The 130,849-nt window shown below is 35.3% G+C and overlaps 2 protein-coding genes across 6 annotated transcripts in view; one reads left to right on the plus strand and one right to left on the minus strand.

Moving 5' to 3' along the window:
* Positions 1-3,192, plus strand: part of LOC142338671 (putative transporter SVOPL) — a 7,667-nt gene extending 4,475 nt beyond the window's left edge. The window contains exon 3 of the mRNA XM_075388534.1: positions 2,044-3,192. Coding sequence (XP_075244649.1) covers positions 2,044-3,092 — 1,049 coding nt within the window. The 3' untranslated portion in view covers positions 3,093-3,192. The remainder of the gene's footprint in view (positions 1-2,043) is intronic.
* A 2,833-nt stretch (positions 3,193-6,025) lies between these two features.
* LOC142338672 (patched-related protein 18-like) lies at positions 6,026-114,910 on the minus strand. Of its 5 annotated transcripts, none has more exons than XR_012758997.1 (24): positions 114,621-114,910; positions 108,910-109,032; positions 100,071-100,174; positions 97,780-97,858; positions 96,423-96,518; positions 95,860-96,024; positions 87,092-87,183; positions 86,522-86,654; positions 80,279-80,438; positions 68,642-68,796; positions 67,829-67,939; positions 64,050-64,154; positions 61,815-61,988; positions 55,656-55,819; positions 54,089-54,297; positions 45,648-45,711; positions 32,813-32,953; positions 32,536-32,578; positions 28,426-28,518; positions 27,754-27,886; positions 22,330-22,467; positions 21,217-21,295; positions 6,606-6,943; positions 6,026-6,404 (listed from the first exon to the last, which is right to left on the minus strand). XR_012758997.1 is itself a non-coding variant. In XM_075388536.1 (24 exons), exons 1-23 carry the CDS (start codon positions 114,766-114,768, stop codon positions 6,749-6,751), a joined length of 2,904 nt encoding a protein of 967 aa, XP_075244651.1. In that variant the 5' UTR covers positions 114,769-114,910; the 3' UTR covers positions 6,026-6,390; positions 6,707-6,748. The 5 variants fall into 5 exon arrangements, 4 of the variants coding, with proteins under 4 accessions (XP_075244651.1, XP_075244652.1, XP_075244650.1 ...); XM_075388536.1 differs by having other exon boundaries at positions 6,026-6,390; positions 6,707-6,943; XM_075388537.1 differs by having other exon boundaries at positions 6,707-6,943.
* Between the last annotated feature and the right edge of the window lie 15,939 nt (positions 114,911-130,849).

Consider the following 130,849-nt stretch of genomic DNA (forward strand, 5'->3'; position numbering starts at 1 on the left):
TCTCTTAGAAATATTTTAAAAACAACATTTTGATCAAAGATCATCATGCTGGAATATCAGAACTGTACAAGGTTACCACCAAGGGCTATACTGGCTTGCCAGGACAGCTTTTGTTTTCGATCTTTTCTAAATCAAATAACTCAAAAATATTAATTCTAATTAAAAAAACTGAAATGATTTCTACAAACACTAGACCCGAACAAGAAAATTCATATTTTATCAACCAATTGTTACGAGTTTATTGCCGTAATCAAAAACTGAATATAATAGGATCCCACAAAAAAGTGGAAACCAAAAAAGTTTTCTTCGAGACAAAAAAAATGTTGTTTCTTTTTAAATATTGTCCGTTTAACAATGACTTTTTTCAAGACTTATAATTACTACTATGCTTTGTGAGGTGCAAAATTTTGCAAGTATAAAAGTTTCTGCTGAATTTCACATAAGTTTTGGTTTTTAAAAGTTATGGTTACCCATTTCCTCCAGCAGGCATGAGCGAAGCTGATAAATAGGCAATTATGGATCACTAAGCCATCGATTAGCAAGCATGAAATAATCTCTTTTAAGTTGATGAGATCACTGCCACTTTTCAATGTAAATTATGCAATCAATATTGTTTTTCCTTCTCTAGTGATCAGCTGGTGGCGGTCAAGCAAGCCGATAAGCAAGCACGCCGAATTACGAAAATAAGGTTAAGTATTTCGAAATTTTTTGGGATACCCGTATTTTAATTTGCCCCTGGTGGGCCAGTGGGCGCGCTTCACGCGCGTTGATGCGTCGCCGCGATAACGGCCCGCGGTTTCCTTATTAAAATTTAAAGCGGATGAGAGGCATGAACATGGACAGCGGTCCGCTGACGATTGGACCCACTAGATGTCTAAAAATTGACTTTTTTTCTGTTTCTTTGTTGCTTTGGGATACATTATGTACTATAATATTATGCACAGTGTTGATTGTAACGGTTAAAAATGTATTAATTTTGATAGATTACATAACTATTACATAATTTTTGGCTTGCTTTTATGTCGGCTTACTTTTACTTCGGCTTACTGTGTGTTCACCTGATCAGCCATTAAAAGAGCGCCCTACCAACAAATTTTATTTTTGCGCTAGTTTGAAGAATTTCCAAAGGCCTTCTAAAGTGTAATACCAATACCAAATTCAATGTTTTTTATTTGTATGATCTACCATAAACTACAGTTTAAACATTACCAACTAACATCGGGTTAATTGCTCTGAAAGGACCGGCGAGCGGCTGTCGTTGTCAACGGCTAGCTAAAGTTTAGTGAGGATCACTTTAGATTAATTGAAGGGGCGTGAAGTGAGAGCAGCGGGGGCACTGGGATGGGCTGAGGGGGCAACAGTGGGGGAGGCGCTTACGGTCTGAATGATATGCAGGGGTGCCGATTGGGGGGTGGGGGTGAAGTGAGGGTGAGGGGGCTGGTGTGTGTGTGCGTGTGTGTGTGTGTGTGTGTGTGTGTGGGGGGGGGGGTGGGGTTGGGTGCTTAAACCCTAAGAACCGCTCTTCACATCATAAGTATAAGTCTCCAAAACAGTTTCTGTGAATCGCATAATTTGAGACTAGTGAGCTTTAAGGCTCTAAGAGAACTTAATGCTGGGCGGCACCTGTTTATCCCGTTTTTGATGACGAAAAATCGGTCAAGCGAAAAATTGCATTGAAAAAGACCAACAGGACTCATATAGTTGCAACAAACTTCGTTTGAGAGCAATTAATAGTATATAGCAATAAGTAAAATTATTCCTGGGTCACCATAGCCCACAATGTAAGGCCTTTAAGGTGTATTAAGATACGTTTTGTAGAATTCAAGAGGTAAAATGGACTAAATCGTACTGGCAGATTCAAAAGTAGCAAGAGTTGATTCGAATGACGTGAAATGCTTAAGAGAAATTAACGTTCTTTGGACAGGTTTTCGCTTCTCTAAAAAATTATAAATAGGATTAAAAACATCTGGTTGCCGCTTAGAAACTTGCCAGATTTTTGAAAAATTTGTAATATTTTTTATTATCAGAGTTGATGTAATTTAGGTAGCATCTCAGCCTTACACCCCCACTTGTGCGAAGTTATCCCTCAGAAGTACATTTGGATTGGGATTTTGTTGTCGATGTTTGCGGGCGAAATACCCGGCAAATCGCTACCCTATCTAATGGGTCTGGTATTATTTGGTGGGGACTATCATCAAATCTGGTGGCGATATTATATCTTAGCTTTATGTGTCCCTGGTTTGTTTTTCATTCTATTTTCTTTGTTATTCCTTCACGACTCTCCAAAATACCTTCTATCGCGAGGCAATGAAGAAGAAGCGAGGAAAATTCTGAACAAAATGGCCAAAATTAACAATAAAACCAGAATTCCCGAAACTGTTACGCTGGAATTAGACCTGGATCTGGACACGAATACAGATACTAAAAATGGAAGTTTCAGAGATGCTTTTGCAGAGGTGGTCAAAAACATGACAATTCTGCGAAGTCTAGTTGGTGTTGTTATGATTGGGTTTTTGACAAACTTTACGATGAGCGATCTTGGCTATATTGCAACTGAACTTGTATTTCTTAGAGGTCAAACTGACGCTGATTATTGTATTGGTACTAAACAAAACTCATATCTCCTGAAATATTCAGACTATTTTTTACTTTGCTCCTTCATGACAATTTCGACTTTAGTTCAAATTGCAGCAACTATTCCTGCTAACTTGATCAATTCTGATTTCAAAACAGCGTCTATTGCATGCATGTCATTTTCGTTTTGCATAGCTGCCTGTCTTTATACCTGCCCTCCAATTTGGGTGACTTTGTTAATTTATTGTCTAATCGACACAACAAGTATATTTTTGGAACTGAGTTATTCCATTTACCTGTCCAGAATTCTGCCGACTAATGTTAGAAGTGTATTGTATGGGACTGTGTTCTTTCTGATGTCTTTACCACTAACTGCGACCCCATATCTTATCCAAGTTCTCTCGAAAGAGTCTGTGCATTATGTTACTACAGTGACTTTATCATTTATTACTTTTGGTTTATTAGGAGCCTTGCTTCTTCCTTCAATATCAAGTCATAAAAATCACATTGAAAACTGATCGCAATTTGTACTTCGCAACCCGTACCTAAGGCTCAGTGTCAATCAGCACTGATTCAGAACAATTTCAGAGAAATTTCATGATTCAGAACTGATTCAGAACTGATTCAGAAGGATTTCAGAACCCACTATGAAGTGATTTCTGAATTTATCTGAATCAGAGCAAATTCTGAGAAAATATTCTTTATTCTTCTGAATCGGAGCATAAATCAGAATGAAGCACTGAATTAGCTCTGAATCAGACAAATTCAGTGCAAGAGGTGACCTGAATTAGACTCTGACTCAGTACTGAATTCGACTAAGACTTAGGTACGGGAATGTATAACCCAGTAAACAATCTTATATTTGCATTTTTATACAGTAGAAAATATTTTCACTTTCTGATCTATATCCTGCTTTGAATTGAAACACTTACGCTCAAGTTTCAAAGTACCCCCTCTAAGCGGTGCCAGATTCAAGACTGCCAGATTTTCTTAGTACGGTTCCAGATTTCAAACCTTTCCTTTAACAAGCAAGTCTTCGTGGCGCTGCTAAAGTTACTACAAAAATTTGACTTACACTATGAAAATCTAGGCGGCTCACTGTGAAAAGCTAGGCGGCTATTGCCGAATATTTGATTTTATCATTGATTTCATCGGAAGTCGGGGTGGGGGGGGGGGGGGGGGGGTGTTGGGGGGTCTGAAACTCTAACAACGGTCCTGTACATCATTAATTTACGAATTTATGTCTCCTAAACAGTTTCGATGAGTCGCATACTTAGAGAATGGTAAACCGCCGTGGGGCTCTTAGAGAAACGAAAAACTTAATTCCCTCCTGGTTTGACATGTTTGTCCCGTTTTCGAGGACACATTTTTTTGCTTGAAATTCCTATCATGCTTGAAAATCGATCTCAGCTTAAAACCATTTGATCAGAATTTATTGCGCTGTTCAAAACTATCCAATTGGAGGCTTAAGATAGCCTGAAAACCTTAGCGCCATTTTAGTGCGCCAAAGCACAAAGATCTTATGAATAAGGTGTTCTATGCAGTCTCGGTCTAAAAGGATGTCGTGCCAATCAATAATAAAAGGGAGGCCATTTCCACCCAATTGGCAATAACAAGAGTAGAGCAGAACAGACCCCCGTCTATCCACTCAAGGTGTTGTAACCAATTGACATAAGAATGAGCTCCTCGCTGAGTGTTGTTGAAATTTAACAACGAACTTCTCTCTTAGTAACAACAGTTACTCAAATAGCCGCCAGATAATAGCCGCGAAAGACCACCTTGACCTTCATTGGAATTGAAAAAACCATAAAATTAAGACAAACAATTTGATTAACTGATATTTTCAAGATTCTAAGGGTTAAATTTGGGGGTTTAGTTGCTATATGACACAATTAGGAAAAAGCTATTAAAGAATATAGGTCTGTTAAAATTAGATGTTCAAGATGAAAAGTTCAAAACTTTTGATCCTCGAAATTCGAGCACTTAAGTTTTTGGCACAGCCTAGATGAACAAATCGATCTTCAATTAGATAATGATTTTTTAAAATTTAAAGTGAATGCAGAGGTCATTTTTTGAGTTGGGTATGTCGAAAACTTATCACACAGACCAAAAGCTGACAAAAACTGCACATGAACATGTCAAATGGTAGCAACAAACATCAATGGAGGTGGCGAATTAGGAAAATATTGCAAGAGAAGTCCTGAACTACATTTCAAATATTTGAAGTCCTGAACTACATGAAATGAAGTCCTGAACTACATTTCAAATATCATCGACAAAACAAACAACTAAACCTTTAATTGACAATGAATGACTGTGGAAACCATTTCGAAAAAATTGGGAAAAAATGCTGGCCAAAAAACCTGAAAAAAAGCAAAAACGCAGCAAGAAGTCAAATTGGAGCTCGTGAACAAGAAACCTCAATCAAATCGGATTTTTTTTAGTTTACTTTAAAATTACGGTGAAAAAATTTCACGCCTTAAAACCACTTGCCTCTTTGTTCTACTTCCGTTTTTGGTGTGACCAATTTCACTACTCCAATTTGACCTAAATTTCATCAAAATATTCTATTAAATATCAAAAAAGGCCGGATGATTTCCAGAAATTATTAGAGCTGTTGTTTGTGCTACAAAAACTAACGTTGCAATGAATCGGTACCCATTGAATCCTCATAAAATTTTCCAAAGATACAGTCAAATGTTTTTCTCTAACACTTAACTGAACTAAACAATCATAAAAATTTAATTATTTCTTTATATAATGAATGACACCTGGAAAACTATCTTGATCATTGAAATCCTCAAACAATAATACAACAATAGGCAAACTATTAAAAGAAAAACTTAAAAAAACTGCAAGAAACTGGAAAAAATTGATACAAAATTTCTCAATTATTTGTGATATTTCTCAACACAAACACCGTTTTGTACAAAAAATGGAATCAATTTGTACTTAATTGTTTCTTCACGCAAAAGACGCATTTCAATTCCAAAATTGAAACAAAATAAATGGCAAAAAAAATTTAAAATAGCCTAAAAAATAGCAAAGCAGAGGAGAAAACACCAGCGAAACGGGACTAATGATTCAAACCATAACGAAATAACGTCGGGCGAATTGCCCTAAAACGACTAACAATTAGCTGGCTTCGGTAGTAAACAGCAACAGATGCGGTCAAACTTTTAAGAATTACGCGCCGCCCTTCACACTAAAAAATTGTCTCCTCAAAACACTTTTGGTGAATAGCATTTTCAGATACTACTAAGGCTCTGAAAATTGAAGTTTCACTCTGAGCTCTCTCTCTCTCTCTCTTTCTGTATTTATATCTAATTCTTAATCTGTAAATATATATATATATATATATATATATATATATATATATATATATATATATATATATATATGGTATGTTAAAGATTTTGCACAGACATATCGTTTTAAAATATAAAAAAATTAAAACATTTTATTTTTTCAGAATTCAAAGCAAAATACTGAATCTTTATGAAATTTCTTTTTCGGTTTATTCAACTGAGGTATCATATCAATATTCCAACAAAACAATAAACAATCAGAAGTTCGCTCCGATTTTTTCGTTTAATCAAGTCTTGATCTTTTTTGGATCAAAGTTTTGGTTCCAGCTATCTTTTACAGTGTTGTTTGTGAAGTTTTTGGTTTTTTTTTGACATCTTGTAAAATCTAATGAGCATAGCTTCAATACTCTTTCAGCACACATAGTTTATTTCGACTGTTGTCTTGCAAGCCAGATTTGGTAGCCGTTTCAGATCCTCTCAATTGTTCATGATAATGTGAAGGGGACTTCTGAATCAAAGACGCTTTAAAAAAGGTGGATCCTTTCCGTTTGTGCCCCCCCCAGTACGTTATGCGCCCCTCCAGTTACAGAGCACGTGTCATCACATAGTAAATCATTATGTAAAAATATGCCACGTGCGTCTGTGGGGGATGCAAATAATATGCGTCCACTAAGCTGGGGGTGGGGGTGGGGCACAAACGGAAAAGATCCGAAAAACTGGCACCGGGTAGACGCATGCATTGATTGTACGAAGAAAAATTGCACATTTTTCCATAAGTAATAATTTATATCTGAGAAAAGAATGAACAAAATGATTTCGGTCACCTTCATAAAGCAGAGCGTGCAGCGCCCCTAATTTCTTCTTTCTTATTCCTCCAATAATCGTGACCCCTCTCGATTTGTTGTTGTTTCACTCTTTTTCGTTTTAGCAGCTGCCTTTTCTTCTTTCCACTTTTTGCACTTTTTAGAAGCTGCGTTTAAGTAAAACATGACAGTCGGTAATACCATGAGAGCCACATAGAAACTCATGGAGAACATTATGAGCAACGCTGCCGCCAAATCCTGAAAGAGAACAATTAAAAAAATTGACAGATTTTTTGGTGACATAAATATGGTATACAAAACTTTATCAAAATTGGCGCTGAGCCGTATAAAAGACACGGAATGAATGGTTCCTGTGTCATCGATGAGATAAAATTCTTAGCAATCACACTAGGTCATATATGATTTGTATAATATCTCAGTAGTAAAAAAAGGTTAAAAAACATAGCCAACAAATTGCCGGAAAATGGCCACCCTTGACCCTCATGACGAATATCGGAATTTAAACAGAAAAGAATACATACCCGACAGACAACCATAAATTAGCCGCCATTGATTCCCGTAACTCCGATTAGGATTGACAGAACTGAAGAAAGGGAAAAAATTGATTGATGTAAGATAAACTTTTTAAAGTGTAAACTATTTTGATTTCATTTTCCTGTAGGCACACTCCTGCTTCTCTCTGAAAAAATACAAGGCAGTAGTATTAAAGACCAATAAACATAAGAGATGGTAACTAAGATTTATAAGAACAAAGTTCAAGTAGCGGGCATCTAAAATTGGGCTTGATGAGTTTATCCGGTTTCTATTTTTGAGTCCGCCGTGTTTTGATGCTGATTCTGTTCATTTTAGATGGTTTTGCCGAGCAAATGCAGCCTAAAAACACTTTGAGCAGAGTGAACCACGAATGAATCTAGCCAAAAAATCAAAAGGATTTCATGCAAAATGTCGAAAAAAAGTCAAAATGAGGTGATTAGAAACCAATTTTTTTCGACGATGAAAAAAAAAGAACGCAATAATAGCTCACTGCAAAAAATGCTCTCTCAGAAAATTCAAAAAATAAAACTAATTCATTTCTAAAGAGAAAACTATTAAGCTTGATACTAACGCCAACTAGAAAAACCTCGAATAAGCTTAGACAACTTAATACAATATGACTTAATGATCGCCAAAATCAGTACGGTGGATGGGTTGCTGATTCGGTGGTAAATGTAATGTAGATTGTTGATTGTTGGGTGGGGAACGCACGGTTTGGATAGGTACACAAGAGGTCAAGTAAGGGTATGTGTGTGTGTATGTGTGTGTTGGGTTAGGTAGTTATAGGGGTTTGGTGGGTATAGTTAGATGGAGGACGGTAAAGTGGGTCGGGGAGAGGGGGGGGGGCGGTGGGGTCTGCGATAATTATGGCGGAATTCTATGGGATACAAACTCACGAAATGACCTTACCACCTTGCATATTACCGGCAGATCTTAATTACCAAACATTACAAACTACGCTACTATTAAAGTTCAATGTTCGAGAAAAGAAGGCAGCTTTCAAAAACAAAGGCAAATATTTGAAAAGAAAGAAATCAAAATTCAAGTCATGAACGAAATTGCATCAGCTAAAAAAACCTACAAATATCCTCTCCGACTCATAAAACGTATTTCTTTTCTAATCATTGGCATCGAAGTTATTAAAACTGGTAAACGAAGCTGAAAGTTTATTATGCATCGCACTATTGATCATAGGAAAAGATATATTAAATCTAATGAAAAGATTTCAAGGAACACGTGAATAACAAACGCAGTGCAAAATCAAAAGATCAAAAGTTTTTTATACAGTTTTGTCAAAGACAAAAATCATCGGCAATAATTTGAAATCCTTACAGAACATTTGAAAACCTCATTAGAAGCCGAATGATACCTGGCATTAATGATACTACCTACAAAACAAAAAGTGCTAATTGCAAAAAAATCGATCCTTTTCCCAAAAACGTTGGGTCAAAATTGTTAAAAACTTTAGATTTGAACAAATAATTTAATTGTTTCCTTCATGAACAACTAAGGAGCCAAAAAGATCCGTCTTTATTGAGATTAAGAGCTAAAAACAACAAACAATTTGTTAAATCCAGAACAAATTAATTATTTTTGAGAAAACTGTCAGATAGAAAAATATAAACTCAAATATGGTTCATTATTGGGTCTAAAGCGATTTTAAAGGAGGAAAAATGACGCGAATTACAAAATTGACCACCTTCACAGACCTTCACATAGTAACTCGCTATATAGCAACATATAAATTGTAACGGGGGGGGGGAAAGACACTGAGGGCCAAAACAGAATAGATCCAAGTCAAGGACGCAAAAGTCACTCGAAAAGTTAAGCAAAACTTTTGCCCACAAAAAACAGCCAGTATAATACCGGAAACGACTTGAAGATGACATTAAGACTCAATATATAAACCTTATTCAGAAAAATCGAAAAATAAACAATCAAAGACTCAAAAGTTTTAGAAAACTTAGTTAGACACAATTTTCAGTTATCACTGTAGGTATGTACGGGGGATACATTGTTCTAGGGATGATGGGGTAGGGGTTATGAGCAGGAGGAGGTAGGCAGGTGAGGTGAGATGTGTGAGGTGGATAGGGTTTTTGTTAGGTAAGTGTGTGGGGTTTGTGGTTTAGCTTAAAAGGAGGTATTTATATGAGCTCACAAATGCTCTAAATATCCTCCTAAGCTTGAGTAACACCAGAAGTTCCTTAATACTATACTTTACAAACGACGATTGTTAAAGTCCAATGATTGAAATAGAAGTCCAACTTCGAAAATGGAAAAAAATGGGATCTTTTCCGTTTGTGCCCCCCCCCCAGCTTAGTGGGTGCATATTATTTGCAACGCCCAGACGCACGTGCAATATTTTTACATAATGATTTACTATGTAATGACACGTGCTCTGTCGCTGGGGGAGCATAACGTACTGGGGGGGGGCACAAACTGAAAAGATCCAAAAATTGTTTAAGTGAACGAAGTCAAAACTCTAGTGATGACCAAATTGCTACAGCCAAAAAACAAATGCAGAATATAAATGCTTCTGCTCGAGTCGTCAAAAGATCATCACTTTTATATTGATCATTTCAAATTTTGTTCGCGAACAATTAAACACAGCCGGCAGATTGCCGGAAAATAGCTGGGATAGACGCCTGTGGCCTACCATGAATTGAAACAACTAATGAATTAAGATTGACAGATCGACCACCAGCTTTTTAATGGACCACTAGACTTTTTGGGTTAGATTTGGACTGTCATTTTTATGAGACACATTCACTCTACAAAGAAAGAACCTTTATGGAGCTTTTTCAAAATTAATATTCGATATTAAAACTCAAGACTCTATTACTCAGAAATTAGGGCATATAAGTTTGGCACTACTTAGATGTACACGACTGACCTTTATTTAGTAAATGTTCACAAAATTTAATGTTCCATAAGTGAGTGCAGAAGTCATTTTTTTAAAGAGGTAAGTCACGCAATTGACCTTAAAGCAGAAATGACGCCACGAACACGAAATTTAACTGCAAAGCCGTAAAAGTTATTGAAGTCATTGAAAAAGTCAATTCCAAGAAGTCAGGGTATGACGAAACAAAAATCTGTTAGACGATTAAAAAAATTAGGAGCGCAATAAGAGCCGCCGGAATTGCTAGTAGTGGATAAAAAAACGCTTCCAGCCACCAGCCAACTTGGTCCGTTCTCCGTGGTAAAAACTCGGGAAATGAACCACGCCGTCTGCTAACTGGAAGCCTTGTTTTATCCACTACTATAAGCACAAATTAATTTTATCCACTGCTACATCCAACACTATATACACAAATACTCGTTCAATTTTGTGTACAAAAAAGGCATATAGCCGGTATAACTTATGAATTTCATGGGCAAATATCCAAAAGTTTTCAATGTTAATTCAAAGCCTAATTTCATACCTAATATACCAAACTATACTGAAATAAATCAGTCTAACCGGCCCGTAAGTTTTTTTCAGTAAAAATGGATGAACTGAGAATCACTTAAAGTTGCTTAGAATTGGATAATAAGAAAAAAACTTCTTTAAAATTTTGACTTTACCCAGGAGACGATTGATCTATGATGTTTAACTGAGTGATTCTATGTACCTAGGTACTTTTTTTGAGTCGAGTCTTGAGAGGTCTTGTTAAAAGATTGACTCGCTTTTACCACGCTACAGCAGTATTGCTCGACCTTTCTTAATGGCAACTGTGGGATAGGGTGCAACTACAGAATGCTTGAACACTTTTAATTTTAACTATTAAGCTGACTGAGCTCTTAATAAAAATCTTTAACAAAGATAACCGCCACTACGAGCATTATACGCGCTCACTTTGCACAATCTATATATAGTTCATAAAATGATGAAAAGGAAAAGTGCATGTCATGCCAAGATGGCCCCCTCCATTAACAGAAATGACCATCATCATTAGCAGAATGATATTAAACGAGTGAAAATTTCGAAAATAAGACATATTTAAATATTAGCTTGCAAGTTGAGTATTTATTTAAAATTTTATTAAATTTTTAATAGATTATACAAAGCATTCAATTTAATAGAAGGATTAATTATTATTTTACCTTAAAACAGGTATTTACTCTGGAAATGATAACTATTTTAAGTTAAAAATCATGTCCGAATATTCTAGAAAAACATTGTTTTAGAATAATTCTCCATGTGGGTACCTTTACTCTCCACGGCATATTTTGTCTACTCATCATGATTCTCACTTCACTACAAAAACAAGCAAAAATTTTATGACGAACAAATGTATACCCGGTGAAACACAGAAAGTTAAGTCAAAATTACATCTGATCCGTGAAAAGACTCCGTCTGTGGTTTACCAATGGACTCCGGCCGTGGCATAGCAAAGAAGCTTTGCCCTTGGTCCCCCAACGGCTTCGCGCGAAACCGCTTCGCAGATCGGGGAACGGACTCCGTCCGCGGCACGCCCAACCGCTTCGCGGATATTGTACTTATAACCCTGCTCTCTAAACTGATTTCTAGTATGGCCAAATCTATATCTGTTAAGATAGATGAACAGGCTGCATCTGCCATTTCTAAACCTAAAGAAAGAAATATGCTTTTAAACTTTACACATATTACACTCTAGATATTGATTTGGATTGGCATAATGGTCCCCTAAATGCTTAATATAATCTTTTACTTTACTTCTATCATTGCATATATAACAACAATATTCTAATTCATTGCAGTCATTACAACAATCTCACCATGGATTATTTTTACACTTATCACAATTCATTTTTCATTTTCGAAAAATCATTTTTTCCATTATTTTACCTAATAAAATACACCATGTCTCACTCAACTGACAGCAGTGTAAATTTCTGTGACGTTTTTGATTAATCCTTCGAAACAAAGAAGGGTTTATACAGGCATCAATCATATGATTCTAATCATTCTAAACATTCTGCTTCTAAAGAATTGTTAGAGAAAAAGTTTGGCTCTGATGATGAATCCATGGAGAGAGTGTATGACTCAGAAGAAGAATATTATTATCTCAGACCTAAACCCAAAATAAGAGTATACGTAAAATTGAGAGTAAACCCCAAACTGAGAGTAAACTTAAAGATAACACCAAAGATATTATTAAACCTAAAGCTAATCCTCCAACTAATCCTAAAACTAAAACCGAAGACAGCATCTACTCTACAATTAAGTATGAATGTAAAGAATGTCAAACAGAATTTAAAAATAGAATTGCTCTAACTACTCACTCTTATAGCCATAACCGCAAGTATCTAGAAACACAGAACACTTCGATATAAAGTCTAGCCAGAACATGAAAGAATTTTATATTACTGATAAAGCTGGAAACTACATCGAAGACATAGATGAAGCTGTTAATAACTGTTTAATTGAGCTTAAAGTTGGTTACCACTTTCATAAAGTTGAGAGTTTTAAATATAAGGTCACAGCCGAGTGTGATTATAAGAAAAGAACGAAGGATGAAGTTAAAACTACTAAAATATTCTTCATCACCGACTATATTAATAATAACGCAATATATGAATATGGTGACTTCAAGCAATGGCTTATCTTTGAAAAGGAAATATATGAAGGCTTTGGCTATGACTTTGAGCTTCTTGGTTTAAGAAGTATTCAGATAAATATTGAACCAACCAAAGCATCTATTGGTAGTTATATAGATTTACCTCCCGATCTCAAAAACTCTATATCAATATTAAATATACGCAATTCCAAATACAATTGCTTACAACTACCTATTACTGCTTGGCTACATCCTGCCATGAACCACGCAACAAGTGAAAGTAAATACCAGAATAAACTAATTGCACCAAGACAACAATATGAAGATGACTTCGGCTATATATTAAGAATACAAAAATTGTACAATATTGATATTTGGATATACACGCCCCGTGGTGGCAAAGTAGAATTACTTAAACCAGTGGATGACTTCAATAAAGATAGAGAAGATGTTAGAATTTTAGTTTGGGAAAAGCCGTAGTGGAACCCTGTTCTCTAATTAAAAACATAGAAGCCCCGTTAGATCGTCGAAATAAAAATAATATTATATTATTATTGTGATAGATGTACATATTGGTTTAACTCTCAAATAAATATGACAACCATGTATGCTGTCACTCTTTCAAACCAGTGATTGTTTGTCCTAAGAAAAAACATATTACTTTATAAATGAATACAAACGCCAGAATATAAAAAATATTATAACTGCTGATATAGAATTTGGCATTGTTAACGTCTCATTTAATGACTATAAATATGTAATAGCTGAACAGATACCAATAAGTGTGGGCTAAATCTGGAAAAGTAACTTCAAGCACTACTTTGGTCTTGACTGCATCAAAAGATTTGCTTGTGATCTATTAGATATAAAAACAGAGAATAATTTTAAACATAATGAAAACATGATATTTAATAAAGAAGATGAATTATATCATGAAACCAATAACACTTGTCATATATGCAGCAAAACATGTATTAAAAAACTAGGAGATCACTGTCATGAAACTGGTAATCATAGAGGACCAGCATGTAGAATGTGTAATCTAAGATACAATCAACAAAACTTCATTCATGTAATATTCCATTATGGCTCCGGTTATGATTTCAATCTACTATATAGTGAACTCTTTAAACAGAATAATAATAAAAAAAAATTAGATAACATACCACTAGCTGCTGGTAAGTCTAAGATGTTTAGTATTCGTTGTCTTAAACTCTTAGATAGTTATAACTTCTGAGTTATTCCTCTAGATCAAATGGCGAAGATATACGGGTGTAAAACTAAAATATTTTATCAATATGAACACTTTGGTTTAGATGATTACCAAGAAGTTATAGGTAATCTAAACATAAAAGATTTCAAATCCTCACTATCTAATAAATTAACAATACAAGAAGAAGTCGATAACTTTAAAAAAAACAACAGTCTTAAAACTGGTAATGATCTAACTATAGAGTATTTACAGAATGATATCGAAATATTAGACTATTGCATGAATGAATATGTCAAATTATTTATGAAAGAATACGGACTCAACCCACTACATTACGTTAGTCTCCCGGGCTACAGTTTTGATTGTTGGTTAAAGTCAAGTGGCGTTACATTAGATACATTGCAAGATAAACAAATGCTAGATGATTTCGTTGAAGCAAAGAGAGGTGGTATTTGTGGTATAATGAGCAATAGTAGTAACAATAGCAATAACAGTGGTAAAACAAGGACGAAGTCCCATAGCAATAACAATAGCAATGACAATGGTAAGACAATGACAGAGCATTGCGAAGCATGGACGAAGTCCCATGATCAAAGATCCATATGGTAAATAGACGCAAGCAACTTATACGGTTATGCAATGATGCAAAAGCTACCTTATAAGGATTTTGAGTACCATAGCACATCTCTAGACACTATACTAAATACTCCAGATGATAGTCATCATAGTTACTATATAGTTTGTGATATTAATTATACTAATGGTTGTAAAGAAAGAACAGAACAGCTGGCACTAATGCCCTATAAAAGAAAGATAAATGATTATGAATGAGGCTATAGAGAAAGAGATGGAGGCAAGGCAAGATCAGAGAAATTAATCTTAGACCAAAATAACAAGACAGAATATATGGTTCATCATAGGATGTTAAAGTTCTATGTTAAGATGGGTGTAACAGTACCTAAAATTCATAGAGTAATTAAATTTAAACAAGACTACATATGTAGAGACTATACTCAAAACAATGCTAATAAAAGAGCAACAGCTAAAACTGAAGCGGAAAAGGATGTGAGGAAATTAATGAACAACTCATTATATGGAAGAATGTGCATGAATCCTCTATACTTCCTTCAAAGTAAGTTCTTACATGATGAAGAAATGATAACAAAAAGTATAAGTAAACCAACACTTAAAAATATAACTAGATATAAGGATTATAGCCAAATTGAATATGTAAAGAAAAAAGTGGAATATGATTCTCCAGTATATGTAGGTGTTAGTTTATTAGAATTAAGTGAATTACAAATGTATGATGTATTGTATAATACTCTTCAACCATCTCTCAAAGATCTACAACTCCATTATATGGATACTGATAGTTTTGTATTAAGCTTTAGCGAGGGTAATGTTGACAATGAATAAATGGATTTGTCCAATCTTGAACCACCAATCAAAATAATAAAGTCCCCGGCAAACTCATACATAAATTGGGAGGTAGAATAATACAAGAGTTTATAGCCCTGTCACCAAAGACATATAGCTTCAAAGATATTTCTAATTCTGATTCTAATTCTGATTCTAATTCTAATTCTAATTCTCATTCTAATTCTAACTCTAATTCTGATTCTAATTCTTATTCTAATTCTAATTCTAATTCTAATTCTGATTCTAATTCTAATTCTAATTCTGATTCTAATTCTAATTCTAATTCTAATTCTAATTCTAATTCTAATTCTAATTCTAATTCTAATTCTAATTCTAATTCTAATTCTAATTCTAATTCTAATTCTAATTCTAATTCTAATTCTAATTCTAATTCTAATTCTAATTCTAATTCTAATTCTAATTCTAATTCTAATTCTAATTCTAATTCTAATTCTAATTCTAATTCTAATTCTAATTCTAATTCTAATTCTAATTCTAATTCTAATTCTAATTCTAATATGCAAAGCAATTGTAGAGCCAATGGCAAGAGTCCTCATATAGAATTTGATATAACAAATAGAATTTGTAATAGATGTAGAGTTATAAAACAAATAACATGTTTTGATAAAATGAAGTCAATATGTAAAGATTGCAACTCAACTAAAGTTAAATGTGAGTATTGCCCTTCGATCCTTAGCTTAAGTGGGTTAAGGAGCCATATAAAAAATTCTCATAAGAATATAGATCTAACTAAGGGTATTCATCCTATCAGGAAACCTGCTTGGCATTTCACGGACAGAGTCCGTTCGCAGATTAAAGAAGAATCAGAATATTATAAATATTTTTTATTATATTGTAAACTAAAAGCCAAAGGTATAGATATAGATAAATTATTAGAAGAGTAGATTGTTAAATATTTTTTTAAATTATTAATAATATCTCTAGCCTTATCTCTAACTTTATCTCCAGCCTTATCTCTAGCCTTATCTATAGCCTTATCTATAGTCTTATCTCAAGCCTTATCTATAGCCTTATTTCAAGTCTTATCTATATTCTTTTATTTAAAAAAATTATAAGCCAAAAGTATAATTATAATAAAATTTTCGGAAAATTTAAATTATAAGCGCATATCCAAATGCTTGCGCATTATTCTGAGTAGGGAGACTATGCGCAACAGTGTTCGTGCGCATGGTGTGCGGGAGTATGCGGTTTTGGCTTATTTCTGGCTAATTTTTATTTTAATTGTTTGTGTAAACATGAGGGTTTGGCTTATTTTTGGACGATTTTCATATTTGAGTAGTGATTAAAACAAGGCTTCCAGTTAGCAGACGGCTTGGTTCATTTCCCGAGTTTTTACGAGGGAAAATGGACCAAGTTGGCTGGTGGCTGGAAGTCTTGTTTCATCCACTACTATTGCTGACGCGGCAAGTAGCCAACTACCATTTGACCAAAAACAACAAAAACAGTTTAAGCAGAGAAAACTGATGAAAGGGAAAGGCAGCAGAAGGACAGGCTAAAAAACAATTTCGTCTAAAAATTTTTACAAACTTGTACAAAAGTATCCACAAAATACTAAAAGTCTACTTTCCGACAATTATTTTGCAAAAACGTTGATTCATACCCTTGCTTAAACGTTTACCCACCAGACACTTCTCCGCAACATACTAAACTACTAAGCCCAATGAACAAAAAAGACTGGAAAAAACAAAAATTTTGAATTTTTATTTATTCAGAAACAGCAACAAGTCTAAACTTCAATTCAATCTTTGGAGCAAAACTTATAGAAAAGTTCTCAATTTATGGTTTAGCAGAAGAAAAATAATAGCGATTTCATTTGTTAGTTATCTTTAAGAAAAACTTACCCGACAGATTGCCAGAAGGAAAAATAGTCCCCATTGATTCCCATAACCATAGGGATTAAAGATGACAAAAAACAAATGAAATTAAAGGATTTTTTAATACACAAACAATTTTAAAGTTCGCTCTATTTTGATTTCTTTTTGGAGCTGAATATACTCCTGCTTCGTAGTGAGACAACACAAGGGCGAGAATCAACACCAATAACCATTAGAGATGATAACCAAGAACAAAGTTCGAGTAACAGGCATCAAAAATTTGGCTTCATAGGTTTTTCCCGTTTCTATTTCTGGTTTCATTTTTTGATACTGACTCTGTTCATTTTGAATTGCTTTGCTGACTGCAGTCTCCAAACACTTTTAACAGAAAGAGAGATGAGTGAAACCAGCTTAGAGAAGTCAAAAAGATTTCACAGAAAATGTTGAACAAGCTGTAAAATAAGGTAATGCGAAAAAACTTTCTTTCGACGAAGTAAAAAACAAAAAAACATAGCTGGCAGATTGCCAGAAAATAGCCGCAATAGATTCGTAGATCGACAGTCTAAAAAAAACAGTAAAGACAGACAAAAAAATTGTCTTTTCGTTGAAGGCTGATCTGTTATATTTTGATAAAAAATCTGTACAAGTTATTTAGAGTCACACACACCCATTTGACCTTATCTCTTTGAATTAAAGTAAATAAAAGTCAATTTCAAAGTGAGGAAGTAATTTTTGAGAGTGAGGTAAGTCAAGTGTGACCGAAAAATTAATCACGCGAATGAACAAAAAACTTGCTCCATTAAGAGCGAAAAATGACGTCACACATGCAATTCAGTTGAAATTGCATGAACGAATGAACAAAAAGTGGATGTGACGTCAAATGGTCGTAACAAAAATCATGACGACGAATTAAAAAAAAACCAAGAGAAGGCCAATAATAGCCCCAGCTATCGCTGTGCGGCGATTAACAAGAGCACTAGCACTACATTAGCCGGCTGAGAAGCTGAGGGCCGTTATTAAACAACTCAAGCATAATATCAAGTAAATAAAAAAAACAGTCCAAACAAGAGTAGAAAAGCAGAACAACAACTGGTTTTAACCACAAAAATCCCGAAGAGCTAATAGAAAATTAGAAAGAATTTTAAAAATGCTCAGAAAAACGTCCAAATAATAAAAACAGCTCAAAAACATAACCGACTAAACGTCGGAAGAATTGCTCTTGAACGACTAGTGGGAGCTCTAATCAATTGCAGCCTGCTTCAGTCGGGGGGGGGGGGGGGGGGGAGGGCTAGCCTAAATGGTAAATGGGACTAAGAAGTTCTATAGTGGGCTTCAAATAACCATGTTAGAGGTTAACATATACCACTATTAAGATTTAAAGTAAAAAAATGACACCAGTTTCGGCGCACTTTTTATTTGACTTTTAGTATTAAATTGCCGCCAATTGAGTTCAGCTGCTTGAAATTGTGATTGAGAGAGAATTTTAGATCGCGCGAAATGCAAAAAGTCAAGGGCGTAAAAGTCACTCGAAAAGTCAAAACCGTCAAGCGAAAATTTTGCATAAAAAAAGACACACGTTTACAATAAATGCTATGAACTGCGTTCAAGAGCAATTAAAAATCGAATATACACGTTTTATTTATTACTTCAAATTGTCAAACATGCTTTCAATTGCCGCACAAAAGTTTAGATAAGCAACAAAAAAACATAAACCGACAAATGTCGGAAGAATTGCTCTTGAACGATAGGCGAGGCAATTTAATTCAGGAGCTGTAGCCTCAGATCAATTTCTCTTCATGGGTGCAAAAAACCTTTGCACCGCCGGGATTCGGACCACTGACCACAATCACACTCACTAACCACTGCGCTATGATTCACTTACCTCTTCTATGCTGCAACCGATTTTATATTAGCAACAAGCTTTACTTCGAGAGTGAGAGCAATAGAGATTACTCAAAAATGAAGAACGAAAGCGTGAAAAAGTCACTTGAAAAGTCACAGAATGTTCTAGAGGAAAAGCGCAAAATTGCCAAGCGAAAAATTTGCATAAAAAGACACACACGTTTACAATTATTGGTATGAACTTCGTTCAAGAGCAATTAAACAGCTTTAAGTGACGACGAAATTGGAGATAAAATTTAAAAAACTGCTTTGAAAACGACCCAAATTACGAACAAATCAGCGACGCTTTTCTCGCAACTACTTTCATCGCTTTCTCTCAAAAGATGCACAGGAACAGAAACTCACTCTCTTCTTTCGTCTCTTATGTATTTTGGCGGAATGGGTTATTAGGCGAAAATTCGATTAGGTGAAACCCGTTTTCGTAGCCTTCCGGCAAAAATTCTACAACTTTTAGTGCAAATTAGGCGGAAACCATTTAAAACACCTAAGGATGCAGCATCAAAAGTGGCTCAACGCCATACAGTAGCCAAAGTTCTTTATCAATTGTCGTTATATGAAAACGATTTGGTAAAATACTTTGGTAAAATTTTAACCTGTACTCTTTTTCAACCTGCTACATATCTTTCGCAGACCTCTTCGGTAATATCCGAAGAAAACGAAATTTGTTATTAATTTACAGCGGAACGAGGAAACCATATTAGAGCTATGTAGTGAAGGTGACCTTGAAAAACTGTTGACAGAATCAAACTGACGTTTTTGTAAGCTATTATCTGAATTTGTTAGGAATTTTTGAGTACCTTGTTGCGTTAAGCGGACTCTGAAGTACTGTTTTGAAGTACTGTAATTGAGTTCTGCCTAATTTTCACAAAAGGATAGATGAAAAATTTCGCTGGAAGCTCAAAAAGTACACTTGAAGCTCAAAAAAAATTTGCCACTTGAGCTCAAAAACTACAGATGAAGAAAACTTTGATACTAAAAAGGCAACAGATTTTTATTGGTTATTTTGATAGTTTTGTCTTTTAAACAGTCTGACTTTCTCAATTCTATCAGTCAACTAATCTACAGAGTAGCGGAAGCATTTTGAGAAAAATAAAGAAAATAAACAAACAGAGCTGTTAACGAATAAAAAGAAATAATACACAAGAATATTAAAAATTACTCAACAAAATTGTTATGAATCTTGCAGCTGTTGTCTTCAAAACTAGTGTTACCACACAATTTTGGGTACTATTAACTCACAAACATTTCAAAAAAATCGTGAAATAAGGAGCAAACTAAAACCTCATTTTTTGGTTCAGTATATTTACGACTGATTGGGGGCTCGATTCTATTCTGCTTTATTCTGTGGGGAAATGTCTGAGACAAATTTTAAAATTTTAAAAAACGAAATCAAGCACACTCTTCTTATAACTTTGAGTAGCAAATGCCGCAAATTGAGTTTAGTCAATTGAAATTCTGAATCAGAGGAAAATTTTAATCACGCAAAAGTCAAAAACGTATAGTCCACTCGAGAATTAAAAATGGACAAGCAAATTTTTTTTTGTATGAAACAGACAAACAAGTACTTAATTATTGCTTCAAATTTTAAAAGAGAGCAATTGAAAAATGTCAATTTTGAACTCAGTCGAGTAAAGATGTGTTCCAACCATAGAAATCTCGGGAAGAAATTTTAATCGTCTTCAGGTCTTAAAATGACCACCTGCGCTAGAGTAAGACTCTGAATGACAGCATTTGATTAGAACAACTACTGTGTTCTATACGAAAATATCTATACAATCAGAGCCAAAAAAGCATGATCAGACAAACGCGTGGACAACGGTGATTGGAGTCCAGCTGTAGTACTCGCCTACCTAAAACTCAGTACTGATTCAGGAGGAATTCAGAACCAACTGTGAAGTAGTTTCTGAATTTCTCTGAATCGGAACAAAATTTGGAGAAAGTATTCAATATTCTTCTGAATCAAAAGATATTTCAGAATGAATCACTAATTTAGCTCTTAATCAGACGAATTCAGTGCAAAATGTGACCTGAATTAGACTCTTGACTCAGCGATGAATTTGCCTTAGAGTCCGGGCTCTGACTAACCTTGAATGCTCTGCTGACAGAGAAGAGTAGAATGGCCATCCCAATCATAGATGTGATCAAAGAGTTGAACAAGGGCAGGCTGAAGACAATTTCACAAGGTGGGTTTCCTTATAAAGTATTCCATGGATAATTCAACCCCTTCCATAAAAAATATTTCATGTTAGGGGGTCTATGCAGGTGCAACTACTGTGAAAATGGACCAGTACTGGATTCGAACCAGCATCTCTTACTTGCAAGCCAAGGGTGCTACCAATTTACACCAACTGGTCTTAAACTCTCGAACTTGGACATCTCTTATAACCCGTTCTCACGTTCTTTCTTGTTCCTTCAAGGCTTCATTTCTCTAGCCAAGTATACGTTGAACAAGTAGAGCTTCTTGTCAAGCTATGTCAAGCTTATCTTTTGCACAATTTACATTAGGGTCTTCTCTCTCAACCTTCTAAACTGTAACATTATGGAAAGTATAACATTTCACAACCAGCATCCTAGATTTTTGAATAGTTTTGAAACAATTATGAACACACAATTGTCTTTAACATGATTTATCTTAACTATCTTTAGGTTAATTTAGCAACATTATTTAGTGTGCACGATTTCTATATGGTTTGCATATATAGCGAGTCTCACAAAGTTGAAATAAGCGAACGTTTCAAAAGCCACAGGAAAGAGCTCAAAGGTCAAAATTTAGATTTAAAACGTAGAAAAAAATCGATGAATAGAAGCTTAATGGAATAAACGTTGACATTCAAATGACCACATTGATGCTCAATTGCATGTTTTTGACGTTTTCGAACGTTCTACTATAGTCTGTCCCATAAAGTTGAAATAAGCGAACGTTCGAAAAACGCCAAAAACGTGCAATTGAGCATCAATATGGTCATTTGAATGTGAACGTTTTCATGCATCATTTTTTTCTGCATGTTTTAAATTTTAACTTTGACCTTTGAACCCTTACATGTGGGTTTTGAAACGTTCTCTGATTTCAACTTTATGGGACAGAATCTAATTGACGTTTCAAAAAACACTGTCATCATTGCTTATTTGCGTGTTCAATTGCATGTTTCGATGTTTTTCGAACGTTCCATTATTCCAAATTTATGGGCCAGACTATACCTGACTTCGGTCATGGTCTCAGCCCTGGCCTTCTCTGGGTCAGAATACTCTGCAGACAATGAGAAGTATGCTCTCCCACTGTGAGCCATGTAGTCTATCGACACTCCCATCGCTATCAGTGCCAACATAAAAGTAAGGCTGCAAAATAAAACAAACCAGAATTAAGGTGTGTTAAAAGCAGAATTCTTCGGTCGGTGTCCACTCTGATCCTCAAATTTCTAAGTGATTAATGAAAATCATTTTTGTGATAAATAAAAATCAAAAATCAAGACTCAACGGACAGATAACTGAGGAACGAAAAATGATGTCATGAGCAGTTTTTTCAACAATCTAATCCTGTTATACAGACTTGAAAATTATTTGAGTCAATAAGTTGATCAGGACTGGAATAGTTCGTTCATTATGCAATGCTCAATTCTAATGAAATTGTGCACAATGGCTCTAAAATTTAGAATCATGTATTAACCGTTTTTTCTGCAATTTTAAAGGATTCTAGAAAAAATGATTCAATTTACATGGAAGAGATTTTTAAAAATTTAAACCCAAAAGAGCCTACGAGCCTAAATTGTCAATTCGGACACAATTTTAAAGTTTGTTTGACCTATGAGTAATTTACTGTGCTAAATTGCATAAATTATCTGGTCTCTACCAAATTAGACAAAAGTAACCGACCAATGGCGGCGAATTAGACAACGACCAGAGAGTGGTTGACTTTGCTAGTAGCCAGCTGCACTTTTGATAAATGCAGATAGGTTTAACAAAAAAATTCCGCCCCACTTAGTTGGCAGATCGATATTTTCATTGTAAAGAATTGTGAGCATGTCATTTGAAAATTCTTCACGTGTAGAATTTTGCAAGATTTTTTTTGGATTTTCGTTTTTGAGAAGCTATCGAAGTTTTAAATTTTTGTAAATATTAGACATTTGTGTGCGAATTTATTGTTCCGACCCCTCTTGAGGGGGAATGAACTATATACTCAAATGGGTTTTTTTTCTTCAGTCAATTTTGGCCTATCGATATATTCATCGTAGAGAGTTAAGACTGGTATCATTAGAAAGCTTGTCCAGCGTAGAATATGGAATTAAAAAGATTTTTTTTAATTTCGTTTTTTACAGGGAGTTATCGAGGTTTGAACTTTGAGAAAATAGAGTGAATTCCGATGAGATTTTGTTCACTTTTCCCGGAATTTTTGAATAAAACTTCGCCAGTTTTGCCAAAATTTGTTATTTTTTTAAGAAAATGTTGTTGATTTTTATTTGTAAAAACAAAAAAAATATTGTAGGCTATTTATATTAATTTTTTTTGTCAAAAATTCAGGCTAAATATTTCAAAATATGGACTTTTTCTTCAAAAACAGCACGAAATAAGTTTCTTTAGTCCATTTTTATTAAATTTACAGGAAGTACAGACCCAAACACCACTAACACAATTTTTTTTGGACTCAAAAGGGGGCTTGTTTGACTTCAAATTCCGTTGAGAGTGCTCTGTAATTAAAACTTTGCCGTTTTTTGCTAAATTTATTCGTTGATTATCAAAAACGCAGCATCTATTTTTGATTTTTTAACTAACAAAAAATCATTATCTATAACATTCGAATAAATAAGTGTTCCTAATGAAAAAACAACATTAGCAGGGCTAGTTTTGGACCAATCTTGGACTGGTATATTACAAAAACAATTCGGATTTTAAACAGTCGGTCTTTTTTATTAAAAAAAATTCGATCTTTTCTACAGTAATTAAATAACAGAACATTTTAAACCAAAGCTCACTAATGATAGGTCGAATTGGGTTCCTAATTCGCTCCACATTAGTGTATCTAGTTGATGACTTATTAACTTACGGTCGTATTGACTTTTAAAAGTATTTGATTTTCAAATAAGTAATGACTTATTGAACTTTGCTCTATTTTTCTCTTTATTTGGTCAACTTGTAGCTTATTGTCAGCAATGAAAGAGTGCTTCTTCATTCTTTTGAAATCAACATCAACATTTATTGCGGTTTTACGCCTTAAGTTATTGTTAATGGCTTTGATAGAACTAGACTTCACATTTTCTTAAATTTTAGGTATTTGCCCATTTTTCACGTTTTCAAGTTTTGTCACATTATCACGTTATTGACAGTTCATATATCACATTATTGGCTTTCAATATAAGGCACCACTGATTTTGTTGAAAGCCTTGAAGATAAAGATTATGATATTAACGGCTTCGACACTTTTCTCGAAGAATTTATTTGAATTTTTTAAATTTTGTCTTTAACTGCCGTTTTTACTTTGTCTTTCTAGTCTTATGAAATTTCCTGTACAATGATCCGGTGTCACTGACTGTTCAAGGAATAATAGATGTGCCCATATAATGATTTTAGTAGACAGCTGATGGCTTTCATGACTCTGAAAACAATTGTTTTCCAAATTAAAAAAAAAACACTTTATAAATTCGCAATTTTGTTCCTTTTATCGTCTGTTCATTATCTAGTCTCGTTCATTACAGTCCAAATATAAAATTATTGTTGTCAAAAGAAGTTTTGAAAAGTAGATCTGAGTCACACAATCTAATGTTTTCAAAGAATTCGTTGACTTTACTGGTTTCGACATGGAAAAAAAAGTAAATTAATTTTTGGTTTTTGTCATGTTTGACGTTCTTTTTGTAGTCATAAGACATATTTTGGATAAGTGCAATCCTCAAGGACTTTGTTTGGAAGGATATACAAACCTAATTAATTATTTCATTCTGTAAATATTGGCGTTCATGTCTTTGGAAATGATTTTTTTTCGAAAAAAAATTAAAGTGTTACTTATTTTTGCATTTTTTTTCATTTTTTTCAACTTGTTACCTAGCTTCCTCAATGAAAGGTCACAAAATTCATTGTTGGTGGTCGCAGAAAGTGCAAATACACACATTTTTATGGCCATAGTATGGCTTTACGGTTTCAAAAGCGTTTTCTGCCAAGTTTTATTTGACTTTTTGTTTGTTGTCTATTTGTTGTTCTTTTTGTAACCGCATAAACAATTGAATACTGGCAGTTATTAACTCCTTCTATAGAAACATTGGTAATCGTACACCTATAGGATTTTTTAGTTGATTTCTAATGGTTTTCATTACTTCGAATTTAATTGCTTAAAAAAATAAGCGAATTTTTTAAAACTTTACTGTTTTTTTTTGTCTAATTGTTACCAAGTCTTTTTTTGACGACTCCTTTATCTTTTCTGGTGAATTAAAAGTTATTTTCTTTAATATCAGTTTTATCTGACGGTATTTTGACTTTGTTATTAAGTTTTGTTTTTTGAAACGGACATGAAGTTTTTGATAAAATAAATTTTTGTTGTTGTTGTTGTTTGATTTTGCTGTTCGTCTTGACTCGCTTTCTAAGTATTTGCACATCTCGTCAATCTAATGTGCCATTTGTACTCCACTACAGTTATTTGCATTGGAGACTCTCTTTTCGTTCATACACCAATTTTTTATAAAAATTTGAATTTTTGGGATTTTCTATGTTCATTTGGCAGACAACCCAGCCAAAATTGTGGATGAACGGGGTCGGAACCTTATGTGCGATCGCACATTACCCAGTCGCCTTGTTCAATTTTAGCGTCACTTTTGCCAATTTTTAGATTTTTTTCATCAAGATCTTATTTTAAAGTTGTTTTTTTTTACAACAAATTTCTTTTACAACAAATTGTTTTATTTAAAGAGGAGCAGCGATCGAAAGGCCACTTTTGGTCTCACCAAAAAATTTACAATCTGAAAGATTCAATTTCTCTTGGAGAGCCAGTTTTTTAAAAGTCTTTTAACAATTTTTTGGGTTTTCTCGTGCCATTTAGAGACCAGTGTTTTTTCAAATCACGTTTATTATTTTGAAAACCCCAATTACGATCGAATTGGGCCCAATGAAAAACAATTTTTTCAGAAAAAATCATTGCTCATCTTTTTTTATTGCTCCGACAATATATATATATATATATATATATATATATATATATATAAATATATATATATATATATATATATATATATATTTTATTGATCGTTTGTGTTTTGCCTGCAATTGTTGCAATTTTATAGTGCTTTATTTTTGTTTCAAAAATTGAAAAAGCGATTGGCTTCCTGATGAGGATTCAGTGAACCTACAAAATGCGTTGAACGGATACCTATAGGTTGTTGAAACTTTAAAAATACTTTTTCGAAGAAAAAAATCAATTCTGTAATATTCAAGTTCTGTCCAACTAATGGAATTTCCTATAAATTTGTTATTGAACACAATTAATCTGATGAGCTGTTTTCGCTTCTAACTGTTGGTTTTATAGTTAAATTATGGTGATACTAAGGTTTATAATTTTGGATATTTGTTCATAAATGCGGTTCGTTATTGAAGTCTAGTTACACTATAACAACTTTGAAAGTTCCTATTGGCGCAGGAAATAGTCTTAGCTGAATTTAAACGAAATTATCAGAGAATGATCTATGGTTTTAATTGCTTCGAAACTCTTCTCTGTCACGTTTTTTGTTTAATTTTTTGTTTCCTTTTTTGCCTGCATTTGTAGTCTTTTTTGTTGTCATAAGTCTTATTTTTAAGAAAAGTATGACCCTAATAGCTTACAATCAATATCTTCAGCATACAAGTTAACGTGTTTAATTGTTTCCGTTGAAAACTATTGGCTTTAATGTCTCCGATACTGCGAGTTGTCTTTAAAGTTTAGTGATTTTTGCATATCAACTCAAATTTGTTGACTTTTTGAATTCAACTCATCACAATATTGCGACAACACATAAGTGATGAAAAAAGAATTGGCTTTGCCTTAATGGCAATCATCATTAGTTCTCTCATGCGACATGGCTTTATATGAATCAATTAGTTGCTTAGGTTTTTAACAGACTTTTTTAAACAAACATCTATTTGTATATCTCTGATCTCTTCACTTGTTAGATAATTAACTCGAAAATGTGGATTAGTGGGGTCGGAATATTATATGCAAACGCACCTTAGCGAGCCTCTTTGTTTTGGTCAATGTCTAATGTAGTCCGACAGCGAAACTGGGGCACACTTTTTAATCAACCTATTCTGGTGGTATAGGATTACACATACAAAAAAGCAACTGAATACAGCTTTGAACATATGGCACAAAACTTTTGATTTTCGGGCAAAACAGTTTTGTCAGACTTAGTACGGTTAGATGTATAGAGGAAAAAAACAGGAACAAAAAATCAATTTTGGGAAAGCTACTTGCTTTAAAAAATGCACCGAGATATAAATTCGGTGTCCTCAGATTTCCGAGGATAAAAATTTTGCAGGATGTACAAAGGAAAAACAAAAACAAGAGACAAAATGATGCAAATGATACTTCCTTATAAAAATGCGATGAGAATGAGAGAATGAAAATTTAGTTTTGTCAGATTTCTAATTTGCTACCGAGGAAAAAGGTTAGACCTGTTATAGGTGAGGCCAGCTAGTGACATGAGTCCCATAGTGATGATGAAAGTGATGAAAGTTGCAATCAGGGTCATCACTATTGTCAAGGGTTCTGGCACAAAGATCACCAACATCACCAGACTGCACACCACTGCAAACACAACCAGACAACATCACCTTCGCACATCACATTCGTCCGAATTCAACTATTAACCAAAGAAACTGCGTTTCTGCATAAATCGGATATTTGGAAACTGACTGGAATCGCGATGTTTCATCATAATTCATAGCTTATATAGAACCGAGAGGTTATTATAGTCAAATTAGTAAAGAGTAATTACTTTCGTAAACTGACAAGACTCGCAAAAAAATTAAAATTGTTCTGACTAAACTTGCATCATTGCTGTCAGAAATAACTTCCGACTCGAATGTTCAATTAGCAGCAAGCTCTCCAAATATAGAACTCCGCAATTCGTTTTTCAAACATATGGTATCGTCGTTTTAAAACGTGAGAGATATTCGGTATCGTCGAGAGGTCATTATAGTTATAGTGAGAATAGTCAAATTATCAAAGAGTGCATAATTTCGTGGTCTGGGAGGATTCGTATAAAAAGTTAAAGTTGTTCCGATCATAAATAGAGTCATCCACTCGAGGCTTATCAACTAAATTCCGTTTACTGGTCAACTAACATGATAGTGCTACAGACATCCAGAGGGTTGGAACCAAAAGGAGTCTAGTCATCATCAGACCAAATGGCTCATCATAGAAGAACATGTCAATGTCTAAAAACATCAACATGGTCAGTGAATTGAAACTTGGTACACCTTGATAAGAAACATTCTAAATCTTACGAACTTGCAAGATCTTTGCATGGGTGTCAAGAAACAAGATCTTGGTAAGATTTCCAAGAAAAATTAACCATGACATGGCAATATAAATCAAGTATTAAAAATTCAACAGCACCCAAAACCAAGATGTAGCAGAAAATCATAAGATTGAGCAAGAATTATCAAGAATGTCGGAAAATACTGCTCCCGTTAGTTTATTCACCAACAAATGAGCTCTAGCTTAAGTCTTTCCATGGACCCGTTGAGTCGAGCATGGTCTTTTCATAGCATTTATTGGTCGAACATGGTCTTTGCATAAGTCAAGGTCCAGACTGGGATCACATCAAACACGGACCAGATATATTGTTTAACACTTAGAGTTGGGCTGATCAGGTACCCAACTCCATTTGCAAATCATAACTAGCCAACTGCAATTCAGGTCTTATATGTAATATATTTTGCTTTGTTTTCTCGGTTGACAATCGATCAATCTCTCAATCTGTCAATCTATGATTCAGTGCTGATTAGCACTTGGACTTTTTTCAGTACGCGGTGACTCCTGCTAAGGAAGAACCGAATAAGATTCTTTTCATTTTTTTTATAGCTTTAAGGATTAGCAATAGAGTATATTAGCAACTTACTTCAAAGAACGAAGTAGACTTATCTAGTTTTATATTCATACTACAAACGAAGTCTGTCGTGGAAGACAGACACATGGACAGATCAAAAATTATACATGCTTCCGCTTCTAGAATGAAGGCAATTAAGCTCAAATATAATTCAAGCTATCGATCAAATGAACTTTGACAACCTAATGCACCGTGACTTAATGTCAAGACTTTATTGTTTTGTTCAGTTTCTTTTAATTTTGGTCTTTTGACCATGTATGTATTCACTACACTGACCAATTCATTGAGTGAATGAACTTAAAGTTTATTTAGTTGAACCAATGGGAGGGGTAAGTCGGGGGCCTATTGTGAAAATTGTGGTTAATGTAAAACGGAAAACATGATCGACAGGTAAGGCGAACGTTAAGAACAACAAGAAGTCCTGAAATAAAATCCAAAAAAATAACTGAAAAGTATAAAATTCTGTATCTCACAAGGAAAAAAATAAACAATGCCAGTAAAACAGACAAACAGCTTCACAAATTTAGAGAAAATAATTAGCTATTGAAAAGTAATTGTTTGAAACAGCATATTAATTGAACAAATATTTCAATTGCACTCTAAACGACAAAATGCACAAAAATGACAAAAGCTGAGGCAAGATCAGATAGCAAGTTTTATAAGAAACCGTTAAATTTTCTGATATTGTTATATCAAAAACAACTTTTATTGGCAATTAAACTATCCAGTAACTCGTTGTCATGCTCTAGATTTTCATTGGTCAATACAAATCAAGTACTCATAGAAATCAAAATGCGCAGTTCTAAAGAATTGTTTAAGTATCACTGGTCAAATGCTTTGCCAATATCTTTTCAACTCTTCATTGGGTTCTGAAACGAAAATAGTTTATTTCTCAAAATGGTGGAAGCCGTGAAAAAAGACGTTGATTATTATGTGCTATCAAGACACTCTGAATGAGTGATACAAAATTCTTTCAAGTTGCAATAGTTTTCACTAACCAGTTGCAATAGTTTTCTGATCAGTCGGAAAAACGAACGACCATTCTTTTAAATTCACCCGGCAGATTGCCAAACAATAGTCGTCATTGATTCCGATAACTCCATTTGGGATTGAAGGAAAAGAAAAACAATGATAAAAATTGATTGTTACACGAAAAAACTTTTTTAAAGAAGAAAATTTTTTGATTAAATTTTGTTGTTATGCATATTCCTGTTTCTAAATCAAAGGATGCAGGGGCTAGTATTGTTGCCAAAACGCATTAAAGGAGTTAATTAAGACATGAGAACAAACTTCAAGTAGCGGGCATCTAAAAGCGAGCTTCATAGGTTGATACCTTTTCTATTTTAATTTTGTTTGTCGACACTGATTCTGTTTAATTTAGATTGCTTTGCCAAGCAACTGCTTTTTAAAAGCACTTCGAACACAATGAGAGACTGTGACTAAGAGAATTAGCCTAGGGAAGTCAAAAAAATTTCACCCAAAAATGTCGTAAGAGCGGCAAAATTAGGTAAAGCGAAACAAATTTTTGTTCGACAAAGAAAAAAGACATAGCCAGAAGAATTCCGGAAAAGACTTGAGGGTGAAAATTAACCACTCTAATTCGCATAAAGAACAGTGTATTTAATAAATCTAATCATATTAAAACAATAACAGGAAAATGAACAACAAAAATTATATGACCAGAAAAAATGAGAAAGCATCTGATAAAAATTATATTTTAAGATGCAACTGAAAAACATTTATTGCCAAATTATCACACAATATGGTAAATTTTCGTTAATCAAATGACTACTAATTGACAGGCAAATCAACAGAAATGCTTCTAGTAGAGAAAACGGAGGGAGGGTAAACAAGTTCAAAATCAAAGTTCTCAAAACTCTTGAACTAACTCAGCCAGAAAATGCTATTTCCCGGTCATTCTTTTTGAACATTTATATTGAGTTGTCTGCTAAAGTCAGTTGCCAGTACAATCAATACCTGAAGAAATATAATAAAAGACAAAAAAAAGGCAAAAAACGAATGAAATCTGGAAACTACCAGTAAATTGTATTATTTATTTCAACAAAAAACCCTGTCTAGATTCGAGCGAAAATTCTTAGAACCAACGCCACCAGGAAAACTCTAAATTATTTTTTACCCAGAAAAGCTTTATTAAAAAAGACACTGAATGGGCAGAAAAATGTATAAAATCTGAAAATCGGCCAAATTTTTGACAAAATTTCCTCTATTATCTCTAACGAAGCAAACTGAAACTGGACTCAATTGAACGGCAAGGTAACCACAACAATCAAAACAACCCGTTTGTAGGACAGAACTCTCGAGATGCTGTAAGTTTTTGAAGAAGAAGAAAAAAGAGTTCAAAGCAGTCCATAATGAGCAAATGCATAAAATAGCTCGAAATTCAACCAATACAAATAGTTTTGGCTCCATATGGTCCAAAATGAATACAGGCGCATTATTATTTGTAAGCATAAAGGAGACGTACACTTCTAACTGAAACAATGGAGTATCAAATAAATTGCTTTGAAAACGTCATACGAGATAAAAACTCGTTCGCAACGAATTTTTTTTTCATAGCTACTTATCTCGCCTTCTCTCAAAAGAGCGGCATAAACAAAATGAATTATTTTTCTATCTCATTCTTCTACTCTCTTTTCGTTAGAAGAATTGCTCTCGAACGACAGGCGGGTGAAAAAATATTTCACCCCACCGGGATTCGAACCATTGCCCTCGCGTTTCGTATCCATATCCACCGCCGGCTGTGCTATTTTTCCCTTAATTTTCCTATGCTGCAACTGACTTTATATTAGCAATGAGCTTTACTTCGGAGTGAGAGCAATTGAGATCACTCAGAAACGGAGAACGAAAGCGTGAAAAAGTCAAAGAATGTTTGGAAGTCAAAGAATGTTCTAGAAGAAAAACGCAAAATGGTCAAGCGAAAAATTTGCATAAAAAGACCAACACGTTTACAATAATTGCTATGAACTTCGTTCAAGAGCAATTAAAAAACTACGATATCCCCAATAATAGCCACTTTCGCTTCGCGGTTATAGCAATATGTTCACAACATTCAAATAACTGTGCTTCAACTACAAAAACCTCATGAAAAACGAAAACTGCGCTTTTGGTTGCAGAAAGAGCATTGGGTACAAAATATTTGGCACAAAGCAATAACTGCTTTCTATGCCAAGCGCAAACGCAATTAGTTGCTCTTTCAAACAGAGCAGAAGCAAAAAGTGGTCCTAATCAGGTCAAACGTGTGACGGCTGTAGCCAAATCAAAGCAGTAACTGGCATTCATAAGTATTAGCTATAAAAGATATATGAGAAACGAGAGAGTTTACCAGAGAATTCGCTCTCCACTTTCTCCAGTCCGTTCACTACAATCTAAAAACATCATCTACCGTGGAGAGGAGAGGAGTGGGGAAGGGTGCGGAGGGGGGGGGGTTCAAATTGTGAGAACGGCCCCTCAAACCATAAATTCATGTCTACAAATTCTTGTCACTCATTCTCGATGAACTGTGCATAGAATTGGATGGAACTCTAAATGGGTTTTTGATGTGGTAACTAAGAAAGAGCAACATGAGTCGATACCTGAAATTGAAATAAAACATTACTAACAATTTCCTTGGGGACATCCCCCTCGGGTGCAGTTTTCCTCTCGCATGAGAAGACGAGGTGCTCTGGCTTGTCATTGGGGTGTGCATCCATTATCACTTCTGACTCATCTGTTGCATTACACACAGTCGCCAGACCACGAACCTATGCACAAAAATATGCCAAATATACATCTTCAGTAACGTTAACACATCACTGGTCTAGATTCTCGACCAATATTACCCATGCGCACAAAAATTCAGAGCACATTTTGCTATGACACCGCTAAGGACTCAAAATTACAATTTGTTTTAAGCAGCATACTGGTTTATCTCAAAAATGTACTCAAGTCAAAAAATTTTTGCTTGCTAAGATGTTTACTGCATCAGAATAGATCCAAATTACTCTGCAATTCAAGTTCCAATTTTATAAAATTCTTCACGGAGTTATACGAATCAACCCCTGCATTGACATCTCCCGGAACAAAATTTTGAACAGACGGGTCCTATGGCCATCTCAATTAATAAACAGTGGAAGTTGGAATTGTCACTCCACAAAAGTTTGAAGTCATAAGGCCTGCTTTTACAGCCTTAAGGGCAAGTGAGAGAGGACTACTTATTTCTAGGCGCAAAGAAGGTTTACCTACTTCTGTGTTCATATCACTAAACGATACAGTCTTAAAAATAAAACTTGAAGCATAACTTTAATTATAACAACACTGATTCAGTAAAAAAGAGCCTACGTTAAAAAGTGCTGAAACGTTACCTCGTTCAAAAAAGTCGATAACTAAAGTTGTCTTTAGGCACTCTATATTTTCATTAGTTACCAGGAGAGTTTTCATTGGGTAAAATTATCATATGTTTGGTTGTGATAGTTTCATATCAAGTCCCATGAGTAGCCATGGTCCGCAATAATTATCGCATAATTAATTTCATCTCTTTAGTTTTATGATGCTGATAAGAAATTAAACTCTATGTCATAAAAACTGGATTATAATGGGTTGAGAAAATTCTAGCCTCATTTCATGAGTTGAATTTAGTGGCTCAGTAAATTATAAATAGCCGACAGATTGCCGGAAAATAGCCGCGATAGACGCTTGTGGCCTTCTATGAATTGAAACAACTAAAGAAACAAGATAGACAGATTGACCAAAAGTCCTTTAGTAGACCACTAGATTTTTGGGTTAGATACGTACTTTCATTTTTATGATACACATACGGTCTATGAGGAAAAAATCATAAAAGAACGTTTTCAAAATTGATTTTCGAAATCAAAAACTCAAGACTAATACTCAAGAATTAGGGCATATAGGTTTGGCACTACTTAGATGCACACCATTGATATTTAACTAAAAAATGTTTATAAAATAAAGTTCCATAAGTGAGTTCAGAAGTCACTTTTTCGAGTGAGGTATGTCACGTAATCGACCTAGAAGCAGAAATGACGTCACGCAGACAAATTTTAACTGCAATGCAGTAGAAGTCACTGAAGTCATTAAAAAAGTCAGGGTGAGACGAAACAAAAATCTGTTTGACGAAGTAAAAAAGCATAGCAGGTCATGTCTTGACGTACAATTCACAGAGTTTTCATTGACTAAACAAAAACTAGACCTAGAATGAACTATGAGTGAATTGGGAAAAAAATTTCTGAAAAAACATTGAAAAAGTAAAAAAAAAAGAAAAAATCAATGTCGAAATGCCGCATGTGCGCAAAAAACCACTAGCGAAAAATGAACTTTTGTTTCAGACGAAAAACTAGGCGTAGATTTAACCAAGAATAGATTGGGAAAACCATTTAGAAAAAAAATCCAATCGAGAGAATTGAAAAAACATAAAAAAACAAAGTGAAATTAATGCATGTGAACAAAAAACCTTATGCGAGAAAGCGAATTTTCGCTCGAACACCGTTTTCACACTCTACTATAAATTTAGAACGAAACAATTTCACGCCGCAAAACCACTCCCTTTTTCGCTCCACTTCCTGTTTCGGTGTGACCAAAATCACTACGCCAAATTGACTTCAAAAATCATGAAATTGTTTGAACAGAGTTTAAAAAAACGTAGCCGGAAGAATTCCGGAAACGACTCGAAGGAGAAAATTACCCATAATAATGACTTAGCAGCAGGAACAACTGTTATGAAACCTAAACCTTCACAAATGTCATAATAAAATAAGCAAGAATAGAAACGGCAATCAAAAATCAATTGAACAAAAAAAACTAAAAAAGTTTTATGAGTTTTTTTAATGGTACAAGGAAACATAAAGCCGAATAAAGTCTCTTTGCAAATAGAGCAGTGAAAAGCTCGCAAACCAATGGGTAAGTCATAATCGACTTTGAGACCTGTCTAAGAAGAATAGCAAAACAGGAAAAATGGTTTAAAATTTCTCAATTTTTCTGTCATTTTTCATTAGCAAAAATTATTTTATGCCTAAAAAACTTTAATCAATTGGTATGTGAAAATTCATTAAGTAAAAAGCTTCTAATCAAATCCCACTTAAAGCAGTAAAAAAACATGCTAAAATGAAAATTAAATTTCGTCTAAAAATCAGAAAAACTGATCAAAATCTCCAAATTAGCATTAAACTCAAATTAACTACTTGAAACCGTCAATTCCTATCAAAACAAGGCTAAGACTAATACAATATCATAATCAAACCCCATAAACATCAAAAGTTGCAAAAAACAGCTTTTAAAAGCCGCACGTGAACAAAAACTCCGCTCGCTTAGAGAAAATTTTTTCACACATCGATTTCGCGCTCTCTCAAAAACAGCGCTATGAACAAAAACAACTCTCTTTTCGCTCCCCTCTTCACTTTTGTTCAGTTCCAAAATCACTTTTTTCACCAAATCAGCACCACGTTCAGCTCCAATCAATTTTTTCACGTGTTTCATTTCCCGCTTCAAAAATCACTCCAAAACATTGATTAAAAAAGGACTTCTCCAATACTCTTCTTCGAGTCTTAAAAAGACAGTGCCCCAATACAATTCAAATTCTTTGAATTGTACAAATTAGGAGTGTAATAATAGCCACCTGGAATTGCTGACGCGGCTGTTTAAAAAAATTAATTGATTACTATTATTGTATTTTTGACTCTTTCTAACGTCATCTTTTTTTTGTAGTCACCAACGACACATTAATAAAATGTCAGCTAAAAATTAGATCTGAACGGGAGCAGAGGCGAATGAGGAAAAATGAAAATCAGGCCCGATTGTTTAAGTTTGATTCTGGCCAAGAAATCTGGTTGGTTTAAACTAAATCACATAAATGTAAGAAATGTTGCGATTTAATCAGTTGTCATTGCTGATTGTTCGAGTCTACTCGGCTTCTATGTGGCAGCATTCCCCCCAACTGATGGGTGAGAGGGATTGGGGAGGTCGCGACTTTTATTTGTATTTTTTAAACAAAAAAATGCCTTTTAAAGTACTGAAATTGTGATGGGCCAACCAGGAGCATTGTTCGACTCTACAACTCATTTCCAGGCATTCTGCTCTATACCCGTTCGGCGTACTCCAATTGTATACCTGAGTAATAAAAGTAGGTATGGAACAGCTATATAAGAAGAATGAAGTACCGCGAATGAGCATAGAGAATACGGTGTCTCTGTTTGGACATTTTATTTGATTCACGGAATAGACTTCTGTTGGGCAGACCCGATGTGGGCTCCTTTTACAGCCTTAAGGTATAAAGGAGCTAGGGCTACTTATTTCTTCGCGCAAAGTAGACTTACCTATATCTCTAAGACTAATCGACTCTGTAAAACACTTAGAGTAAACTTCTATTATTACGGTGGTTAAGAAGTATAGCACCGGAGTCAATGGTATACACATAGTGTATCTAACTAACAGACTGACTATAGTTATTAGAGTTCTCTCTATTAAAAAGAGAATAGAGTTTTCTCGGTCTCTGATTGGTGGAATGTACACATTCAGTATTTCCACTGCTACCTCCATCCGGGGTTGAGAGTTTCGAATCCTAATCTGTGTTTTGTAGCTGAAATACGTTGAATGTGTCATTCTCGTTGAAGGGTAGGGTGAAGTGAGTGATGAGTTGTGTCCTCTCTGAAGTCGGTTGTGAATTGTGTTGTCATCTGGAATCCCTGTCAGTGAAGTAGTGACTAGTGTCGTCAGTAAAGAGGTTCGTCTTGATTGTAGAAGCATTAAGGGTGCCAGTTACAGGGTGTGCTGGCCAGTGACGTCTATCCTGTTGAATATGCGCAACTGCTTTTTCTGTCAAGTAGTGAGGATTAGTTCCCTGTTGGAGGATCGCATGTGTTCCGTAGTCTCTGTCTGGTTTGTACAAGGAGATTTCTGTTATCTCCACTTGGAACAAGGTTTGAGCCAGTCGAATTCACCAGCTTACATTCTGGTGGAAATCCATCTTTTACCTACTGTGTGAGCTACTTTCCTTATTAAATCTGTTAATTAAATTTAAAGCTTTCTTATAGTAGTTCCCAACTGGGAAAAAGAAGAAAAGAACTGATCCTAATCTTCAGTCTTGTGGAAAAGAAACATCGTTAGGAGAGGTAAACTTATAAAGAGAAAGTTTGAATAATAGTAAAAAATGAAAGAGAGAAAAAAAGATAATTAACAAAATAGTGAGTTTTGCGAGATCAGTGATTCTCTAAACTTTGTGGGTCAGTGAGCCCAAGTGTGATTGTAGGGCTGTGACCTACGTTCGATATTCGAACTGGAAATCCGGGGCTCTGTTTTCTGGATCGTGGAAGAAGGCGAGAATTTCTGGATTACGTGCAAGACAAGCAGCGAGGGCTCGAGGATACAGACCAGCGTTGCAATGTGGTTGTAGCGCGAGGAGGTGATTTTATATCTGTATCTCTTCTGAAGGCTGTCGATTCTCCAGTTTGTCCACCATGCAGTCCCTGTAGAGGAGGTTAAATGTGTGTCCGTAGGTGCACTTTGTGGCTCCTCCTTCCACATATTGAAGATATTCTATTGGGACGAGGATGGGGCGATTCGCCTTGGAGTAGAGGGGGGAGAAAATGAAATATTTTGATCGGGTCGAAGTTTCGAAGGGCTCCCTGACAAAAATTGGGTTTGATTACGTAACTATAGTTCATATCGTAAGGTGATGTAAGATTTGTTTTTGCATATTGGAGTCGCGAATTCATATGTATTAGTGGGTTTGTGTGTTGAAAATGATGCTGCACAAACAAAAAGTTATGCATAGTGTGCAACATTTTCACTCGATTGACCTTGTGGATCGTATCATTGACGTCCATCTGTGTAGGGTGTAGAAAACCGAATTGTAAAAAGAAGGGGTCGTATTTAGCGTATATCTTATACGGCACAGTATCACGAGAGAAAAAGGTGTTGAAATAGAAGTTGGGGCGATCTGCAAGAGCAAAGAAGTTCTTGGACAGATGCCAAAATCGTTCCGTGAAACGGGGGTTGATAGGGAAGTGATGGCACTCTAGTGGTAAGTCCTTGTCCCTTCCTTCTTGAACATATTCGTTCTCTAGCTGTCCTAGAGAACAAGAACTGGCCGTGCGTTTATCTAAGACTGTGCGAAGAAATGTATTCAATAGGCGATTACTGTTTTCAACGAGTCCATTAGACCACGGTGCATATGGCGTACGTGGTTTGAATTGTAGATTATATGTACGGCATAAATGTGTGATTTCTCCGTTAATATATTCATTTCCGTTATCTGTTACCAAGTTATCGGGTATTCCAAATTTAAAAATCCAGTGGTCAAATAATACTGTGAGTGCGTGAGTCGCATCATTTTTGGGTGAGGAATGAAGTACGACATAGTGTGTAAATGCATCTACGATAATATAGACGTAGGAGTTGCCATCAGAAGACGGTGAAATTGGGCCTTTTGTGTCCATTGAAATACGGTGATTGAAGTATGTGCGAAACTTCTAAATTTGGTTGTTGTGGTGCCATTAAGAGGTTTGGCATGGACTTTCTAGTTTGGCAATTCAAGCAATCTTGTGTAAGTATTGCAATCCAAGTATGAATGTTTGGAAAGTAACAAGTTTCTGTAATAGTTGCATGTGTTTTTTCACGACCTGGGTGACCTGAAAGATAATGAGTGTGTGCGTTATGAAAAATGACTAGAAGAAGAGAAATTGGTAGGCAGATTTTTGGTGATGTTGTTTATTGTATGTAGTAGAAAAGATTATTGTTCTCGTTAATACTTAGATTATGGAGTCGTCGATAATATTGTAAAAATTCTTTATTAGCTCGTATAGTTAGTGAAGGGGTGGGGGATGTTTTTATGACGTTTCGAAAATAGAAGTTGTCTGATTACTGGGTCATGTTGCTGCGTTTCATGAAGAAACGAATCATTTAATTCTGTGTTTTCTTCATAGAAGTAGTTATATAATGTTGGAAATTTTGTGATAAAATCATCTATTGCTGGGAGCGAAAATTTGATGGTGTTTTTTAGTTCGGCATAGTTTGCATCGTGATTAAATTGTGCGAGAGGTTCTGTTTTATTTGTGTTTAGTTTAACATCTGTGTGTTGTATAATAGGATAAATTTCTGGGAGTGAGTAGTTTTTTTAACTGTTGTATTTTTTGCTGGTGAATAGTATCTAAAGATTGCGCTTTGGTCTGAAGTTCGTAGTGTGAAACCGGAAGGTAAAGATTATTTTCTAATTTTGATTTAAAATAATTGTCTTTAATCTTTAGATAGATCGGAAAGTGTGGTGATTCTACATGAGTGTCTGTAGAAACTAATTTAATGTTTTCTTTTGATACAGCGTAGTGACATTGTATAGGTTGTGTATTTTGATTATGTGTCATAAAGAATTTTTTTGAATCTGATATCTCAACTGTGCTGAGACGGCGTTCGTCTTGTGTTGTTGACATCCTTGAGCGACTGAGTAAATCTTGAAGTGAAAGATTTCTTCCTTCGGTCCAAACTATGTGTAAGTCCGGGAATTTCATGAGTATTAATTGAAATTTATAAACCCTGTGGTTTGGTTTATTCTTTTGTGTGAATAGGAATAAAATTGGTTTGTGGTCGGTGTATAATATTATCTGATGTTTGGATCCTTGAATGAGAAATTCATATTCTGAGAGTGCATAAATAATTACTGAGCATTCACGAAGAAAGGTAGAAAGTCTAAGTTCTGTGGTTGAAAATAGACGAGAGTTTGCCGACACTGACTCAATTATCCCAAATTAATTTTTTTTGTAAAAGTGCAGCTCCAATACCGTAATTGGAGGCATCGCAGAGGATATAAAAGGGTTTCTCTGAGTTTGAGATTGCGAGCAGGAGCGTTCCGTCCGTAAGTTCTTTATTAACTCTATCGAATGTTTGTTGTAATTCGGGAGTCCATTTAAAATCTGTTGTGTCTCTAAGTTGGAGATAAAAGGGTCTAAGAATGACTTGTAATTTATATATTTTTTGAAATGAAGGTTAGAAATCCAACGTATTTTTGAGTTACTTTTTCATTTTTTGGCGGTTGTAATTTCAAAAATTCGTCTGTTTTTTATTTGAGTGGGTAGAGGTGATTGTTTTGAATTTGGTGTCCTAAAAATTTAACAGAGTCTAGAAAAAAGAGAGATTTGTCTAGAGCGGCTTTAGATTTTTCATTTTTTAAAATAGTATGATATTGAGTGAGTGTTTGTAACATTGTTTTTGTTGTTGTGTCTTGGATGAAAACATCATCCAAATAGGTAATTATTTTGCTTTTTCAAAATAATGGTTCAAAAATGCTACTCATAAAGGATGAGAAAGCTGCAGGACCGATAGATATTCCATAAAATAGACGCTTAAAACAATATTGTTGTCCAGCGATCAGAAAATTCGTTGTGATTGTTTATCCATTGGCATTTGGTTATATGCACTGTTCATGTCCGCTATAGAGAAAATTGGTCCTTTAATTTGTGTTAGAATAACTTGTATTGGTTCTATGGGCCAACTACATTTTGTTTCGTCAATCATAGTATTTGAATGACGGGCGTCTAAGACGATTTTTACTTGTTCGACTTTTTTAGGATGATTACTGGGTTGATAAATGTGTTTCCAGTAGTTAAAGGATCTGTATTAACGTGTACTATAATATCAAAATGTGTTAATATGTCTAGTAAGTGTTGTACTCTTTTCTGCAATTGAAGTAGGATGCGGGCAACTCCTTGCTTTTTAAAGATGGCTGTTGTCTTTAAGGGAAGGTTTAATTCTACCTTAACTTTTCCATCATCAATATTGGAGATTGCATAGCATTTTTTAAATTGTGTGAGGAATTGTGCTAATTCAGTATTGGACGTTATGTTGTCCGATTGTTATTGATCTAACAAGGAGTTAATGTAATTTCTAACATTACGAAGTCTATTTTGCGAGAATGGTCGTCGTCAGCGATTCCCGTCTTTGTTATAGTGAGGTGATTGTGGTCTAGAATTATATTGTGAATTAGATTGAAAATTCAGTCTCGGGTAGGGTGAACCATTTCTACTTGGTGGTTTAAAGTTGCCATTCCCGTAATAAGGTTTTGAATTATTTTGTTAAAATTTATATGGACTTCTGTGTCTAGAATTATTTCGGTGTTCTCTGCTATTACTGCGAGAACGATATGGGAACCGTAGTGGTTTACCCGTCATATTATTCGATAAGACTTGTCTGTTAGAAACGTTTCGATTACCTTTTATTGCTTGGTTAAAGGTTTGTTTCTGAAAATTAGGTTTGTCTAGTGATTTTGTATACTTTTCCTCAGGGCACGTGGAAATGCTATGTCCTGAGCGTGAACATTTTTTTGCAAAATTTTAGGAAGAGTGGTTTCCCCTTGAAATTTGGATCATTTGAGTACTTGTGTCGTACTACATTTAGTCCGTGAGGAATATCTTGTTCCATTTTGTGTATCTCTTCTACTGTGAGGTTATCTATCGCAAGAGAGAGATTATTAATTGAGGGTGAAAGGGTAGAATTTGTGGTTAATTTGTGTTTATCAATGTGTGTTCTTGTAAAATATTCTTGGTGAATTTTCTCAACTAGCTGTGCAAATGGAAGCTGTGGTTCCCGTGCGGTTGATTTGTGGTTTGCAATCTTTTTAATTGCTATTCTTGCTAGTTGTGGATCAAGAGCTTCGACAAGTGCTTCATTCATTTGTGCATTTCGCATATTTGGAGCGTTGCTAACATATGCTTTTGGAGTCATTTGTTCTATTCTGAGTGCTAGTGTTTTTTTGTTCACCAGAAGCACGTGTTATGCTTTCTAACAGCAGTTTTGATTGTGTTTGCGATTGTTGGTTATCAAAGGTTTTCTTAAATTCGCGGCAAAAAGCTTGCAAGTTCTTTTTAATATCTAGTGGAAGGTGTGAATACCATTGTTGTGCTGGTCCTATTAGGGCCGTTTGGATCATGGCAATTCGTTTCAAGATCAAAGCTTCATGAAACGATGAATCATTTCGCTCTGATCCTGCTGTCATTACAATATTTGCTGTGATAGCGTTTAAAAAATCTTCTGTTGTTTATGTTGGGTCGGTACCATCAAACGCTCTGAGAGATTGTTGCATAGGCACTGAGTCATCTAGATACCGTACATCATTTGTGTATTTCTACGGACTACAGGTGATGGCGTATGTATTGACGCTGCTTGTAAATAATAAGTAGTCGGTGCATTTGTATTTTGCTGTGTGTTTTGTGAATTTAATTGCCTAACAATATTTACTAATTGTTGTGGAGTGATTTGAATATTTTGGTTGGTCCCATGTGTGGGTTGAGTTGAATTATTGAGAATAATGGGTTCAGTGTTAAAATGTACCGAATTTTGTCTGTGTAGACGTGGTAAAGATGTGTTTACGTTTGGTAGTGTTGGTATAGTTCTATTTAATGGATCTGAATTTTGTGTCAATTCAGTCGAGTTCACAGGTTGTCTGTGTTGATGATTTTGGTAAATATCTGTTTTGTCAGTTGTTGAATTTATATTAGTGTGATTATTGTTATTTTGATTACTATTTTTATCGTTATCTTCGAGATCATTTAGTGTGTTTACAATGTGTGATGAAAAAAGTGTTCCATTATCTAATAATCTTGAATTAAAATCTGTTTCTGTAGTTTCGTTCATATAGTTTTCTGGTTGTTGAGGGTGGGTTCTTGTATCCATATTTTCAATTGGCGAGGCTTTCAGAGAAGTGTTGGTGTTTTCTGGAATATTGGTACAAGTAAAAGGATGTGTTTCCGCATTATTATTTCTGATTTCGATTTTCTGGTGGTTATTGGACAACTTTTGTACAATTTCGGACGGTATTTCCGGAATTTTTATGATATTCTGTGAAAACCATGTAGGATCATTTATATAATGGCGTGTTTCTGGTAATTGAACTATTAATTGTGGATAAGATGTGTCTCAAAACACTTTTCCAAAACCTGTGTATATACCAAGATAGAAGTGTGAGTGAATCGAGAGTTTCTTCTCCGTTTAAGTCTGCATCGGTAACACAGCTTATATACATTTTTGGAAGGTGAGGGAATCCTTCTTTTTCCTGTTTAGCGATTGTGTGTACGCTTTCCTTCCGAGAAGCATTAGCATTAAGTGCGGTTGCAAGGCGTTTAATAAATTTGAAGGAGGATTTTCTAAATATTCCTTCTTTGTCTGAAGGTTGTCTTTCAGATCATATTTCGTTAAGAAATTCAAACAGGGTGTCTGATAATGGATGAAACAGAGTGTCGTATATTAGTGAGATATATTTGTTTGTGAGTGGATCACAAATGAAAAGAATGGAGCCTTTTATGAGTTGAGCTCCGTAAATTTCAACTAAGTATGAAACAAAAGCGGTTCGTGAAACCTGTGATGCCTTCTCTGGTAAATGAAGTTGAGGTTGATGTTCTGTTGCGTAGAAGTGGTATTTGAGCTGTTTAGCTGTATTTAGGAGTATATTTTACTCATCTTAGTGTTGATAGTGTCTAACTTTAAATGGGAGATTTTCGTTTGTTAAGCGTGTGTTTTGTTGTTTAAGAACTGCGAGTTGTAACTTTTCCGAGTGTGTCGGTAAGTTAGAGGGGGATTGATCATTGTATTGATCCATTTTTATTTCTTTTTGTAGGTTTTTATTAATTTTTTTGTTGAGGTTATGTTCCCCTTTTTTCTTGAGCTTGATAGAAATTAAGGATAGAAAACTATGTAATTTAAGTCTAAATTGCTTTCTCAGAAGAGAAAAGTGTGTTTTGGGTGAGTTCTTTTTACGGTTAGAGTTTGTTAACTCACTGGTCGCACAAGTTAAGGCAGACCCGATGTGGGCTCCCTTTCCAGCCTTAAGGTATAAAGAGCTAGGACTACTTATTTCTGCGCACGAAGTAGACTTACTTATATCTCTAGGTCTAACCGATTCTGTAAAACACAGAGAGTAAACTTCTATTATTACGGTGGTTAAGAAGTATAGCATCGGAGTCAATGGTATACACATAGTGTATCTAACTAACAGACTGACTATAGTTATTAGAGTTCTCTCTATTTAAAAGAGAACAGTGTATTCTCAACCTCTGATTGGTGGAAGGTACACATTCAGTATTTCCACTGCTTCACTGTCTACTGCAGTCCGGCCAGTCAAATATGTTACCCGAAAAAATTAAATATATGTAATGAAATTCTGATTCTAAATTCTCTGTTTACTCTCTTTAGTGTTTTCTTCTGAGAGGAAATTTTTGTATTAATTTTACCCGGGTCGAGAAAAATTATGTAAGAAATGCGTTGAAATGCGTTGATTTTTTAAAAAATTTAGCGCAAAAATTTTATATAAAAAAGCGGTGAAATGTGCTGAAATGCGCTGACACTTTGAAAGAAGCGCGCAGAAAACCACTGAGTTTTCAAAAATCAAAAATCAGCCATCAGTGACAATCGAACCCTGCTCTACGGCGCCGTAGCCTTCACTCAATCCACTGCGCCAATGATTCCTGGATTCCACTTCTATTTAATTTGATTTTATATTAAAAGACAGTTTAGGAAAGAAAGCGTTGGAATTATGTAAGAAATGCGCTGAAATTTCAGCTCAATTCTTACATATTTTCAGTGCTTTTCAGCGCATTTTTTAAGAAAAAGATCATCATTAAATAGGAAAAATTCAATGGTTCAAAATTGAGGAATCAGTGTCAAAAAGCATTCAAATCCACACAATGATTTCAAGAAATGCGGTGAAATTTGAATACATTTCTTACAAAGTTTCAGCGCAAGAAAGGAGTTGAATGCGCTGAAATGCTCTGAAATGAGCTGAAACGCTCTGAGTTTTCAAATTTTTCAGCGCAAAAGTCTTTTGCGCTGAAAACATAATTTTGCGCTGAAAAATTTGAGAAATCAGCGCGTTTCAGCTCATTTCAGCGCATTTCAGCGCATTCAACTGATTTCTTTCATAATTTTAGCAGATTAAGCGCACTTCTTACAAAATAAAGCACTGAAACGGCGCTGACATCTCGACCCAGGTAGAGTGGTCTTATGAATAAAAACGAGCGATACACTTTTTTAATGCAGGTACCTTCAATTGAAAACAGCAACCAAGTAAGGTCGGATGAATTGCTCTTGAATGACAGGTGAAGGCACTTTTATGCATAGGGGCGTAGCTTAGAAATATTTTAGGGGTGCAAAAAGACAAGCCCCCAACAGGGAAACCGAACCCTGAGCGCAACTTGGATCACTCAAGCGTTGATAAATCACCCAAAAAGTCAAAAAATGTTCTGGAACAAAAGCGCAAAAACGACCAAGCAAAAATTTTTGCAAAAAAAGACCGAAAAAATTACCAATTTTTAATTTTTCAGGCAAATTGTTATTAACATATTATTTAATGAATGAATGAATAATGGAAACTTTTGCCCTCATGATTATTATACCGGCTATTGACTTGATATGGAAATAGGAATGGTATTAAAAATAGGATGGAAGGATTTAGGTGAACAAACTCACGCTTTTGGATGTCGCAGTGTTGGCGTAATTGAGAAAACAGTCAAAACTTTTTGATCTGTTCATCCTAAACAAACAATAGACAATTCAGTAATGGTATATTATATCACACTTCCTGTATAAAAAATCATTGATGTATAATTATAAAATTATAATGGGTCTGTCCACTGTAGCCGCCCTTTATAGAATAATTAAGGTAATGGGGGAATATTTGACTGATTCACCATAACATCAGGCTAATTCCGCTTTTTCTGTTGCGTATATGCTCCTTTTTAAAACTAAACTTTCATGTTTCAATCTTTCATTTCTGTTGCTTCCTAATTTTCCTATAAAGGAAGATATTGAATCCAATCAAAATGACGGTGTGTGTGTGTGTGTGTGTGTGTGTGTGTGTGTGTGTGTGTGTTTGTGTGTATGTGGCGCGGGGATGAGGAGGGAGTGGTGAAGGGGGCGAGAGAGGCATGGTAACCGAGGGGGTCAAACTTCTAAGATTAAGAACCGCCCTTCACACCATGAAATAGTCTCCTCAAAACAGCTTGGATGAATCGCATTCTCAGATACTGGTAATGCGTAAGCCTCTAAGAAAAACTTAATGCCCTACGAGCGTTACCTGTGTATCCCGTTTTTGAGGTCAAAAAGTCAAATGGGTTGAACGAAAAATTGGTTTGAGAGCAATTAAAAACTTCGTTTGAGAATAATTAAAAGAGCACCCCAACGCAATACAAATGTTTGAACGGAATTTATAAAGAGTAAATATAGCCGGCAGATTGCCGGAAAAAAGTCGCGATAGACGCTTCAGGCCTTCCATGACTTGAAGCAACTAAAAAAGATAGACAGATGGACCACAAGTCTTTTAATAGACCACTAGATTTTTTGGGTTAGATCCGTTCTGTCAGTTTTATGGGACACATACGCTCTATAAGAAAAAAAATCTTAAGGGAGCTTTTTCAAAATAATATTCGAAGCCATAAACTCAAGACTCTTATACTCAAGAATTAGGGAAAATACGTTTGGCAATACTTAGAAGCACACAATTGATCTTTAACTAGTGAACTGTCATAAAATTTGAAGCCCATTAATTGTTTTCACAAGTCATTTTTTAAGAGAGTTAAGTTCCCAGTAACTTCACCACTCTGAGTACTTGAAGGACTACCAAACGCGGCTAATGGCCTCCAGAGAAACTTGATGCCCGCTGAGTTTTACCTGTTTATCACGTTTTGAAAGCTCAAAGTCAGGAAAAGTCATCAAAGTCATGAAAATCAGGGTCGGACGAAACAAAAACTTGTTAGACGAAGTAAAAAAACATAGCAGCACAAGTCCTGACGTAGAATTCAAAGAATTTTCATTGACTAAACAAAGAACTAAACCTAGACCGGACAATGAGTGAAATGGATAAACCATTTATAAAAAAAAACAGATAAAAAAATAAAAACCGGAAAAATCAATGTCAAAATGCCGCATGTGAACAAAAAAACCACTAGCGAGCAAAGGATTTTTGTTTCAAACAGTAAAAAACTAGGACTAGGATGAACTCTGAATGGATATGGAAAACAATTTAGAAAAAGTCGAAGTCAAAAAATTGAAAAAACAAAGTGAAATTGTCGCATGTGAACAAAAAACCACTAGCAAGAATGCGAATTTTTGTTCAAACACCGTTTTCTCACTCTACTTTAAAATTAGAGCGAAAAAAATTCACACCGCCAAATTACACGCTTTTTCGCTCCACTTCCTGTTCTGGCGTGACCAATATCACTGCTCCAATTTGACTTCAAAAATCATGAAAATGTGTAAACAGATCTTAAAAAAAGACAGCTCCCCAATACAATTCAAACTCTTTGAATTGTAAAAATAAATAGGAGTGCTATAATAGCCGCCTGGAATTGCTGACGCGGCTATTAAACATACCCGGCAGATTGCCGGAAAATAGCCGCCGTTGATTCCAATAAGCATGATTAGAATTGAAAGAAAAGAAGATATTGAAAAAAAAGGATTTTTTGTACAAAAAAATTTTTCAAGTCCGATTTATTTTGATGGCATTTCGTTGTTGAACATACTTCTGTTTCTTACAGAGAGGCTACAGGGGCTACTATCAACATCAATAAGCATTAGAGGTGGTAACTAAGACTTATAGGAACGACGTTCAAATAGCGGGCATCTAAAATTGGGCTTTATGGGTTTATCCCGCTTCTATTTCTGACTTCAATTTCTTATACTGACTCTGTTCATTTTGAATCGCTTTGCTGAGCAACTGATGTTCAAAATTACTTTTACCAGAATGAGAGAAGAGAGAAACTAGCCTAGAGAAGTCAAAAAGATCACGCAAAATGTTGAAAAAGCGGCAAAATGAGGTAAAGCGAAACATTTTTTTATTCGACGAAGTAAAAAACATAGCAGGACAAGTCCTGACGTACAATTCAAAGAATTTTCATTGACTAAACAGAAAACTAGACCAAGAACGGACTATGAACGGATTGTGAAAAACATTTAGAAAAAAATCCGATCCAAAAAATCGAAAAAACAGTAAAAATCAAAGTGAAATTGCCGCATGTGAACAAAAAACCACTAGCGAGAAAGCGAATTTTTGTTCAAACACCGTTTTCTCACTCTACTTTAAATTTAGAGAGAAAAAATTTCACGCCGCAAAATCACTCGCTTTTTCGCTCCACTTCCTGTTTCGGCGTGACCAAAATCACCACTCCAATTTGACTTCAAAAATCATGAAAATGTGTGAACAGATCTTAAAAACATAGCCGGAAGAACTCCGGAAGCGACTCGAAGCACCAAAAATTCACAAAAAGCTGAAGCCATTACTTTAGCAGAATGAGAGAAGAGAGAAACTAGCCTAGAGAAGTCAAAAAATTTCACGCAAAATGTTGAAAAAGCGGCAAAATGAGGTAAAGCGAAACATTTTTTTATTTGACGAACTAAAAAACAAGCAGCAGGACAAGTCCTGAAATACAATCCAAGGAATTGAATAAAAAACAGGCCTAATGTACCTGAACAGCAGATCAACTGAACAATACCAGCCAAAAAGACGAAATCTCGAAAGTTGAGAAACTAAAAGAATCAAACTAAACAAAAAAAAATTCTTCCTAAAACTCTTGAAGCTTTTAACCTGAAGGCCATTTATGACACTTTGCAATATAGTCATTAACTCACGCAAAAACTTGAAAAAGAATAATTTGACACCAAAGGCAGATAATGTCGAAAAAATGACAAACGCTTCAAAAAGAAATGTGAAAAGTGCTTCAAATGAAAAGGAAAAAATTAAAGATATTTTTCAAAAATTTGTCTGGAAAAAATTTTCAAATTCTTTGTTTCTCTGTGGAGTTCTGTCTTGTAACTCATCTGCAACATTTAAAAATATTTGCTGGCGAATAAAGATAGTTAAACTCAGAAAATAACAAAACAAATTCAAAAAAATTGAAAACAATCAAAAAAGTTTAAACTGCAAGATTTGTTTAAAAAAATACTTATATTTGCAATCTAAAAAAACAGAAAACTATTTTGATGCCACTAGAAACTCAACAGCAGCAAACCCCTGGCTACTGAGGAAAAAGACTAAAATTTCAGGAAGTCAAAGAAAAGTACAATTTGAAAATCGCTAAAATTTGTAATATTAAAATCTTGAAACACATTCCCGTTACCACTAGAAACTATGCAATAACCTATTATCAAAACCTAAAGGAAATGTTTTGGTTGTTCAGGTTAGAGAAAACTAAAATTGACAACAGTTTTCAAAAATTTGAAAAAATTGTCTTATGTCATGGCCAATAAATATTTTGCAGTAAACTATTAGCAAATCCTAGACAAGATTTGTTGCCCCCTGGAGCTCGAAAACTTGAATAATGAAATTAATGTCAGAAAATTGGAAAAAACTGCAAGTTTTATCGAAAAAATTGGTAAAATTCGTGAAGTTGAAAACCATTCCATTACCGCTAGAAACTATAAAACAACCGCTTATTGTGACACCAAGAGCTGAAACTACAAAACTATTCAAACGAAACTTGAAAAAAATTTAAAAATTAGAATAAATTACCGTGTTTATGTTTGGTGTAGCAATACATATATCTCTTAAAATGGCCCTAAAAAGTAATTAAGTCTTGCAAAAGACCTTTACCAACTTTTACGGGCCTCAATTTCAGACTGGTCCAACAAAATTCCAAAAAAAGACAAAAAAATTGCAAGATTTTGGGTGCAAAAACTTCTGAAAATGACCTGTAAACATCGAATTACGTCCTTCCCAGTAGCTTCACCACTCTAAGTACTTGAAGAACTACTAAACTCGGCTAAGGGCCTCTAATGAAACTTGATGCCCGCTGAGCTTTACCTGTTTATCCCGTTTTGAAAGCTCAAAGTCATGAAAAAAGGTGTAAAAACATCTTACAAAAATTTAAAAAAGACAGAGCACCAATACAAACCAATTCTTGGATTGTAATAGGAGCGCTATAATAGCCGGCTAGGAAGATGGGGGCGGCTATTAATAAAGATATGATTTATTTCATACACAGGCCGGGGTGTTAGTTAAAGATCTGAAAAAAGACGCACCGTGTGGTCAAGTGCGTTTTTAATACATGGTCAAGCAGCCTCGGATAGTCTGCTTCCATGGTTTTTTTTAAAAGATCAAAGTCTGTTTTAATGAAGGTCTGGGATGGGTCTGATCATCAGCGCACAACTCAACCTGGTTAAGCAACTTCTTGACCTCTTTCCCGCGGCGAGGTGGTTAAAACATGACTAAAATGTTATAGTTTATGTCCGGTGGTGCCTTCCGAGGTGCTGGATGTTCCGTCCTCCGGTCCACACAATTTTATCACCCTGATTTGATCCACAGGTCAACTACTTAGTAAAAAGGAAACTGTAATGAATCAGACGTCCTTTATTTCGCACGAAGACTTATAAATTCTATTCATAGAATTCAAAAATAGAACTCAAATATCATAGTCCTTCATCAACTTTAGTTCTGCAGCGTCAAATCGTGAAATCACTGTGTTGAAACTAATTTTTTTGATCCTTAAATTATTTAACAGCCTTTGCATCAAATTTATGTATTAAATGAGAATATTCGCCCCAATTGTTCATAAACATAAGCTCAAAATTTAAAACACAACACCACATATTGTAAAGAATGCTATCCGGACCTGAGTCTCATGGAATTTCAGTACTGAATCACTAAAATTTCTTTTTTACTATTGCCAGAGTTCTGATCATGGCACTTCATAGACATTTCATGGTAAAATTCATAGTAAAGTTCTGAACTTAGTATGAACATTAAGAACTTTAATATTGTATTTACTTTGGACTTGAATAATTTTTTTGTCTGTTCTTGAACTGAACAGAATGAAAAATCATCTGCTGGAAAAAAGCGATAAGCAATTAAAAACTAATTCACCAAATTTAATTTTAATTAGAAAGACGATAATCAATATTAATTTGATGCAGTTAACAGTTCCTTGTGGGGTTGGGGGGGGAGGGCTGGCCGAAATGACCAAAAAGTTGTCATATTCAAATAGTAAAATAGTGAAACATTTCCAATGCCCTTAACCCCCCCCCGCCCCCCTCCGCCCAGGATCGCTCGTTTTGTTCCGGTTTTCCCAGGACCGCTCACTTCTCGTTGAAGTGCTGAAATGCTGTGATTTCATAAATTAAAACGCTATATCATGCTCCCACGGCGTTCAAAAGAAAATTCAATTAATTTTCAAAATTTTCAAAATTTCTTTGAATCTATTATGATCATTGAAAAAAGATAGTTTATCGTGTTCATGATAGTTTCACCAAAAAATATTCTGCGTTTGGTCTGAACATGGTGAAAGGAAATTTACCCTTGGGACACTATGATTCAGTAATGATTTAACGTTTTGCTATTGGAATATGATGAATCAGTACTGATTTACTATAGCACCCGGATCCGGGTACGAAGAACTGACTTTTTTTCTGCAGTTGTTCTTAATCTGTCTTATTGTTTCTGTTGAGATTTTTAGGAATTTTTTGAGGCTATTTTTTTTTGTTCTGCAGGGCGGCAAAATCGGTCATAAATTGCTGTAATTATGTATACAGTCTTTTTGTTTCTATATTTTTTTTGACGATTTGTATTTTTTTTCTATAGAGCTCAAAACTGATAATATATCGCTGTAATTACGTAATCTGTCTTCCTTGTTTTTAGGAGCGCAATAAAAGCCGCCTGGATCTGCCGACGCGGCTATTAAACATAACCGACTAAACGTCGGAAGAATTGCTCTCGAATGACTAGTGGGAGCTCTAATTAATTGCAGCCTGCTTGAGGCGGGGGGGGGGGGAGTGGGAGCCTAAATGGGAGTAAAAAATTCAACAGTGGGCTGCAAATATCCACATTAGAGGTTAACATGTACCACTATTAAGATTTAAAGTGAAACATACCAAGCAGATTGCCGGAAAATAGCCGACGTTGATTCCAATAAGCATGATTGGTATTGAAAGAATAGAAGATTTTGAAAAAAAAAAGATTTTTGTACAGAACCATTTTTTAAGTCCGATTTATTTTTATGGCATTTCGTAGTTGAACATAACGTCCTTCTGTTTCTTAGAGAGAGGCTACAGGGTCTACTATCAATACCAATAAGCATTAGAGGTGGTAACTAAGACTTATAGGAACGACGTTCAAATAGCGGGCATCTAAAATTGGGCTTTTGTGGGTTTATCCCGTTTCTACTTCTGACTTCAATGTTTTTATACTGACTCTGTTCACTTTGAATTGCTTTGCTGAGCAACAGACGTTCAAAATCACTTTTAGCAGAATGAGAGAAGAGAGAAACTAGCCTAGAAATGTCAAAAAGATATCACGCAAAATGTTGAAAAAGCGGGAAAATGAGGTAAAGCGAAACTTTTTTTTATTCGACGAAGTAAAAAAACATAGCAGGACAAGTCCTGACGTACAATTCAAAGAATTTTCTTTGACAAACAGAAAACTAGACCGAGAACAGACTATAAATGGATTGGGAAAACCATTTACAAAAAAATCCGATCCAAAAAATCAAAAAAACAGTAAACATACCCGGCAGATTGCCGGAAAATAGCCGCCGTTAATTCCAATAAGCATGATTGGGATTGAACGAATAGAATATATTGAAAAAAAAAGAGATTTTTGTATAAAAATATTTTTTAAATCCGATTTATTTTGATGGCATTTCGTAGTTGAACATAACGTCCTTCTGTTTCTTAGAGAGAGGCTACAGGGTCTACTATTAATACCAATAAGCATTAGAGATGTTAACTAAGACTTATAGGAACGACGTTCAAATAGCGGGCATCTAAAATTGGGCTTTATGGGTTTATCCCGTTTCTATTTCTGACTTCAATTTTTTATACCGACTCTGTTCTTTTTGAATTGCTTTGCTTAGCAACTGATGTTCAAATTCACTTTTAGCAGAATGAGAGAAGAGAGAAACTAGCCTAAAGAAGTCAAAAAGATTTCACGCAAAATTTCGAAAAAGCGGCAAAATGGTAAAGCGAAAAAAAGTTTGACGAAGTAAAAAAAAATACAAGCGCAATAATAGCCGGCTGAGAAGATGAGGGCGGCTATTAAAAATCAGAGTGAAATTGCCGCATGTGAACAAAAATTCACAACCAAGAAACCGAATTTTTGTTCAAACACCGTTTTCGCACTCTACTTTAAAATTAGAGCGAAAAAAATTCACGCCGCAAAACCACTTGCCTTTTCGCTCCATTTCCTGTTTCGGCGTGACCAAAATCACCACTCCAATTTGACTTCAAAAATCATGAAAATGTGTGAACAGATCTTAAAAAAAGACAGCGCCCCAATACAATTCAAATTCTTTGAATTGTAAAAAATAGGTGCGCTATAATAGCCGGCTGAGAAGATGAGGGTGGCTATTAAAAATGGCATTAGTTTCGGCGCACTTTTCATTTGACTTTTCAGGGGCGTAAAAGTCACTCAAAAAGTTCAAACGGTCAAGCAAAAATTTAGCATAAGAAAGACTAACACGTTTACAATAATTGCTATGAACTTCGTTCAAGAGCAATTAATGAGGATTTAAAGATTTTTGGAAGATCGTTGTGATAAAAAAGAACATTGTTAATTTCCTCTGGTACACAAGAATAAAAAGCAAATGGTAAAAGAGGTAATGTAAAGTTAAGAATATAACATTATGTAAAATTATAAAATCATTAAATTACTAAACTAAAATGTGACATTACATTAGCAAAAAATGGCCTAAAATACGATTATAAAATGTTCTCACAATTTTATATGTACATCATGAAGATTAAAAAAAAGTTAAAATCTAATGCTCTCAATGTCATTGCTATGAACTTCTAATAATGTCTTCTGTTTTGTTTATATTAAGGTCTTTTTGTCGGATCACACTGCGCTTTTTCATAATTTTAACACCTCACTCGCTTTTGTCTGACTACAGTTGCCCAGATTACGAGCGGCCCGTTCTGAAAATTACCTGAAAAACTCTCTGTCACCGAGTATGCGCTGTTGGAGAGCATAGATTCTGCCGATGAAGTTCTGGTCAAAGAGGAAGTTGTCCGGACATGACACTACAACACTGGTGGGACTGAACTGGAGAATTGGGTTCTCCAGTGCCACTTGGTAGAATTCATGGATCACACTCTTCTCATCCAAGTAGTCTCTCACTGATTCATAGACACGCATCTAAGGCACCAAAATTCAGAACATCAATTAATAACCAGAAGATTAATGTATAGTTTTGATTATTTCAATAAATATTCCTGATTATTCTGAAGGCATGTAAACTTTAACCTTTCGGTTATATTAATAATTTACATGTTTGAAAAAAAACGTAGCTGGAAGAAAATAGCCAGTTGAGACTTTCTAGTTGAAAGACCAGCGGAAGCTCAGAGACGGAAACTGGGATTCAGAAAATGAGATTCTCATATCAAACTCTATCCTAATTTTCAAATTAAACTTTGACCAGTATTGTCTTTCAGGCAATTTAGTCTTATGATTACGATGGAGGATCTCTATTAAATTTCAGTTTGAGTTTACACTCTCAACTTAGATTAAATAAAAAGGGTGCAAAAATCGTTTTACTGTGAAAGAGAAGTCATTTAAGCTGAAAAAAAATTATCATACGATTGACCTGAAAATTCATAAGTTCCGTAAGAGGGGTAACAATGACGTCACGCATACGAATTCAGCTGCTGAGTGGTTTTGCCTACTAGGCACGTGATCAAATAATTGCAACAAAAAATAAGGAAGTCGGCGAATTAAGAAAACACAGCAGGACAAGTCCAGAACAAAAATTCAAAGAATTTTTATTGAAAAAATTGAATAAAAATTTGATCTAGAGATTACTTGGAATGTATTTCAAAAACCATTCAGAAAAAAACTCAAAGTAAAACAGTAACAACAGATTAAATTGCACGCATGAACAAAAACCTCTATGGAGAAAGGGAAATTTTGTTCAAACACCGTTTTCTCACTCTAATTAAAAATTAGAGTGAGAAAAAAACAAGCCGCAAAATCGTATTTTTGCTCCAATTCCTGTTTTGGCGTGACCAAAATCACCACTCTAATTTCATTTAAAAGTGAAAAGATATTAAGAAAGAGTGCGCCCCAATACAATTCAAATTCTTTGAATTGTAAAAAACCACCAGAAGACCAATCATAGCACCGGTCTCTCTTTGCCGCATTTCAAAAAAAGTAGCTGAAGTCTCACAGAGTGACATAAAGCTTTCAAATGAACGTGACCGCTAATAAACTGATAACAAAACTTGTGATCAAAAATCATTTGTGTGATAATTTTCTGAGCTCTGCGATGAACCAATTTGCACAGCACACAATTAGACTCCATGAGTACATTTTGTTTTCTGGAAGTTTTGTGATCAGAAAAATTCACAAGTATTTCATACTCTTTGACGTCACTTTATTGGTTCTCAATTTGGTTATCAACTTCCACCTCCAAGCTCGTCCCCTAACTACTAACTATCGGGATAGTTACTCTAATTTTTTCTCTTTTCTAAAACTATGTTACGGCAAAAACAACTCACCGTTGAGATGCCATAAATGCCAATTGCGATGAGAATGAGGAACACCAGAACCCACATGAATCGGACACATTTGTTCTTAGTTAGAAGGGCGAAGAAAGAGCCAATCTTCTGCTCATAGTAGTTGAACACATACACCTCACTCTCATTGTCAAGGTCAAACAGATCTGCACAAATACTGCAGTTGTTTGATTTCAGTGGTTGGAACTATATTTTAACAAATTTTTTTATAAATACCCGGCAGATTGCGGGAAAATAGCCGCCATTTTTTCGCATAAACCCAATTGGAGAAAAAAACAGAGAAAAAATGGAAAAAAAAGATTTTTGTACAAAAACATATAAAGTATGAAACTACCTTGACGTCCTTTCGTTGTTGGAGATGCTCCTGTTTCTTAACGATAGGATAAAGAGCTAAAATCAATACCAATCAGCATTAGGGGTAACGAAAGTTTTATATTTTTGATTTCATTTTTCGACATACTGAATCTGTCCATTCTATACTGTTTTGTTGAGCGACTGCTGCTTAAAAGCACTTTGAGCAGAATGAGAGAAGGGTAAAACTAGCCAATAGAAGTCAAAAACATTTCACGCAAAATGTTAAACAAGCTGTCACCTAACGTCAAGCGGAAAAGTTTTTGTTTGAGGAAAGTAAAAAACAGGAGGATAAAATCTGAATTACAATCCAAAGAATTAACTACTCTAATTATCTGAAAAACATCATTTTAAAAGCAACAGTAAGAGGTAAGAACTTCAAAAAAGACCATGTTCTGATATGTGCAACGTTGAACGAAAATGTAATTGAAATAAAATTTTTTGTTTTCCAAGATCGGGTGTTTCAAGAAACACTTTTAAGAATCAACCATTTTAAGATCAATGGCACATCATAAAAATTTTTGGCACTATGGATCCTTAGAATGAGTTCACAATAAAACTTCATTTACTGTAAAACTAAAAAAAACAGGCAAAAATTTAGAAATTGGCAAAAAAGAGTTAGTGGAGTCACATTGAGAAAACTTCAAAGCCTCACGCTAAAATCCTTAACCACAGCATTCAATAAGAGCCGTATTGTATATCCTTAAGCAGTTCTAACGGCCAAAAAAAGAAAATATAACTATTAGTGAAGGAAAGATATACCAATTCACTTTATCTTAGCGTAAACAAACGTTATGAAATCAAGGAACTTATTCTATCCATTTATATCAATGCTGACGCAATCAATGAAACCTATCAAAATGAGACAACGTGATAAGACAGCAACATAACAGGCAATTGCAAAAAACTCAAAAACGCTATTTTTCGAAATTTAGTGATGATGTCACAGACAGATTGAGCTACAAATTAAATAATTTAGACTGTTTAGACAGCTGCCATTAGCAACCTTTGAGACCCGTCATTAAAGAGATTAATTGATTTCTCAGCAAGGAGTACAAAATAAGTATATCAAAAATGACAAATCTAAATGTTTAGCTAACAATTTTTGAAGGTGATCAGAGTACGAGATATTAATAGCATTAACTTTAAATTGAAACATTTAGTTTAAATAATTTGAGCGCTCATAGCAAATAAATGGACTTGTTCTTATTGGACTAAAAGATTATACTACAAAACGCACAAAAAACCTGCAAAACTTAAACAATCGATGAAGTTTGTGGATTAAAAACAGCGCGAAAGTCAAAGAAGCATTATCATTAAACAATTAAATTGATTAATTTAGCTTCCATAAGCAAACTGGGAGATCTGTACTTGATGAGATTAATTGATAATATATTTAAAAAACAGCAAACACCCGAGAACATAAAATTTCACCAATAATTTTAAGAAAACAGATGGGTTTAAAGTTATTTAAAACATTTTTAAGAAACGGAACCATTATGAAACACAGCTCACAATAAAAAACAGACAAAACTAATAAAAAACAGTCATATTCTATTGACAAAAATGGTGCAAAAGTCATAAAAAAGTTTCCCTGCCAATTGATGAATACTAGTAACTTCAAATATGCTTGATTAAAATAAATGAAAAAATATTGAAATTGAAGAGGAAGCTTGAAAAAGACATCAAATTGACGCACGGGAAAAATTCACCATACTGATCAATTTACCACTACGATTTTAGTTTGAAAATATCACGCTTCTTACCAACTCTCCTTTTTGCTCCCTTTAAGATTCCATTAGCGTGACTAAAAAAGGCCTGCTTCAGTGGGGGTGGTGGGAGGGAGGGAGGGAGGGAGGGGGAGCCTAAATGGGACAAAGAAAAATAATAGTGAGCCACATTAGAGGTTAACATATACCACTATTAAGATTTAGAGTAAAAAATGACACCAGTTGCGGCGCACTTTTTATTTGACTTTTAGTATTAAATTGCCCTAAATTGAGTTCAGCTGCTTGAAACTGTGATTGAGAGAGAATTTTAGATCACGCGAAACGCAAAAATTCAAGGGCGTAAAAGTTACTCGAAAAGTCAAAATTGTCAAGCATAACTTTGGCATAAAAAAGACCCACACGTTTACTATAATTGCTATTATTTTCGTTCAAGAACGATTAATAATTTGGATCGTAGCAAAGAGGGCAGCTATAAAAGTTAGCTGAAAAGTCGAAACCGGCTTTATCGTTTTGGGAATAACTTTTCAGGATCCCTCGTTTCATTCCATCGCATTTCGAGGTCTCAGACCGAAAACTGTTGTTTCGAAAGAGGAGGAGCCAAACTAGACAGGGTTTGATATAGATCACATTCTAGGAGCTGATATCCTAAGGCACACCATTCCAGTTTGAAAAAAAAAACAAACCAAATGCAAGAAGAGAAAGAGAAAAAATGTGTTCCGGCTATTGCAATATTTATTAAATCTATCCGTTCCCTATAGGATTATGATTCAAATCTTGCAAGAATCTTGCAAGCAGATTGCAAGTGATATGTATTCCCTTCCAAGATTAATTGAAAAATTCTTGCAAGATTTTGAATTCTTCGATCACAAGCGTACCAACAATATAATTTAAGCTTTCGTCTGCTCAGTTACAAGAATCCATTGTAACTCACGTTCAAAGAGGAGTAATTCTTTTCCAAATGGCTAGAAATTTTTACTGTTTATTCTCATTTCCCATGTATTTTTGCAAAAAGTCTATCAGACTTAAAAAATAATATGGCTGCCGTTTTTCTTTGGTTTTTCTTCGCACTAACTTCTGCTTTATTATCCACTGCTCTAACTGCCATTCATTTTAGCTATTCCTTTAAGTTCCCCCTAAAAGCATATGTCAGTTTGCCAATAAAGGGAAGAGAATCAAAAGATGGTGGTCACCCACGTATACTAGACATAGAATTTGTTTGACATGGAAGTGGAAGATCTTTGCAGCTGAGAGAATGAAGTTCAATAATAAAAAATAGATTGCTTAGATACTAACGCATAGTTTATCAAGGGGAGCTTTAAGTAGATTATTGCGCATAGGTTTTATTGATATTTAACACATAGCTGATCTATCTAACGAACGGATTAATTAGTTTACGGCTCTCAATACAAGATAATGAATATATGAACCGATGTTGAGCATTCAAAATTAAATGGTGAGGAAGAAGAAGGAAAGAATGAAGTGCCAGACGATAACAAAAATAGCCAGCAGAATATAGAAATTGCTACCAAAACGAATTATTTGATCTACCATATAGATTAGAAGATAGCCCAGGTCGAGGTGGCCAGACCGAAGTGACCCCTGATCAGACGAGTTTCGAGCGCACACATGTTCCGGGTGCGCTCGAATTACATGGTCTGGAAAAAGCTTCGAGCGCACTTTCGTCTGGACAATGGTCTGGAACTTGTCTGATCAGGGGTCACTTCGGTCTGGGACGGTCTGATCAGAGGCAGTTTCGAGCGCACACTAGTCTGATCAGAGACAATTTCGAACGCACACTAGTCTGATCAGGGCGGTTTTCGAGCTAGCAACAGAAACAGAGTTGAGTTGAGAAACAGAGTTCAGTTGAGTTGAAGTTGAAACTAAATAAATTCACCAAATTAAAAAAATGGCAATTGCTAAAAACCCAAAAACCTTTTTTCACCTGAAGGTCAAATTTGATCCATATAGATATACCTAAGGGCCTTGAAGAGGGATTAATTGCAATTAAAGATTGAAAAACTCGAGAAAAAAGAGTAATACTGCTACAAAATTGAAAAGTGCATGTTTATTGAAAGTTTCTAAATTTCGCAAAAGTTTTCGAAACATTTTTTTGACTCCTGAATCTTGCCTCCTGAACTTAAATATCAGAAAATGTCCGAGAATGTCAAAAACTATAAAAAATTTTAAAACAATTGCAAATTATATTCAAGGCTTGCTGAAAATGGTGATGTTAACATGAACAGAACCAGTTCAACGTCTTTTGAAGCTACTTGGTATCTAAGTTCTGAACACCGGGGCCTGAAAAACTCAAAATATGGCTAACAAATTCAAAAAAACTTCAAAAAAATGAGGATTTTATCAAAAATTGCAAAAACTTCATATATTAAAATGTTGAAAACCAATTAATTGTCCCTGACAAATACCCAGAAACACTAAGGGAGGTTCCCTGGCGCCTGAAGCTTAAAAAATATTTAAAAAATACAAAAATTGGCAAAAAGTCCGTATCATTTATACGTTTGAAGAACCAAAACATAAAATAGCTCACAAAATTGTCATCAAAAGTCTTGCGAAAGCCCTGAATCAACTTTGAAAAATGTCAGTTTAAAACTGATCCATAAAAACTCAAAAAAGGATAAAAAACGTAAAATTTCGCACAATTTTGGGCTCGAAATTTCATAAAATGACCTTTAAACTTGACTTTAGACCTTCTCGGCAGCTGAATCAATTCAATCACTTGAAGATCCACCAAAAGCGAGCTTAAGACCTTTAATGAAACCTAATACCCACAGTGGCCACTTGTTTACGTTTTAAATGGTGAATGTTATGAAAACAGTGTGAAGGCATCTTAAGAAAAAAAAGACAGAGCACCAATACAATAAAAATTTTGTGTGTTGTGAAAATTAGGAGCGCAAAAGAATCTGATGAGAATATAAGGACAGCTATTAAAGAAACTAAAATTATTTTGTTGGAAAACGTTGTTTTGGCGCCTATTTCAGCACTTTGTCTGCTAGCATACTTGCGCTAATTTCGTAATTTGAAAAATTCCAATGGTTTTTTTGCAGAAGATAGAAAACATTTTGATAGAAAACGATTGGATTAAAATGACCAAACATAACCGACTAACGTTGGGGGAATGACTCCTCAACAACCGACAAGCGGTTGGCTTTAATAATAGCCAGTGGGGGCTGGGGATGCTAGCACTAGGGGGAGAGGTGACTTATGTGTGTGTGTGTGTATGTGTGTGTGTGTGTGTGTGTGTGTGTGTGTGTGTGTGCGCGTTTGTGTGTGTGTGTGTGTGTGATTGTGTGTGTGTATGTGTGTGTGTGTGTGTGTGTGTGTGTGTTTGGGTGTGTGTGTGTGTGCGTGTGTGTGTGTGGAGGTTTGTTTGTTTGTTTGTTTGTTGGGGGGGGGTCAAGCGTTGGTGGGGCAGGGTTGCGAAAGTTAAATGAGAGGGTGTTCAACAGGTGGATGAGGGTGGACATTGCGAATCTTGAGGGGAGGGGGTAATGAGCGGCTAATTGCGTGTGTGTGTGTGTGTGTGTGTGTGTGTGTGTGTGTGTGTGTGGGGGGGGGGGATTGATTTAGGGGAGTCAAACTTTAAGAACCGCCTTTCACACCATGAAATTGTCTCCTCAAAACATTTTCTGTGATTCGCATTCTTCAAATTTAGTAAGGCTTAGGGATCTAAGAGAACTTAGTACCCTCTGAGAGCTACCTATTTATCCAGTTTTTGAGGACGAAAAGTCAAATGGGTCAGACGAAAAAGCGGTCAAGCAAAAAATCGCATAAAAAATACCACAGGACTAATATAATTGCTACAAACTTTGGTTTAGAGCAATTGATTAGCTTTTGAATGTCCTATATGTACATATTTGATTCCAGCATTTCTTCTCAGTACCGTTACAAAAAATTTATACTTCGTCGTTTTTATTTGGAGCAGCAGAACTGTTTAGTAATAAGCATATAGAAATATGTGCCCTACTTCGCGCGTCGCAATAAATAGCTCTTGACAATCCGTTAGGTCGAATGAAGAGCCTTCTTAAGGTCCGCCTTACTTTACCTGCCGCTTTGTCAGCCTCTTTCTTCCTGCCTAAATTACGTCTTCTACACCATCCGAAGTGGGCAGAATTGGGGTGTGCCTCTGCAATTCTCTCCAGAAGCAGTTTGGACTTGACCGCCAGACAGGGACAGAAGAAGAACAGCTCACAGATCCAAAGTGCCAGGAAATTCAATGCTGCAATAACACAGGGTCGAGGAAAAATTGGAAAAATCGGAAAAATATGTAAGATAAGCTGTGAAAGGTTGTTTTTTTTTCACCGCAAATTTTGTACACAATTTTTCGGTGAAATGCGGTTAACTTACAAAAATTCACCACAATTCACCGCTAAAGTATGTAATTTCACCGCTTAATATAGCGTACGCAACTTTAATACAACTTAAAACGTTCAACTTCAAAACGTCATAACAATCGCATATAAACATATCCCAGGGTGAGCTGGTCATTAATGATTGGAGGACCATCCAGAAAATAATCAACCATTATCAGACTTTAACTTGTTTTTAAAACAATGATAGTTTTCATTAACACATATCCTACTACATCCTAAAATAGACAACTTAAAAAGATTTTGAATAGCCCTCATAGTGTTTTAAATTACACTTAACTGACTAAAAATAACCGACTAAAAGTCGGAAGAATTGCTCTGGAACAACTAGTGGGAGCTCTAATCAATTGCATCAGTCGAGGGGAGGGGGAGCCTAAATGGAACTAAGAAGTTCAATAGTGTGCTTCAAACAACCATATTAGAGGTTAACATATAACACTATTAAGATTTAAAGTGAAAAATAGCACCAGTTTCGGCGCACTTTTCATTTGGCTTTTAGTATTAAATTGCCGCCAATTGAGTTAAGCTGCTTGAAATTGTGATTGAGAGAGAATTTTAGATCACGCAAAACGCAAAAAGTCAAGGGCGTAAAAGTCACTAGAAAACTCAAATTGTCAAGCGACAATTTTGCATAAAAAAGACACACACGTTTACAATAATTGCTATGAATTTCGTTCAAGAGCAATTAAAAAACTTTAAAAATTCACCCAGGTTTAGGTGCGCGACCCTAGACTATTTGGGTCGGACGCTGGTGGCATGGTGCGACCCAAAATACATATTCTGGGAAACGCTGGAGTCGAAAGAATGTCTGAACAATTGTTGCACTACAGTCTGATCAGAGACCAAAGTCTTGACATAAGTTGCCCCAAAATCTGACCAGAGAGCATTAAATGACCCTAATTATTTGACTGCAGTTTTTATCACTGTTTTTGATGACTCAGAAGAAAAGTTGCAGGCACTTCAAAATGACTTTTTGTTCATATTTTTAGTTTTGTCCTAACCTTAAAAAAATGACTAAATTATTCAATTTTAAGTTGAGTAGTATATAAGTTTGAATTGAATAATTGAAACAAATAACAATGGACTATAAAATCTATTCAGGAATGGTCTGATCATAGGACAAATTTTGGAGTATAGTCTGATCAGAGGGAGCGTTGATCGCACTAAAGTCGCACAAAATTTTGGGTCGCATCAGAGTTGCACGAAATATTTGGGTCGCACGATGGTCTGATAATAGGGCAAAGTCTGGGAAATGGTCTAATCAGAGCGGTCTAGGGTCGTGCACTTAAACCATATATCATAATACATCCTAAAATACAACTTAAAGAGATTATGAGTAACACTCAAAATGTTTTGTATTACAATTAACTGACTAAAAAACTTTTTAAAAACTCAACCAGGGTAATTTTATCGGCGAATTGAGTTGCCTGCGTGGAGAGGTGATATACAAATTATATGGAAAGAGAGCTTATAAACCACGGTCATATTTAGCAATAAGGTCTTGTTAAAAACATTCCAAAAAGCTTAAAATTGATCTTTCACGTGGTACTCCTACCCGTACCGAACTCCAAGTCTATATCTGTACTAGGATTAAGACTTACCAAGTCTTGGCCAAGTCTTAAATGTGTTATGATCATAGCTCTGAATTAGTACTGATACCTAGACTTGGGATTAGACTTGCCCAATACTGCTATTGACTTGGCGTTAAGTAGGGGTAACGCAAGAACTTTTTCAACTATTTTTCATAAAATGAGCAGTATGATGGTGGTGAAATGGTGCACAATGTTGCTCACCCGTCTTTATTTTCCGGAAAAGGATTGACTGACATCCCGTTTTCAATCAACTGAATTGAGGCCTTCTAAGATCGGTAAACGCGCGAATTTATGTTGGTAATTAAAATGTTGGCCTACCTAGAAATGCAGAGCATAAGTTGACAGCAGCGAAGGGAGAGAACACACCCACAATGAAAGACACAATTGATGTGAAATCGGACAAACTCACACTTAGGAAACAACCTTAAACACACATACACACATGCAGCAAATGTAAATACGACTAGATTTGTCATTAAACACGTCAATCATTATTTATCTTACGTCCATTAAGTGGCCAATGGTCTGTAAAAACAATTCTCAATACACTTTGTGGAAACGAGTGATCAAAACGTGTCCCCATTTTTATGATTCTCATTTATTTATGAAGACGGAATTTATAAGACGGAATTTAACGTGGAAATAAGGTACCTATATCATGGGGGCTGACATTTGTTACGCGTGTTCACAGATAAATATCCACCATATTGAGCACAGAACACTTTATTGCCGAACTTTTGTTGTAATCAGTCAACACCAAAATAAAAAATGCAATTATTCTTGTAAACAGTGCTATGACTAATTGTAAAGTGACTTATTTTGTTCTTAATCCGCTAAAAGCATCGAGAGAGTAAATTCTGATAGTATCACCAATTAGGCTTTCTTTCATTTTGATAGCTAGATGATGTTAAATAGAGAATGAGTGAAGGGGAAATGAGCTACTTATAGTATGGAAACCAGTGACTTATGGCGTGGAAACGGGTGACGAAAGATTCTCTCACGTTTTTACAAAACCATACTGTGAAAAGTGAGGGCACATATAACCTTTCATCAAGCAAATTTGAACTAAATTAGTTTAGTTTCACTTTTTCCACACACAACTACAACTCTAATCTGAAAATCTGAATCGTGAAAACCCAGACAAGAACTGAGTATGAATACCCAACTTTTTTTTAGAAATTAGCCACGTGAAAACATTTTTCTAAAAAATTTTGAAGCTCATTGGTTGAGACGACGACGTAAAAAAATTGAGTGAGTTTTTGTTGACAAATTCAGGAATATTGATAGGAGCATGATTGATATGGAGCATAAACTTCAAAAACTTGCAAAAAATCGCCGCTGTAAAATGATAAACTGTAAAACAACAAACCATAAAATAGCAAAAAAAATCAGTACTAGATATGATGAAAGTTACATGTCCAAATAATTTTACTCAGAAGCACTAAAAACTCTCCACGGCAACAATTTTCCGAATTTTATTTACTCCTCTAACTTCAGTCTTATAAGTTTGTTTCCTTCTTCTTCGAACATTATTCCTAGTCGACATCAAAAGTAATCTTGCAAGGCGATATGTCGTTCATAAAGAACCTTGCAAAGTTTTACAAGATCAACTTTTTACTTTGGACTCGGGAATTGTTTATGCCGCGATAAAAATAATCTCAATTCATATTTTTGTGGCTATAATAAATGGACGGGTTGAGAGAAATGCTACAACCCTTGGCATTTCGCTAAACCCGTTCTCTTATTATGGCCATTAATTTATGAATTGAGATTAGTTTTATCGCGGCACACATAATTCCGGAGTCCAAAGCAAAAAATTGATCTTGCAATATTTTGCAAGGTTCTTTATAAATGAAATATCGCCTTACAAGCTTACTTTTGATGTCGAATAGGGATAATATTCGAAGAAGAATGAAACAAACATAAAAGACTGAAGTTAGAGGAGTAAGTAAAACTCGGAGAATTGTTGTCGTGAACAGTTATCAAGTGCTTCTGATGAATGTTTTTTTGACGTGTAATTTTCATCATATCTAGTACTGATTTCTTTCCATTTGGTCTGCTATTTTCTGGCTTACTGTTTTACTTTTTATCTTTTTACAGCGGCCATTTTTCGCAATTTTTTGAAATTTGTGCTCGAATCCATTCATGCTCCACTTCAATATTCCCAAATTTGTCAACAAAAACTTACTCAAATTTTTACCTCATCGTCTTCCCAATGAACTTCAAAATCGTAAAAAAAAATCTCTTTACGTGACAAATTTCTAAAAAATCGGGTGTTCATACTAGGTTCTTGGCTGGGTTTTTCACGATTCAGATTTTCAGATTAGAGTTGTAGTCGTGCGTGGAAAAAGTGAAACTAAACCTATTTAGTTCAAATTTCCTCGAAAATATAGGAATATTGAATGGGAGCATGAATGAATTGGAGCATAAACCTCAAAAATTTGCAAAAAAAGGCCGCTGTAAAATGATAAACTGTAAAACAGCAAACCATCAAATTGTAGACAAAATGGAGAGAAATCATTTCTAGATATGATGAAACTTACACGTCACAATTACTTTACTCAGAAGCACCAAAAACTTCACGGCAACAATTTTTAGAGTTTTACTTACTCCTCTGACTTCAGTCTTATATGTTTGTTTCATTCTTCTTCGAATATTATCCCTAGTCAACACCAAAAGTAATCTTGCAAGGCGATATGTTGTTTATAAAGAGCCTTGCAAAATTTTGCAAGATCAACTTTTTGCTTTGGACTCGGGAATTATTTTTGCCGCAATAAATATAATCTCAATTCATAATTTTGTGGCTATAATAAATGAACAGGTTGAGTGAAAAGCTGAGGTTGAGGTGAAATAATGGTGTAACGTAAAATTGTTTTTTTTAATCAAAAAATACTGTTTTGATATTGTATTCTGTTATTTCTGCCAGCAGTTTTTTGCATCTCTGCTCGGTTATTTTTGCGTGGAAGAAAATAAAATTTTGAAGAACTCTAATTTTTCTCTCTTTTGGGGCTTTGTTTGCTTAGGTAAAATGAAAATAAATGCGGGGGATTTGTGCACACACCAAAATTTCTAAAATCGGAGTGGGGGTCAAATCCAAACATACCTGGCAGATTGCCGGAAAATAGCCGCCGTTGATTCCCATAACCAAGATTGAGATTGAAAAAAGCGAAAAATAATTTTGGTCAAGCAATTTTAAAGTGCGCACTTTCTTATATCCTTTCAGAGCTGAACCATCTCATTTTTAAAATTAAGACCACACAGGGAGTAGTATCAATACCAATGAGCATTAGATATGGTAACTAAGAACAAAATTCGAGTAACGGGCATCTAAGATTGGGCTTTATGGGCTTATACCGTTTCTATCTCTGATTTCGTTTGTTGATACTAACTCTGCTTTTTTAATTGCTTTTCTGAGCAACTGCTGTCTAACCACACTTTTAACAGAATGAGAGAAGAGTGAAACTAGCCTAGAGAAGTCAAAAAGATTTCACGCAAAATGTCGAAAAGGCGGCAAAATGAGATAAAGCGAAAAATTTTTATTCGACGAAGTAAAAAAAATTAGGAGGGCTATTAAAAAATTATTCTCTAAGCCCACTAGCTTATTTTTAATGCTCTTTGTTTCTGTTCAAACTTCAATTTTGCCGGACGTTTTTTTTTTCAATAATTACGCATTTGTAGAAAATTTAAGTTGCGTGCAAAGAAAAAAGTTGCTTGCATTAGTTGTTGAGAAATGAAGTTGCCTGCACATTATTTCAAAATTTTAACGTGTGCAAGAAAATTTTTCAGGCACCCATTACTGCAGTGTAAACTCAAACTTTGGGGCAAAAAGTGGAAAGGGATAGGGGAAAAGGTATCACATCCACCTGTAAATCGTCTTTTTTTAACAAAAACCGCTGAATTCTGTAGCAGGGGGGGTAGGGACTGGGAAATTACACTTCACAAAATGAATTAGGTCTCCTTAGCAGTGAATCGCATGTTAATTTTCATTACACATTTTTTGAGAGCAATTAAAATCAAATTTTCTTTCATTTTTATTGTGAAAATATAAAACATAATGGTGCAGTTCAGGGATAAAGGGAAGGCCAGTCGAGTAGTACCTTCTAGAGTCTTTCCCATGAGAGTGGGTACATCGTATATCTCCCTTCCCTCGTCCTCTATCACATGCAGCCAACTGTTCACTACCACAAACGAAGAGTCTATTCCAACAGCTGAAAAAAGTCTCTCACACTCGTAAGAACTCATTTTTACACAGGAGTCTCATAGCAAAAACTGTACCGTTGAAGTCTGTGCCATAATCTACAGTTATCTGTATCTCATTATCACAAGGCTTCATTTAATATCTTCAGACAACAAAAATTGGCCCTAAGAAAGTTGGATGTAAAAATAGTAAAATAGTAAATAGTAAAATAGTAAAAAAAAAATTGGCTGCTATGAGTCCCCCCCCCACACACACACAGAGAGAGAGAGAGAAACTAACTTCTCCCCGTGGTTTCTCTTTTGAATATCAAATTCTTCAGCAATCAAAGTAGTTATAGCTTCAGATTTGATATTTCTAGCTGCCATCCAAACAGCCATTACTAAACCCGACCGCTTTTTTTAAACTAAAATACTCTCCACCAAGTAGGGGGGGGGGGGCAATTGGTGGTATATCATTATATCATTAGATAGGTGGAGAGTGTTTTAGCTTTTAAAAACCTGTAGAATATACTATATTACTCTCTTTCGAGTCGGAAAAAGTTACACGTATAAGTACAACACAATACATGCTTCAAACTCCGTTTGACAACAAATGATAAATCGTGGTATCGTTCTTGCCACTTTCTTTTAAAAAAGTCTTAAACTTAGCCTAGTTTTTTAAATAGGTGCTTTAACTCAAATAGAGATTCGTTTTTTGAACAGATAATTATTACCAATGACCAGAAATGGTATGAAGAGAGCTAGGATGGTCAGTTTGAGACCACAGAGGAGTCCAATTGAGAACCCGAGCATGATAGCCAACAGAGCCATGATAGTACCCAGGAATGCCATAATGCCACGAGACAGAGGCCAGTTGTGCAGATTCAAACTATAAACAAGCAAAACAAGATTTGAAAAGCTCGGGGGTAGGGGCGGTATTCGAGACCTTCCAAAACCAGGGTCGAGGTGTCCATGATAGAACTCGCAAAAAATGTAACAATTCCAGAGAATGCGGTGAACGGTTGAGAGAAATGCGGTTTTTAGCGATAAATGCGGTGAAAAGAAAAAAAGGTCACGGACAAAACCGCACATCTTACGTGAATTCACCGGCAAAAAATTTTTATTTTTTTTCAGTGAATTTTTGGAAGATTTGCGGTTTTCGGCCGTGAAAATTTCATTTACGTCATTTCCTGTTGGTAGCGGTGAAATATTTATTTTGAACGCTAAAGATAAAAATTTAAAATCCGCGCAAGTGACAGGTGGCGCAGTGGGAGAACAAGTGGTTGACCAAGAGGTCAGAGGTCTAAAGCCATGTACGACAGTATTTGTTGGTGAAAAGATTTCATGTGAAATCGGTAAAAAGAAAATTTCACCGCTAAAAACCGTAAATCTTATAAAAATAAACAGATTTCATCGAATTAAAAGATACGAGCGCTTTGCGGTGAAAAAACATTTTCTCCCGTCTATTCAACGCAATTCTAACGTTACTTCGACTGATCCTTCACCTTAATGAAAATAAATTAAGTCTTTTTGTGAATCGAATGCAAAAATTTGTGTCGAGTTTTTTTCTTTTCATGAACCGTAAAAATTACTCATCTGGGACAAATTTTTATTTCATAGGTAGTAAAGCTTGTTCTGGAAGTGGAACAACGATTGCTTCATCAGACAAGAGAAACACTTTTCATGTTTAAACGAATGATATTGCTACCTAAATCCGATAAAAAGTATTTATCGAGACAAGTTAAAAGCCGACTTCAAATATTCTTTCAGGCTTGTCACGTAAAATGCATAAACAAATAACTTTGGACAAATTGCTATCGAAAGGCCAGCGAGCGTTTGATTTTGCTAGTGGTTAATTTCAGATTACAAAGCAAGGCAAATTGGGCGGTAGCAGATGATAAAATGTAGAGCTAAAAGTGAGGGTGGGTGTAGAACTCATAAAAATTTGTTATAAATGACACGGGAGAGAGCGGTTAAGTTAGATAATTTAAGTAGATTATTAATGTTAACATAGTTAGTTTTTCTGTTACAAAAGAATTATTGCTCAGAAGGCGCCACTGAGAGTAATTGAGTGATATATCTTAAACAAACAAAATATTTAACAAAAGCTTATTGAGCTGTCAAATTATATTGGTAACTTAGCAAAGTGTCATTTGTGCATCAGGCCAAAGCCCATATCCATTAGAGAGCAAACTTTGAAGTAAAGTAGATATTTTGAAAAAAAATTGAATTTGGATTTGAACAGAAGGAATTTAGTTTCAGCAGAGAGAAACAATTTAGTCACTTTATAAAATTAAAGGGCGGTACCGATCACTCCCCCCGTGCGTAGTTATATTAACGGGACTTCAACCAAATTTTAATGACGTGTACATCCAAAGGTCCTCTCGAGCTGGTATACCTTACCGGCCCATCAGAACGTCTACCCCAGAGTTATTAACACCAGAAGGAGCGTGATTTGAAGGTTTTTGATATTTTGAATAGGAAAATTACTGCTTAAACACGATATGAGTTTGTTGAACAGTTGCAATGGGTCGCAAATCCAGAGCAAGTTATGATCACGGGGAAGAACTAAAATAATTTTCTGGGGTTTCCACTTTAAATAGGCTATTTTTGCTCATAGATAGTTGGTACTTATTTTAGAATAAAATTTTCTCTAAAGTTGAAGTCGGATTGATCTGAAAATTTGTAGATAGAATAATTGCGACGCGGACAACCAATATTAACGTCAAATTTGACCCTTCGTTAACCCCCACGTAACTACCGCACACCGGTGCTCGGAACGTAAAAATTTATTTGCTCGTGGAGTATAGGTAACAGCCTTATGATTTTTGGAGGGTAAGTGTAACTTTCCAAGGGCTTTCTAGCGGTGCTATTCTTTTCGTTCGGTTGTGACCGGAAATTTTTTCCTTTGGGATGCTCGAGTGTCGATAACCCAAAATTGGCCATTTTGACAGGCTGAATGACTTTGAAATAAAAAAATTATGATAACCAGAGACAGTAAGTGACAGAAATAGCCGACCCGGTCAATTTCGACAAACTGGAACTGCGAATTTTGGCGCTCACGACTCTTTTAAAAATTCAAAACGGAAACGACTCCCAACGGATAATGGTAGTACAATAATTTTTGGCATGCATAATTTTTGCTACCCTACAAATTCTAAATATTGTTACGCGAAGTGATTTTGACAACTAGAACACGAGACTTTACCTTTTGAATTTTTATTTCTTGCGGAACACCCACGAGACTTGTTCGCTTGCACTGCTTGTGCCCTGTTATGAGTTAAGTCATGAATTTTGGTGGGCAGGTGACCTGTGTATCGGATTTCCGATACAATAGTTATCTTGTCCCCTCATTTTGAAGGTGTGACCACTGGATGACCCTTAGAGTTCAAAAGTTAGGATTATAGCAAATTTGTCGTTCTGTCATGTATAATTACAAGGAATTGCATGATATGGTTTTAAAATTGAGAATAGCAAATGTTCTTGGTCTTAGTGTTGAGCATAGTTGTTTATTCAACAACTGGTTTTTGACAGGCATTGATTGCAGCTAGTTAGTTTGATAGGGGATATGGAGTGATAAGAGTTTTCTTAAGCAACTTTCAACGTTTACTAAGTAAATGGTAATGTAATTGACATGTGCATATGTGTGACAAAGTGGAGTGGGTTTGTTTACATAGGAGTCAAAAGGTCGTTTACATAAGTTAAGTTGAAATTTGAAAAATGGTTAGTAGCAGTTGAGTGACAGAACATTGTTTTGCAATGATTTGATTTCAGTAAATATAATCCTTCTACGGAACAAGAAAGATTTTGAAAGTAAGTAGCAAAGTTTGTTTGCTTAAGATAAGAGCGTGTTCGTTTAGTATAATTTGAAGTAACACACATACAGAGTGCAGAATTTCTGACACAGGTGAATTTTGGAGACAGGAGAGAATTTGCACAAGCGAGAGAGGGAGCAGCTGGTTTAGTGGGACTAAACTTTGGGAGCTTATTTGAGAGCAAGAAACTTTAAGAGTTTAAGGAGACTGAACTTTCGAAGTTTGCAATTGCAAGACCAGGTGGGATACTGTTTTTTCCATTGTTACGCAAGTGGTAATTTTCTTACTTTTGTCATCCATATAACCAATTGATATTACGGGTCTCATTGTGAATTAACTTATTTCAAGGCAATCTAGTTTGCAACAGCGTAGAAGAGTGGAAGAGGGGAAATAGCAGAGTAACAAAGTAGTGCTTGCTTCACCAATTGAAAACGTTTCGTTTATTTTGTTTAATCGATCTTGTTGGCGATAGAGTCCCCTCATTGTTGAGCCTAGCAGAAATTCAGAAGACGAAAGTGAGCCAACATGAACTTTTGTCTCCTCACTTGTCCTGACTTGTCCCTAAGAAGCTTCGCTGAACTGTACTTTTATAGCTTAGCCCAAGGGTGCTGCTCAGCATTTTATTGCCCTCCAGTTTTACCAGTTGATAGTGTTTTTAGCGGATAAGTCAAATCGATCAATATTTTATTATCAGCCGAATATTTTAAAATGAAAAGGTCAAGAAAAACGACACACCTACAAACCAAAAACTAATCAAGCTTCCTTACAAAGTGAATGCAGAAGCCACAAATATATCTTCTGCGACTTATAGTCTGAAAAGCTGTGGCAACTGGTGAATGCAGAGAAAGAATAAGTGGAAAAACACGAAAAACAAGCAAGCTGATTGTTACGTAAATTTTAAAATTTCATTCATTAAATCTTTTAGATACAATACATCGTTAAAAGTTACAATCTAGGCAACCCATTGTTTTTCAATTTATAATTTATTTTCGTGCAAACGTAAAAAAACGCGGGCATTGCTTCATTGGGGTGAAGCTCGCCCACCAGCCCGCCAGGGACAAATTATAATGACGCTATCTCTTATGTCCTTGCGGCTTACTTGAACTCTCTTTCAAAAACTTGACCCTACTTGACCTGTCTTTGGTTGCCTATCGGCTTTCTTGACCAAGACAACTTTTTGCACCAAGACAACTCCAGCGAAAAAATAATTGTTCAAGATAAAGTCTAGTGAGATAAAGTCAAAGATGCAGTAAAGCATGAGAATTATGGATTATGGGTCAAGCTGAAGTCCAGCGTCACAATGATAGGTCGAGCTAGTGTTTCAAAACATAGCCGGTAGATTGCCGGAAAATAGCCGCGATAGACGCTTGTGGCCTTCCATGAGTTGAAACAACTAAAGAAATAAGATAGACAGATCGACCAGGAGTCCTTTAATAGACCACTAGACTTTTTAGGTTACATTCGGACTGTCAATTTTATGACACATAAGTCTATAAGGAGAGCTTTTTCAAAATTGATATTCGAAATCAAAAACTCAAGACTAATATTCAAGAATTAGGGCATATAAGTTTGCAACTACTTAGATGCACACTATTGATTTTTAATTAAAATGTTCATAAAATTTGAAGTTTCGTAAGTGAGTTCAGAAGTCATTTTTTTTCGAGTGAGGTAAGTCACGCAATTGACCTAAAAGCAGAAATGACGTCACGTACACAAATTTTAATTGCAAAGGAATAGAAGTCACTGAAGTCAATTCCAAGAAGTCATTTCCAAGAAGTCAGGTCGTAAGAATCATCGATGGAGACGACGAATTAAAAAAACATAGCAGGACAAGTCCTGAAATACAATCCAAGTAATTGAATTGAAGACAGACCTAATGAACCTGACCAGCAGATCAATTGAACAATCCCAGCCAACAAGACAAAATCTCAAAAGTTGAGAAACTAAAAGAAACAAACTTAACAAAAAACGATCATTGCTAAAACCCTTGAAGCTTTTCAACTGAAGCCCATATATGACTCAATTTAAAATACTCATTATCGCACGCAAAAAACTGCAACTAAAAGTAGATAAACTGGACAAAAATGACAAATGCATCAAGAAACTGAGAAGAGAAAATTTAAAGAAAATTTCCAAAAATAGGGCTAAGAAAAAGTAAAATTTTTCTTACTCTGGAGTTCTGTTTTGTAAACCGTCTACAACATCTAAAAAGTTTCGTTGGCCAGTAAAGATAGTTAAACTCAGAGAATGACAAAATATGGAAAAATTTGAAAACAATCCAAAAATTTAAATTGCAAGCTTTATTTAAGAAATTCCTTACATTTGCAATATTAAAAAATTGAAAACTATTTTATTGCCCCTAGAAACTATGTAGTACATACTAGCAAATCCTATAAGAGGTTCCCTGGCCACTGGCCACTCAAAAAAAATTTCAAAAATTTAAAAAAAATGCAACTTTATCAAAAAATTAGTAAAAGTTTTTAAAATGTTGAATACCATTCCATGGCCAAAAAATATTTTCAGTTAACAGTTAGAGAACCCTAGATGATTTTTCTTGTCCCTTGGGGCTGGAAAACTTGAATAATGACAATAAGTGTCAGAACGTTTGAAAAAAAACCAAGTTTGATAAAAAAAAATTGGTAAAATTTGCAAAGTTCAAATGTTTAAAACCACTTCAATACCACTAGAAGCTATGCAATAACCTATTATTAAACCCCAGAGGAAGTTTTTGGACATCAAAGTCTGAAACAACTCAAAAAATGACAAAAATTTTCAAACAATTTGAAAAAATTAGTAAAAATTACCGTGTTAATGTTTGGAGTAGCAATAGATATAGCTCTTAAAGTTGCCGTAAAAAGCAATTACGTCTTGCAAAGGACCTTTCTCAACTTTAATAAAACCTCAATTGCAGACTGGTCTAACAAAAAATCCAAAAATCTGCAACTAAACTGCAACTAAAAGTAGATGAACTGGACAAAAATGACAAATGCATCAAGAAACTGAGAAGAGAAAGTTTAAAGAAAATTTCCAAAAATAGGGCTATAAAAAAGTAAAATTTTTTTTTACTCTGGAGTTCTGTTTTGTAAACCGTCTACAACATCTACAAAGTTTCGTTGGCCAGTAAAGATAGTTAAACACAGAGAATGACAAAATATGGAAAAATTTGAAAACAATCCGAAAATTTAAATTGCAAGCTTTATTTAAGAAATTCCTTACATTTGCAATATTAAAAAATTGAAAACTATTTTATTGCCCCTAGAAACTTTGTAGTACATACTAGCAAATCCTATAAGAGGTTCCCTGGCCACTGGCCACTCAAAAAAATTTTCAAAAATTTAAAAAAAATGCAACTTTATCAAAAAATTAGTAAAAGTTTTTAAAATGTTGAATACCATTCAATGGCCAAAAAATATTTTCAGTTAACAGTTAGAAAACCCTAGATGATGTTTCTTGTCCCTTGGGGCTGGAAAACTTGAATAATGACAATAAGTGTCAGAAAGTTTGAAAAAAAACCAAGTTTGATAAAAAAAAATTGGTAAAATTTGCAAAGTTCAAATGTTTAAAACCACTTCAATACCACTAGAAGCTATGCAATAACCTATTATTAAACCCCAGAGGAAGTTTTTGGACATCAAAGTCTGAAACAACTCAAAAAATGACAAAAATTTTCAAACAATTTGAAAAAATTAGTAAAAATTACCGTGTTAATGTTTGGAGTAGCAATAGATATAGCTCTTAAAGTTGCCGTAAAAAGCAATTACGTCTTGCAAAGGACCTTTCTCAACTTTAATAAAACCTCAATTGCAGACTGGTCTAACAAAAAATCCAAAAATCTGCAACTAAACTGCAACTAAAAGTAGATGAACTGGACAAAATGACAAATGCATCAAGAAACTGAGAAGAGAAAGTTTAAAGAAAATTTCCAAAAATAGGGCTATAAAAAAGTAAAATTTTTTTTTACTCTGGAGTTCTGTTTTGTAAACCGTCTACAACATCTAAAAAGTTTCGTTGGCCAGTAAAGATAGTTAAACACAGAGAATGACAAAATATGGAAAAATTTGAAAACAATCCAAAAATTTAAATTGCAAGCTTTATTTAAGAAATTCCTTACATTTGCAATATTAAAAAATTGAAAACTATTTTATTGCCCCTAGAAACTTTGTAGTACATACTAGCAAATCCTATAAGAGGTTCCCTGGCCACTGGCCACTCAAAAAAATTTTCAAAAATTTAAAAAAAATGCAACTTTATCAAAAAATTAGTAAAAGTTTTTAAAATGTTGAATACCATTCAATGGCCAAAAAATATTTTCAGTTAACAGTTAGAAAACCCTAGATGATGTTTCTTGTCCCCTGGGGCTGGAAAACTTGAATAATGACAATAAGTGTCAGAAAGTTTGAAAAAAAACCAAGTTTGATAAAAAAAAATTGGTAAAATTTGCAAAGTTCAAATGTTTAAAACCACTTCAATACCACTAGAAGCTATGCAATAACCTATTATTAAACCCTAGAGGAAGTTTTTGGACATAAAAGTCTGAAACAACTCAAAAAATGACAAAAACTTTCAAACAATTTGAAAAAATTAGTAAAAATTACCGTGTTAATGTTTGGAGTAGCAATAGATATAGCTCTTAAAGTGGCCGTAAAAAGCAATTACGTCTTGCAAAGGACCTTTCTCAACTTTAATAAAACCTCAATTTCAGACTGGTCTAACAAAAAATCCAAAAATCTGCAACTAAACTGCAACTAAAAGTAGATAAACTGGACAAAAATGACAAATGCATCAAGAAACTGAGAAGAGAAAGTTTAAAGAAAATTTCCAAAAAAATAGGGCTATAAAAAAGTAAAATTTTTTTTACTCTGGAGTTCTGTTTTGTAAACTGTCTACAACATCTAAAAAGTTTCGTTGGCCAGTAAAGATAGTTAAACTCAGAGAATGACAAAATATGGAAAAATTTGAAAACAATCCAAAAATTTAAATTGCAAGCTTTATTTAAGAAATTCCTTACATTTGCAATATTAAAAAATTGAAAACTATTTTATTGCCCCTAGAAACTATGTAGTACATACTAGCAAATCCTATAAGAGGTTCCCTGGCCACTGGCCATTCAAAAAAAATTTCAAAAATTTAAAAAAAAATGCAACTTTATCAAAAAATTAGTAAAAGTTTTTAAAATGTTGAATACCATTCCATGGCCAAAAAATATTTTCAGTTAACAGTTAGAAAACCCTAGATGATGTTTCTTGTCCCCTGGGGCTGGAAAACTTGAATAATGACAATAAGTGTCAGAAAGTTTGAAAAAAAACCAAGTTTGATAAAAAAAATTGGAAAAATTTGCAAAGTTCAAATGTTTAAAACCACTTCAATACCACTAGAAGCTATGCAATAACCTATTATTAAACCCCAGAGGAAGTTTTTGGACATCAAAGTCTGAAACAACTCAAAAAATGACAAAAATTTTCAAACAATTTGAAAAAATTAGTAAAAATTACCGTGTTAATGTTTGGAGTAGCAATAGATATAGCTCTTAAAGTGGCCGTAAAAAGCAATTACGTCTTGCAAAGGACCTTTCTCAACTTTGATAAAACCTCAATTGCAGACTGGTCTAACAAAAAATCCAAAAATCTGCAACTAAACTGCAACTAAAAGTAGATGAACTGGACAAAAATGACAAATGCATCAAGAAACTGAGAAGAGAAAGTTTAAAGAAAATTTCCAAAAATAGGGCTATAAAAAAGTAAAAATTTTTTTACTCTGGAGTTCTGTTTTGTAAACCGTCTACAACATCTAAAAAGTTTCGTTGGCCAGTAAAGATAGTTAAACTCAGAGAATGACAAAATATGGACAAATTTGAAAACAATCCAAAAATTTAAATTGCAAGCTTTATTTAAGAAATTCCTTACATTTGCAGTATTAAAAAATTGAAAACTATTTTATTGCCCCTAGAAACTATGTAGTACATACTAGCAAATCCTATAAGAGGTTCCCTGGCCACTGGCCACTCAAAAAAAATTTCAAAAATTTAAAAAAAATGCAACTTTATCAAAAAGTTAGTAAAAGTTTTTAAAATGTTGAATACCATTCCATGGCCAAAAAATATTTTCAGTTAACAGTTAGAAAACCCTAGATGATGTTTCTTGTCCCCTGGGGCTGGAAAACTTGAATAATGACAATAAGTGTCAGAAAGTTTGAAAAAAAACCAAGTTTGATAAAAAAAATTGGAAAAATTTGCAAAGTTCAAATGTTTAAAACCACTTCAATACCACTAGAAGCTATGCAATAACCTATTATTAAACCCCAGAGGAAGTTTTCGGACATCAAAGTCTGAAACAACTCAAAAAATGACAAAATTTTTCAAACAATTTGAAAAAATTAGTAAAAATTACCGTGTTAATGTTTGGAGTAGCAATAGATATAGCTCTTAAAGTGGCCGTAAAAAGCAATTACGTCTTGCAAAGGACCTTTCTCAACTTTAATAAAACCTCAATTTCAGACTGGTCTAACGAAAAATCCAAAAATCTGCAACTAAACTGCAACTAAAAGTAGATAAACTGGACAAAAATGACAAATGCATCAAGAAACTGAGAAGAGAAAGTTTAAAGAAAATTTCCAAAAATAGGGCTATAAAAAAGTAAAAATTTTTTTACTCTGGAGTTCTGTTTTGTAAACCGTCTACAACATCTAAAAAGTTTCGTTGGCCAGTAAAGATAGTTAAACTCAGAGAATGACAAAATATGGACAAATTTGAAAACAATCCAAAAATTTAAATTGCAAGCTTTATTTAAGAAATTCCTTACATTTGCAGTATTAAAAAATTGAAAACTATTTTATTGCCCCTAGAAACTATGTAGTACATACTAGCAAATCCTATAAGAGGTTCCCTGGCCACTGGCCACTCAAAAAAAATTTCAAAAATTTTAAAAAAATGCAACTTTATCAAAAAATTAGTAAAAGTTTTTAAAATGTTGAATACCATTCCATGGCCAAAAAATATTTTCAGTTAACAGTTAGAAAACCCTAGATGATGTTTCTTGTCCCCTGGGGCTGGAAAACTTGAATAATGACAATAAGTGTCAGAAAGTTTGAAAAAAAACCAAGTTTGATAAAAAAAAATTGGTAAAATTTGCAAAATTCAAATGTTTAAAACCACTTCATTACCACTAGAAGCAATGCAATAACCTATTATTAAACCCCAGAGGAAGTTTTTGGACATCAAAGTCTGAAAAAACTCAAAAAATGACAAAAATTTTCAAACCATTTGAAAAAATTAGTAAAAATTACCGTGTTTATGTTTGGAGTAGCAATAGATATAGCTCTTAAAGTGGCCGTAAAAAGCAATTACGTCTTGCAAAGGACCTTTCTCAACTTTAATAAAACCTCAATTTCAGACTGGTCTAACAAAAAATCCAAAAAATGACGAAAAAGTGCTGAAAATTTCATTATTTTAGGCTCAAAAACTCCAATAAATGACCTTTTAACCTCAAATTACGGCCTTCCCAGTAGCTTCACCACTCTGAGTACTTGAGAGACTACTAAACGCGGCTAAGGGCCTCTAATGAAACTTGATTCGCGCTGAGTTTTATCTGTTTATCCCGTTTTGAAAGCTCAAAGTCATGAAAACAGGTGTGAAAACATCTTACAAAAATAAAAAACATAGCCGGCAGATTGCCGGAATAGCTGCGAAAGAATAGACCTGCGTGCCATATAATAGAGATAGAAACAGATACAGATCTAAATTGAAAAAAAAGACGCCGCTCAAAAAACTAGGCTAAAAACATTCAGCAATAAATTAATACAGCTTGTTAAAATTCATTCCACAGAAGCCTCTTATTAGGGACCTTTACTGCACATAGGAGTTCCTTTGACCTTAAACAAATTCAAATTAAACTTAAGTTTTAAAGTGCAAAAGTCATTTTATTGAGTGAGGTAAGTCATGTTTGATCAAAATCGAATCACGCAAATAACCTAAAATCTTTCGCAAAAGCGAGTGAGAAATGACGTCACGCGCGCAAATGCCGTTAGTGAGAAGAAGAAGTCATTCAGAAAATTTGACTTTTTCAGCTTTGCGGTGTGAACAAATGTAAAACGAAAAAAGAGCGTCAGACGACGAAACAAAAAAACCAAGAGCACCGCAATATAGCTACGCTCAGCCTACAGCTTCGCAGCTATAAAAAAGACAGAGCACCAATACAATCCAATTCTTGGATTGTAAAAAAGCCACGATGTCCCCAATAATAGCCGCTATCGCTTCGCGGCTATTAATAATCAGATGTTTATTAAGGTTGAGCTCAAGTCTTTTCATAGGTAAAGAGGGTAACTGTCTACTTTGGTTGAGCTTGGTCCTTTCATAAGTCGAAGCCGTTGTACGGTAACCAGGATAGTTGTATGACGAGCAACCCGGGTACCAAATTTGGCAACCCTCCTCATTTATAAACCCATATAGACCAATCTAAAGGGTTACTATAGTTATAACTAGTAAAAATTTAGATTGGTCTATATGGTTTTATAAATTGGGGAGGGTTGTCAAAATTGGATCAATAAGGATCAATTTTGCACCTGATGAGTATAGCGATGAATACAATGAAGAATGCACAGACAGCGAGTAGTTTCAGTTGTACTACAATTGCAGCCCACTTTTCTTTGTCATAAAGTGCCTCAGAGAACACTGTCACTCGGAACATCTTCACATCCCCTCTATTAGCCATGTTCAATGTATCTAAATGAAAATTAATGAATTATGCTAACTCCCCCCTCCCCCTAAATGCATCTAATTGAAGGACGAAGGTTCATGAATTCCCGGGTCGAGGTTTGGCGGTGAATTTTTGTAAGAAATGCGTGAAATATGTTGAAAACAAAATTTTCACCGCGTATTTCTTACGTCTTTTTGCGGTGAATGCGGTAAATCGCGGTGGTTTAATTTTTTTCACCGTATTCACCGCATTTCTTGCAAAAATTTGCCCAAAAACCTCGACCCGGTTTATACTAATCCCCCCCCCCCCCCCCCCCCCCCCATTTCCAGTAGGTTCACCAAGGCTGAGGTGAGCGACCAATTGAGCTCTGTTCGGATCAACTTTTGTCGCATAGGGTTAATCAGACTGATCAATTTATGATAACCGGTCCGCCCAATCCGGTATGATGAGTGCTGGATTGGATCTCATCAACTTGAAGAACCTTGATCCATGATCCATAAAGCGATGAAAAATTATAACGGGTAGGGGTTAAGGAAACGAAAATTTTTCTCCTTATGCGACAAGTGGCCATTGAATTTAACAATTAACTCAACAAACAGGGTGAGGTGTGTTTTTTGAATTATTTAGGATATAGCTGTAAAAACGTGCAAACATGCCTTGCTCTGCTTTCGAAACAAAAAAATTGACTGATGTAAGAAAAAATTTTTAAAGTGCGAACTAATTTAATTTCATTTCGCTGTTAGACATACTCATGTTTCATAATGAAATGTGACAGGAGCTTGTGTCAAAACTAATAATATTTAGAGATGGTTAATAAAACTTATTAGAACAAACTTCAAGTAGCGGGTATGTAAAATTGGGCTTTATGGGTTTATAGCGTATCTAATTTTTAATCCGTTTGCTGACAATGATTTTGTTCACTTTAGATTGCTTTGCTGAGCAACTGCTATTTAAAAACACCTTGACCAGAAGAAGCGAACAATAAAGTTAGCGCGGAGAGTTCAAAATGATTAGACGCTAAATGTCAAAAAAAGTGGCCAAATGAGGTAAAGGGAAACCAATTTTTGATCGACGAAACAAAGAAACATAGCTAGACAAACATTGACACAATTCAAAAAATTTTCTTTGAGTAAACAGAAAAACTACAGTTGCTCTTTTGCTACACTTCCTGTTGCGGTGTGACTAAAACAATTATTTCAATTTTACTTCAAAAATAATGTGAACAGATCTTGAAAAAGACAGCGGCACAATACAATTCAAGTTCTTTAAATTGAAAAAAATTAGGAGCTTAAATATAGCTCAAATTACACTTTTCAGACACAACCGTGCTCTCTCCTGAACCCTAATTGTTTCAACTGTATGATTTCAAAGGAAGTTGGAATGAAATTGGACAAAATAAGAACTTAATCAAAAGTCACAAAGCGACCCCCTGATTCGTGGTCACAGTAATTGTTTTTGTGGTTGAAACAGGTAAAGAAAAACAATCCATAGCTCAATTATGACTTCCTAATTTTTAAAAGATGTTCTTTTTCAACACACTATTACCACTAAACGCTATACCCAGCCTATAACCCACTCATAAGCACTAACAGCATTCACTGTGATAATTTTTGACAACTTATAGCACCGTGACTTATTGAGCGTGTTTTATTGGTTCACCATTTTTGCTTTCATTTTGGTGTTTTGATTTAAACCAAAATCATTACACTTGCACAGAGTAAAAAATATTGAAAGTTTTCTGTTCACTAATTGTTACAAGTTATGTTAGTCAAAGTAGCACAACATGCACAATTACCAACTGTTTCTGGCCTCAAAGTGAGCGCAAAGTGTAAAAAATTCCAAGATGCGGATAGTATGATTTGAATTTTGTCCTCAGTACAATGTTCAAGGGATAAAAAATTATTCTGCTTGAAAACAATTTGCGATTGGGTCCACATGATTGAACTTATTTTTAGAAAAGCAAAAACCAGCAAAAGGTCAAGAAGTAAGTCTTTTTGCAAAAAATAAACAGAATTAACTTCATTTTTTAAACCTTTGCAATGATTAGGTTCACTTTATTTGCAATGATTAAGTTCACTTTATTAGGTCCAAAAAGGTGTTCAATTTATTGAAGAAAGCATATTCCTTTTTTCAAGCAACTCAAACACTTTGTTCACTTTTACAATTTTCTTGGCTATGTTTCGCATTTTAATTCGTAATTTTTTTAAAGGCCGATAACTTGAATGCCTATTAAGTTTTTCCGAAATTGGTCCACTTATGACAGGAAAAAGCTATTTAAAAGATTTTGACTATCAAGTATTTGGTTATCAAAGATTTTTCGCTGCATCACACGATTTTTAGATCCCCTTTTTGTGCAGGTAAGATAGAACTTAAAATTAATCAGTTGGCCCACGTGCACAGATTTTTTGAAACTATTGTTGAAGAAAATTTTGATGCAAAATGCAGGTTTGTTTAACATTTTTAATTAGAAGAAGGAAATGCACACAAATTAAAAGAACATTATTACAAAATAGGTTTTATGAGCCGTATTCATCAAATTTTTCTTTCATCAAAAGCAGAAAAGAAGGCTCGGTAATTTGCATTATCACATAATGTTCCGACCCCGCTCATTTATATTTTGCCTGATTATCAAACAAACGATGAAGAGATAGAAACCTTTCAAGAACTCAATTATTGTTCAAAAATAATAGAGGTATGAGTAACAAAACTGCCTCGAACTCAAATCGCTTAATCAAATCAATAAATTCATATTAGAGAACCAATGAGCCCCACCATTAAAAAGACTACAAGAAAAGATGAAACATTATGACTACAAGAAAAGATGACTGGGATTGAAAGAATAGATATCGAAAAAAAAGATTTTTGTACAAAAACATCTTTTAAGTCCGTTTTTTTACGACATTTCGTAGTTGAACATATTTCTATTTCTTAGAGACAGGCTACAGGGGCTACTATCAATACCAATAAGCATAAGGGATGGTAACTAAGACTTATAGGAACGACGTTCAAATAGCGGTCATCTAAAATTGGCTTTTGGGCTTTATGAGTTGATCCCGCTTCTATTTCCTACTTCAATTTTTTTATAATGACTCTGTTCATTTTGAATTGCATTGCTGAGCAACTGATGTTCAAATTCACTTTTAGCAGAATGAGAGAAGAGAGAAACTAGCTTAGAGAAGTCAAAAAGATTTAACGCAAAATGTCAAAAAAGCGGCAAATTGTTAAAGCGAAAAAAAGTTCGACGAAGTAAAAAAAATAGGAGCGCTATAATAGCCGGCTGAGAAGCTGATGGCGGCTATTAAAAACATCAAATTACAATAGCAAACAATGTTTGTTTTCAAAGCTCAATGTCTTTTTTTTGAAAAAAGAAGTTAATAACAAAGTTAGAATAGCGTCGAAAAAAATAAATTCAACAAAGTCGTTTGTAGGTTTTTTGTAAAACTTGAGACCAATCGTTAATAAGACTCGGTAGTAACAAAAAGGCGAAAAATAACAAAATCAGCAAGGTTATTTAATACATGTACGTTTTTTGAAAACAAATAGTTTCAAACTATTACAACGATTAGGTACAGACAGAAGTCATTAAGCATCTTTGTATTCATTGGTACTTCCTTATGAAGATATTTGAACCAGTCAGCATCCAGAATATGTCATATGCCTGCATAAAAAGAGAACAAATAAAAATGAAAAACAAAATCCATTCAACTATTGCGAGAAAACGGCGCCGAAGACTCCATAGCGAAAATCAATTTTTGTAAGGAAAACAGCAACAAATGATTTGCGCTTTGAACACCAATACTGCGATATGTGACCACTGAATATGGAGACTGTGAAACAAGTAGAGAAATTAAAGAACAAAGGGGCAAAATTGAAATTTTCATTTGTGTTTTTGAAAACAATTAATTTCAAATTTAAAGAACAAAAGCTATCAGTTGAAATCAATAACAAGGTTTATTTTTTTCCCAAAAAACAATGAGATCTGTTATTACTATTAAATTTTGTAGAACATAATACAGCGTTAGAAACACAAAAATCAAAAGTCAGATTAAAATTTGGCAATAAACCGGTGTCGAAGCCGTTAGAACAATAAGCAATTCACTAAAAACTTTAGTTATATTCCATTCCGCTGTCCCTCAACATCAGTAAAGCGATATGTGACCTATAATTGATAAATCCAGGTAACAGCTACACAAAAGAACAGCAATCTGCATGCTTAAAGAAGAAGTCTTTTTTTAAAACATTTGAGTTCAGGTCGTAAAAAATTTGAACAACCAAATCAAATAGGAAAAAGGTACTTTTACTTATCCTTATAAATCCACTAAAACAGTAAGAACCCAAAATCTATATACGAATACAAAAGGACGACAAGTGAAGGCAAAAACAAGAGAGAATCCATTACATAAATCCACGGCAAACAGCGTAGAAGCAGCTAGATCCATAATCTCTCAACTGAAAATTTGATCTGTTCACGTGTCCTTTCGTTTTAAACACCAATGATGTAATATGTGAGTTATCAATAAAGTGACAAGAAAAAAAGGAACCTATAGGATGTAAAATTAATCAAAAATTGTAATTTTTGTGTTGAAACATTGAACTTTGTTGTTTCAAAGCCAAAAAAAAACATAAAAAAAGTAAACTCTCCAAAAAAAAAACTCTACTTAACTAGAAATATTATGCAACTTGTTTTGGCTGATGTTAAGCAACATATTGATCAAAAAGAGGAGAAAAAATGACAGAGCTAAGAAATCAAAATTTTTTATTTTGTAACAAGTGGTTTTAAAGTCGAAACGACTAGGAGTTTTCCGCTAAAAAACTTATAGAGTTAGTTGAAACTCCTCACAACACCAATTGGACCAGTCATTGGTGAGTCCAGATTCAAGTTTTTCTGTTCTCTAGTTAAATTAAAAAGGTAAAAAAAAATTAAGAAAAAATTTGGGCCACTAGTTACAATCCAAACTTTTTTCGACTATAAATAAATAAGGATTAGACGAAAACTAGCGTTGCTTTTGCTGTTCATTCATGCGCATAAGGCACACTTCAATTTCGGCAATTTAAAGATGTAAAAATTTTTGCAAACAAGTCGTTATATTAAAAATAAATGATGCTTTTTGGATAATTATCGAGTTAAGTAAGCAAAAAGCAGGCGACCTTTTTTTAAAGAACGCTCTCAAAAAACAACGAAGAATAGCCCTCTTTGGGGTTAAAAAAGATTGTGTCAGCTGTTTTTAGATCTTGTAATCTGGCAATAATAAACAAAGTGAACTAAAGAATCTTCTTGCGTTCCATTTTGTTTGAAAAATATCTGAACTTTGTAATTTTTAGCTAAGAATTCTTAGTTAAGAAATTAGTTCAAACAGTTCAACAATAAGTTTCAATCCTTAGAGGTAAAACCAACAACACTGTCGTTAACAATTGCAACCAATTTTTAGGCAAATGGGCAATAATTGCGCAAAAGTACCGAAAGCGTGAACAATAACAACGAAAATCAGTCGAATGTTCTTTAAAATTAAAACCTCGATAACTCTATGGAAAAACGAAGCTCTGAAAAATCTTTTTAATTATGCATTGTGGACGGGCTTTCTTATGATAACTCCCACATCCCTCTACGATGAATATATCCGGCCAAAAGTGACTGAACAAAAAAAACCCATTTGATTATACAGTTCCTTCCCCCACTAAATTTGATCGGAACAATTATCGTCAAACCGAAATCCTAGACATCTACACGAAGTCTGTGTTCAGAGGACTGAAAGTTTAGTTTTTAGATGGAAAAAAAAGCTAAGTTCAGAATTATTGTGCGAAAAGTTAGTAAATCACTTTGTTGATATTTAAGCTTTACTTGTTCTTTTCGACGTTCTTTGTACCGCTTAATAGTGTCCATATTTTTCAGGTTATTGTTTTTTTTTGCCAGAGCAGACATATTTAGAATCAATTTCATATTGCATCACCTTTTTGTTTCCATATTTTTCATGAGTGGTTCAAAAAAGGCATTCATTAGTTACTTAGAAATTTAATCTTCACTTTTGACCTATGGTTAAGTTGTTAGCAAGTCAGGTAAAACTGCTGTGTTGGTGCTGTGCCATTCTAGCGCCATAAGTGAATGTAGTACCATAGCTCTTCTGTAGCATCCATGTACTTGTAAGTCTGCGAGAAGCAGCAGCTGCGAATTCGACCACTGCTCTGCCTTTTGTCTGCTGCAGAATCTTCTCAACTTCTTCGAAAGCACTTCCCGCTTTTCCAAGCTAAAACCGTGCAACAAAAAACTCTCTTCTATCAACATTTACAGATTTCTCAATAATTGCTCAAGAACATTTGCGCACTTGTTCTAAGTTAAAACGGTGCTGCTTTAAACTAGGCTTAAAAAAGCAATTATGCTCCAAAACTAAAATTACATTGTTACCTAAAATATTTATTCAATTTTTATGTATTTAAAAAGTGTATAATACTTATGAAAACTAATTCTACTGTAGTTTAGTTTCTTCTAAAGCGTTTTATTGAAAAAAATAGCTCGTAATTAATTCTGTTTGTAATGAGTAGTTTTTGAGTAGTTCCGCTATTAGAACTGTCAAATTCTAGTTCTTTTTATTGATTAACTAGGCTTTTATTCTATTTCATGTACATTGCTTGTAACGCGTCGTCTAATTTGGCCTGCATCATGGCTAGATTTCCTGTGTATTACCATTTTGAGTTGATTGTCCAAGTAGGGGTCGACTGGGCCACCACCAAGTCCAGCAGCGGCTGTGCCAAATATTATGGCACCTAATGGACCCACTGAAACAGAAAATAAACATTATTCAATTGACCTCTATTTAAATGAAGAAATTTGCTGTATCAAAATTTGGATAAATCTGCTTTATTGAAGTAAATAGAGCAAAAATTGGCTCAATAGTTTCCTGGTTAATCGGAGGAAGACTGTTACAATTAACGCACTTAGTTTCAATCAATCAAAGAACGCGACAATATAGCCCAACTGCAAAAAAAAGAATCAACTCAACACATATTTCTTAAAACCTTGTTTTGGGTTATGGGTTTTCGCAAGCGGAATAGAAAGCGTTTTTAACTAAGTAGAAAAAATTAATTTCTCAAAATGAGAGAATAACAAGAATGATATTTTACAGTAGAATTTAGAGATTTACAGGAGAGATCTGATTATTAGATCAAGATGGTGATTTGATTTTGGGGATGAAAAAGGACTCAAAAATCAGCTGTATATATACCCATTAACAGTGTGAAAAAGTCAACATACAAAACTAATCTTAGCACCATGATTTATAGTGGGGGTCGCAAGGGTTACCCAATATGGTTTGCTTCTGCAAATCAGTCGCAAAGGGAACCATAAATGGAATGCATTTGCACTTTTCTAAAAATTCATTCACACTTCCGGAGATATAATTATTTAATACATGCTGGAAAGATTTTACATCAATTAATCTAACTCTAATAATAGTTATCTAGAATCATCAGTTTGAACCGAGTATTGGTTCACAGCACCATTTCTTGAAGATTCATTTATATCAGTATTGATGACTTGAATTAATTTACCTCTGTCAGATTAATGGCCTCGTCTGTTTGGCCAGATAAAAAAGTGATCCAACCAAGCTTCTGTAGATCCTCTGGTCCACTTCTTCATCTCCGTTCTGTGTCGTCTGAAGTTTCAAATTCAAATCAGCTGGAGTTCTTGAGGGTTTGCTTTGATCCATTTGAAACCGCTCAGTCACTGTTTCTATGTAGCGCTCTTGGTCGACTGTGACTTTGCCCTCTTCTTGTCTGATTCTAAGGCCCAGAAACCAGTGTAGTCTCCTTCTGTCTTCCCTGTGAAATGTTGCCTCTAGTGCCTTCTTGACATCGGAGATCACTGTCATACTTCTTGATGCTACTATGATGTCGTCAACCCAAACCAAGATGAAGGTGTGATCCTCTGCCTCTGATCTTGCGAACAAGCAGTGATCTAACTCTAATAATAGTTATCTAGAATCATCAGTTTGAACCGAGTATTGGTTCACAGCACCATTTCTTGAAGATTCATTTATATCAGTATTGATGACTTGAACTAATTTACCTCTGTCAGATTAATTTGGTAAGTTACACTTTCTAATAACACTAAGTTTAAGTCTTCAGCTCGAATCAAAATCCTAACACCCCACTCAGACTTGAGTTAATTGCGTAGAATCTGTTCCCATCAAAACTGCTCTCAATGTTTCCACTTTCGTAAGGACTTTGTGAAGATGTCCGCTGCCCTTTTGTCTGTAGGAACGTAATGAATTGAAATAGTCCCATCCTCCGTCTTGTCCCGAATGAAGTGAAACTTTGTCTCGATGTGCTTGCTCCTCTTGTGCATGAATGGGTTTTGACAAAGTCTTATACAACTTTGGTTGTCCTCTCCAATTGCTATTGGACGTTTCTGTTGGATGCCAAAATCCTCTAGAAGTTGTTTCAGGTAAAGTGCTCCCTGAACTGATGCTGCCATGCCCTGATATTCTGCTTCTGATGAAGAAAAAGCAACTGTGGCCTGCTTCTAGACACCCCAGCTGAGTGCTGTGCCACGTCCGTTGAGTTTGAAGTAAAAGCCCGTTGTTATTTTTCTGTCGTTCACATCTCCAGACCAGTCTGCATCACTTTCCCCCACTAAATCATAACTAGCTTCTTTTGTGTAAGTAAGTTGTAAACCTTTTGAACCTTGAAGATATGGCAGAAGTTGTTTTCCGCATAGCCAGTGTTGATTGGTAGGTGCGTTCATGTGCCTGGACAGAATGCTGACTGTGAACATGATGTCTGACCTCGTCTGTTTGGCGAGATAAAGAAGTGATCCAACCAAGCTTCTGTAGACCCTCTGGTCCACTTCTTCATCTCCGTTCTGTGTTGTCTGAAGTTTCAAATTCAAATCAGCTGCAGTTCTTGAGGGTTTGCTTCAATCCATTTGAAACCGCTCAGTCATTGTTTCTATGTAGCGTTCTTGGTCGACTGTGACTTTGCCCTCTTCTTGTCTGATTCTAAAGCCCAGAAATCAGAGTAGTCTCCCTCTGTCTTCCATTTGAAATGTTGCCTCTAGTGCCTTCTTGACATCGGAGATCACTGTCATACTTCTTGATGCTACCATGATGTGGGCAACCCAAACCAAGATGAAGGTGTGATCCTCTGCCTCTGATTTTGCGAACAAGCAGTGATCTAACTCTAATATTAGTTATCTAGAATCGTCAGTTTGAACCGAGTATTGGTTCACAGCACCATTTCTTGAAGATTCATTAATATCAGTATTGATGACTTGAATTATTTTACCTCTGTCAGATTAATGGCCTCGTCTGTTTGGCCAGATAGAGAAGTGATCCAACCAAGCTTCTGTAGATCCTCTGGTCCACTTCTTCATCTCCGTTCTGTGTTGTCTGAAGTTTCAAATTCAAATCAGCTGGAGTTCTCGAGGTTTTGCTTTGATCCATTTGAAACCGCTCAGTCATTGTTTCTATGTAGCGTCCTTGGTGGACTGTGACTTGGCCCTCTTCTTGTCTGATTTTAAGGCCTAGAAACCAGAGTAGTCTCCCTCTGTCTTCCATGTGAAATGTTGCCTCTAGTGCCTTCTTGACATCGGAGATCACTGTCATACTTCTTGATGCTACTATGACGTCGTCAATCCGAACCAAGATGAAGGTGTGATCCTCTACCTCTGATCTTGCGAACAAGCAGTGATTGTTCCTGCTTCTGGTGAACCCCTGTCTCAGTAAGAAGTTTGCCATCTCTTTGTACCAGTTGTTAGCAACCTGTTTCAAACCATAAATTGATTTATTTAGCCGACATACTAACTTCTCCCCTTCTGATCCGCTTTTTACAAACTCCTGTGGCTGTTCCAGATACACTTCTGCCTCGATTGGTGAGAGCAGGAAAGCAGTCTTGACATCAAATTGGTGCATCACAAGGCCCTGCTTTGCTGATAACTGAAGTAGAATCCTGAATGTCTCTTGCTTACAAGTAGGCGCAAAAGTCTCAAAGTTGTCCAGTCCTTCCACTTGTTTGAAGCTTTTTGCCACATAAAGTGCTTTGTATTTGTCGACTTGACCACTGGGTCCCAATTTCACTTTGTAGACCCATTTGCCCGGTATGACGTCCCTGTCTGTGGGTGGTCTCACTAGGTCCCTAGTCTTGTTGTCTTGGAGTGCTTTGACCTCGCCATTCATTGCCTGGTACCACTGGTCCAATTCGTCAGCTTGCTTGGCTTCGTATACTGTTTTGGGTTCCACTTAGTTACCCTCAGTCAGAACAAGATGGGTCCTGACTTCTCCAAAAAATTGCGGAACATTCCTTGCTCGTGTCCCTCGTCTGGGCTCTGCGCTGTCCGCTTGCTCCAGTGCCTCTTCAAAGAAGCCAACTGTCTGTGAGGAGTCCTCCGTTTCACTATCTTCCAGTGACTCAGAGTCTCTGAGACTCTCTTGTTGCAGTAGATTCTTCATCCAGTGCTGCTTCCTCAACATCTGAGGCATCTCGTCTCAGTGTCGTTTCTTGAATGTTCACGCTCTCTGCGTCATGCCACTCTCACATTTTTTGCAGTAGATCTGCCCTGCTCCTCCTTGTTGCCATCGTCTTGATGACCATCATCTGGATGCCAGATCCCCAGTTGCTGTGACCCCTCATCTAGTAGGTCGGGCGTCTCTGTGCTGTCAGGGATTGAGCCCACTTCGGATTCCTTGATGATCACATCTCGAACTGCCACAACCTTGCGTGTGTTGTGTACGTACACCAGGTATCCGTTTTCTCCTTCAGTGTAACCCACAAACTTTCCTTCCAGTGCCTTGGGTTCAAGTTTGCTGACATCTCTGTCCCGCTTCCTCATGAAGACTATGCAATCAAAAATAGATAGTTTACTAATTGAAAGCTCACGTTTTTTTTACCTCGCATCAGCTCTGCTGGGCATTTTTCTTCTTCTTGTCTCACAACCAAGTTTCTGATCCTTGTTGCGTGAAGAATTGCTGCTCCCCACATCATCTTGGGAAGTCCTGAGTCAATGAGCTAACATCTTGCCATCTCCAGCAGTGTCCTGTTGCACCTCTCAGCTAACCTCTTCTGTTGTGGCGTCTCTGGTAAGGTCTTCTTCTCTAGAATGCCTTCATCTAAGCAGTATATCTTGAACTGCTCTGAGAGAAACTCCTTCGCATTGTCTTGCCTCAGCTTCTTGGGCGTCCCAACACTGAGAAAAAATTTGTTCAGACTGGCCAGTGCTTCACTCTTTGCCTTAAGCAAGTCCACAAACACAAACTTCTTGTACTGGTCTGCAAACACTATGCAGAACCGGAACCCTTACAGTGACTCTACTCTGAAAGGTCCCATTACGTCTGTGAACAACCTCTCCAGCTTCTTTTCTGCTTTGGTCTCTGCCACTCTTGGTACTGGAGTCTTTGTGATCTTGGCCAATGCACACACATTGCATACATCATCGAGTTCCCCCACTTTCTTTGGTGCATTCCTGACCACATTCGCTTGACTCAAATGACCCAATCCTCTGTGCCACTTCCTTGCACTGTCAAGTTTCACGCTGCTGGAAAACATCTTGAAATCTAGAACCCTGCAGGGTAAGTAAACCAAATTATTTTCTTGTGTTAGTTTTACCCGAGTTCCCTTCTGGAGTTTAATGCAGTTGTTTCTTTTCTCGAAAGTGAAGCTATGTCCCCACTCCGTGCATCTTGAGACTGATAGGAGGTTTGAAGAATAGTCCGGCACACACAAAACATTTTTGAGTTTGCATTGGAACTCCCTTTTGTTTGAGGATATGCTGATCCTCACACAGCCTCTGCCAACCACTCTGGAAGCCTCTCCGTTGGGATATTTGACCACTGATTGATTGAGCACAAAGTCCAGGAACGCATCGATGTTCGCCACTATGTGATCTGTACAACCACTGTCCACTAGCATGTCTGCTGTATTCCACTGGGTAAGAGCTGCCCAGTATTCCTCGTCTGGTTAAGCCAATGTTGGACTCATTGCCACTGAATCCTGTTTGCCTCCATCTCTTTGTCTCTTGCATGCTCTGTCTAGGTGAACTTTCTCACCACACTTGCTGCATTAGGCTGTCTCCTTCCTCCTGCAGTCCTTGGCAAAGTGTCCAGGGATCCCAAACACAAAGCAGTTTCCTTTCTTGGGTCCCTTCTTGAAGTCACTTCATTGGCAGACCATTGTGGACCAAGGCGTTGAAGAGGGTCTCTGAGACTGCTTCCCCTGCTTCTTGTAGCCTTGTGAGCAACTCCTGTCCTCTGATGAAGAAGCCATCCAAATCCTCAGCATCCTCGAGCTGCAGCCGAGCAAGCTGTGCCAACAACTTCACCACGGTCCGCGTCTCCACACTCTGAAATCTCTCTTGCAAAAGCTTCCAAGTCTTTGCTTCATCTCCGATGCCGTCATCTCCCATACAGTCATGTCTCATCAGCATGAGGGTTGTTGCATCTAGAGTCAGTGAAAGATGGCACCACACATTGTTTCGTTTCTCCTTGATGTCTGCAACTTCCTTCTCATATGCATCCTTCAGCACCTTGTGGTTCTTTTTTTCATCATTGCTCGCCCCATTGGCTAGTGTTGCAGTCTCGTTGGGTTGCTCCTCTGTCCCAAGTAGTGATTTGTAGAGTCCCTTCGTCTGCATCATTGCCACAAACCTTGTGTTCCGGATTGGAAAGTCCTGTGCCTTTCCTGTGTAGGTCAGCAGCTTCACTGTCTGTTGATCCATCGTAGTTTGAGCAGGCAAAACAGTTGTGAAAAGAAAAGTACTAAGCATAATAGGATTATGACTGTCAACAACAATTTATTTTTTTTAGAAATTAGTTTTAAGACTTAGAAAATTGCTGGGCCCATAACATGTTGGGTTATGGGTTTTTGCTAGCGGAAAAAAAAGCGTTTTTAACTAAGTAGAAAAAATTAATTTCTCAAAATGAGAGAATAACAAGAATGATATTTTACTGTAGAATTTAGAGATATACGGGAGAGATCTGATATATACCCATTATCAGTGTGAGAAAGTCAAGATAAAAAACTAATCTTAGCACCATGATTTATAGTGGGGGTCGCAAGTGTTACCCAATGTGGTTTGCTTCTGCAAATCAGTCGCGAAGGGAACTATAAATGGAATGCTTTTGCACTTTTCTAAGAATCCATTCACATTTCCAGAGATATCATAATCATTTAATACATGCTGGGAAGATTTTACATCAATTAATCTAACTCTAATAATAGTTATCTAGAATCATCAGTTTGAACCGAGTATTGGTTCAGAGCACCATTTCTTGAAGATTCATTTATATCAGTATTGGTGACTTGAATCAATTTACCTCTGTCAGATTAATTTGGTAAGTTAAACTTTCTAATAATACTAAGTTTAAGTCTTCAACTCGAATCAAAATTCTAACACCTTGGGTGAAATTTCATCAGTCTGGATTATCCTATTTAGCTTTCCTGCGTGTCTTTTTCAGCAACAAAATCTTTCAGTAGTATAAACATAGCCTACTAACGGCTGGCGAACAATTCACTTCGTCAGTAACTAGCTGCGGATAGGGAGGCAAATTTTAGCTTAATTGAGGGAACATGGCCGGGTTCAGCATGGGGAGGGAGGTGGTGAATGCGGATGGGCCCGAACAAGTGGGGATACGGGGAGGGGCCATAGTGGGTTGGTGGCGGTGGTGGTGGTGGTGTTTGTTGGTGGTCGAGGGAAGGGGGAAGGCAAAGTAGGAGGAAGGGGACAAACTCTAAGAACCGCCCTTCACCCCATGAATTTATATCGTCTCCTAAACAGTTTAGGTGAATCGCCTATTTGGAGACTAGAGATCCGTATTGATCTAAGATAAATTAGTGACCTCTGGGTTTTTAACTGATTATCTCGTTTTTGAGGACAATAAGTCAATTGGTCAGACAAAAAGACTATCAGACGCAAAGATGGTAGTATTAAAGTTTGGATAAAACCAGTAGGATTTATACTAAGAGCAATTTAAAAAACTGAAAACACTTTTGGTGGACTCAAGAACAGTCAATGCTTGAAAACAAATGCTTTGGTAAGATATTGGATGGATGCACGGAAAGAGGTTTGCTTGGCATATGAAGACGAGCTTTACTCGGTTTTTACGTTTTTACTAGAAAGATCAATCATATATTTTTAGTCAACAATAACCACAAGTACTAGGGTTTTTGAGTTTCTTCGTTATTCAAGGTGTGGAATAGTTTTCTTATCATAATGTAAACATCATGTGGCCATCACAGTAATTTCAACTGAGTTTTAAAAAAGAGTAAATTATGTCGATAGTATCCCCGAAAGATCTCTAATACCTCTCTCTAACTTACCACATCACAAATTACAACGTCTTTGTTAGTATGGTGGAATGGAAAACGGAAACAAGGAAAGTGTCCTACTAAATTCATCTTAAAACTTATTATAATGTGATAATTACAAATAAAGTGAGACAAATTTCCCGAATTCTAGTAATATGATGATAGTGGTCTCTTATATGATCTCCTACTAAATAGCGTATGACTTGTGCGACATCACTGTACGACAACAATTGTATGACTACTACACACTAAATATAATTACGGTAACTTATCTTCACTTGCCTTAACTCCAGCAGTTTTTACCTCCACTTTACCTGAACTTTACCTGAAAAGTTAAGCCCTCACCACCTAACTTAACTTAAAACTTAAACTAAAATTAACTTAATATAACCGCCTAACGTCGGGTGAATTGCTCTCAAACGACCGGCGAGCGGTTGGCTTCATCAGTAGCTAGCCACGGGGGGGGGGAGGGGGGTGCACCTGGGCTGATGGGGGGCAACACTGGGTTGGGGAGGGGCAGCGCGGTGGGGGGTGGAGTTCAAAACGGGGGGGGGGGGGTGTCTCAACCTCTAAGAACCGCCCTTCACACCATAAGTATAAATATAAGTCTCAAAAACAGTTTGAGCTGAAACAGCTGAAAGACTCTAAGAGAACTTAATGCCCGCTGGGCGGTACCTGTTTATCCCGTTTTTGCGGACGAAAAGTCAAAAGCGTCAGACGAAAAATTGGTCAAACGAAAAATCGCATTAAAAAAGACCAAAAGGACTAATATAATTGCTGCAAACTTCGTTTGAGAGCAATTAAAAACATTACCCTAAACTGTGCTGTTAATTTTGCCCTAACTTTACGCTAACTTAGCTTAATTGTTTACCCTAACTTACCCTAATTTTAAGGTAACATCAATTTTTAAGCTAACAGTTAAGATCTTAGAGTTAGGATCTTTTTTAAGGTAAAACTGCCTCAACTTTATTAAGTGTGTAAGAAATAACAACCCGGGCTGCCATGACGTTGTTGTCACTGCAGTCCGCAAAAAAGCCCCATAGTGTGCGCGTTTTGTGGCATAATATGAGTGGTTAAGTGAGAAAAATTGACGAACCAATGAGTTATGAATAAGGTACGAGATTTTTTGTTATAATTAGATTTAGTATATAAACTCACATAATGATGGGGCGCCCTTCTTGATGGCGTCTATGGTTTGGTTTCTGGCAGTGGCGTTGTTGTATTTCTTCATGTCTTTCATGTCGTAGTTGGACATGTCTCTCAACCACCCCGCCAGTTTACGAAACTCATTTCTGCCACATATTGTCTTGTCACTGTCGAACCCTGTGAGTTGACAAAATTGCTTTTTATATTAGAACTCTGAATTGTTTTTTTCACCAGAATTCCCATTTTTTTCACATTTTTCATCAGAATTCCTGAATTGTTTTTTTCACCAGAATCCCCATTTGTTTCACATTTTTCATCAGAATTCTATTTTTTTTTCGGAAAACATGTTTAAATATGCATTGATTGTTACGTGTAGTCGGGAGAAAGTCTTTTTGAAAATTTGATCAACTGATTGTCTAATATTGCATAATACGTTAATTGAGTTGAATGTGTTTCCCAAAGTAAACGAGGCAGTTTCATGTGCTCTGATGTTTAGATAGTTTTTTAAGCTAAGTTTAGATATTTTTGTTTCGTGACACTAGGGCTTAAAAAGTGGGACACTCACGAATACGAACCTTTGAGCTCTCTGAAGAAAATGTTTGAGGAAAAGGTGGGAACAAATTCCACGTAAGTGCACACTTCATCCATGTCCAGTATGGTGGCCACCGCCTCTGAAATTGTTCAAAATAAAGTAAACTGCAATGAAAATTTGTTATCCTGGTTCAAAACCTCAAGAATTAAAAAGTCGGCAAATGACCTTCTCAAGCTAATTTGGAGATCTGAGTTGTTGTAAGACGTTGCTACTGTTGCAATCTTGTTAGAATCTTACATTTAAATTTATTCTTTGAAAACAGCTTCTTTGATCGTTTGCAGGATACATTCAAGTAGCTTTGCTCTTGCTCCCCCTCTTTCCGCTTGCTCCCCCCCCCCCCCCCCCAGCTTAGTGGGTGCATATTATTTGCATCCCCAGACTCACGTGACATATTTTTACATAATGGTTTACTATGTAATGGCGCGTGTTCAGGGGCATAATTGTAATGGAGCATAACGTACTCGGGGGGGGGGGCACAAACGGAAAAGATCCTTCAAGTAATATAGACGTTTTATTGCAAGTTTTTTGTATTTTTGTTTTCTGCATTCTTGATGTCGAATAGATGCAAGTCTGTAAATGACTTTCTTTATATCTTCTTAAGAAATCAGAGTTCTTGTTGATTATGATAGGTGGAAAACAATAACTTTTAGTCGAGACGTTTTTGAGAGCCTTATGGAAATAAAATTTGGATCTTTTCCGTTTGTGCCCCCCCCCCCCCCAGCTTAGTGGGTGCATATTATTTGCAACCCCCAGACGCACGTGCAATATTTTTACATAATGATTTACTATGTAATGACACGTGCTCTGTCACTGGGGGGAGCATAACGTACTGGGGGGCACAAACGGAAAAGATCCTAAAATTTTTTAGGGTTTTTATCAGATCGCAGTTGACAAAAAAAGATTGAACACACTTTATTTCGTTTTGTTTTGTAATTCACCCTAGGATATCTAATTCATTGGGTTGAGCCTAACTAAAACTTGAATTGCTGCATGTTTTCGAATCATGAAATCATTATAAGAACTTACTGAGCTCTACACAATCAAGTTATGCAATCATTTTCAAAAGAAGTTCCATTGGAAAGCCTACGTTGGTTTCCATTGAAACAAAAGAATAGGGATCTTTTCAGTTTGTGCCCCCCCTCCCAGCTTAGTGGGTGCATATTATTTGCACCCCCCAGACGCACATGTCATATTTTTACATCATAATTTACAATGTAATGGCACGTGCTCTGTGCTCTGTAACTAGGAGTTGAATAACGTACTGGGGGGCCAAAAACGGAAAAGATTCAAGAATAGTTTGCCGTAAAAATTCTATAAGAATATTTTACAGGTCCACAAACCGAATAGTTGTCCTGTGAAATTGGTCATAATCTGATACATGGCAACCATCAGGGGAGTCGTCTCCTTGGCACGACCGTTCTGAAACCAAACTAACTTACTAAAATGCATGATAAACATAAACGCACGAAAGTCTGTTTTTTAAGTAATGGTTACGTGACTCTTCTTAAAGTCACTAAGAATTTCTGCCTTTTATTTAGAACCACAAAGCGGTTCGAGATTTCAAGTCAGAATTTTGACATGACTTCTGCAGAGTCACGTAACCATGCTTAAAACACGAAGCGCGCACGTTTTAAAATGACGAAAATAAATTCTGGCTAAGTAGAAAGTTCTGGCACTGCAGACTTTCAGCATTTTAAAATATGCTCGTGAGTGTTTTAACGTGATTTCATTATCAGATTTAGTGCGTTCTTTCCAGATTTTTGTGCGTTAAGATCGAGACTAAAGAAAAGCATGGGGGCTGGAACTCATCCCTGCAAATGAAGACCAGAAGGTTTCACAACTCTAAAAATTAAATACATTTAAATTTCGGCAACGTGAGGCACATAAATTTCCTAATACGTTGGCTACCACTCTTTTGAGATGGGGATACATAATTATTGGTCTTAACCTAACAGATAATAAGAATAAATGAATCTCATACAAAACCTCTAAAAACCGAAACAATTGAACCACTTAAACACTTTTTAATCAAATTCACTCAATTTGTCTGAAATTAACATAAACATATAATATCACATCAAACACGAAGAAAGACAAAAAAAACATTAAAAAACAAAAAAAGAGGTTTGTCGAAATCTGCTTCCAAATTGAGTCTTTCAAAACAGCATCTCTCTTATATTTTTCATTTTTTAGCAGCGCGTTTTTTCCCATTTACAAATTTTAATCAACTGGAAACATAGCCGGCACATTGCAGTAAAATAGCCGCGATAGACACTTATGGCCTTCCATTAATTGAAACAACAAAAGAAATAAGATAAACAGATTCAATGCCAGTCCCTTAATAAACCACTAGAGTGTTTGGTTAGATTCGAAGTACTGTCATTTTTATGAGACACATACGCTCTATAAGAAGAAAGCCCTAATGAAGCTTTTTCAAAATCAATATTTCATATCAAAAACTCAAGACTCTAATACTCAGGTATTATGAATATACGTTTGGCAATTCTTAGATGCACGCTGTTGACCTTAAGTAGTAAAAGTTTATAAAATTCAGAGTTCATTAAGCGAGTTCAGAAGTCACTTTTTAGTGAGGCAAGAATCATCGTTGAAATCAACGAATTAAAAAAAAACATGATGTCCCCAATAATAGCTGCTTTCGCTTTGCGGCTATTAATCACAATGTTATTAAATAGAATCTATATGGAATAAAGTTTTTTATAAAAACTAGAAAGAACTGAAAATGTTATTGGAACAAACAAAATGATAGAACAAAAGTCTTTGAAAGGTAAAGGCAAAAATTTAATCAAAACAATTCCCTATTGGATTTCCAAAATAACTACGAACTTACGGCCTACATTGATTTACAAATTTTCAAAATTAAAACAAGAAGAAAGTTGGTAAAACTGGAAAAAATAGATTGTGCTTTATACGTTGTGTAGAGTGAATTCAGTGAACTCTCTGCTGATAAACGCACAAAAATCTGGACATAAACACATGAAAATTTTGATTTCGAAGCACGCGAAAATTCGGCAAACGAGCATCAATCTGAACAAGCAGACACAAAACCAGTGGGGGGGGGCTTCAATCTCTAAGAACCGTCCTTCACACCATAAGTATAAGTCTCCAAATCGTTTTCTGTGAATGGCGTACTTGGAGACTAGTGAGCTGAAAGGCTTTAAGAGGACCTAATGCCCGCTGGGCGCTACCTGTTTGTCCCGTTTTTGAGGACGACAAGTCAAATGGGTCAGACGAAAAATCGTGCAATCGAAAAAGCGCATAAAAAAAGACCAACAGGACTAATATAATTCCTACAAACGTCGTTTGAGAGCAATTAACAAATTGCCCTAAGCAACCAAACGTAACAGGCTGAGGTCGGGGAATTGCTTTCCAACCACGGGTTGGCGGTTGGCTTGGTCATTATCTGGCTGTGGCTTAGGAATGCTAGCTTTAGCTTTACTGAGGGGGTGGGATGGAGTGACTAGGGATTGGGGTTTAAGTAAGAAGGGGATTCAATTATAGTGAATATATAAACAAGTGTCATAAAAGTCTTTTCATGCAAAGCTACCCGAGAAAGACTACGTGGAACAGACTGTATGCAAATTTGTAATCGGAGAGTAAATTGCAGTTGTACCTTTCCGTATTTGCGCCAGTTGTCAAAGATTTCTTTGAGAAGGTTGTTGCGCCTCCTGGCTTCTTTCGTACGAAACAGTTCGTCCAATTCTTCCAACTCAATGCCTATGTATACATTTAATTAAGGATATTAGGAGATTTGTCGGCAGTCCAATAACCGTCAAGGATTCCAACAGTGAGATATATCTTGCAAACGGTAGCGAAAATTTCTGGCTTGAAATGGCTGGTAAAACCGTTTCAAAAAATGGCTATATTATCTAAAGAATAAAGTATTATTCAGCATTGTATCAGAATTTATCTCTCCGATTTTTCACAGTTTCAGTTTTCATCGGTAGCCAATCTCGGAGACCAAATTGAAAAACTGTTCCCGTACCCAAGGTTCAGCGTCAATCAGCACTGATTCAGAACAATTTCAGAGAAACTTCATGATTCAGAACTGATTCAGAAGGATTTCAGAACCCACTCTGAAGTGATTTCTGAATTTATCTGAATCAGAGCAAACTCAGAGAAAATATTCTTTATTCTTCTGAATCGGAGCATAAATCAGAATGAATCACTGAATTATCTCTGAATCAGACAAATTCAGTGCAAGCTGTGACCTGAATTAGACAATTAGATGTTGCGCCCTCTTATGTAGTGACGAAATGTCACTACATGGAAAAACTCTGATTCCTTGAGGAAATTTACTCCCCTGACCATAGTTTAAGATCCACAACCCTTGTTACTATTTTACACGCCACCACTGTTGCCCACGGTTACTAATCGCGGATGTCAACTTGTCAACTTGACCGAAATGAAAGAAGGCCTAATTGGTGATTAATTTCAGAAAAGTCCTTCGTTGTGCAATTAATTGATTAAAAAGACAGTTTTGACACGAATCACATCACTGATCACCAGAAAATTAATTCTCTGAATTGGGTCTCAAGTAATTACTAATTAAAGTTGAGCAATAAGGTTTTATGCTAACTGAAAGCAGAAAGTCGTAGAAGTAGGCTAAGTTTATCCGTGAATACAAGTGACGATAATCCTGTCAAGCTCCCTTCATTGATGCCCATAATGAAACATCTTTAAAAGTTTTTTTTGCCTGATTCACACCTTGCATTTGTTCACAACGCCTGATCTGGGCAATAAATATTATTAAAATAGCCAATCTATACGCGATAATATCCGCGTATAAATATCCGCGATAGAAGCTTGTGGCTTTTCAAGAAATTTGAACAACTAAAGAAATAAGATAGACAGATTGACCATCAGTCCTTTAATAGCCCACCAATCTTTTTGGGTTAGATTTGGACTGTAATTTTATGAGAAACATACGCTCTATAAGGAAAAAGCCCTAAAAGAGTTTTTTTCAAATTTAATAATAGCAATCAAAAACTCAAGACTCTAAAACTCAAGAATTAGGGCATATATGTTTGGTACTACATCGATGCACACTATTGATCTTTAACTAGTAAATGTTCATGAAACATAAAGGTCATTAATTGAGTTCAGAAATAATTTTTTGAGTGAGTTAAGTCACGCAATTGACCTAAAAGCAGAACAAATGACACAAATTTTAGCTGCAAAGCAGTAGAAGTCACTGAAATTGAAAAAATCAATGGGTGCACCAATTATCGATTAAAACGATTAGTTAAAAAGAAACCACGATGTCCCCAATAATAGCCGCTATCGCTTTGCGGTAATTAAAAACTGAAAGGCAGTGGTACAAATTGGGCACCGAATTTGCTGTTTTCTGAGAGCATTGATTACAACTTTTTATATGTTGTCAGAAAACAACGAGCAATCCTTGCAGCAGTTGGGACATAAAAAATTATTTTAAGTCAGTTGCGAAACAGTTAAGTACAATTAAGGACTAACTGGCTGAGCAAAGATAAAAACCATAAAAAACAAAAGAAAAACATTTGTTTTCCTCCAAATTTTTAAATTAAATCTATAATCAAGTATTTGAGCTACATATCTAGCTATAATATGCATTCTAGTCTTGCTACGTAAAGAGTATTTTTTTACTGCCGAAAAATTTTTCTTTGCCTTTAAAGAGCCAAATTTGTTTGATTTAGTGTGATAAATGAGCTATAATTAATTTCTGAACACAAAACTGATACCAAAACTTTTTCTTGAGCGAAAATGAAATAAAGTTTTGCGCAAAATTACCTTTAAGAAGAGGACTTGGTTTTTTCCTTTGTTTGGCAAAGCAATAACAGCAAACTAAAAAACTCGTCCGCATTCTGTTATAAGTGGCCTGAAAAAATGAGAAATTTGCATTAGCAATTCAAATTAAGAGTTTTAACTTTTTTGGAATAAACCTTGGTCACAAATCAATCCTGTAGAACTCACTAATCTTATCAATTAATGAAAAAACTCGTAATATTTTTTTTTATTTTAGTTTCGTGCTAGCGGTTTGTTGCACAGTTTTTTCAGAAATTTGCATATGTGGTTGTTTTTTTCAGTCAATCACCGCAACTAAAGAAGAACCCAAAACTTGTGGCGAACACAAATTGGCAATGATCAGTTAAAACTCAAAGTTCGGTTAATTTTATTGATGACATAGAACTGAAAATAATATAATAGGGCTGAATAAGTGTCACATATAATCAAAGAGAAATATCTGATCAAAAAACTGACATTAAAACAAATCTATTAACGGCCATTCAAATAAAGAAGGTCGTAGTACTTTTAAAAGAAAATCATCTAAAGTCTGGAGACAGGGCGAATTGTTCTCAAACAACTGGCGGACGAACGGTTGGCTTCGTTTGTATCTAACTACGGTTTAGGGAGGTTTAATTGAAGAGTGAGCGCTGTGGTGAGGATGGGGGCTGCGGGCTGCTGGTGTGGCGATTGCGGGGGGGGGGGGGGGGTAACCGTTAGAGAGGTATTGACACGGTGTAACGGGCTTGAACTGGAGGGGTTAAAATTCTAATACCACCTTCGCACCGCGAATTTATATCACCAAAACGTTTTGGTTGAATTGTATACTTAGAAGTTATTAAAGTAAACCGGTTACTTGTTTGTCCCGTTTTTGAGGGCGAAAGGTACAGAAGAAAAATCAATGAAGCCAAAAAATTCATTAAAAGGACAGCGCCACTCATATAAAGATAGCCCACAGGTTGCCGGAATATAGCCGCCGTTGACGTGCTTGATGCAGATCGGGATTGAAACAGAAAAAGAAAAAAAGAAGAGATAAATTGACCACATTTTTTCTGTTTTTTTTTCAGTTTCAAAAAGTTTTCTAATTTTGCGTGCAGTTTCAGTTGGATTCTAAAACTATACTTAATTCAGCTTCCAAACTGAATGCTAATAAGTTTAACACAAATGTCAGCTAGCAAACACTCTAATGAACTTTGATAACCTAATCCTCAATGACTTAATGACAGGCTTTATCAGTTTAACCCGTCTCTTTTGATTTTGATCTTTTGACTTCGACAGTATTCACCACATTGCGCAATTGAATGCATTAAAGAATTTAAAGTATTTAAAAAATCCATTCAGTTGAAAAAATGAGTAAAGTAAGTCGGTCGGAAGTCAAAGATGAAAATCGTGATTTATGTAAAACGAAAAACGTGATCAAAAGTTAAAGCGAATTAAAAAACATAGCAGTACAAGTCCTGACGTACAATTCTAAGAATTTTCATTGACTATACAAAAGATCATACCTAGAACGGACTATGAATGAATTGGGGAAACCATTTCCAAAAAAAAATCTGAAAAAAATTTCAGAAAACAGAAAATCAAAGTTAAAATGCCACATTTGAACAAAGAACCACTAGTGAGAAAAGGAAATTTGGCTCAAACAAAAAATCAAGGCCTAGAATGAACTATTATTGGATTGAGGCCTAGAATGAACTATTAATGGACTGAGGCCTAGAATGAACTATTAATGGATTGGGAAAACCGCTAAGAAAAAAATGCGATAAAAAAATGAAAAAAATCAGTAAAAATCAAAGTGAAATCGCCGCATGTGAACAAAGATTCAATAGCGAGAGAGCAAATTTCACGCCGCAAAGTCTTTCTGTTTCGGCAAGACCAAAATCACTAGTCTGATTTAACTTCAAAAATCATGAAACTGTGAACAGATTTTAAAGAAACATGGCCGGAATAACTCCGGAAGCAACTCGAAATCGAAAAATGACCAACATCACTTAACTAAAGCGCATTCTAATTGATTATACTAAATTTTTAAAAAAAAATAGGAAAAATTTTATGAGAAGACTAACTGACAAAAACAGATAAAGCATCTGAAAAAAACTTTATTTAAGATGCGACTCCAAAATAAAAAACTATTGGTAAAAAACACTGTAATTACAGGTAAATTGCAGCAAAATTTTTGCAATTAACAGACGAAATCATAAAAAAGATTCATAAAGAGAAAGTCAAAAGAGATGATAACTGACAAAACCCAAGAGTAACGTTATCTAAAAAAAACTCTCTAGAAATGCTAAATGAAATTTCTGAACCACGAAACCGCAAAAACCTTAATTAAATTATCTTGTACATCAATCAAATACACATTGTTTAAGGTAGAAGTAATAAAGAACAAAACAAAAATAACGAAGCAGACCTACAAAAAATTAGAAAATTGTTTTACTTAGTTAAACAAAATTCTAAATAGCTTTCAAGATCTCCAGTCTTCAATATTGTTCACACCCAATATTTGACGCAAGCTGTTTATAAATTTTGTGATAGATCAGTCATACATCCAATATAGAGGAGAGAAATATCGAAAGACTGTTGGAAACTTCCAGGAACAAAATATCTGAAAAAAAATTAGAAATTTCTAGAAATTTTAGAATTTATAAATTATTTTATTGAAAAATACCATATCTGGACTTGAAGAGTCGCCTCACAGAAACAACACCTGTAAAACTTCGTAAAAAAACAACAACTCATAACTTGGAAGTTATCATGAAAAACTACAACGAGAAGCGTAAGATCAGAACAAACAGGCAAAAACCATAAATAGCATACAATAAATCGGAAAAAAGTTGCTCGAGATGAACCAAAAATATCAATCAAAAAGAGACCACCAGAACGAAAAAAAATCATATCAAACACACAACTTCTCAAACGCTATAGAAAGTGGAGAACAATACAAAAAAATAATATTGGCTTCAGATATTCCAAAACGCTTCCAAACATTCTACCACTTATTTAAATTATAATGAAAAACATTATTGGTTGAACAATTGTAGTCTGCTAAAAAAAATTTTTTGAAGTCCGCACGTGATCAAAAATTTTTGCTCGGTTAGCAAAAATTTATTCACACCTACTTTTTTTTGCTCTCTCTCAAAAAATGATACAAAAAAATCTCTCGCTCTGTCTTCTCTCTGCTCTCCGATTCTTTTGGCGATATAACCGAAACACTTGTTTTTTGCGATGTTGACTTTACTTTTATATTGTGTTTTAAACGCAATCCAAAAAATTATCGATCAAAAATATATGTATATTTTTATTTAGCAATTATGGCAGAAAAAATTGACAGAGTCATTCATTTTTCTATATTAAAAAAACACTAAAGAGATTCGAAAACCTAAAAATCTTTGCAAAATAATATCTAAATATTAAAAAAATTATATAAATATTAAAATTCTAACTAATAAATAAATTTTCATTGACTTTCAAGTATTAAAAGTCAAAAATTGTTATTTAATAACACAATATTAGACCATTAATTGTGCACCATTAGACGTTTTCTACTAATTAGGCCAAAAGCAAACAAACAATAAAGAGGAATTGCATGAAAATTGCAAAAACGGTTAGTTTGTGTACAATTTTATAAAACAAAAAAAGTACTCAGGTTCAAAAGTTTTTCGAAGCCCGCCTTGTCAAACAAACTTGCCATATACTCTGATTTCCCAGCCAAAAAATCCCTTCAAAGATCCAAAAACGAAGAAACTTAAATGAAAAAATCCAAAAATCATCTAAAAAATTATATGCCAATTTTACACTTGAAATGAATTATTAGGCTCTGCAAAACTTTCTGGCATCAATTTCAGAAAGTCAAATAACAATGCAGCTCCAATCAAAAACTACTACTGCAATTAAAAAATTGAGCCAAGCGGATTCAAAAACGAAAACGTTTTAAAACCTTTATCTATATGCGCCCTTCTATTGAAAACATTTTTCAAAGTGAAAAAGTCATTCCCTGAACGCTTGATCAAAAAATTTCTCTCGCATAGCATAAATCTGTCCAACAAGACAGCTTTTCTCACTTTCGTTTTTAGGTCAAAACGCCACATGAACAAAAGTACGTCCTGTAGAAAAAGACCGATAGAAAACCAATACTCTTCTTCGAGTCGTAAAAAAGACAACGCCCCAAAACAATTTAAATGATTTGAGTTGTAAAAAGTAGAACGCCTAAATAATAGACGCTGAGGGACTGGCGGCGGTTATTAATTATATAATTGCTACAAAATTTGTTTGAGAACAATTAACCCGTAACTAATTAAACAGATAAAAATGAACAAAAAAAAAACCAACGTCAAACCAATCCTTAAAACGTCAAAAAGTGACAAACACTCGAAAACTGACAATGCGTCTTAGTTTAACCCTTTCAAAACAAAAACTGCTGCAAAAACTAAAACATAGCTGGCTGATTGCCAGAAAATAGCCACAATAGCTTCGTAGGTCTGCAGTTTAAAAAAAGCAATAAAAAAGACAGACCAAAAAATAGTCTTTTCGTTGAAGGCTGAGATGTAATTTTTTTACTAATAATCTGTATAAGTTATTGCTGCCTCTATCAGCTCCTCTTAAATAACCTTCATTTAGAGTGACACGTTCACTTGAAATCATCTCCTTGAATTGAAGTAAATAGAGGTCAATTTGAGAGTGAGGTAAGTCACGTGTGACCCAAAAATTTAATCACGCGAATGAACAAAAAAAAACTCGCTCCACTAAGAACGAAAAATGAAGTCACGCACGCGTTTCAGTTTAAATTGCATGAACGGATGAACAAAAAGTGGTCGTGACGTCATATGGTTCTAACAAAAATCTTGACAAATTTATAAAACATAGCAGGACATGTCCTGACGTACAATTAATAATAATAATAATAAATTGTTCTCAGATACTGTAAATACAATTTTTGTATCTAAATGTATCTGAAAGGACACCAATAAGGCATTAAGCCTTTCAAGTGGTGCCTAAGAGCAAATTGTTTCTTTATGGGTTGTACGATTTTTTTTACCTCCAACAAACATCCCCCGAACTAAATCAAAAGTTAAAAACTGAACAGGAAAAAACACAATTCATCTTTGATTATAATACAGAAACAACAAAAACACCAAAAGTCTTACCAAAAAGCCTTTTTGAGTTCCTCATTGTCACAAATATAATTATCTTTCAGATCATGAAGTAAATGCGGCAGTTGTTTGGATTTAAACTGAACAATTTTTAAGACAATGCTGACATCCCATTTCACTAAAACATTAAACAGTTTGCGTAAGCGCCACTTAAGAATTTTGCTTTCTTGCTTAGTGACTTTTGACCTATTTTTAATTGTTTTGATTCTTTTTGAATCAATAGTAATAACTTCTATTTCATCTTTGGAAATGACCTCAGTTAACTCTGTGTTTTTTGTTCATTTCTTATAATTTTACTCAGACACTTCATCAGTTCATAAGCATGCAGTTCACGTATTGATAGTAAACGATGCTTTTGTCTTATGTTGTTAATTGAGTTAGACTTTTTAACACCAAAGAGTATTCTCCACACCAGTATATGTATTTTTTCAAGCGCCAAGAGATCTGTTTTATTAGCAGAGCCATATATTAGAACTCTATATTGGAAAACAGGTTGTATGTAGATCTTGTATAAATGCAGCATTCGTTTTTGACTTACGAACTGTCTGAAAAATCATAGCGGTTGAAGGTTGCCAAAATTTTTTTTGAACGAACTTTACATGTTCTTTAAAAGTTAGCTTCATATCAATATGTTATCCCAAATACTTGACACATTGTGCATATGCAATAGTCACACCGTTGAAAGAAAAGTTGGCCCTATTAGTTAGCAATGGAGATCTTGGGGTCAACAAGTACGGTTTTTGTTGATTTAACGTTAGTTCATTTTCACCAAGCCACTTCTCAATTTTGGTTAGATCTTGTTGTACGAAATCAATGTTTTTGTTATTGTAACTACAATGCAAACAGGTGTCATCAGCTAAAAACAGTGACCTTAAGAGTATGGCAGACTTTCGGCATGTCATTTATATACAAAAGGAACAAAATGGGTCCTAAAACTGAGCCTTGTGGAACCCCACAGTTTATTGCTAAAACCCTAGACCTTAGGCTGTTGTGTAGTACAAACTGCTTTCGGTCAGTAAGGTATGAAGTAATTAATTCCAAAACATGGCCTCTAAGACCATAAAGTTCACACTTTTTTAACAACAGGTTGTGATCTAAATTTCATGCCGCAAAACCACTCGCTTTTTCGCTCCACTTCCTGTTTCGGCCTGACCAAAATCACTACTCCAATTTGACTTCAAAAATCATGAAAATGTGTGAACAGATCTTAAAAAAAAGACAGCGCCCCAATACAATTCTACGTGTTTTTGATCAGGGAAGCCTTGAATTTTGCCCATGCATGTTTTGGACTTTTCACGCAGGATAGTCTGATCTTGATCGCCCAAAAATTTTTTCAGCGTTCAAGATCAGATTATCGTGGGTTCAAAGTTGCCTATGTAAAGACTATGGTGCTTTCGAAAACAGCTGTCGAGGTTTTTGTGCGTTAATTTTTTTCCAGTCCGTGTAATTTTGAACGCACGACTACTCCCAAGTAGGTTCAATTCGGTCTCGACATATCGACCTTCATTTGGGCACCTCAACCTGGTCTGTGTTACAACCTACCTCTGAGCACGAATGCAGTAATGGTGATTAGACACGTGGCAGTGACGAAGTAGAACACAATCACTCCTGGCGAATGCGATATACATCTGCCTATCTTGTAGAACATCTTCGTCATTCCAGCTTCTGTAATCACACAAACTGCTTATTGAATTACATAGAATTGTTTTTCGGAACCGAAAAAGAAAGTAGTTTTTGAATAGTAGCTCTGATCACACACTGGGGATGTCAGACCTCCCTGGGTTGCGCACTGGAGGTTCCAGGACAACTTTGGTCGTGCATTGAGGAGACGCAGACTAAACATTGCCTAGCAGGCAGATATTCGGAAACTGGTCGCCTATGGTCCCAATGCCGACGTTAACAATGTGACAGTTGAAAAAAATTTGACGAAAAGAGAAAAAATTTTAAGTGTCAAAAAGTGTGCTAATTGTTTCTACAGTTTCATTGGATTCGATAAAAAATGGCAAATTTATCCTCTAATTTGAAGGGCACTAAACTTAAATTTAATACCAATTAGCAGTAAAGGTACTCTAAGGAACTTTATTAACTTAAAACGCTAAGTCTTGAAACATTAAATCTTAGTGCTCGGTCTTTTTTTGTTTGTTAATCACGTGTCTTTTGATTTTGCCATTTGACCTTGAATGTATTCACATAAAGTTGCTGAAAACATCTATATTCCATTCAACTGAACCAGTGAATGAGGTAAGTAAGATTCGAAAAGTGAACATTTTGACTTATGTAAATTAAAAAACGAAACAACACTTTTGTGAGATTTTCATCTGAGTCAACAGTTCACGCAATTCTGATGAAGACAAACTATGTATTATTTGACGAAAAGGAGAAAAACAATTTATGCTTAACTTTTTGCAGACTTGCAGCCTGAACCAAGTATAATGCCTCCTGTAGGCGTGTTTTTAACGTACGAACAATTTAATATCGATAATAAAAAACTAGACAAACGGCTTGCCTACCAGAAATTAGCTGGAATCGATCAACTCGTCATCTGATTGTTTTTGGTTCTGTACACTGTAGTTATAATCAAACGTTTATGTTTCAGTCTTAGGTTTTTGCCTATCCGTTTCATGAACTAGAACTCAGTTTGAAAGAGTGGTTGTTAAAAAAAACGTTGTTCAATTTAACCATTTCATCATTTACTGAACTGTCCAGATTCCTGTAAAGTCTACAATGTTATCGTAACAACAGTTTTTTTCTTTTTAGGCTCACTCTTTCAAAGCTAACTGGTTGCCATAAAATACAGCATCAAAAATAAATTCTGCTATATTTCTAGGATCTTAAACTCCAATTTTCATTTCTGCTAGTTTTTTTTTGTTTCAATCTCTAACAAATTAAGAGCACATAGTCCATTAGTTCGTTTTTAAATTCTAATTGTCTAATGCTCAATCATCTGGAATTATCCCCAGCTTCATAATGCGGATCTATTATTCCGATAGCCGTATCATCAATCATCTGCATAAAAGATTTTATTCTTCTTTAGGTGTAGATTTTGTAAAATATGAAAAAAAATAATCGACGGACACAAGATGCATCATTCTCAAACGACGGCAATTTTTGCCATCGTGGAAGCCATCGGTTTGCTCCCGGCTCTTTTCTATTTAATTTTGCTGGGTTTTATTAGAATTTTGGGTTAGAAATACTTAGTATGGGTGCTTTTCTGACAATCCCTAAAATTCTGCCATCGGAGACTTTACAAATGTACCATCAAATACATAGATTGAGTTCTTTCAAAATTACCCTGATCATTTCGCAACAGAAAGTTGTTGAATTAAGCGGTTTACATACCAGAAAATAGATGGACTCGATCCACTTGTTATCTGATTTTTTATTGGTTCTGCACCCCGTAGTTATCATCAAACGTTTATGTTTCAGTCTTAGGTTTTTGCCTATCTGTTTCGTGAACTAGAACTCATTGTGAAAAACCGATTGTTAAAAAAACGTTGTTCAAGTTAACTTTTTTATCATTCGCAGAACCTGCCCAGATTCCTGTAAATTCTACAATGTTATCGTAACAACAGTTTTCTCTTTTTAGGCTCACTCGTTCAAAGCTAACTGGTTGCTATGAAATACAACAGGAAAATTGAAATCTGATTTTTTTCTAGGATGTTACATTCCAATTTTTATTCCTGCTAATTTTTTGTTTCAACCTCTAAAAAATTAAGAGCTCTTAGTCAGTTAGTTTATTTTTAAATTCTCATTGTCTAATGCTCAATCCTCTGGGATTATCCCCAGCTTCATAATGCGGATCTGTTATTCTGATAGCCCTCTCATCAACCATCTGCATACACGATTTTATCCTTCTTTACGTGTAGATTTTGTAAATCATGAAATAACATAACCGACGGATGCCAGATGTATCATTCTCAAATGACGACAATTTTTTGCCATCTTGGAAGCCATCGGTTTGCTCCCGGCTCTTTTTCTATTTAATTTCGCGGAGTTTTCATTAGAAATCAGGTTAAAAATACTTAGTATGGGTGCTTTTCTGACAATTCCTAATATTTTGCCATCGGGGATTTTATAAATGTACCATGAAATACTTAGATTGAGTTCTTTCAAAAATACCCTGATCATTTCGCAACAGAAAGTTGTTGAACTCAGCGGTTTACCTACCAGAAAAAAGATGAACTCAATCCACTTGTCATCTGATTGTTTAGTGGTTCTGTACCCCGTAGTTATCATCAAACGTTTATGTTTCAGTCTTAGGTTTTTGCCTATCTGTTTCGTGAACTAGAACTCATTGTGAAAAACCGATTGTTAAAAAAACGTTGTTCAAGTTAACTTTTTTATCATTCGCAGAACCTGCCCAGATTCCTGTAAATTCTACAATGTTATCGTAACAACAGTTTTCTCTTTTTAGGCTCACTCTTTCAAAGCTAACTGGTTGCTATGAAATACAACAAGAAAATTGAAATCTGATCTTTTTCTAGGATGTTACATTCCAATTTTTATTCCTGCTAATTTTTTGCTTCAACCTCTAAAAAATTAAGAGCTCTTAGTCAGTTAGTTTATTTTTAAATTCTCATTGTCTAATGCTCAATCCTCTGGGATTATCCCCAGCTTCATAATGCGGATCTGTTATTCTGATAGCCGTCTCATCAACCATCTGCATACACGATTTTATCCTTCTTTACGTGTAGATTTTGTAAATCATGAAATAACTTAACTGACGGATGCCAGATGTATCATTCTCAAATGACGACAGTTTTTTGCCATCTTGGAAGCCATCGGTTTGCTCCCGGCTCTTTTTCTATTTAATTTCGCGGAGTTTTCATTAGAAATCAGGTTAAAAATACTTAGTATGGGTGCTTTTCTGACAATTCCTAATATTTTGCCATCGGGGATTTTATAAATGTACCATGAAATACTTAGATTGAGTTCTTTCAAAAATACCCTGATCATTTCGCAACAGAAAATTGTTAAACTCAGCGGTTTACCTACCAGAAAATAGATGAACTCGATCCACTTGTCATCTGATTGTTTAGTGGTTCTGTACCCCGTAGTTATCATCAAACGTTTATGTTTCAGTCTTAGGTTTTTGCCTATCTGTTTCGTGAACTAGAACTCATTGTGAAAAACCGATTGTTGAAAAAACGTTGTTCAAGTTAACTTTTTTATCATTCGCAGAACCTGCCCAGATTCCTGTAAAGTCTACAATGTTATCGTAACAACAGTTTTCTCTTTTTAGGCTCACTCTTTCAAAGCTAACTGGTTGCTATGAAATACAACAAGAAAATTGAAATCTGATCTTTTTCTAGGATGTTACATTCCAATTTTTATTCCTGCTAATTTTTTGTTTCAACCTCTAAAAAACTAAGAGCTCTTAGTCAGTTAGTTTATTTTTAAATTCTCATTGTCTAATGCTCAATCCTCTGGGATTATCCCCAGCTTCATAATGCGGATCTGTTATTCTGATAGCCGTCTCATCAACCATCTGCATACACGATTTTATCCTTCTTTACGTGTAGATTTTGTAAATCATGAAAAAACATAACCGACGGATGCCAGATGTATCATTCTCAAATGACGACAATTTTTTGCCATCTTGGAAGCCATCGGTTTGCTCCCGGCTCTTTTTCTATTTAATTTTGCGGAGTTTTCATTAGAAATCAGGTTAAAAATACTTAGTATGGGTGCTTTTCTGACAATCCCTAATATTTTGCCATCGGGGATTTTATGAATGTACCATGAAATACTTAGATTGAGTTCTTTCAAAAATACCCTGATCATTTCGCAACAGAAAGTTGTTAAACTCAGCGGTTTACCTACCAGAAAATAGATGAACTCGATCCACTTGTCATCTGATTGTTTAGTGGTTCTGTACCCCGTAGTTATCATCAAACGTTTATGTTTCAGTCTTAGGTTTTTGCCTGTCTGTTTCTTGAACTAGAACTCAGTTTGAAAAACTGGTTGTTCAGATTCCTGTAAAGTCTACAAACAGACGTAAAAACAGTTTTCTCATTTTAGGCTCAGCCTTTCAAAGCTAACTGGTTGCCATGAAAAACAGTATCAAATTTTAATTCTCTTCTATTTCTTGGATGTTATTTTCCAATTTTTATTCCTGCTAATTGTTTCTTTCAGGCTCTAAAAACTAATTGCTCTGAGTCGGTCAGTTTGTTTTAAATTCTCATTGTCTAACACTCAGTCCTCTGTGATCATCACGTGCTTAATAATGCGGATCTGTTGTTCCGATAGCCGTATCATCTGCGTAAAAAATTTTATGCTTCTTTACGTGCAAATTTGGTAAATCGTGAAAAAAAATTAATCGGCGGACGCCAGAGGTAATGTTCTCAAACGACCGGTGAGCGTTTGGCTTCGGTATTACGTAGTCAGGGCGCAGGGATGCTATTATTGGGAGAGGGGGGTTGCAGAGGGGGTCAACCTTTCAGAACCACCCCCATGAAACCAAGAAATCGTCTCCTCAGAACAGTTTTGGTGAATTGCATTCTTAGAGAATGGTTAGGGACTGACGTAGTTTGCATGAAAAACCACCGGACTATATTAATTGCTACAAACTTCGTTTGAGTGCAATTGCAATTATTAAAAAAACGGAGTCCTCAATTTTGAAGTTTTCCAATGGTCTTGAGGACGTGTCAGGGTTCTAAAAGATATAGGAACAGAATTTTTGCAGACACAAAAAAGACTGCCAATTTTTTCTTTTGCCCCTAGATTTTTTGTAGTTACATGCATTTCTGCGAATAAAAATTGTGAAGTTTTTTGTTTGTTTTCTTAAACAAAAATAATTGCCCTCATTTTTGTTTTTTCAGCATGATAAAACCTTTTCACAACTTTTTTGTTTCCAAAAAACAATTATCGAAAATATATATATTTTGAAATCAAGAGTCCTTATTTATTGGTTAAATTAATTCGTATAATTTTATTCTTGTTTGTCTCAAATGAAGCTACTACCTATGTGACCTGACCTGTGAACAGAAATTGGCTCAACTTGAGATAATTTTGTTCTTAGAAAAACTATCTCACCCTCCCCTTCCTCTTTTGTTTTTTAAGTCTTCTCATAACATGGAGACCTCGGCTGTGGTTTTCTTTTCACTCTTTCCAATAATTCTTAATAGCTCACTCCTCGGTGGTTACAATAAAGAACATAATATAACATCTGTCCCATCAAATTATTGTTTTCATTTCATCATTCTCGACCAATAAGTTTTTTTTCAAATTTGCATTTTTTTTGAGACACCAACCTGGTTTCTTCATTGCATCTCCAAACTTCTTGCAGCATTTCTTCTTTTTCGATTCATCCTTTCCTTTTTTCTCATCTTCCTTGCCACCCCCACCTTCTCCCTCTTTGCCTCCCTCTCCCGCCTTACCCGACCGCACATCAGAAGGCATGGCTAAGAGTATGCAACAGTTTTGTTGTTAGGAATACGGGTGAGAGCTAAACTTTTTCCTCGATGAATTCATCCTAAAATATGATTCCATTAAATATGAAGATTGCGATGTAACAAGTGTGCAATAAGTAATGGTTAAGTGACTCTGCTTGAAGTCACTGAGAACTTTTGGCGTTTATCGAGAAGCGCGAAGCGGTTCGAGATATTAAGTCAGAAATTCGAAGTGACTTCTGCAGAGTCACGCAACCATGCTTAAAATACTAAAAGTGCACTTTTTAAAATGACGAAAATCATCGGAAGTCAACTTCTTGCGAAGTAGGAACTTCTGGCATTTTAATTTCTGGCACTGCAGAGGTTGGGCATTTTAAAATGTTCACGTGAGTGTTTTAACTGTCGTTAATGCATGTTCGTGAGCGCTACTACAGGGCTATTAATGTTATCAATTTCCGCGGAGTTGTTGAACAGTTTTTGCTATTCCAATAGTTGCATTACTTACGCCACTGCATCCCTAATAGAGACAGGAGTGGCAGAAGTATTAAGTCCATTCATACAAGCAGAACTTAAGTATAGGTCACGCGCCTCGGCTTGAAGTCACTGAGAACTTAAGAAGTTTATCGAGAACTACGAAGCCGTTCGAGATGTTTAGCCAAAATTTCTGTAGAGACACGCAACCGTGCTTAAAACACGCAAATTGCACGTTTTAAAGTGACAAAAATCTGACATTTTGACCTCTGGGACTGCCGATATCAAACGTGACATCGGGTGTTAACAATTTAGAAGTTATCAAACACCGAATTTGATAACTTCTCGGTGGCCACAACAACCGTGTGGTAATATTCATTAATCAGCACCTGTTTCAATAAAAGCATGTAAATAAACTGCCAGTGTAATAAATTTTCATTCCCGATGGACACTGGAAAAACACTTCAGCATTAGACTACGAGTTTATCAGACTCTTTTATCGCCACTTTTAGTAAGTAAACAATGGCGATAAAAGAATGGTGATTACCTCGTAGTCTAATGATGGAAAGAGTTTGATAAACTTGTAGACTAAAAAACAAACAAAAGTACAATTTGCGTCATGAAGAATATCAATTTCTAGAAAACGTTCAAATTTATTTGAGGTTTTTCAGAGTGAGAATTGGACCCCCTGAAGTTCATTGTGTGTGGAACAGTCGTATTTTGAGATTTCTCAAACTTTTTCTCCCCTTTACTCCACCCTCTTTCCCCACCCACCCATCGCCCCTTAAATAAACAACCATGAGTTTATCAAAAATTTAACAAAACTTAGAAAGCAATTGAAACTTTTTCCTTTTGATTGGTCCTTCAAATACATTTGAATTGTTGCTGCAATGTGGTATAAAGTTCGTGGTAAAATCTTCACCATTTCTGGTGTTGACATTTTCAAACAGTTAGTTGTGGCTCTTGGAAAAACGTCAAAATGCTATCCAAAGTGTTTCATCAGTTGCAGTTTCGAGCCCTTTATTCAAGAGTTTACACACCCATGAAAAGTTAACGCTCGGCTTTGCCTCGGAGTTTGATAACTTCTCGGTGGCGATAACAACCGTGTCTAATAATCATTATCGATAACATATGCAATTGTAGTTATCCTAACGACAAAAATCAATATAATGTCAAAAAATGTTGTAAAATTGTCAAAACGAATACTAAGCAAACAAATGTTTACGTGATTCTGCTTGAAGTCACTTCTGGTGTTCATCGATAACCCCGAATGCATTTGAGATAATTAGTCAGAATTTCGAACTGACTTCTGCAGTGTCTCGTAACCATGCTTAAAATACGAAACGTGTACTTTACAATGACGAAATTCAACGGAAGTCAACACTTCTGGCGAAGTAGAAAAGTCTGGCATTTTAATTTCTGGCACTGCAGACTTCTGGCATTTTAAACTGCGGACGTGAGTTCTTTAAATAACATTAAACAATAGTTGTCTATCTGCAGTCGGGCGCAGTCGAGCGCTGCTGTAGAGTCAGGGCACTGAGTCCCTCGTTTTCCTAAATTTTATGTTCGCATCCCAGGTTGAGGTCCAGGCCCAAATTGAGTTATGATCAGACCCAGTCGAGCGCACACCCGTGTGTTCCCAGACCGAATTTACAGGGTCTTTTCGGAAGTTCGAGCGCACTACGCTCTGGACCATGGTCTGGAGATGGTCTGATCAGAGGTCATTTTGGTCTGAAAAGTCTGATCATAGGCGGATTCGAGCACAATTTTTTTTCATTTTTTTTTGTTTTTTTTAATGAGAGATGTTGGCTCTGCCAGGAGGCAGCCATAAAGCAGCGTTTTGATCAGAGACTCATCTAAATCCGATAGCTCTGATCAGAAAACAGGAGTCCAGCCGATAACAGAGGCCGGCCCCCTTCATAAAAAACTTTGATCAACTGGAGACCACGATGTTTCTTATGGAAAACTGTCTAAACTCATCCATTGAGTCAGAAATATACACTAAAAGGTACACTAAATAAACTTTGTTCTCAACAGCTGGGTTTCGTTTTCCTTAGCAATACTTTTATAATTGATTTTTCCTTAGATGAATTAAGTACTGCAAACATCAGTTTTTTTGAAATGAATATATTACAGCACAATTAAAAGATTTTTTCATAAGTAAAATCTTTCTCTGATCGACTATTTCGAGCGCACTTGGGTCTGATCAGAGGCAATTTCGAGCGCAATTGGGTCTGATCATAGGTGAATTCGAGCGCAATTGGGTCTGATCATAACCTCTTCGAGCGCACTTGGGTCTGATCAGAGGCGACTTCGAGCGCAATTAGGACAATTCAAGTGTTGTGGTTAAAGGACGGGAGGGCTGACGATGGCGAGTTTGAGTGTTTTTGATCAGAGTGGTCAGCTGGGGAGATAATCTCGACTGAGTCTGATCAGAGGCTACTTGGGTCTGAAATTGGGTCTGATCATAGTCTGATTAAGGTCTGGGCAATGGTCTCAATTTGAGTCTGGACCATGGTCTGGAGATGGTCTGATCAGAACTCCTTCGGTCTGGAAAGTCTGATCAGAACTCATTCAGTCTATAAAGTCTGATCAGAGATAATTTCGGTCTGGAAAGTCTGATCAGAGATAATTTCAGTCTGGAAAGTCTGATCAGAGATAATTTTGGTCTGGAAAGTCTGATTAGAAGCAAATTTGGGTCTGGACCTCAACCTGGGATATGCTTAGTGTCTGCTTTTGGCTTTTCGAGTTATTCATCATTTGAAAAACAGTAGCCTAATGAAATTAATGAATAAAAGTGTCCAGAGTCTGAACTACCGAGCAATTCACTAGTAAAATTGTTATTGTTTCCAAATACCGATAGATAATCTGACGTTAAAGGAGTAAAAATATATAAAAAGTTCCAGCTCATAATTTAAAATTGTAAGGCTTTTTGATACTTTTTTGTGACTGTCGTGTTAGAGACTGCAACCCAGGTTGAGGTCCCAGACGGAAGCAAGTATGTCCAGACCGAAGATGAACGCACGAGGGGGCGTCGTGCGTTCAAAATTACATAGTCTGGAAACATCAAAAAACGCACGAAAGTCTGAACATGAACGCACGAAAGTCTGTCGAACGCACGAAAGTCTGGACATGAACGCACGAATTTTTGATCAAACAATGAATTTTTACGTCTTTTGTATCATTGCCAACCTATTATGCTATTATGATATAATTACAGTACTCCTGGACGTACCCTTTCTAGCCAATAAACTTGTGGCTATTGTGGGAAGAAATTGATTTCTTTCTGGAAGCCGCTAAAAAAGTGGGAGCCTGCAGTGGGAGGCTCTAAATAAAGATTAATTTTATTGCATGTAATGTCTAATATAGCACGCGCTGTTTCACGTGAGATTCTGCTAAATAACTAGATTCTTACCAAAGATTAAATTGTTGTGCCTTCATTCAACTTTTAGCGCTTGATTATATATATATATATATATATATATATATATATACCTATGGTTCTCTGTGTAACTTCAGACAATCTAGGTTGCATGGGCCAGCACTTGGCATTTAGTGCATGAAAAGAGGACCTGTGCGCCCCAGGTAGGAAATAAATCTCGAAAAGTTAAGACATACCCAGCTTCTGGTCCTACAGAACCCTATTTTTAACAACAATCGATGATTATTTTGCTCCATATATTTCATGAAAACCTAAATTTTCTCGACCCATAAAATAAATTTTTAAGTTCCTCGTTTTTTGAAGAACAGCTGAGGCTTGAGGTTGCCAAGAAGTTTCTGAATGAGTTAGTTTACTAAAGCGATATCAAAAAACATTTAAAAGGATTCAATTTGAAAATAAAATTAATCGAGCTTCAATGGCATGCAATGCGATCGTTTTTGGGAAATTAGCCCACCCTAAAGTGTACTTAAATAATATTGTTTGAAAAGTTACCATATTAAGTCAACAGCTTATTTGCATATAAACAATATGCGCATTTTGAGATTTCCAAAATTTTGCAAGTTACCAGACACAAAATAAGTTACTGTTTCCAGGAGATTTTTGTCGATTCAACGAATTGAAAAATACTTCTTTAACAGAAACTCAGAGTGATTTCCTTAATTCTCTAAATTTTTGAATATCAGTCTTTTCAAACTCTCCAACCCTCCGTTTTTATATTTTCTTAGTATGACGATACAATTAGAATTTTTTCAAATAATTTTTGTTAGCTGCAGTATGAAAAATTGTAATAAGCTGAAATTAGCTTACATGGGCAGACGAGGTTCCAAATGAATCATTTTTAATCGCTTATTAACAGTTTCGTTTACGCGTGGAGGTTTTTGCAAAGCATTCCGACATCCCACTTATATTTTTTTCCATTTATCTTCGTTTTATGAGCAGGTAACCGACTTTTTGTTGAATCCTGATGACTGAAAGTAAAATGGATGAAGAAGTTTGATGGATTAATGATGGATTAATCATACTTTTATGATAACTTGTAATAGTCAACTTTTTGATCCAATAGGAACCTAACTGTGTTGAAATAAATAACTGAGAACAAGAATCTGGAACAAACATTTTTTATCTCTACATATTTGGTTTCTTTTAATGTATTGGAACCTAATGTGTAAGCGCACAATTTCGCTCCTTTTTTGGTTTAGTCTAATACAACAGCTGAGTTTAGTATTATGTTGACATGGGGAGTTAGATTTTCGCAACGATTGTTATAAAGTTACTTAATTTTCATTCACAATACAACATATCGTGGTCGATTTGGGTTGACTATGGTCTCTCAGATTGCCTATCAAAACTTTCCTTAATTTGATACAAGGTCTCATACGATTAAGTTTTACCCAGTCCTAATTATTACAAGACTATGGTTCCTTCAAAACAACTAGTTACAAATGCCTATGAGTGCCACGTATCAAAGTGTTTAACAAATATCTACTAGATACCAGTTTAAACTCTACTAATTTATAAGAAAAGGCCCAAAAAGAGAAAGTAGTTGAAAATTTGCTAAGTTAAATTAACGAAAAGTATAATTACCAGGGTATACTAGTTTCAACAATTATTACAAGTTCAGTACCACGACAGAGATCTGTTAACTCACTCAAAAATTTCGATTATCACGACAATATAACTATTTTCAGACTGATTCTGGTTACACAACACGCAACACAACAATTATTCGCACAAGTTGTTCTCATCAAAAATTGGCTAAAATTGAGCCGTATATATACTGCTAATCTATAGTTGGTTATGATAGTTTAGTCCTATTTTTACTAAATGTTCCGAATCTTTGTGAGAAAAATACCATTTTTGGGAAAAGTTTTCAGAAGGTCATTCATGACTTTGATAATTTAGGCCCCTAATTTGGTTTTCTAATCCAATATTACGTGGGTGAGAATTTTGGTGTTCAATCCATGATATAATCTTTATCAGAATCAATTTTTACTTAATCAACCATTCTCAGCAGTTTAAATTTCCTTACCATTATTTTCTTTGTACAGTTTCAACTTTAGAATTCGCTTTTGTGTTGGGAATAATTCAAGGTCAGTATTAATTTGGTTCTTTTCCGAAAAACGCTTAAGTTTAACTTTCCATTCCTACATCCCACCCATCCGGACTAAACTATTCTCCTGAATTGTACAGTACAGTGAAATTAGAGTATAAAGTAAATGTATATAACAGCACCATCACCATGTTTTGCGGTACAAAATTTTTATTGGACTTGAGTCTTTTGGTTCGCATTCTCTCTAAAATGTCTAGCCTTTCTTCCGTATGAGTTGTCTTCCCAGCATCTCTGATTCGATCAGTGGGTGGATTCTCCATCGGACCTCTCTTTTTTGTTCAAAGTATAAGGTTTCTCCACAGTCAAATGGGTTGGATGCGGGAATGCACGCATCCATGATAAGGTCTTGGAATCGCCATTTGTTATGAAGTTGGATCCACCTAGGACTTCGTTTTAGTCTGCTCTGTAATCAGTGGTCAACCCCGTGGTATGTTGTTTTCTCCTCTGTGTATATCATCTTGCTTGCGTCACGAACAGAAGGCTCCAGTGATCAGACGACAGACAGGAAGACTGGTCGGTCAGCTTTGTTTGGGCCTCCATCATGAGGTGGAGTATTACAACTGATGTAAAGTAGTGGACCAATCGAACGCCTCAACCGTCACACTGAAGGTGCGAGTTAATGCAAGGTTGATATAATACTGAGTGGAGGTAAAGTTGATCCTCTGAACATGTTGTTTGTTTCCCTTAACTTTGTTCATAGAAATCCTGAGTCAACTGTGTAAATTCGTAGCCATGGTTGTAGATGAAGAAATGATGAGAGATCTTTATTGGAGAGTGCATGTTCTTCTACATTCGTACCGTTCACTCAAATATAATCAAATGAAATTTAAGCATCTAATCAATTAGGTTGGTTACTGCGCCAATTGATTGAGTAATATTCTCTCTATATATTTAGAAGGAATAATACAAGAGGTCTGCAAGAGGTTTTTTTTCTATATCTAGCAAAACTGCAGAAGTTTTGCTATCTTTGTTTTTTCTGCCAGTTGTTACCCCCTATCTCTGAGGAATTGTTTATTTCCTAAACCGTTGCATTAGCGGAGTAGTATCATCCAAATAAAAAGAACCCAATTTAATTTCGCGCTATTAAAAATTGCATTTATTAACAACGATGTTAAATTCTGGCAGATTAAAATAAAAGGTTCAGTACTGGGAGGAAAAGTACTCAGATCAGTGTGAACAATGTTCGAATGTACCGCATACTGCTGATTTTTATCTACGGTTCGGAAAATTTTAAAGTGAATTCGGAATGCCTTGTTACATACCCAGTTTCTAAGTAATCCAGTTTCTATTTTGCGGTTTGGGATTTTTTTTGTTTTTAAGATCGAAAATTCGCTTCCAATTTTTTTTGATAAGAGTCGCTTATTCGAGTTTAAAAAAGGTATACTAATCCAAAGAGTTGAACTCATTCCCTCGTTGTATTTCACTGACCCCGCAATCGTCTCCAGAGCATAGAACCTAGGAGAAAAAAACAACTTCTCTTTTTAAATTTGGTTTGGAGAACATCTTGGAAAAAAAATAATAAGTGATAACTTCTTTGTTTCTTTTGCCTAAAGAAACAATACCTTGATAGAAAAATTGTTCGAAAAAAAATTGTCATTATTTTTTTTAAACAATTTTCAAGTGGTTTGTTATGCTCCTGGATTTTGTTGTTGCTCAAAAGTATTTTTTTTCTTTTTTAAAAAAAAACGTCTCGTTTTGATTGCTTACGGTCCTTTCCAGAGAAAATCCTTCGAATTCTTTTTTTTTAAATTCGTTCATTTTGAATAAATGTAAGAGCAACAACTAAAACGAATTTAACAAAAAAACAACAATTGAGTGACTAGATTTTCAACCAGCACCAAACAACAAATTATAAGCAGTCCATTTTATGTTGCATTTTAGAAAGTTTCTATGAATAACTGGACGTCCGGTTTACAATTCTTTTACTCTGGTCTCAACTTCTCTATGTAGCTTGGGCGCAACCTCTACTGTAGTGGCCGATTTGCTTGCACTTGCTGCAACGCACTATTCTTCTTGCTGCTGTTTGCTGCTGTTCAATGAGATTCTGTTGCCCTCGAAGCAACCTGTGCATGTCCTCCCGAAGCTGCTGTTGTTCTTTGAGAAGTAGCTCTAGCATTTGGAAAATGTCCGTACTGCTGAAGCTCTCATATATGAGCTGGGTCGCGCCTATGTCATCACAGCTTCCAGCATCTTGAGGTATGTTTGGAGTAGTATGGACGATGGCCGTAGTGCTCCACTTGTCCGAGTCGTCCTGGGCTTGCTCCATGGTCAAATCGATAGCCTTGCCTAGGGTTACAGATAATCCAATATAAGGCATCTCTCTCAAATGTTGCCTGAGTTGTTCGTCTCTAAGTCCCTCCAAAAACAACCAGCTAGCGAGGCGATCCAGTTCTGGAGTGCTGATGTTTGCGTCCGTTTTCCGGCACACTTTTACTGCCCTGTCTGCCCAGCTTGTCAAGCTCTCTCCCCTCCACTGGAAGGCTGGCGGGATTTTGGAGGTGGCATCTGTCATCTCTGTTCCTTGTTAAGGTAGCTTCCTGTCTTTTGATTTATTTTTCACCCTCGGAATCCTTCTGGATTCCGATGGTGAAGAACCAATTTCAAAAAACGTAGTCACAAAGAACCAATTTCAAAAACACAAGATCGGATGGAAAACGTAGTTCCTCAAGAAGGAAAATCAATAAAACTATCTTCTAATCAGAAGAACCCCTCTGTGGTCGCCATTATAGAATCTGAATATTTAGGGTGGAGGTTTTACCCTATTCACAATTCCACAATTGTTCCTAGAATCTATCTTAGAGAAAACTACTGGACTGGATAGTAACTTCACAAAACCTACTACTCTTAACTAGACTGAAGGGTTATACCAGGCCCTCCGTTCAAGTCCTAAAGAAAGTATTTTCAAGCGCTATAGAACTGTAGTCAATTGCTAATAATAATGTTATTAAAATATGTTGGTAATGCCTTTCTATGTTATATGATATTTTAGCTTCTAAGAAATGCTTTACAAAATGAAATAAATTGGTGACTCTAAGATTGAGAATTATACCAGGTCCTCAATTCAGTTTCTAATTAATCGATCAACCATTATACTTAAAATAAATAGTACATGACGTGAAGAGCTCGTCGGTGTTCACTCCACAACCCAACCAGACGAGTATTAACCAACTTGATAGAACGTTAAGACATTGCCCATCAGATACTTCAGGTTACTGCAGACCTTTTTAATTGACTACTTGGTTCACCATTCCATACTACATGGGTTAACTTAACTTGCCAAGTCTTCTACGACCAGGCAGGCCTACCCTCAGAGTGGCTTCACTATGCGGTCTCCTGGAAGGAGCCTGGCCGATTAATACTCTGAGAAATCAATCGTCTTGATGTTGTCCTGGACTCGGTGCTGTCCTCCAGTCCGTTAACCTAACTTAACCTAATTATTGATTGGTTGATCACTACTTTAATAGTCACCAAACTAATTTAAATCCAATAAATTGAAGCTAGATTGAGTATGATTTCAGATCCTTAGAGATGTATTGTGAAGTTACTAAAGTTGTACAAGTACGCTTTTGATTAACAGAAAACCGAAAGAAACGATCAAGTTTTACCCAGTCCTAATTATTACAAGACTATGGTTCCTTCAAAACGACTAGTTACAAATGCCTATGAGTGCCACGTATCAAAGTGTTTAACAAATATCTACTAGATACCAGTTTAAACTCTACTAATTTATAAGAAAAGGTCCAAAAAGAGAAAGTAGTTGAAAATTTGCTATGTTAAATTAACGAAAAGTATAATTACCAGGGTATACTAGTTTCAACAATTATTACAAGTTCAGAACCACGACAGAGATCTGTTAACTCACTCCGAAATTTCGATTATCACGACAATATAACTATTTTCAGACTGATTCTGGTTACACAACACGCAACACAACAATTATTCGCACAAGTTGTTCTCATCAAAAATTGGCTAAAATTGAGCCGTATATATACTGCTAATCTATAGTTGGTTATGATAGTTTAGTCCTATTTTTACCAAATGTTCCGAATCTTTGTGAGAAAAATACCATTTTTGGGAAAAGTTTTCAGAAGGTCATTCATGACTTTGATAATTTAGGCCCCTAATTTGGGTTTCTAATCCAATATTACGTGGGTGAGAATTTTGGTGTTCAATCCATGATATAATCTTTATCAGAATCAATTTTTACTTATTCAACCATTCTCATCAGTTTAAATTTCCTTACCATTATTATCTTTGTACAGTTTCAACTTTAGAATTCGCTTTTGTGTTGGGAATAATTCAAGGTCAGTATTAATTTGGTTTTTTTCCGAAAAACGCTTAAGTTTAACTTTCCATTCCTACAGTTGACATGGGGAGATAGATTTTCGCAACGATTGTTATAAAGTTACTTAAATTTCATTCACAATACAACATATCGTGGTCGATTTAGGTTGACTATGGTCTCTCATATTGCCTATCAAAACTTTCCTTAATTTGATACAAGGTCTCATACGATTCTTAGTAATCACATAAGGCCATACATGATTTGTCTGATTTCATAGTTGTCATACAAAGACAATACAAAAACTCAAAACATTTTCTATAAGTTCGTAAATTGCTTAATTAGTTTAATTAGTTATATATGATCCTTGTATGAAAAAATAGGACGTTGAAGCCCTGGTTTTTGATAACACTTATTGGCAGAAAGTCGTTCTTAAATCGAGGTCGCAACTTTTGTCGTTTTCTGATTGGTGCGCACAAAAGCCTGAAATAGTGAACTAACAGTATGGTAACGTATACCTATCTACCATTGAGAGACTGCTTTGATGAAGAACTAAAAAAAGGTCACAATCAAAAAATAGCTTACTATCTGCTGTTATAAAAGACTAACTTAGTTGTCAATGTTAGAAAATGACCTCGTATTATCAGGCACCATTAATCAATGGAACTCTCAGGGAGCAAACATGAACGAATTTTTCCGAAGACTTTTGAAGTATGTATGTAAGCAAAGTGCATAGAACTATATATAGGTCCTGTTTTTCGTACGTTTTTGGCATCATATATTTTGTTCAAACAATTACTTTGAACAAATTTACTTTAAATTTTAAATTTGTCGCATTTTATATTCATTAACAAATTTAAATGTCAAAGGAGCTATTAAAGTTAAAATATTTAACATGGTCTAAAAAATGGTAGATCCAAGATTTTTGTTTTTACATTTGGGACAACAAAGGGACAGCATGGAGTTTTGTCCGAGAGTTCAATTTTATTATTAACTTGAGAAAGGTCAACGTAGCTATTACGTATTAGTAGTAAATTAAGTGATCGCTTAATGAGAAGAAATTAAAGCCATAATGCACAAATATTCGAACAGCTTCTTACCATAGATCAAAAGTTTTTGACAGCACACGTGCTTTTATTATAACTGCATTAAAACAAATGAGGATTCGATATGATATTTTTAGTTTCATTATGTAACATTTTTTTGCTGCTAAGACGGTTATTTTTGTATATGTTCACAAATCAAATTTACGAATCACCAACACAAGCACACCCACAAACACACACACATACACACACGTACAAAACACACACACACACACACACACACACACACCACACACATACACACACACACACACCACACACACACACACACATACACACACGTACAAAACACACACACACACACACACCACACACATACACACACACACCACACACACACACACACACACACACACCTACAAACGCGTCATTACATGTACAAGCATACACACCCTTTTGTACTCCAGCAGTGTAATTATAAACATAATGAACACATCAAATTAGTTTTGAAATTTAACTAAGAGCGTAATAAGTCTACGCATGATGAATTAGAGAGTATGGTTAAGCATCGTGTTTCTAACAGAACTGTTCATGTAAACTCGACCAAATTATTTGTTTTGATTTTTCCCGTCACTCTGGGATTTTGATCGTGTAAAATCTGATAAGACGTGTTTTCTTTCTCAGGTTCACTTAGCGGCGGCATAAAATACCCGGACGCTTGGAACAATACAACAAATAGAAACTTAGGAGAAGAACATCAAGTTGTCTGATTACGGTGATTTTCTCAAAGACTTTGAAAAAGGTCCTCAATTTCCTGAATTTATTTTGCAGAAGAAAGTCTGTGTCGTACAAAACATCATCTAAGTTTAATGTTCAAAGTTACTGTAATAAAAAATCAATTTTTTATGTAATTATGCTGCGCCTCCTGAGACTGTTACAACAATGGCCCAAACTTCAAATACGACGCCAGAAATGTTCAGTATGTTCGGTTTACCACATAAAAAATTGTCAGTGTTTTCGGTTTCTTATCTTCGGCATGCTGATTTTCAAACGCAACAAGTGCGTAAACAAAAAAAAAATTTTCTCAGATCGGAAACCATTCAAATTTTGTCTTATCGTGTTTGAAAAAATGAAAAATCGACTGGTTAAAATATTTTACCTGTCAGATTCAGAATCATTTGCCGCAACACGTACTACCGACATGTTCGTTTTTAAAAGTACGCAATTTGTCGGTATGTTTTGTGTTAGCTAGAAAAAAAAGAAAAAATACCTTACGCTCTTTTTTTGCATATTGTCGGTATGTGCGGGTTCTGAAACATAAAAAATGTTTGTTATTTTTGGTGTTAAAAAGTTTGAAATCCTCGGTGCGTTCGGTTTCTTATCTTTGGTATAATCGGTTTCAATGCAAGAAAAATTTTTGGTATGTTTGGTTTTAAAACGTAGGCAAAATTATGAGCTAAATTATATAGATTTTGTTTTGCTTTTTATTTCTAAATATACAGTTCTGTTTCAAAACCCTTTGCATAATCTTACCAGACACTGCTAAAAATTGTTTTTAAGGACTAAACTTAAAAAATCTTGCTAATCTTGCTTTCGCTCACAAAGGACTATCGAATAAAAACCCTAAATTTTGTGCCAAGATATAAGGCATTTTTCAGCGCTTTTTTCCCTTGTCGGGCATCATTCCAGTAATGTTTCAAAGCATTGCCTTATTGAACTTGAATTTTGATCTTCTATCAGCGCATGCATGGCATCTTTATTAGTACATTTCAAACAGATTCTAGCTTTGCTATTGTAAGTTGTTCTGCAGCTCGGTTTACACATTTTATTTTTCTATTTTGACCAAATCGTTTGTTTAGGATGTAAAAAGGATCTGAACAATTAAAAGGAATCTTAAGTATTAACAGAATGTTTTCACAAAATTTCAGCGATTTTCAGCTCTCTGATCAGCCATCAGCTGATTTGTACAGAATCACAAATACCATTTTGATTATTATTATTTTAATTATAAGAGGAACACCCCCTTCAAATCACATACAAGCTTGTCTTTGCATGTGCTCAGATGTAAATCTAAATACTTTCAAAAATTGAACAGCACGAGAGATAGTCAAAATCGGTGCTGTTTTGTGATATACGCATGTACAACGATAGAATGACTATACCTTTTAGTTTTCAATTCTTCTGTCTACTCACGGTTATTGATTTATAGTTATAGCATTAGTTTAATTAAACCGTTTAGCTTATTGAATAAATGGAGGGCGTGAAATTGAAAACGAATAACGAGCTTATTTTGTATGTAAAGTTAAAACCACAGCCTGAAAATCCAAACACGATTGGTTCCACGTTTCGCCGGAAATCTAGCAACGAATGGTTAAAGCTGTCACTTGGTAATTATACTTGAAAACCAAAAAACCAAACACATTTTACCTCTTTGAACATCAATAGAAAAGAACAGCAGTTTTTTTAAAACATATTCAGGCTAAGAAGTTTGACAGAATATCGTATTACCGATCTCTTAACTAAATCAGACTTTATAAAAAATATTTCAACAGCAAAAAAATGTTTGAAACAAAACCAAAATTTTTATTTCATATTTACATCTAAATTTTGCGAGTTTATAAAAACTGTATTATTTGAAATAACGTAATAATTTCGAACGATTTCTAAACTACCAAAATTTGTATTTAATATTGGTTATCAATTACGAAACATTTCACAATACCACTAAGACCTGTGTGAGAATTGCAACTTTTTTTAAATGATGACTAGGTTTCAATATAAACGAATTCTCATCAAAACTTTTGCAGATTCGCAGCTCACTTAAATGTTACAGTTGGTCATAACCAAAAATCAGAGAAAACAGCAATATGTCACAAAACAACAACGACCTATTATAAAACTGATTATGGAGAAAAATGCAAATTCTTTAAATTACATCAATATAACTTTATATCAAATAACCGGATTTTGAACAGCTCCTCTGCAAATTCACTGTTCACTTGGTTACTGCATTTAGTGATGAACAAAAAAATCCCAGAAAGAAACAATATTTCTTAAAACCACTAATTCGTAATTTCAAAACAAAAAAACCTTGTTATGAAGAGAAAACTGTAACCTCTTTTAATAATGACAAGTCTTATAATCAGTTGCTTATGAAAATTTTAGTTTCAAAATTGTGGAAAATATCAATGGTACAATCGGTTTCTGTAAATTTTTTGTTCGTGTTCATTTTTCTTTAAAAGCCTAAGCACGTATTGAACGATCATTTTTTTTTATTTCATACTGATTTTTAATTCATTTTGAACACTCAACTTGAAATAGTCTTTTTCAGGGTCATAAATCTGGGCCATATTAAACCACATTTGATGTTAAAAATTTAGATTGAGATGTAAAAAAAATACTGATCAGAAGGCGCCTACAATGAATAAGTATGAATAACTTGCTAAATTGTTTTGCTACACAAAGTAAACATGAGTGACACAGACAGTAAAAATAGCGCAGCTTATTGTGACCACTAGATTTTTAAAATTTAGTGCGATTCAGTTGATTATTTGACACCAATTACAAACAAATAGAGAGCCAATGATTTTTGAAAATTCTTGAATCTAAACAAGGACTTGTTCTAGAATTTTTCGACATTGATTAACCAAAATTGTCTGATGTTTGTGCAAAAAAGTCATATTATCAGTTGCTTATGGAAATTTTAATCTAAAGGGCAGTAGAAATTCCCTTGGTACCATAGGTTCTTTTCCACTTGTCCCCCCCCATTACGTTAAGCACCCCCGATACAGAGCACGTGTCCTTACAAAGTAAATCATTATGTAAAAATCTGTCACATGCGTTTGAGATGTACAAAAAATTTGCACGCCCTAAGCAGGGGCGCAAAAAAAGATCTGAAACAAAATTTTAAAAAAACTTAGACTGCTGAACTTGGCTTACTGGCCTACACTGCAATTGTTTTTTAGAAACGTTGTTTTGATTTTGATGTCTCGTGGAAAATATTACACATAAAAATAATCCAATAAAAATGGGAAAAGTTTTTTCGGCCTCATTCAGATACTAAGATTTTTAATTTTTTCAGATTTGTGAATCTTGCAGCCAGTGAAAATAAAACATTCAAAAAGTGGTTTGAATGCTTTAGGCGTTTTTTTCAACATCTTTTTAGTACCTCAGAATTGAGAAACCAGACAGCACAGTTATTTTGTTCGATGCCGTAAAAGTCATATACGGTCGTATACTATGCTGTTCTAAGTTTCATAATTTTTCAATGGTACCGTATAAGTCCTAGTAAATTTGTAAAGTTTTGGCTAAGATGGGCAACCTTGGATAAGATCGCTAAAATTTAATCCAAATTGTACAATTAAGCATCATTACGGGCCAGCTCCCTGCCAAATATTTTGGGCAATTTGCTCCATTTTACCTCTTTAATTGCAGAGCATATCTCAATACATGTAAAACGGACCTTGCAGAGTCGGATTCGGCCACAAATGAACAACTATCCTGATTGGTAATTGTTCAATGTCTTTCCTTTTTCCTATGTCACCAAACTCCACAAGTCAGCGCAATATCAAATGAGGGCAGGGGTGCTGATTCGCAATGATTAAATTCGCTTTAAAACACGCAAAATATTTCAGTGCAAGCTTAAATCTGCGAATGCAACTACTTCGAAAATCACTCACAGTTAGTTATCCATCTCATATTTTTGCTTAGAAATCTGTGGTACAATAGTACATTTTAGTT

Source organism: Convolutriloba macropyga, chromosome 4, assembly GCF_964194025.1.
Source record: "Convolutriloba macropyga chromosome 4, txConMacr16.3, whole genome shotgun sequence".
NCBI classification, from domain to species: Eukaryota; Metazoa; Xenacoelomorpha; order Acoela; family Convolutidae; genus Convolutriloba; species Convolutriloba macropyga.

Excerpts from the sequence above, each read along its gene's own strand:
- LOC142338672 (XM_075388536.1), bottom strand. The coding sequence starts at position 114,768 with ATGCCTTCTGATGTGCGGTCGGGTAAGGCGGGAGAGGGAGGCAAAGAG. Across the intron at positions 97,859-100,070 it reads ACTGGCGCAAATACGGAAAG|AACGGTCGTGCCAAGGAGAC; the intron begins GTACAACTGCAA and ends GTTTGGTTTCAG. Across the intron at positions 21,296-22,329 it reads GAGACCATGACCGAAGTCAG|CCTGCCCTTGTTCAACTCTT; the intron begins GTATAGTCTGGC and ends AATTGTCTTCAG.